Consider the following 144,179-nt stretch of genomic DNA (forward strand, 5'->3'; position numbering starts at 1 on the left):
TATTCCCCATTCCCATGAATTACGGCAGAGATGTCATACCAGTCACAGCCCATAGACAGGAGAGGTGCTGTTTCTGGAAGAGAGCAGCCATGTTTTCCTTTCATTTTATATTCCAGGAGTCACCGATTATAAAAACACCAATGATCAGTCCTTGCAGATCCTGAATATCCTGCACTGTATACATTGTGGGGATTAAGTAGCATAAAGTCATTATAAATTATCACTATAGACCAGGAGCTAAAATAACATCATAATAAAGTCTAAACACTCTCTCTCTCAGTGATTATTGCTTTCCTGGCCTAATGCACTTACGATAAATGACTTAATCCTATAAAATATATTGATATTAATCCCTAATTATAAGATATGTGCAGAAAATAGCACATCTGCACGCTGCAGTCACATCTACCGCTGAAGAGGTATTAATGTAACAATGATCAGTATTACACAACATTGGATTTCAATGCACTTTCAGATTGTGGTTTGTTTGTATTCCTGTTTTTATATATTTATTAACATCCGATTCAGCAGAAGAGGATGTCATAGGTTCAAAAACAAATCTACATTTGTTTAATCCTACTCACATAACCCTAGTAAAGAGCTGTATATAAATAAGCTCCTTTAAAAGAGTTATTTACACGATTAGAAAAAAGTATTTGCTTTGTTTTCCAGGAACAGCGCCACTCTTGTCCATAGGTTGTACTTGGTATGGCAGCGCATTCCCATTCAATTGAATGAGCTGCAATACCAGACGCAGCCCATGAACAAGAGTGGTGCTGTTTCTGGAAAACTAAGCAGATGCTTTTTTCTAATCCTGGACATCCCCTTTAAATAGGTTATCCTTATCATTTCCATATGCTTATATATAGGGCCAGCATATTCCGTAGCGGGCTTACAATTGATTTTCACTATCTCCACATTTCATAGGAAGCCTATTAACCTATGAGCATGTTTTTAGAGTATACAGGTGAAACATGGAGAGAACATACAAACACCACGCAGATGTTACCCTTGGTCAGATTGAACCAAGGACCCTAGTGCTGCATGACCATAGTCCTAACCACGGAGGTACATGAGTCATATAAAAAAAACTGGGATTGGATTCTCAATATAATGATTACATGGCAATATGTAAACCAAATATGTGAAGATGTAGCAGAGCTGAGTGTGTTATTTGGCACAATTGACCAGTGGCAGTAAATTAGTTAAATATTTGCAAGGATTGTCTGAGGAGTCCTACAGAGAGATTTGATGAAGAATCATTTATTTACTAAGTGTCCTGCCCACCTCTGTCTAATTGGCACTATGGACTTTCCTCCTTTACATGGCTCGTCAGCGGTCAGGATGAAATAATGCACAGCATGGTAGTGTGGGAGAGAAGTGAACAGGATTTATTAGATGAAATAACCTTGGTACATGCAGTGCTTGAGATTTGTGATTTATAGCCTTTCCTGGCAGACGTACTCCCCTTATGTCTAGGTGTCAGGTCCAGCTGGAGACGTCTTGTACATAATACTTCTCATGTCTTATGTCCCTTGTTTCATCAGGTCTGGTTTGTTAAGATCTCCACAGTAACATGAATGATTGTTTTATTTAATATTACGGTTGCAGTCACATCTAATGGATAGAAATGGATCGAAATGCATGTTCTGTATGCATAACAAGAAGTGTTAACAGAGGGTTAAATAGCAGAAATGCTACACTACATGGCCTAGCACTACTTAAAGGTATTGTCTACATTTCACTGTCCCTATTCTAAAAGTGAATATCCACCTTTTATCATCATGTCGTTTTTAGGTCTAACATTCTGTGCTAAGTAATTTCTTAATATGTCTTTATAGTGGTCAGAGCTTCATTTTCCTAATACAGAGCTCCAAATCCACTGCATAGATATAGAGATAATTAATAAATTCTGGCTGTCTGCAGCCACCACTAGAGGGAGCTGAGGAGATTACTGCATATTGCTTTCATTTTTAGCTCAATGTATGAACAGTATGCAATAATCGCCCTCTAGTGGTGGCTGAAGGCCACCAGAATGTTATTATTTAACTATATCTTTGCAGGAGATTTGGAGCTCTGTATCAGCAGAGACGCTCCGACTGCTATAAAGTTGTATTCCGAAATTAATCAGCACATAATTTTGGCGCTATTTAGATTTTTTTTTTTAAAAAAGAGGTGTTCAATGGTGAAAATTCACTTAAAAGCTAAATTAGGTCAAACGGTGAAATTCTATTTGCACAATGTACACCAAGGGTTTGTGTAGACTGTACAGTGAAAATATTATCCTTAGTGCAATTTCTAAACTAAAAGTTCCTAAATCCAGGGTTCTCCAAGGTAATAGCTGGTGAAAGGGGGTGAAAGCTACAGCAGTAAATTTTTTGCACAGAGCAGTTATCACTTTCCTTCCACACATAGTAGTAGCAGAGGTGGAAAACCTACGAGATGTTTTGTCTTAAGCCTTGTTCACACGGAGTGTATTCAACGTGTTTTTGCTGCGTTTTACTCGCCAAAAAACGCATCAATAACACTTGTTTTAAGCCTCCCATTGACATTAATGGAAGAACGCATTGTAGTGCATACGACGCATTTTTTTTCAACGCTCGCGTGTTTAAAAAACATGTTATGTACAAAAAGAAGCATCAGGTCAATTCTTGGCGCGTAAAACACGTGTAAAACGCACCGAAATCGCTCCTAATTTCTATAATAAATAGAAGTCCTAATTATGCGCCCAAAAACACGCCGAGAACGCGTAAAAAAACTTGGCAAAAAACACGTCAAAAACGACTATACTTTGTAAAAGCGCTTGTGTTTTTGACGCGTTTACATGTAGTTTTTTCTGAGCGCCATATTAACAAGGCCTTACAGTCCTGTTTTTAAGGACCATAAAAAACAGCATTTGAGGGGTGATTTTTATTATATATATATATATATATATATACACACACTTTATAATGGGAAGAGATGACCTAATTATGTGAGTTACTGAGTATACACTAAAAGCAAGAGGGCACCTACATTGCAAACATTTTTTGGGCGCGGTTTTTGCTGCCGAAATCGTGACAAAAAATGTTCGAAATCGCTTCGCATTGATTTGCCATTGAAGCGAGATGCTTTTTCTTTCCACGGTTCCGTCTCTGACCTCCCATTGAAATCAGTGGGAGGCAGAAAAAGCGTTTCCCACTGCATTTTTTGCCCGAGGCGCTCAATGGCTGCGGCCGAAAAATGCTGTGGCAAACGCTGCGCAAACCGCGGCATAGTGCAGGCAGGTCATAATCTGCCTCAAAATTCCTTCAGGAATCGGCCTGCAAAAAACTCAGTGTGAACAGGACCCAAAAGGCTTCAAACGTGTCAAACTGACAATATATGCCCTCATAATTAAAATGAGCTGTGGTATATTCCCACTGCATGATATGGTCAGACTGGCCCACCAGAATACTAGAGGAACTTCCATTGGGCCCAGGTTCTGACACAATAATGGGCCCCAAAGGTCCAGAAGAAGACAACTCCATTTGGAGGTGACTTTGAAACCAATCACTTGCCACTAGGGTCTACTTCTTATGGGATGATTCACAAATAACCTATTAGACCTCCTTGATGATCCGTCCTGTGTGCACAATGATCACAATTCAAAGTGGACATTCACATGTTCTGTAGAAATGGAGGATGTGACCACCGTTCCCTTTCCTCTGGTGGTAACCTCGGGGTGATATTGCTTTGAGGACCCACATTTCTGTTAGACATCGTCTTCTCCTGGATTGCCAAATTGCCTATTGAATTGTAATACAGGCTTCTTCTCTTCTCCGTTACACAAATACAGTTCTTAACTCTTTTACTGCTAGTTTACGACTTTTACTTTTTAATTGTATATCTACCAGGGGAATTGTGCAAGAGGTTAAACTGTTGCATTAATTTATCTGAACCTGGTCAAAACATAAGGTTGTTAGAGATTCCTATCTTTATGGTTGCTCAGCGTCTAATCTTCAGAAACAAAGAGTAAAGTCATGGATATGAAACGCCCAAACATCCATCTCTTGAATAATGTGCAGTGGAGATGTTGGACGTGTTTATGTTATATTCGTTAAGTCAATTTATTTACCCAAATACTTCCCTTTCTTAGAAAAACAAAAAATGGCTGACAAAGCATTGAAGCTTGTGAAGGAATGTTTAGGTTTCATGTATTTCTGCAGTGATGAATGAAAGTTTGGACCTCTTAACTATTAGTTGCTCTACCGGTTGTTGTATATATCTTCATCTAAAGACCCTTTTACACGGGCCAATTACCGGGCAAAGGAGCGTTCACAGAAGGCTCGCTCCCAATGATTGTCCTGTGTAAACAGGGCAATGATCAACCGATGAACGAGCAAATGTTCGTTCACTGGCTTATTGCATTGTTTTAAATGGACAAAATATTATCGTTATCGGCAGCACATCCCCCTGCCTAAACGGGGAGATGTGCTGCCGACACCATAAAAATGCACTATGTACTATCTCCTGGTAAAAGGAGCAAACGAGCGCCGATCAACGAGTTGTCTCGTTGATCGGTGCCCGTTTACACGGCCCACGTCGGGCCATGTAATATCAGCTTTACTTCCAGGTAGACAAACAGTAGATATGAGTACCCAATAGACTCAATAGAAAACAACTTTAAAGAGGAGCCAAAAGTTGGAGCCACTCTTAAGGCCAATTTTACATGGGCCAATTATCGGGCAATCGAGCGTTCACAGACCGCTCATTCACAATCATTGACCTGTGTAAACAACGATCAGCCGATGAACGAGAAAGCACTGATTCTTCAGCTCATTGTATTGTTTATGCAGCCGAAAATATTATCATCTCCCTGCCGACATTATAGAAATGTATGAGGACGAGCGATCGTAGTAACGAGCACTCGTCCCCATACATAGATCCTTGTGAAAGGAGCAAATGGGCACCAAACTATGAGCTGTCTCGATGATTGGCACTCGTTACACAGCCCACGTTGGGCCTTGCAAGAGGACCCCTAATAAGCGGCTCTATCCTCTGGCTCATAGATGGAGGTCCTGAGTCTTCCCTCTATGATGTCCATATGTCCTAATAGGTCTCTTGATGAAATAAATAATAACAAATATTGAGAAGGTCACACTAGTAATGTATTGCTGAAAACCAATAACTCATGAAAATATTATTGAATTAAAATATTATACAAAAACAAAAAGTAGCAAATGATGGTGACTGCTGAAAATATTTAGATGTCAAGCTCTTGGAAGTCTTCTGGCCCCTTCAACACGCACCTCATCACCTGAAGTCTTCTCGTGAAACACCAGCTGAATTTTTTGAAAGTTCGGAAACCTCATTTTAGGAGATAAATGACAAAAATGAATGAAAGAAAGAATGTAAAAAATAATAATGTTTTTATTTCATATTTATAAGTACGAATAAATTATAGAAGAGTTACTACATATATTTCATCGCAGTATGACGCTAAAATGAAAACCTAAATGGAAATCTAAGTGACTGTTTGGACAACTCTGAATTGAACTTGAATGGGGCTCAGCAGGAAAATCATATATAGGAGATGTCTATGAATTTTCCCTTTTTCTATCAATAAATGTTTGTACTGATGATGCAAACAGTTTGTCATAATATCGGCAGCACTTGCCTTAATGAGAGTAGTGACTATGAGTAGACTTGAGGTCATCAAAATATATAGATTATTTTTGGGTATCACTATGGAACCTCCTATGATCACATTACAAATGTTCGCCTATGCGAAGTCATGCCACTCCTGCAATATTTTAATGAGCAGAGGATGGAAGAGGAAAGAATTGGACAGTCAGTATATATACATCCCAATGGTCTATTTTTTTCTCATAAAACATGAACATCCAGTCCGAAGAACCACCTCAAGAAATAAAGCATCCTGGTCCTGAGTCAGAAGTTGTACTTGGGCTCCCTACCCTACAGCCCAATAGTATAGGAGAACTATATGAAACAACCACGATTATATACGATTGGTCTTCCCAGCATCTAACGTTGAGACTTTTGGTCCCTCATCACTGATACCGTTAGCCCCAGTAACTAGTTGGCAATAGTACATTCAACACCTGATCCCTTGAGGACAGTAGTACACTGCAGCGCTAGCCATAAGGCCCCCTAATGAGTATCAGTCACAGTGACCCCATAAGTACTACCCATAATGTCCATTATGATTACAAGCCGCAGTGCTCCCATGAATACTAGCCATAATACCCCTAATAAACATCAGCACAGTGTCCCCATAACAGTGCCAGCTAAAGTGCCACTATCCATAATGCCACCAATGAGTACCAGTCAGACATAATGCCCCCAATTTGTTTCAGCCACAGTGTCCTATATACTAGTCCTTCTCAATGAATTAGAATATCATCAAAAAGTTTATTTATTTCAGTAATTAAATTGAACAAGTGAAACCCATATATTCTATAGATTCATTACACACAGAGTGATCTATCTCCAGCATTTTTTTCTTTTAATATTGATGATTATGGTAATAGTTAATGAAAACCCCAAATTTAATGTCTCCGAAAATTAGAATATTATATAAGCCCAATTTCAAAGATGATTTTTAATACAGAAATGTCGTCCTACTGAAAAGTATGTACAGTATATGCACTAAATACTTGGTCGGGGCTCCGACTATGCATGAATTACTGCATCAATGCAGCGTGGCGTGGAGGCGATCAGCCTGTGGCACTGCTGAGGGGTTATCAATGCGGCATGGCATGGAGGCGATCAGCCTGTGGCACTGCTGAGGTGTTATCAATGCGGCGTGGCATGGAGGCGATCAGCCTGTGGCACTGCTGAGGGGTTATCAATGCGGTGTGGCATGGCGGCGATCAGCCTGTGGCACTGATGAGGGGTTATCAATGCGGCGTGGCATGGAGGCGATCAGCCTGTGGCACTGCTGAGGGGTTATCAATGCGGTGTGGCATGGCGGCGATCAGCCTGTGGCACTGATGAGGTGTTATCAATGCGGCGTGGCATGGAGTCGATCAGCCTGTGGCACTGCTGAGGGGTTATCAATGCGGGATGGCATGGAGGCGATCAGCCTGTGGCACTGATGAGGTTTATCAATGCGGCGTGGCATGGAGGCGATCAGCCTGTGGCACTGCTGAGGTGTTATCAATGCGGCGTGGCATGGAGGCGATCAGCCTGTGGCACTGCTGAGGTGTTATCAATGCGGCGTGGCATGGGGGCGATCAGCCTGTGGCACTGCTGAGGTGTTATCAATGCGGCATGGCATGGAGGTGATCAGCCTGTGGCACTGATGAGGTGTTATCAATGCGGCGTGGCATGGAGGCGATCAGTCTGTGGCACTGCTGAGGGTTTATCAATGTGGCATGGCATGGAGGCGATCAGCCTGTGGCACTGCTGAGGTGTTATCAATGCGGCGTGGCATGGAGGCGATCAGCCTGTGGCACTGCTGAGGTGTTATCAATGCGGCGCGGCAGGGGGGGCGATCAGCCTGTGGCACTGCTGAGGTGTTATGGAAGCCCAGGCTGCTTTGATATCGGCCTTTAGCTAGTTTGCATTGTTGGGTCCGGTGTCTCATCTTCCTCTTGACAATACCCTATAGATTCTCTATGGGATTTATGTCAGGCGAGTTTGCTGGCCAATCAAGCGCAGTGATACTGTGGTTATTACACCAGGTATTGGTACTTTTGGCAGTGTGGGCAGGTGCCAAGTCCTGCTGGAAAATGAAATCTGCATCTCCATAAAGCTTGTCAGCAGAGGGAAGCATGAAGTGCTGGGAAATGTCCTGCTAGACGCTGCGCTGACTCTGGACTTGATATAGCACAGCGAACCAACACCAGCAGATGACATGGCCCCCAAACCATCACTGACTGTGGAAACTTCACACTGGACTGCAAGACACTTGGATTGAGCCTCTCCACTCTTCCTCAAGACTCTGGGACCGAGATTTCCAAATGAAATGCAAAATTTACTTTCATCTGAAAACAGGAGTTTGGACACTAGTGTTGGTCCACTGTGTTATATCAAGTCCAGAGTCAGCGCAGCGTCTAGCAGGACATTTTAGATCACTTCATGCATTACCAGGGTAATCTTAGAAAATAAAAAAGTCATGAACTTCAGAACATCCAGATTGTGAAGTCACGTTGCTTTACTACTTCAAGCTAATTTTTTGAAGCTTTTGAAATTTCCAACATGTCCCACTGGAAGGTTAAGTGATAACATTTTTACTTTGCTTGCACATAGCAGAATAATGGCCTAATTGAGTGCACTTAGTGCATCTTCTTTTAAGTATCGGGAGATATTACTTCACTGTGTTCTTACGGACCCGGTGACGTAATGACTGTGGAAGCTGACCTTATTGTTGTTATTCTGTCTGATCTATTATTCTGACATAAAGCGAAGCCCCGGCCTGTTTGGTTTACACATTGTTCATGCCTACTTAAGCATTCGTTTGTGCTTCCATGTTTTCAGTACATCCATAACTTTATGTTATGTCGAGACCCAACTCTTTGATGGTAGAACGAGAAGACTGTTAATGGTAGACTGTTGCCACCGATTTATTAACGCTGAAATCTAGAGATCATAAAAATGATATCAATGCAATATACAGAGCTGCATATGGTCAGCGGATAATAGGAACATGTATTGAGTATGTTCCTGCACATTTGATCTTTGTGGATGACTCTGTTTCGTTTGTGTTACATTCTTAAAAGCTCACCCTAGGCAAAACGGATGCACTGTGTTATGGATAGGCACGAGGGGTGGGGGTGTAGGACACAAGGTTTCACGTTGTATTCGATTTGTTTGGAGTGTTCCTTTAAATGTAGTTGTGTTGCACCCTCTGACAACTTTATCTGCAAACATTCTTCTCTTGCATTATAGAGATCTTCTTTTTAATTTCAATAATACCACTGATGACGGAAGCAGATAAAGAACATACGAACATCCCACCAAATACTTTTATCACCTATCACTAGAACTGGGGTCCCGAGTGTTTAATTATTGAATGTAATAACTAGCAGGTTGTGGACCCACTGTGCTACTTAACCAGTTTGACTTTAGGCCACCTCTAAGGGCGTTGTCTAGATGGCCTCCCCGATATTCAACCTGTAACCCCTGTATGGGTATCTGGACTTCCCTGTGGTTGTCCCAGTATAAGTAGCAGCTGGCCCATTGGACCAGGAGACACTGGTAAAGTAAACCGGAAAGTCAGGTAAGAGGAAAGTTGGGGTGTGGCTGAGGACAGGGAATACCTAGTCTGTGCACCGACTTAAACCAGGCAGAGATTTGAGACATGCAGCCCTGGAACAAGAGAAAGAGACAGGCAGTAATCAATAATCGGATAAGTCGAGCACAGTAATGACACCTTTGCAGGAACTAATAACGTAGAACCAAAATTGCTCAGGCATCAGGTGACTAGTGAGACTGCTTTAGATATGTACTGGGCATCTGGGATTGGTTGGGGAATAATTTGAGTGCGTGCGCTGGCTCTTTAAGAATCAGCAAGGGAGCTCATGCGTGCCTTATGGGACATAGAACCAGCCGCAGCAGAAGGGAGAGGAGGAGCGCGACGGCTGGGAGGAGGCAGGACACGTCAGCGGGGAGCAGAGGCACATCGGTGTCCGTGCTCACCGGGAGAGGTAGAATGCCAGCGGCCACGGAACGCCGTCAACACAGAAGGACGATAACACTGGCGGCAGGTGTGAGCAACCCGGTGGCGGGGACTGCCAGTAGGAGCGGGACCCGCCACTAGCATTACATTTAAACTAACATTAAAAATTTATTCTGATATGGCTGGGATAGGCCATCACTTTGTGATCAGTGGGTATATGACTGCCAGGACCCCCACTGAACCTGAGATTGGAGGGGTGCAGGACTGCTTTAGCGTTGCGTCCCCTACCCCCTTTCTTTTAGGTAAAAGTGGCCGGCTGCAGTTCCCTGCTCAGTTGGTGGCCGGGAGCGCCGTTGTGCAGGGAATAACTGGGAAGGGGGCGCAGCGCTAAATCAGTCTCAGGATCTTTAATCTCAGGATCATCTATTTGTGGGATGAGAATACCCCTTTAAATTCATGATACATTCGATTATGAAAACGCTAAAAGAAAATTTATTTGTTGTACAGTGTCATAAATTTCTATTGTAAAATACGTGGGCAAAATAAATCTGAGCTTCACAGATAGAAGAAAAAAAATATTTATTTCATGAAATCATCTTTAAATGCATTGAATGAAGGCCACTGTGCTCATACCACCTCTAAATATACAATCGGCTATGCGCAATATTTCATGAGGTTCGGATGCCGCATAATAAAGAGAAAAGTCTTTTACATAACCTGGGAACATTTTATTATAACGGATTGTGAATAGCCTACAGAATCGATGAAACCTCAACAATCACAAGAAAAACTTTCACTGGTTGTGTCCTACTCAGGAGGAACTGTAAAAAGTTTCATTGGTCTTCTATAGTAAATACGTACCACATTTTCAGCATACGTCACATTTCCTCTTCTAGAAAATGGTCATTGTCATAAAAATAGCTGTAAAATGGTGCCGCTATACCAGGGCGGTACAGGTAATACCGCTGTCAGGGCACCAGGAAAGAAAGGGGCCCAAACTAACCTGTGGGCTGCTACCAACTCACTACTTACCAGTCACTGCATGGGAGCTATCAGGATTCACATGTAAAATAAAAAGGACCTACCGTATTTTTCGGACTATAAGACGCACCCAGGTTTTAGACAACAGAAAATAGGAAAAAATCTAATATTTTACTTCTTTTACAAAGAAAAGACTGTTGGTTAAAAAAAATAATTTGTTCAGTTTCCCCACATTCTGAGAGCCATAACTTATATTTTTCCATCGTTTGAGCGGTGTGATTTTTTACGGGACGAGCTGTAGTTTTTATTAGCACCATTTTTTTTGCCGGCACATCATGAGTCGGGAAGGAGTTAAGTAAGGAGAGGTCAGGGGGCCCGGCGCTGCCGAGTTCCTTGACTGCCGACTATAAGACGCAGGGACTTTTTAGCAAGATTTATTCTTGCTAAAAACTGTGTCTTTTAAAATACGGTGATTAAAAAAACTTCCTCATGAAAACCCATTTATGGAGCATCCTTTTTTTTTTTTAGAACTCTAGATTGTGCCCTTCCTCTGTTATTCCTCCTGGAAATGCATGAAAAAAAATCGACATCTGGGCGTTGCCCTGCCCATTGTAAGTAGGGTGTGTCCCTACATAGTCTGGTACTGTCAGCACTGATTTGATAGTGTCATGCTGTGTAGGGACACACCCTAATGACAAAGGAAATGGTAACACCCAGTTGTCTATTTATTCTTACATTTGCAAGAGGAATAAAAGAGTAACAGCATAAAAGCAGAACTCTAAAAACGAAAAAAAAAAAAAATGCTCTAAAATTGTTATTTTATGGGGAATGAAATTATTTACAAAAACAGACATGTCCAGAGAGGACAGATCCTCTTTCATAGGTAATGATGTTCCAGCATGGTGTTTTTAATTTCACATAAGTGTAAATGCACAGGCCCTTATAATTATTATTCTGTTGCCCCTCCCGGCTTACGGGAGGTATGATATCCAGGGGCGGACACAGACAACTGAGGGCTCCCGTGCAAGAACAGTATATGGGCCCCTTGCTCTCTAATATCTCATCATAGAACACGTCCTTATGTATCTCTGACAATCCATCAGTAAGGCCCCATGCACACGACCGTAAAAACACCCGTAATTACGGGCCCATAGACTTCTATTGGCCACGGGTACCTTCCCGTTTCCGTACGGGAAGGTGCCCGGTCCGTTGAAAAATATAGAACATGTCCTATTTCAGGCCATAATTACGGCACGGGCCGGCCCATAGAAGTCTATGGGGCTCCTGTAATTACAGGTGGCTACGTGTGTGCACCCGTAATTACGGGAGCGTTGCTAGGCGACGTCCGGGGATTTCAATATTTGAATAAAGAGAAGCAGAGAAAATGGCGTCTGAGCGATCATGTGATATCATTTCCAGCCCCCTTTTATTATGGGTCTGTAAATACAGGTGGAATACGAATGACAACGGATCCTTATTTATGGGCACGGGTCCGTAAATACGGGTTAAATACTGGTTAAAAACGTGTGACAACGGACCCGAATTTACGGGCAGTATTTACGGGAGGGAAAAAATACGGTCGTGTGCATGGGGCCTAAGACCTTATTCACACGGCACTCATAAAAAAACGATGTGTAAACGCGTCAAAAACGCTTTTTCAAGTACAAGCGTTTTTGTTGCGTTTTTCGCTGCATCTTTTTTACACGTTTTCGGCGTGTTTTTGGGTGCGTAAGTAGGACTCCCATTGACTATGGGGATTAGGTGTGTTTTTAGTGAGTTTTCAGCGCATTTTACTTGCCAAGAATTGACATGACGCTTCTTTTTTTACACGATACGTTTATGCACTACAATGCGGTTTCCCATTGATGACAATGGGAAACTTAAAGCACGCGCTTTTGATGCATTTTTCGATGGTTAAAACTTGACAAAAACGCGTCAAATAAGCGCTGTGTGAAAAAGGCCTAATTGTTAGCCGTAAAATTCATTAGCTCAGACATGTACATGCAATCTACTAGACAGACAGCTGCAGAGGTAACACCAATGGTATGTCCGCCCCTGATAATATCATATTTTTCCCCTTTATTTCAAAATGAGCGGATCACTGTGAAGAAGTTTTAGAGCCATCCTAAGGTACCTACAAAATTTACACAATAGGGTACAAGATGGAGTCTAAGGCTGGGTTCACACGACCATGTTACGTCCGTAATGGACGGAACGTATTTCGGCCGGAAGTCCCGGACCGAACACACTGCAGGGAGCCGGGCTCCTAGCATCATAGTTATGTACGACGCTAGGAGTCCCTGCCTCGCTGCAGGACAACTGTCCTGTACTGTAATCACGTTTTCAGTACGGGACAGTAGTTCCACGGAGAGGCAGGGACTCCTAGCGTCGTACATAACTATGATACTAGGAGCCCGGCTCCCTGCACTGTGTCCGGTCCGGGACTTCCGGCCGAAATACGTTCCGTCCATTACGGCCGTAACATGGTCGTGTGAACCCAGCCTAATGGACATAACTGGCACTTCAGGGGCCCAACCATTTAACGTGGGCCTGCAGTATAGGCGTTCTCCCATGAATACATCTATTCAGGTTTTCATTATATCACATTCTTCAAAGACAATGTACATTAGGATTAAATGTACTTTTGTTTTGGCAAATACATAATAAAGAACAATTATACGTGTGTTTATCAACCATATGATCTCACAGAATAAATAGCGGCCGGAAAATCAAACTTAACGTATCCTCTTATTCTTACCTGTCTAATTCTCAATATAATGTTCCCTGTCAGGAAGCCCAGAATGACCTGATGATAGATCTGGAACAATCCTGTTTGTTTGAAGGTTCAAGTTTGGCTCATAATCTTTGGAAACACCCTCTTACAACCAACCCGTTCCCAGTTCTATGGAGCACCTGTTGAGGTTGACGTTCCTGGATTATTTTTGTAGGATTTTTCATATTACCCAATGGGGCTCACAATCTAGTCTCTCTATCTCAGGTAGTTTTGACAATGGAGCATCTTAAAGAGGCTCTGTCACCAGATTATAAGTGGCCTATTTCCTACATAATCTGATCGGCGCTGTAATGTAGATAACAACAGTAGTTTTTATTTTATTTTGAAAAACTATCATTTTTGAACAATTTATGATCAATTTTAGATTTATGGCTAATTAATTCTTAATGACTAACTGGGCGTTTTTTAACTGTTTACCAAGTGGGCGTTGTAAAGAGAAGTGTATGACGCTCACCAATCAGTGACCAATCAGCGTCATACACTTCTCTTCATTCCAGCCCCACCTGATTCACTGCACAGCGTGATCTCGCAAGATCACGCTGTGACGGGACTTCCTCCCACAGGTCCTTCGCCGGAGTGATGGAACATTCAACAGACATCGCCTCCAGCCGTACCAGGACCTTTATTCGAATCTGCAGTGGCTGGAGGCGATGTCTGTTCAGTCTAACATCGCTCTGATGAAGAACCTGTGGGAGGAAGTCCCGTCACAGCGTGATCTCGCGATATCACGCTGTGCAGTGAAACAAGCTGGGCTGGAATGAAGAGAAGTGTATGACGCTGATTGGTCACTGATTGGTCCTGGTCATACACTTCTCTTTACAATGCCTACTTAGTAAAAAGTTAAAAAACACCCAGTTGGTTATTAAGAACTAATTAGCATAAATCTAAAATAGTTCAATACTTGCTCAAAAATTATAGTTTTTCAAAATAAAAACCACTGTTATCTACATTACAGCGCCAATCAGATTCGGTAGGAGATAGGGCACTTATAAACTGGTGACAGAGTCTCTTTAAGGCCCTTTTCACGGGCCAATGATCAGGGCAAATGAGAATTCATATGAATGATTCCCGATCATTGCCCTGTGTAAAAAGGGCCAAGATCAGCTGATCGTATAGTTTATGCAGCACAAAATACTATTGTTCTCATCAGCACATCTCTCTGTGTAAACTTGATAGAAATTCATGACGTCTCGCTTGTTTTTACGGCCCATGTCGGCTGGTGTAAAGGGGCCCCTTACAATCGGCTGGAGATAATTGTATTGATCCTTGTAGGAAACGGACAACAGTCTCATGATCAGAACCAAATTGAAGTAATAGGGCTACAGATGTGGCTCATGTAACCAGGTTCCTCAGCCTGGATCAACCAAAAGGGCCTAGAATACAAACAAGAGTAAAAATCTTTATGAATGGGAGGAGCAGAGACACCATGACATGATGTGATCAAGCTTGATGGATCTCAATATACAAAGGAACACTAGAGTTTTGTAGTAAATGTTGATCATATAAAGGTTGAAGTCAAGGCAGTGCATCCAGGTGTAGTTTTTGCTCCTGGTCCCAATAATTGTTTTGGATTGATAGAAAACCTATTTTTACATACCCTTTTAGGGAATTGTGAGTAAATAGAAGGGGGTCCTCTGTTCAGGATCTTCATCTCTTGGCCAGAGTGGAGAGCATTTACAAAAATAGACAAACCATTGGTATGAATGGACAATGTGCAATTCTTAATTTCTCCTGTGGTGGCGCAGTAGGGAAATTAAATATTTACTGCCAGGTTTCCGAACAGATAACAACTGATCGCTGGGGGTCCCAGCAGGGGACACTTTGTGAACAGTTTATTTTCAAGGGACCATTCTATTAAGTAGGGATTGTTCAAAGCAGTGAACCCCTTTAAGTAATGCCTCTGATTAGTCCTTCCTGGAAAGTCATATAATTGTGTAAGAAAGGGACTATAGGTAAACATGAGGTCCCAGACAGGGATCGAGACATTAGAAAGACCCTGGTATCCAGCAGAATAGGTTAAAACTCTGGCTAAAAATATAAAAACTCTCAGATCAGTCTCCAGGAAAAGTGATAGTTGGAAAAAATATACAAGCTGAACTTCTGAGGAAACACACATTACATTGCTGGTCTCCACAGGACCAAGTAGGTTCAAGGTAGTCACCTGCTAACTGCTGAGCATGTTGCTAGGCAATGGGCCAAACATATTTGCGTGCTGCCTAGCAAACAATGTGTATACTTATCTTGAATTATTCTATACAGAAGACATCTTCTCAGGTGGTGTTGATGGTGAGCCACCAATAGAAGTATTTAGTGCTTCTGCAGAACATCAGGGGTAGTCACCTGCTAACTACAGCCTTTTGGGAAGTGGGTCACCTCTTAAACCGCTTGTAGCGTCCACGGCCGTGGACCGTCGGGATTACTGACCTCCCGATGGCCGCAGCCATGGATCTGTGGGCGCTGGCCCACATCTCCTCCCCAGGAGACGCCAGCGCTCACTTCCGCTCCATTCTGCTGTGTCCCGTAGGGTGCGCGTGCACGCTCTGCCCAGTCTTATAGGGCCAGCGAGCGCACATGAAAATAATCATCAATTAACCAATGATCACCCTGGACTATAAAAAGGGCTCTGCCCTTTCACTCATTCCATGAGCGTTGTTGTGTTTACCCGTGTTAGTCTTGCAAATGGTCCCTTAGTGTTATCCTGTTCCCAGTGTTCCCGTACCTGCTACCTGTATCCTGTGCTACCGTTGTTCCTGTGCCTTAGAAAGTTGGAGTCGTGTTGTGCCATCGGACACGCCGGCTGTGTTACACCACGCCTGGTGTCTGCTGCCAAGGTCCCATCTGAGCCTAGCCGTTACCACTGTCTGAACTGCTACAGGTCTTTATGCTTAGTCTTTAGTAGGAAACGGGTATTTTGTGACCTATATTCACTTTCTTACAGCATATGTGAATACAACATTCAGTCATGGCGCCTGGAATGAGCTGTGGACACTGACGAGAACATCTGACTTGTATGCACATTGCTCTCACTGTTTATTTTCTTGGTGCACCGCCTTATTATGATATGTAATGTGTATGTGTTCTGTGTGTATCTGAAATGCATAGTGTAACACTGACTACCTTCACCACGTCACTATTTCTAGCTGTACACCAGTTTCCTCCACGTAAACACTCGAAACAGATCAAAGCTGAGATTCTGAACACATCTGGAAATTCAAAGACTAGAATTATCCAAAACGCCCCCAAAATGTGAAAAGCTGATTAAAGAAAGATTATCCCGCATTGACCAGAAGAGAACATTCTGCTCCATTTTGAAGGCATAAGACTATATTGGACGTGGAACATGTAATAGATGACATCAGAATTCAACAAGTTATCGAGTGAAAGGAGATCACCGCTTGGAACAAGTGTCTATGTCGAAGTATACCATGTGGAGTAAGTTTTTGAAATTACTTATAAGTTATTTTGTTTCCTTTTTACAGTAACAAAATTTGGCACCATAGCGTTTGAAGTAAGTTTCCGCATTCAAACCACTGCTTACCTTGGTGGGTCCTCCTCTCAGGCTTAGGACATTGTTCCCGTCTGACATATGAAAAATGGGAGTGCCAATATTTTTAAACTCTGACCTGTATATATGAATCTGTTGAATATCTTAAATTTATTCAACAAGATCTTTTTAACTTTTTTTTTTTACCTGACTATGGTATATATTTATATATTTATTATGGAACATATGGATAGAATATAGTCAGATTAATGTCTTTGGTGAACTTGAATGAGATTAGAAAAAAGCAAAGCTTTTTACCCCTAAACAGCGCTACACTTGTCCATAGGCTGTGACTGGTATTGCAGCTCACCCCTATCTACTGGTATCATTTGATAGATAGATTGATAGATAGATAGATAGATAGATAGATAGATAGATAGATAGATAGATAGATAGATAGATAGATACATGGATGGACAGGTGGATAGTGGAACCCAATCTTTGGATAGGCGGTGAAGAAGTAGCAGTCTCACCTGGGCCCTGGAGTCTGAGTGGACCAAAAAGCCCGCCTGCAACATAAGAAAGCACCAGTGTTATAAATGGCACATAGTAGGTAGGGGCCCTGTTACATATTATGTAATATTACGTTATGTGTTGGGACACAGGAGATTCAAGTAACACCTGTACTTTGGGATATATACCACAAGCAAGACCAATCAGACCTTAGCGGGAGTGAATATGACCACTGAGAATGGGTTCATGTGTAAGGTGTGGGTGGTTGTAGTGAGATGGTGAAGCCATCGTAGGAATGCCACGGAAAAACATGAAACGTAGCAGGAAGTTAGGGAATATGATTCCCATCTCACCGGTGTGATGTGCACGTCCATGTCCACCCTTTGTGCCGAGTGCTTTTCAGTACATAATGTACATTGGATGAAAAATTCATTCTTTCTAGCATGCGATTTCTGATGTGACTCAGTACTGGAAAGTCCTACACAACCTGGTCCTGCTGAACATGTCCCACCTTTCTAATTAACAGTTTGACAATTACTGGAAATCGGGAAGTGAGAACACATTAAAACACTCATTCAACTTCCCTGATATTGTAAAAGGTCAAGATTACACCCATTGTTGCGTCCGTCAGTTCTCTGCTAGTAACTGGATTCTTAATGCCAGTTATTGTGAGAACCAGAAATGAGATGATATCGTGCAACTGCGATAGAGATATCAGTCAATATAACTGTATTCGGAATCAAATCAAGGACATGGAAACCTTTGCCCATTGCCAAGATAAACACACCTTCAATACTATATCTCCGACTTTTCTTACCACATATTCTTTTAAGAGTAAGATAGGTTGACCCAAAGTAGTAGCCAGGGTTTCCTTCAACTGGGGGAAAGATTCCACTTGCTGCCCTAGTCCTGTATTTAAATACTATGGTCAAAGTAGAATAATATGTTGGTGCACCCCCTGACACCACGCACCCAGGCACTACCCCGCCAGACCATTCTTCCACTAGCTACACCCCTGGGTTGACCCATGTGCATGGTTGAGTTGAGCAATAGGCAATGAAGGCGTTAAATTTGGGAGTGAAGCAGGGTGCACGATGGCACTTGTTCAAAAGAGTCACCTTGAAGTCCCTGACTGTGATTACCAAAAATAAAACATGTCTTCTGGTTTAAATGAGGACTAACATTTTTGAGACTTTTTTCTGAACATCTCTCTCCATGTTTACTGAGTGGGCAGGTTATTCCTAGTGTGATGTAAGAACTGTGCAGTGTGCTCCGAGCCAATCAGATGTCCCCCTGCTGGTTCCCCTTCCCCTCCTTTTGTTTCACTGAAACAGCAAGTGAGAACCTGCAGCTGCATCTCCCTCCTCCCCCTGTTTCCTGTCTTCTATTTACTGTTTTACACTAGATGGCGACTGTTTTACACTTTTTTGGTGACTGAGGAGTGTTACGTCTATGGACGCAGCCCGTCATTCTGACTTACCCTCTGACGGCCGCGGCCATGGACACGTGAGTTCTCTGCGGTGTCTCCCTCCTGTGAGACGCGGCACTCACTTCCTGGATCTGAGACTGTCTCCCGCAGGGGCCAGGGCCAGGGCCAGTGCGCCTACAATTGCAGAAAGTCTGCAATCAGTCCAGAATGCTACTGGACTATAAAAAGGGCTCTGCCCTCTTGATCATTGCCTGAGCGTTGTTGTGTACCTAAAGTTTGTCTTGCAAATGGTCTCCTAGGGTTTTCGAGTTCCCTGTGTTACCCGTTCCTGCTGCCTGTACCCTGTGTCCCGTGCTACCGTGCCTTTGTGCCGTCTGGAGTTGAAGTCGAGTTGAAGGCTGCATCTACTGCGTCACACCCCGCCGGGTGTCCGTCTACTGCTGGAGCCTTATCTTTAGCCTGAATCACCGCTACTGTCTATATTGCCTCAGGTACCCTCTCTGGACTTTGTACTGTACCTGTTTGGCCAGCTGCTAATCCCGCTACGCAGTACAGTCCGGTGGGTCCACACCCCGTGCCGTGACAAGGATGTTTCTGAATATTTGCAGATATTATACTCTGATGTATTACTACTTTATAAAAAAACAAAACGTTCTTACTAACGGGAAGGCTTATATTAGGATAGTGTTCGTAATATAATTCCCTAATGTAATACATAAAATGGCTTCAAAGCAGAGCTCCACTTTAAGCATGTCCAACCGATTTCAGGGTCTGCGAACCATCATAGTGAGGACCTACTGTATACCACAATTAGGTCTTACAACTATTACAATTCTTGTCAGACCATCCTGGGTGACTCAAGAGGCAGTGGTTGTGGAGAAAGGGTTATGGTAAGAGAACCCTGCCCGTTATATTATGCTGACAGCGGATTAAACTATGTCTTTGTGCTGACTCTAAGGACTAAAATGAGATTTGCACTAATATGCAGTTAAATCTGATAACCCAGTGAGAACCAATAAGTTTATGGACCCATAGCAGCTATCAGTGGTGTGCATAGAAGAGAGAGGAACCCTTAGCAAAAATCAAACTGGATCCACTTTCATTAGGTACAAGGTTTTGCTACCCTGGATGAAAGGGTCTAGTGTTTGTTTAACCCTTCACACCCTTGACCATTGACCTATGGGCCAATTCCCCATCCCTTGAAGCTAAACGATGCAATTGCTCTGGAGAGGGAAGTTCTGCACAGACCAGGGCTGAGCCCCTTCTCTCCAAGGATCCATTACCAATCATATGGTCTGCCTCTGTGGTATATACGCCCTTGGCAGCTATAGGACTTCAGTTATGCACCTGTATGACTAGATGGACTATAGTATATATAACTTTTTAGGTGCATTTTCAAGGGTGTCACACCATACGTGTGTTGTCATAAATCAGTTATAGCATTTTCTACAACACATATATGGCAGAATCCAGTATTCAGGAGCTGGCTGCTTTATGATATGTGGGAAATTGTGCTTAATTATATATCTAAAGGCTAAAAATATGGCATTACCCTTTGACACATATAATTACACCCATCATGTGCCCCACAACATCTGTTTTGTTTGGTGTGCAGAGATATCTAATTATGGCAAACAAACATGAATGTGCTTATTTAGCGATGTTTTCCTTTATATTTGTTTTATATAGTTTTGGCCAAAGCTGTTTCCAAATTGCAGTCAACAATTAGCAAAAAAAAAAGTGGCTGAGGTCCCAAATAAGATAATATTTCCCTTTGAAGTCATGGTGCGATGCTGCATTGTTAGAGAATAAGCACTCACAGCTAAAAATGAGAAAAATTGACTCATATACATTGGATGACGATCAGTTGTTATAAATCTAGTCCTAATTATTAGCAAAATAAGCACATTTTTGGATTCATTTAGCTTATTGGCAATATTGACACAGACAAAAAAGGACAGGGTTGGACTGCTCAGCAGAGTAACAGAGGATCCCTAGTGGGCCGAAGCACTGAAACAATAATCAGGGCCACCATCTGAAATTTTTGGACCCCATTTAGTCAAGGCGTCTGTGTGCCCCCATTACCGGGAATGGGTGGTGGCAAAGGAAAGTGGCGTAAGGGGGGCAGGGGTGAGATGCAAACTGGCTTTGGTCTGTGGAGGGGCAGAACAGAGACAGTAGGTGGACAGCGGCTCTGTCAGGGGACAAAGGGGAGAGAATAGATGGGCAGGAACTCTATGAGGGGGGAGAAGGCTAAGGTAGTGGAAAGATGCGGGCGGCAGGGGAGGGCCAGGGGTGACAACCTGACATAGAGTCTGTGGAGGGTCAGGGGGGAGAAAGGTGGCATGGGACCCTGTGTCTGTGGGAGCTTTTACAAAGCAGAGTCACTCACCAATTTACAGTGCTGGCCGCTGCTTCTGGCTCCTGCAGGCTCTACGATCTTCCACCACCGCAGCATGCCCGGATCAAGTCCACCTTCTCCTCACATGTGGCACCTGTGTAGACACCAGACCAGATGACAAACTTAATTCAGAGCCCCGACCAGACCCCTAAATTAATTCAGACCCCAAATCAGACCCCTAAATAAGTACATACCACAATCAGACCCCAAAATTAATTCAGACTCCCAACCAGAGATCAAAATTAACACACATCCCTACATTAATTCTGACCCCTAAATTATTTTACACCCCAAATCAGAGCTTCAAATGCATTCAGACTGCCAACCAAACTCCTTTATTAAATTACACCCCAGACCAGACCAAGAGAAAAAAAAATCAGACCCCGAACCAGACCCCCTATGTACTTACCATTTCCAGGCCTTTTTGCCTCCACTACCGGATAGGTGCCCCTTCTCCTCTAGGCACCTCTTCCCTTCTGGTGCCTCATGATCCTGATACTGGAGTTTATAAGTTCTTGATGTCAGTATATTGCGATTAATCAACGATACATATAAAGATAAATATACATATATAGTAAAATTATTTTTAATCAATGAAACTTGACAGGTGCTGCATTATCAAATATTCTGGATTATCAGATGGTCAATGAAAACCTTTTTTAAGAAAGGTAACTTGGTTTTTAATAAGAGGAATGCCCAAATTGATCCCCTCTACGTTGTCTTCTTTATTACTGGACTCTACTGGAAACAAGAGCCGGATTATCAGACTTTCTGAATTATTGAGTACTGGACTAAAGGAAGTTCTATCTATCCATCTATCTATCTATCTATCTATCTATCTATCTATCTATCTATCTATCTATCTATCTATCTATCTATCTATCTATCTATCTATCTATCTATCTATCTATCTATCTATCCATCCATCCATCCATCCATCCATCCATCCATCCATCCATCCATCCATCCATCTATCTATCTATCTATCTATCTATCTATCTATCTATCTATCTATCTATCTATCTATCTCATTCATATCTATCTAATATCTATCTATCTATTGATCTCTCCACGCTATTGTATACATGTTTTTACAAGAAATGCAATGGCATAAAATTGCTATGTTTTTTTGCATACAGTTAAGTATACCATTTTTTTTCTAGGAATATAACAGATACCCCAACTGTATGCTTAAAATTTGGTATGAAAGGGATTGCCTCATAATGTCAACCACTTTCTTTACGTTCTATTAGGATATATGGATGTCATAGAGGGGATCCCTAATCAGGACCCTCCTCTGTTAGCCAAAGATGTGAGCCAATAACAAAGAGCAGCTCTAGCTAATCCATGTATTACATAGTTGGCCATTAATTTGAATGTCCAGCATGTGATACTACACTTGCCCAGTAGCGGCCGCTGCAATTAAAAATGGTTTGTATTGATGAGAAACCCCCCTTAAGGGTATGTTCACACAGGGCGGTAAAAGCACATAGAGTATCCGCCCTGTGCACCACAGGGAATTCTGGATGAAAAAACCTCACCAAATTGTGGTGCAGTTTTTCGACAGAAAACTGCACTCAAAGAAAAAAAGATTCATACTTACGTAGCCATGGCGGCGCATCCCTCCGTCGTCCTGCAGCCCGGCGTCCTGGGATGACGTTTCATCCCATGTAACCACAGCCGTCAATCACATGGGCTGAAACGTCATCCCAGGAGGCCGGCCCAGACGAAGAGACACAGAATTCTGTATATGGTTTTTTTCTTTCTGAGTTGCGTTTTTTTTTCAGCGGAATCGCTGCTTTTCTGCTGCAAAAACGTATGCAAAATTCTGCCTCTCCTTTGAATTCAATGGGGAAAACCCACAACAAATAAACAGCGATTACGCCAATACAATTGAGATGCTGCGGATAAAAATAACGCACAACAGGTAAATTTCTGAGTGTACTTTCTGCTCATCATTTCCGGAATAGTATGTGGATGAGATTTGTTCTAATTCCATCCACTTTGCTGCTACTCTATAATGCTGCAGATTTTCCGCAACAAAATCCGTTGCGGAAAATCCGCAGTGTTTATGTGAATTTACCCTTAGTATGCCATGACACTCTTTTCTCAGACACATTTTCAAGAATTACAAACTTCCTGAGGAAATCAGCAGGACAGGACGGATGTGTATTCTTACACTGTAATATGCAGTAGCTAGAAAGAAACAAAATTGATTCACATAGCTAAAAAATATTAAATATTACTATGATTCCTAGTCATGTCCCGGTTACCCAATGTCCTGTGCTGTGACAGGCGAGGCATTTCCGAGGGAGAGGAATAGGATGTATGCTGGACTGTCCCTACATTCACAGGGGACTAAAGAGCTGTCAGGAATCCACCTAAAATGTTAAAAAGGAAGACCTGCAGGCGAGTCATTAAATTGTCACATAGTAGTCAGAAAAACTACAGACCGGTAACAGTCTACTGTCCCAAGGGGATATCTATCTATCTATCTATCTATCTATCTATCTATCTATCTATCTATCTATCTATCTATCTATCTATCTATCTATCTATCTATCATCTATCTATCTATCTATCTATCTATCTATCTATCTATCTATCTATCTATCTATCTATCTATCTATCTATCTATCTATCTATCTATCTATCTATCTATCTATCTATCTATCTATCTATCTCATATCTATCTATCTCATATCTATCTATCTATCTATCTATCTATCTATCTATCTATCTATCTATCTATCTATCTATCTATCTATCTATCTATCTATCTATCTATCTATCTATCTCATATCTATCTATCTATCTCATATCTATCTATCTATCTATCTATCTATCTATCTATCTATCTATCTATCTATCTATCTATCTATCTATCTATCTATCTATCTATCTATCTATCTATCTATCTATCTATCTATCTATCTATCTAATATCTATCTATCTCATATCTATCTATCTCATATCTATCTATCTATCTATCTATCTATCTATCTATCTATCTATCTATCTATCTATCTATCTATCTATCTATCTATCTATCTATCTATCTATCTATCTCATATCTATCTATCTATCTATTTATCTATCTATCTATCTATCTATCTATCTATCTATCTATCTATCTATCTATCTATCTATCTATCTATCTGTCTGTCTGTCTGTCTGTCTGTCTGTCTGTCTGTCTGTCTGTCTCTCTCTCTCTCTCTCTCTATCTATCTATCTATCTATGATCTATCTATCTATCGTCATCAAAGATTATTTTCATCCAACACAACCATGGGAGCGTTCTTATACACTTTGGATTTTGCAAATATAGCATTATATAAGTCAGTAAATGATAATAACTTGAGGATATTCTTTGATTTTGTTATGAGATTTCCAGATTGCAGAGAAGGGTACAGCAAACATTTAAACGACCACTTAACCTCAGTGACTGGAGCATTAAACCATTGGACCCCTGCTGACGCTCTGACCTATTGGACTCACATGAGGGACATTGCCACGCTTGGAGGGGGAAGGGTGCATTTTGCCTTGGCCTTAAGTGCATCAGAACCTATTAGCCAAATACTGTATGCTATCCAGTTTCTTTACATATCTGAGACATAAGTAAGGTGCTATACTTGCCACATATAAGTAGTTATCAGCTGCCCATCAATGCACCTTAATCAGCAGGTATCCCCAAAATGTCTCCTGTCTGTGACATATAATGGGTGCAATGTTATATTCATCATTTGTTTAAAAACACCTCAAAGTCCTGAGGGTCCATGTGTATGGCAAAACTGCATGTATAGACTGTACAGCAGCCAGGGATGGATCAAGGTTAGTGGAGGCCCCTGGGCAAAAATTTGGGTGGGGGCTCCTGGTAATTAAAATTTTTATTAAAGGAAACTAGCGCACAAATAAGTCATCATTGTCTGGCAGTTTCACTACGAGAACCACAAAATGAATTTGGACCCCTTCTTCAAGCAAAAAAAATGAATGCAGACCCAAACCCCTAAATAAAGCAGACCCCAGACAATGCCCCAAAATAATTTCAGACCCCAAACTCAACACAAAAATGAATTCAGACCCCCAGAAAAGACCCTAAAAATGTATCCAGATGGGGGCCCTGTTACCGATTTTGCATTAGAGCCCAGCAGCTTCGAGTTACGTCTCTAGGAAGGTGTTCATCTATCTTTCAGGCCAAGGGTATTAATGTTCTGCATGATCAGAAAGACTGTGATAGTTGTCACTGGTCCAGATGGCAAGAGGGTCAAGTAACCATAGAAGCCACAGCTTATCATAAAGTCCGACTCTTCCTGTAGAACATCATGTGAAATTGACCTGCGTACAGCCAGCCATGATTATATATTTAGATCTCTAAATAAAGATTGATATGTGGGCCAGAAGCTAAGGATACACCGAGAAGGTATCTCATCAGATGCCCATCGTCCTATTATCCTAGCTTTTACATCACTTTTATTTGCCACTTTTCACTTTTAGACTGAGAGATGTAGATGGTAAACTAATGTGTAATAAGTTATGTGGGAAGTTATAAAGTAAAGTAAGTTCTCCGCTATCAAGTATCCCCTGAGCATTGCAGTAAGCTGAAGCAGTCACCAGTCTCAGATGTCAAATCAATACAAGTAAAGCAAGAGGATAATTTGGCATTTTGTGAGCTGTCTTTGGAGATTGCTGCGCCCTCAGGATGATGCCGCTAATCCTTTCGGTAGGTCATGGCCGGGGCAGAGGAAGGAACTGTTGTGGAAATAGCAGAAACCTGCACCTTCATCCAGTAAGTAGATATTCATGAGGCTACCTCCTACTGATAGGCTAAGAGTCTCAGTGTTAAGGCAGATCCTATTTCTAAGGCCCTAAAAAATCTTATCATTATCTGTTTTACTTGTTTTAGGACAGGGAGTTAAAGGAGTTTTCCATTTTGAAAAAACAACACAAAACATTGAGACATGTTGGAGGCGATATGGGTGGGTGTTCAGGAGATGGGTGCCTAAGCGCTTAGTACGAAAAACCGCTTTCCTCCAGAAGAAGGAAAACCATCTCTCCATTGTCAACTATTGGATGGAGTTTCCTTGTAAGTCGATTTCCGACCCATAGAAGAGGCTTGAAACAAATCTTAAGCCAAGCCAGAATCTCTCCAAAAGGAAGAGAAACCCATCTGTTGACAGCTGTTCTGCCCCTCGACAGTAGGTGGCACTAGAGAGATGATTTCCTTCTTCTCTAGGAGAGCTAATTTGCATACTTTTTCCCATAGAGCATTGCCTGTAAGACTCTACACCGCGTTCCAAATTATTATGCAAATGTTATTTTTCGCTTATTTTCCTAAATAGTCGACGCAAATGACAGTCAATATAATCTTCAAGCCATCAACCGTTGAAGTATAATGCAAATTTTATTGAACAAATATCCTAATGATAACAGGTTTTTTTTAGAAGTAAAAAACTCAAAATGCACTGTTTCACATTATTATGCACAACAGAGATCAAAACATCTTAAAGGTTGTAAAGAAAACTAAAATGGTAATTTGTTGAATTTGCAGCATCAGGAGGTCATATTTACAGAAATCAAAAGCTCTTTCAATCAAAAAAAACTTAACAGGCCAAGTTACATGTTAACATAGGACCCCTTCTCTGATATCACCTTCACAATTCTTGCATCCATTGAATTTGTGAGTATTTGGACAGTTTCTGCTTGAATATCTTTGCAGGATGTCAGAATAGCCTCCCAGAGCTTCTGTTTTGATGTGAACGGCCTCCCACCCTCATAGATATTTTGCTTGAGGATGCTCCAAAGGTTCTCAATAGGGTTGAGGTCAGGGGAACATGGGGGCCACACCATGAGTTTCTCTCCTTTTATGCCCATAGCAGCCAGTGACACAGAGGTATTCTTTGCAGCATGAGATGGTGCATTGTCATGCATGAAGATAATTTTGCTACGGAAGGCACGGTTCTTCTTTTTGTACCACAGAAGAAAGTGGTCAGTCATAAACTCTACGTACTTTGCAGAGGTAATTTTCACACCGTCAGGGACCCTAAAGGGGCCTACCAGCTCTCTCCCCATGATTCCAGCCCAAAACATGACTCCGCCACCTCCTTGCTGATGTCGCAGCCTTGTTGGGACATGGTGGCCTTTCACCAACCATCCACTACTCCATCCATCTGGACCATCCAGGGTTGCACACCACTCATCAGTAAACGACACGGTTTTAAAATTAGTCTTCATGTATTTCTGAGCCCACTGCAACCGTTTCTGCTTGTGAGCATTGTTTAGGGGTAGCCTAATAATAGCTTTATGCACACTTACAAACCTCTGGAGGATCCTACACCTTGAGGTTCGCGGGACTCCAGAGGCACCAGCGGCTTCAAATACCTGTTTGCTGCTTTGCAATGTCATTTTAGCAGCTGCTCTCCTAATCCTATTAATTTGTCTGGCAGAAACCTTCCTCATGTCTTTATCTGAACTAACCCGTCTGTGTTCTGAATCAGCCACAAATCTTTTCACAGTACGATGATCACGCCTAAGTTTTCTTGAAATATCCAATGTTTTCATACCTTGTCCAAGGTATTGCACTATTTCACCCTTTTCGTCAGCAGAGAAATCCTTTTTCTTTCCCATATTGCTTGAAACCTGTGGCCTGCTTAATAATGTGGAACATCCTTCTTAAGTAGTTTTCCTTTGATTGGGCACACCTGGCAAACTAATTATCACAGGTGTCTGAGATTAATTACAATGATCCAAAGAGCCCTAAGACACAATACCATCCATGAGTTTCATTGAAAAAGTAATTATTAAATGTTTATGACACTTAAATTCAATGTGCATAATAATTTGGAACACGGTGTATACCAGCTGCATCTCTTTAATGAAAACCAGCACCCACCGAGTGCTAAGTCTGAGTAACACACCTGATTCCATTTAGAGATTTTGGTTAACTCTGAATTTAATTTTTCTCCTTTAACTTAAAAAAGTGCCAACATATTCTGTAGTGCTGTACAGAGATATGCGTTACTCATTTTGTTTCCTGTATTCAATAGGGCTCTCAATGTCTTCCCTATGTCAGCCACATACATGCACTACAGTCAATTTCATAGGAAGCAAACAAACCTATCAATATGTTTTGGAGTGTGGTAGGAAACCGAAGGAAATTCATGTAATCACAGGAGAACATGTAAACTCCATACAGATGTTGCTCTTGGTCACATTTGAATCCATTAGGATGCCAGAACTGTAGAAGAACTGTGCTATCCACTGCGCCACGGTGCTGCAAGGACTAAGTGCTACTTTGAGGCATTATTGAAATTATATGCAGGGGGCGGCCAGAGCAGGAAGTCTGTGAGTTGCTGTTTCAGCCAATTGCTGCAGAGCAGGAAGTGATGTCAGAGAGGGAGCATTATTTTGGTAACTTCTCCTGTACATCACGGTAACATGCCGCCGTTTTGTTAGTGCCTGTAGTGTTGAGGACCTATAGTGTACAGAGCACCCTGGAAATGCAATGTATCAGTTTAGATCAAATGTATCAGCCTGGAGTCCAGACTGTTTAACTCACCATAGAAATTGCCTAGACTGGAAACAATAGTAGCAAACTGTCAGCTGTGAGAAGAAGTAGGTTTTTACAGGTTTTGGATTAAAAAAAGAATGTTTATATTCACTCACAGCAAACAGAGATCTTAAAAATGGTGAGAAATTGGTACACAAAGTATATTAGAAAGTTGCAGAACTTCTGCCAGCCTATAGGGCAGTAGCGTTAGATTTGGACACATGGATTCCAAAGTGGCGCCTTTTGATTATATGTATGACTCCTTGTGTACAACCTGAATGGATTAATTGACTGTCTTCGCTAAGGCAGTCCTACGGGATATAAAAAGAAGAGATTGGGATACATCAGCCTAATGTGTTATGTTTGGTCAATTGGTTTATGGACCATGTAATTCATTGGAATTCTAAGTAAACATATAATCTTGAAAGTCTAATATCTGCCCTCACAACCCCTGAGTTGTACTTTACGGTTTACAACCGTGTTCTTAAGGTCACTCAGAGTTGTCACATACCAGAAGCATCATGTCACTGACCCTCATCATCATCATCGCTCTAGCTGATAAGTCTATATACAGGACTGTGTTTACCATACAGGTGAAATAGACATTTATAAGGTTACTACAGATAGGGGGCAGCACTAAAATGAGATTATACTATGATAATTTATACTCTTCTCATAGAGTTAGGTTTGAATGGCAACGTCACGACTTCATTGTTCTGTGTAGTTCAGAGATGTAGAAGGTGATCCAGCACCTCATTTTGGTGCTACCTATCAAGCTCAGCCCATCCATGGAGTGGTCATTATAAACTCTGCCACCATGTCTGCAGGTCCGGGCCGCCGCTGTTTTGTTCTCAGGACCCAGCCAGATGGCGCAGGTGCAATGCCAATGGCCGCTAATTAGAGAGTATAGCACCATATTTGCCTGTGGCATCTGTCTGGCACCAGGTATAGTTGTTAATACCCTGTGACCTGTTTATCCCTGCTCATCATTTACTGTGTGTTTGACCAGGGTTGCTATTCTATTGTGAACTCCATGTACCCCGTTTGGATTACTGACTTGCCCTGTATCTTGATCCAAATCAGTTTGACTTTGTTAATGAGTATGTGCTAATTATTTTTATTATTATTATTATTTTGGCTAATGTACTACTCCATTCCGAGCCAGGCTTAGTATTGCTTTCTCCTTTAGTGCTACACCTGGGCGGTACACCTGTCAAACCATAATGCAGGTGTCCTAAGGCGAGCCCAGAGAGGACAGAATACTCCCGTGGAGTAGAAGCGCAAGATGACTTGGCTAGATGACTACAAGATGTCCATTGCTATCAGCAGCCACTTTTTTATGTTTTTCTTGCCTCAGTTCCACCTATGTTACCCATTCACCAAGGCACTGAAGTATCACACATACTTAGACCTTAGGCAAGCAGATTACCAAGATCCAAACCGTATTAGTAGGAAAAGGCAGAGGCGTACATAGAAAAGAGGGGCCCCAAAGAAAATATCAAAGTTGCCCCCCATTTATTTTACCACCCAGTTTTGTTTCCCTTTCTACCCCCTTTCCATGACCTTTGGGTAATACCCTACCTCCTTGCCTGCTAACCAAAAAGTTTCTCTGGAGATGGGACACATTCACAGGTTTTCGCCACCCAGTAGCAAAGGAATAAACTAGGGCTGGGCCCCATCTCTCCAAGGGCCCCATAGCCTACGTGTGAATTATGGGGTATCACAGTACCCGGCGTTTTCTCAGGTATATAAGAAGCAGGGCCATCATCTGCAAAATAGGGATAAGGCCAGTTTTACATGGTTGTCCTATGGCCGCAAAACCCGGACCCACTACAGTGCCAGTAAACCAAACTTTTCATAGATCTTCATAAGATAAAACTTGTCTAAAGTCTTCACACACACACACACACACGCACACACACACAGACACACAGACACACACACACACACACACACACACACTACTTTTTAGCGTTTAAATGACGTAAAAGGTGTTTTTCTTGGCGCTTTTTAAAAGCATTTTTGGTGAGTTTTTTTCTATTTTGGAACATTTTGTACCTGTGATTTTTCTGGTGATTGTAAAGTCCCATACAGAAGTCTATCGCAAAAGTGCCAGAAGAAAAGCCATACCCAGAACATTCTGCATTGTGAAAAAAAAGGCACCAAAACACCACAAACCAAAACACTGTGTATGTAGGCTTTTTAATATTTACCTATAGACTTTAAAAAGTAACTAAACTTTGAAAAAACTTTTGACATGTCATAGTGACAGAAGTTTTGGTTGGTGGGGATCTGAACACTGAGACCTGCAAGGACCCCTAAAACAAGCCACAGAAGCGCTCGGCTGAGTGCTGTGCCTCTTAGTTTCTAATCGGTTTTCCTCGGAAAGTCGAGCGGGCAGTGTACGGAGTCATAGACTTCCTATTGAGCCCGTACACCGTTGCTCTGCTTTCCGAGAAAAAATGATCAGAAACTAAGCAGCACGGCACTTCTGCTGCTTCATTTTAGAGATCGGTGGTGGTCTCAGATCTCGGAACCCAACCAATCAAAACTTCCGACGTGTCACTTTGACATCTCAAAAGTTTTTTTTAAAAGTTTAGTTATCATCTGGCCGCAGCATTTTTGACCTTGAAAAAGTGCTGTGAAAAACGGCAACAAAAACGCCATGAATAACGCAGTAAAGGTGTGTGAACCCGGCCACATGCATACCTTTCATAAAACCAAGCTGTCTATAATGACCTGTGAGACCCTCTTCACGGTAACCTCATCGTTTCCAGACACTTGGCATGCAATGATCCTAGACAGACAATAGTGTCTAGCAAGTTTAATATATTTCTTAGTCACGTGCTATAAACCTTTCGTTTAGCTAAGCATATTCCATGTAAATGACTGGACATTCACAGGAGAATTAACACAATTTTTCAGAAACTTCAAACTTAACCGCTCTGTCAGAAGTTGCCGTCATTAATTGTGTACATAGATGATTACGATCCCATAGCCCAAAGCCTGGTAAACATTGTGTGTTAAGACATGAAAGCTCATTTGTCCGAGGCTTATTTACCACATGTGGCGGGGCTGACATCATATGCTTGGACACTTACTACAAAAAGAAGCTATGGTTATCCTCTCATGTCTTAGCATGTGGCAAATTCTACTTAATCCTTCTTAAAGAAAAGCCTTAGACATTCAATGTGTCCCGATGTTCTCCTATATAACAGAATGTTCCCTTCTCATCCCTTGTCTTAGAGCGTTCATTCTCTGATAAATCTACATGACATATGTTATAGTAGAGGTGTCCATACATGGGATGACCATTGATGACAATATGGATGGAGAAGACGACAGATATAGGGCTTTTCCAAGATGTAATAATTAGGGTATGTTCACACGCACAATCAAAGATGGCTGAAAATGACGGAGCTGTTTTCAAGGGAAAACAGTCTCTGATTTTCAGCCATTTTTGTAGCCGAAAATGTTTTTTGAGGCTTTTTTGGAGCCACTTTTGGAGCTGTTTTTCCATTGACACAATAAAAAACAGCTCCAAAAACGGCTCAAGAAGTGACACGCTCCTTCTTTTTTACAAGGCGTCTTTTTACATGCCGTTTTTTAAAATAACAGTGTAAAAAAACACCCCATCTGAACTAAATTCTGTTTTTCCCAATGAATTCAATGACCAGATGTTGTAGTCGTTTAGCTAGCGTTTTTCGAGGCGTATTTCGAGGCGTTTACCCCCGTAAATACGCCTGAAAACTCTGCGTGTAAACATGCCCTTAAAGGGAAGGTGTCATGATTTTTTTTTTATCATATTGCTTTTAATATAATATTTTCAAAAATGTTATTAAATTCTGTTCTCATGTATGGCTTTTTAGTTTTTTTCTTAGATTTACTTCTCTATGGGGACTGCCATTTTTTTTCCATCTCTGTATGTGTTGATTAACGACACATACAGAGATGGAATATGGCACATAAAACCCCATAGAGAATGCGAACGGGAGCCGTTCCATTCTCAAATTTGTGCGCCGTCTGTGTGGGAACGACGCATGCGCTGCTCCCACACAGACCAAAACGAAGCTCGTTCGTAGAGCAAAATCTAGCGCCATTTTCATGTGGACCTGAAGCCGCTGCCGGACAGTAAGATGACGACTTCCGGCTGCGGCTTCCGGCCATATGTTCAACGAAGCGAAGGCGCAAGGAAGAGGAGCGTAGACCAGCGGAGGTGGCGGCAGGAGCAGGTAATTTATGTACATGTGTATTATGTTTGTGTATGTTTGTGTGATACTGTCTGCTGAGCCCTGTATCTTATCCTCCTACACTGTGCAGTTGGTCAGAAAATGGCGGCACACAGTGTAGGAGGTTTGAAGACATTCAAACCCTTCCTTCTCCTGGCACTAGCCAGAATACGGGAGGGGGGATTGTGTGAGGACACTAGAGCGAGTGTGTCCACCCCAAATTTGAAGCATAAATCAATGAGGTTGCTTTACCACAGTGACCATGCTGCAATTTTGGGAACTGCTCCCTCTAGTGGCCATCACATGGAGATGTTATAAATTAGAATCTAATTTATAATATTTCCTTACTTGTGCAAAAATTAAAAAAATTAAAACCATGTGTAATCACTCAAATTATTGTTTAACTCAAAAAATAAATTATAATTTCTAGCGACACATTCCCTTTAAGCTTTAACCAACTGTTTCATCTATAGATAAGCGGCGCCAGGTATATAGAAGTCTCTTATACACTTCCTCCCAATGAAGTAACACACTTGCCCAATTGAGCCTAACACGCATGCTTATGTGGAAGTCAGGGCACAAAATAGTACAGTGTCCATGGATAGAACAGCATATCAAATGCTTAAAAAAAAGAAAACCATAATAGTGTTCTTGTAAATTCAGCACGATTCCTCAGAACATCAAATAAAAAAAACGCTTAGTGAGAATCATTTATCTGGTTAATGGTTTGAAAAATCCCTTGTTACAGCACTGCAGACTATTTTATTTTCGGTCATGTTTCACGATTGGTAATTCAATTTAAAGGCAATTTAGTGCCATAAATGTGTCAAAGTGAGCAGTAAAACCAAACAATAATAATGCTCAAGAGAATATGATTTAGAAAAAAATCCAAGCAAAGGAAATCAGCTTTGTAGATATCATGCGTCTGTCAGTGAGTGAGGATTAAATGTGTGGGGCGCTATCTACAAAGGGGGTGTGTGTTGAACTATCTACAGGGGTGTGTACGTAGCACTATATACAGAGGTGTGTGTAGCACTATATACAGGGGGTGTGTAGCAATATATACTAGGGCTGTGTGTAGAACTATCTACAGGGGGGTGGGTGTATAGTGGCCGTAGTTTTATAGATATGCTGTCTCTGAGATATATTTTCACTCTTCTTTTTTCGGGGGGGGGGGGGGGGGTTAACATGTGTCTTGTGTCCCTAATCTTTTAAGACCCTAGCAACGCCCCTGGTAGGACAGCCAAATAGTCATGTGTCTGGTGGCTGGTTTAAATATCCAATTTCACAGTCAGAGTAGTAGGAGAGGAGGAGCAAGGGATGTTACTTCAGATTTAGGAAATTTGGAAAACCTGATGACAACCTATATAGACTAGACACTGTTGTTACGGGGCCCGAGGATAGAGAGAGACTGTCACAAGGCCTGCAGAGGATGGTATGAACGCACTTTGTCACAAAGGGATTTGACATAGGGCGAAACCAGGGAGCGGAGTCTAAGGGGATCCCAGGTATTCAACCTGTGACCCTATACAGGGATCTGGAATTTGCTGCTGGGGAACCCCAGCTCGCTACCGCCAGAATAGCCCCCTTGGGGACTGCCATCGTAAACAGGCCTAGTACTAAATCAGCTGACAGTATTCAGGGTCAGGTATAGCAAAGATCAGGGAAGGTGGCAAATAATCACTCACAGTTGTTCAAGCAAATGGTCAGGGAAGGTGGCAGAGGTTCATTACTGGTCACTATCAAGGAGTCAGGGAAGGTGGCAGACAAGGATAGTCAAAGGTACAGGCAAAGGTCAATCACAAGAAGACCAAACAAACGATCAGCAGGATATCACTAGCAAGCTACAGTAGGAGGAATTAAATTGCTCAGGCAATGATTAAACCAGGGAGAGGTCCCTTTATACCCTGGAAAACCTGGGTGGTTAATTAGGCGCACTGGCATTTTAACATCGGGAGGGACAACACACGCACTAGAAAGTTCAGGAGAAGAGCGGTGACGATGGAGAGCACTACCAGACCAGAGTGACGGAGGGCTGCGGCAACAGTCAGGAGCCAGAGGACACCGTAGAGAGGTAAATATATGGCGGCCGTAGGGAGCGGTGACTGTTACAACTGTAATGGCAGAAATTAGTAGTTGACACCCACCATCAGATAACTGAGTAGATGGTGATATAGATGGTGATGATGACTAGGCCTTAAAGAGGATGTCTACTTTGGACAATTAATTTTCCATTGTTGATAAACTGAGCATCTCCCAGCAATCAGCTGTAATCTGTGAGAAAGGTTTCAATGCCCCTACAGTGCCCCCACAGGAAAAATGAAGCATTACATAGTGCTCAGTGAAATAAATAGGCTGTCCATATAATGAACAGACATGCCGGGTCCTTCAGGGCGAGAGATGCGCACTGTAGCTGCTCTCCACTCTGGTTAATAGATGACCTCTCCCCCCTAATAACTGGGATAGGTTTGATATAGGGACACTAATAAGTCTTTTCTCACCACTGCATAATACAGTGTGTCATCACTTTCTCTATAAAGAATAAATATGATGATAAAGATGTGAAATGCAGGGGTGTAGCTATTGCTGAGGAGGGGTAGCTGTAGTTTTTGGCCATGGTGCAAAGGCCCCTCTGCCACATAAGTGGACAGCAGTATTATAAATGGCACTTGGTTGGTGGGGGCCCTTTTAAAGACTTTGAACTGGGGCCCAGAAGCTTCCTTATACCTCTGGTTGAATGTTATATTGTTCTTTTGTAATTCCATCCATGAATTGGCCACATTTATCATCAGCTTTATTTAGCCAACCTTCCTTGCAATGAGTATAGAGGGTTCTTCTTTTCACTAGCTATTCCATCTAAATTCTTAACTTTGCAATTTTCAATCAATCTGAAGGCATTGCTCCCAGCAGGAATCATCTTTTCCCTGCCCAATCAATATTTTTCATATGCTATATATTTTTTATTATTACTCTACAGCTGTGAATTTTTATTACATATGTAATGTGTTACTGGCTCAGATACATGAAAAACATTTGAAAAGCGCACTTAGTGTAATGTACTAAAAAAAAAGACCTTTAAATTTCCAAAATATATCAAAAACTACTACAACGAGCAGCAAAAATTTAAAACGGAGAACAAAATCAGATGTTAGCTTCCTCCGAACATCTTAAAGATCTCGCCACAATTGTCCATTTTAAAGAGAATGTATCATGAAGTCCAGGGCATATTGGCATATGGATGTCATAGAGGGCCCCCCCTCCTTAGACCATGCCCTATGGGCCAGAACGAAAAGCTGCTCTGTAAGAATGGCTTCTGCATTGGCAGACTTGAGCTGCTTATGTATTACATTGATGGCCATTCAGATTAATGTAGTACTAGATGTAATACTACATTTCCATCCAAGCATCTTACCGTGGTTTCCCTAAGCAAAACCAGCCCCCATATAAATGGTGATGTCTATAGTGAGACAATATCCAAACATGGTGACAGCACTCTGCGAACACTAATGCCACCTAAACATATATCTACTTACAATAGGGAGGTTCTTAGCGCACATTTTTATCAAATTGTGTGAGCCCACCTGCCACAACAAGGCAACCTCTATAAGGTGGGTCCCTACGCTGCTTGTACCCCCAGAACAGGGACTAAACCTACATATACTTGGGGATGGTAGGAACCAGCATTAAACTAATTATAATCACCCAGGGCAAAATGGGAGGATCAACAATTGGATATTGTATTGTTTGTAATCTTAGTCCACCGTCCATCAGCACCAGCTTAGAATATGTATGAGTGTGTGCCTTGGGAACCCGATCAAGACTCCAAATCTTCCAATATGTGTCCAAAAATAGGCAGCACTCCAAGTCAAAGTGAAAAAATATAGCTTTTAATAGCCCCCATGCAACGTTTCGGCTCTAGCATTGCTTGAAAAAGGCTCCCTATGTAGAGCCGAAACGTTGCACGAGGGCTATTAAAAGCTATATTTTTTCACTTTGACTTGGAGTGCTGCCTATTTTTGGACACATATCTATCTATCTATCTATCTATCTATCTATCTATCTATCTATCTATCTATCTATCTATCTATCTATCTATCTATCTATCACATATCTACAGTGAAGGAAATAAGTATTTGATCCCTTGCTGATTTTATAAGTTTGCCCACTGTCAAAGTCATGAACAGTCTAGAATTTTTATGCTAGGTTAATTTTACCAGTGAGAGATAGATTATATTTTAAAAAAAACAGAAAATCACATAGTCAAAATTATATATATATTTATTTGCATTGTGCACAGAGAAATAAGTATTTGATCCCCTACCAACCATTAAGAGTTCAGCCTCCTCCAGACCAGTTACACGCTCCAAATCAACTTGGTGCCTGCATTAAAGACAGCTGTCTTACATGGTCACCTGTATAAAAGACTCCTGTCCACAGACTCAATTAATCGGTCTGACTGTAACCTCTACAACATGGGCAAGACCAAAGAGCTTTCTAAGGATGTCAGGGACAAGATCATAGACCTGCACAAGGCTGGAATGGGCTACAAAACCATAAGTAAGACGCTGGGTGAGAAGGAGACAACTGTTGGTGCAATAGTAAGAAAATGGAAGACATACAAAATGACTGTCAATCGACATTGATTTGGGGCTCCATGCAAAATCTCACCTCGTGGGGTATCCTTGATCCTGAGGAAGGTGAGAGCTCAGCCGAAAACTACACGGGGGGAACTTGTTAATGATCTCAAGGCAGCTGGGACCACAGTCACCAAGAAAACCATTGGTAACACATTACGCCGTAATGGATTAAAATCCTGCAGTGCCTGCAAGGTCCCCCTGATCAAGAAGGCACATGTACAGGCCCGTCTGAAGTTTGCAAATGAACATCTGGATGATTCTGAGAGTGATTGGGAGAAGGTGCTGTGGTCAGATGAGACTAAAATTGAGCTCTTTGGCATTAACTCTACTCGCCGTGTTTGGAGGAAGAGAAATGCTGCCTATGACCCAAAGAACACCGTCCCCACTGTCAAGCATGGAGGTGGAAACATTATGTTTTGGGGGTGTTTCTCTGCTAAGGCCACAGGACTACTTCACCGCATCAATGGGAGAATGGATGGAGCCATGTACCGTCAAATCCTGAGTGACAACCTCCTTCCCTCCACCAGGACATTAAAAATGGCTCGTGGCTGGGTCTTCCAGCATGACAATGACCCGAAACATACAGCCAAGGCAACAAAGGAGTGGCTCAAAAAGAAGCATATTAAGGTCATGGAGTGGACTAGCCAGTCTGCAGACCTTAATCCCATCGAAAACTAATGGAGGGAGCTGAAGATCCGAGTTGCCAAGCGACAGCCTCGAAATCTTAATGATTTACAGATGATCTGCAAAGAGGAGTGGGCCAAAATTCCATCTAACATGTGTGCAAACCTCATCATCAACTACAAAAAATGTCTGACTGCTGTGCTTGCCAACAAGGGTTTTGCCACCAAGTATTAAGTCTTGTTTGCCAAAGGGATCAAATACTTATTTCTCTGTGCACAATGCAAATAGATATATATATAATTTTGACTATGTGATTTTCAGGTTTTTTTTTTTATATAATCTATCTCTCACTGGTAAAATTAACCTAGCCTAAAAATTCTAGACTGTTCATGTCTTTGACAGTGGGCAAACTTCCAAAATCAGCAAGGGACCAAATACTTATTTCCTTCACTGTATGTATCATCTTTCTCATATCTATTTATCTTCTATCTATCTATCTAAATCTAGATTCTCATTGAAAATGCATACTATTGTTCCATAAAACATTAACTTTATACAGTAATTGTTCATATTTTTGGAGGACGTCAACATTTCCTGCCATGTGGACAGCCTCGTATAATTGTAAGAGGTTAATAAAGACTAACCATGACTATGTGTTGTTGTGCTGCAATTTGTCAGTAGGTTTATTTTAATGCGAGACCTAAAAAATAACTTCAAAGTCTGAAACTGTCCTCGTCACTTTAAAAATAATATTTGACATTTTTTGATCCTATGATATGTTTCTAGATCAGTGCTGCTAGTCTGGAAACGTATAGTCCAGCATTTGCTGTAACAGCCTAAAGGTATAAACATTAAACACAGCTGTATTAAGATTGGACAAAGCATTGATCCATCCCTTAACTCAAAGCCTATGTTACGTCCAAATAAAACGAAAAAAATATACAAATCTCCAGATGTGGCAGAACTCTCTGTTTTAGGGAAATGATTGGTCAAAGTGACCTCAATGCACCGTGGAATGTAATATGGCAAACCCTGGTGAGTTAGTGTACGTGTATAATCCTGCAGAAATTGGGTAATTGAATGCACAATAAAATTACCTATTTTTTTAATAAAATTTTTATGTTTAACATATTTTTTATCTGTCATCTGTATTAAAGAAAAAATTCTAAAATCTTGCAGTTTTCACTCTGGCCACTGAGCCTCACAATAGAGTGACCCTTCCTGTTCTGTAGAGATCACTTCTCAGCAGTCATCTCATTATTATTACTGGCAGGATTACAAGGATAGGTAACACCTCTATATAGATAATACAGGATCCACCATTCATAATAGACTGATCCTTTCTATTCTGTAGAGATTACTCAGCGATTCTCAATGGGCGGAGCTACCACTGAGCCTCTGATGCTGACCTGTCAGCATCAGGCTGTTCCCTATTGACAGTCCTAGGCCAGCATCATCGCGTGAGACCACGCTGGCTAAAGACTGACTCACGTGATGACGCTGGCCTAGGACTGTCTTTAGGAAACAGCTTCACGTTGATAGGTCAGCGTCAGAAGCTCAGTGGCAGCTCCGCCCATTGAGAATCGCTGGCGGCCAATCACTCTTGGCTAGACAACGCGTCATTTACATATTGGTTGCTAAATAAAGAGGGGTCCATAGCTCAGCAACAGGGGGACACACAAGTACAGGAAAGACACAGCGGTATTAGGTGACTACTAACTCACCTTGTAGGACCTAGTGACAGGTCCTTTTTAAAGAGGACCTGTCACCTGCCAAAAAAACAGCAGTTGACATCTCAGTTAGATTGCAGGCATCTCACAGATTCTGATGCTTTTTATTTTTCTTCTTCTAGCCCCCACCATTGCTGAGATATTGGTGCCATTAGTTTTGGTGCCTCATATGTGACTGTCAAGTGGGCGGTTTCCGATTATCGAGTGACAGGTGTTACCCGCCCTCTTGACAGTCAATGGCCTTATTTATATATCAGGCACCAAAAGTAACGGCACCGATATCTCAGCAATGGTGGGGGCTAGAAGAAAAAAAAAAAGTGGCTGAATCTGTGAGGCACCTGCAATCCAACTGATATGTCAGCTGCAGTTTTTTGGGCAGATGACAGGTCCTCTTTAACTACAGTAACGCTTCTAGTCAGCTAAACCCTTTTTTTTAATACTAGAATTTTTAAATATTATTTGCAGTAATAAATGTATTACATAAGTCTATGTAAAAAGATGGGAGTTATGTATTCTCAGAAACTGCCTCAGGCTTTGCAATGGAATAGACCACCCTTGATGTTACTCTTCTTGGCCTCAATCACACCTCTGGAACACAAGGACCTCGTTGCTCAACCATTGGAGGTTCTTCTATTTTTGGGCACCCTGTACTGAAATAAAGTGACAAGGGGAACAAAACTTTTGATAAGTCAAAAACAAAGTGTGACCAATAGGACAGGACTTTAGAGGATGATGTAGATACGTCCACCTCAGAGCTATGTGTGTGGGTAACATATACAACCACTACCTCCAGCAGGACTCACATTGTAGTAGCTGTAACATGTTCTTCCTTATGTGCTGGCGGCTTAATTTTCCATGTTTGTCGTGTTCCTGGCAGAGACGCATGGGTCGGAATGTCTTTCTAGAATAAATCTCAGACTCACCAGTGTCTTGCCAGCACATGAAAAGACAGGAAATTTCACAATGTGAACACTTGTGTCTTCGATTTGGCAACTACATCCCAGAAATTCAATAGAAATATCTGCCAAAATAAGTGTGACAACAGGCCCACCACATATATCAAGCAGAAACATTAGCTGGTCTATTTGCATATGGGAATTTTTTGAGATATGAATTTCGCAAAACCTTTTATTCCCCTCATGGCTCTGTGTTGTAGAGTCACAAGAGGTTAGGAGCAATGGAATAAATGTTATAAAATATGTTCCCTTAAAAGGTAACTCCACCCTAAAAACCATAACCCCCCTACTACTACAGTCTATTCTTGGTAAACTTGGGCAGCCATCATTTTACATTTTGATCAGGTGTTTATGAAACCAAGCATTCTTACAAACCAATTATATTTATCCAATTTCCATGAGTGACCACTATATGACGCCACCATTACTGGAAAATAACATGCTCTGGGCCTAAGGTCTTGATCCTTACCAGTTGATTATCATTGAAGGCATTGCCTGGTTCAAACAACCTCTTCTTATAATTTGGAGCCAGCTTGCAATGACAATGGTGGTCCCATCACCGGCAGCTCCTCTTTAAGACAATGCATGACAGGGTGCCAATCGACATCAATGGATCTCAACCTTTGAATGCGGCTCTTTATTCTAGCCAATACATGGGGATCCAAGAGGGAAACCACCTACAGTTAAATATGCAGCAAGAAGCAAGAAGTTCTCTACAGCTATTAAAGGATAATGCCACTCAAAAATATTTCTCTTATACTGCCCCGGGCATTGGAAAAGTTAAAGTTTATCTATTGTTTCATCATTTATTTTTGTTTTAATGTTTTTTAACTAAATAGGCCAAAATTGATGTCCTGATTCATTTACTTTTATATATTTTCAGGGGTTGGAGGTCAGTTTTTCTCTTATAATGCTTTCCTTCTCTCAGCCATTGATTAAAGGGGTTGTCTGGGAATCACCAGTTCGTGTCCCCACCAATCTCTGTTGACTTACCTGCAGATATGACGTGCCATTCTTGCACATGATCGTTGCAGCCAATTATTGGCCTCAGCTGTGATCAGGGCTGTATTTGCTACTAGGTACTAGGGGTGCAGTGCCTAGGGCGTCCAGCAGGAGGAGGGCGGCGGCTGCAGGATCATTTTTTTTGTTTTGTTTTTCTTAAAGGGGTTTTTCGATCAGAGACATTTATAACATATCCACAAGATATGTCAAGAATGTCAGATAGACATTTGGGACCCGCACCTACACTACCGTTCAAAAGTTTGGGGTCACCCAGACAATTTTGTGTTTTCCATGAAAACTCACACTTATATTTATCAAATGAGTTGCAAAATGACTAGAAAATATAGTCAAGACATTGACAAGGTTAGAAATAATGATTTTTATTTGAAATAATAATTTTCGCCTTCAAACTTTGCTTTCATCAAAGAATGCTCCATTTGCAGCAATTACAGCATTGCAGACCTTTGGCATTCTAGCTGTTAATTTGCTGATGTAATCGGGAGAAATTTCACCCCATGCTTCCAGAAGCCCCTCCCACAAGTTGGATTGGCTTGATGGGCACTTCTTGCGTACCATACGGTCAAGCTGGTCCCACAACAGCTCTATGGGGTTGAGATCTGGTGACTGCGCTGGCCACTCCATTACAGATAGAATACCAGCTGCCTGCTTCTTCCCTACATAGTTCTTGCATAATTTGGAGGTGTGCTTTGGGTCATTGTCCTGTTGTAGAATGAAATTGGCTCCAATCAAGCACTGTCCACAGGGTATGGCATGGCGTTGCAAAATGGAGTGATAGCCTTCCTTATTCAAAATCCCTTTTACCTTGTACAAATCTCCCACTTTACCAGCACCAAAGCAACCCCAGACCATCACGTTACCTCCACCATGCTTGACAGATGGTGTCAGGCACTCTTCCAGCATCTTTTCAGTTGTTCTGCGTCTCACAAATGTTCTTCTGTGTGATCCAAACACCTCAAACTTCGATTCGTCTGTCCATAACACTTTTTTCCAATCTTCCTCTGTCCAATGTCTGTGTGCTTTTGCCCATATTAATCTTTTCCTTTTATTAGCCAGTCTCAGATATGGCTTTTTCTTTGCCACTCTGCCCTGAAGGCCAGCATCGCAGAGTCGCCTCTTCACTGTAGACGTTGACACTGGCATTTTGCGGGTACTATTTAATGAAGCTGCCAGTTGAGGACCTGTGAGGCGTCTATTTCTCAAACTCTAATGTACTTGTCTTGTTGCTCAGTTGTGCAGCGGGGCCTCCCACTTCTCTTTCTACTCTGGTTAGAGCCTGTTTGTGCTGTCCTCTGAAGGGAGTAGTACACACCGTTGTAGGAAATCTTCAGTTTCTTGTCAATTTCTCGCATGGAATAGCCTTCATTTCTAAGAACAAGAATAGACTGTCGAGTTTCACATGAAAGCTCTCTTTTTCTAGCCATTTGGAGAGTTTAATCGAACCCACAAATGTAATGCTCCAGATTCTCAACTAGCTCAAAGGAAGGTACTCTAAACAGCAAAACTGTTTACAGCGGTGCTAACATAATTGCACAAGGGTTTTCAAGTGTTTTCTAATCATCCATTAGCCTTCTAACACAGTTAGCAAACACAATGTACCATTAGAACACTGGAGTGATGGTTTCTGGAAATGGGCCTCTATACACCTAAGTAGATATTGCATTAAAAACCAAACGTTTGCAGCTAGAATAGTCATTTAGCACATTAACAATGTATAGAGTGTATTTCTGATTAATTTCGAAGTGACCCTAAACTTTTGAACGGTAGTGTATCTCTAGAACAGGGTCTCCTAAACCCCGTTCTACTGCTATGTGTTGTAGCGGAAAAGTGTGATTTACGGCCATAAATTACAGAAACAGAGTAGCTCGCTGAGCTACGCTGTTTCCGTAACTCCCATAGTAGTGAATGGCAGACACCACATCGTTTTAAAAAAAAAAAATTAATAATAATTGAAAACAACAACACTTTTCATAACCAGCCAGATACAATAAAGCAGCCGCAGCCTAGCATTACCGGGGTGGGAAGGCCCATTGCTTTTGGTCTTTCCCAGCCTAATAATACCAGCCTGCAGCCGCCCCAGTACCCGACCATCACTTCACTGGGTTGTAACCGGATATTCCCAGCAACCCTGGTGGCGGTGGGTACCGGGGTAATAATGAGGGGTTAGGGTTAGCCTCTTCACCCGCGAACACTAAGCCCCGCCTTAGTAATGGACGCTGTTTATCAGACAGCCGCCATTACTAAGGCAGTAGTAATGAAATAAAAAAAAAAACACCAACACAGAAAAAATATTTTATTGAAATAAAACTCCCACACAACCCTCATTAACCAATTAATTGAAAATAAAAAGGCCGTCATCGAAGTAGTCCTCGAATCCGACGTAGTCCAACGACCAAACCTGTAAAAAAACACAATAAACAAACAAAACCTTAGTAACACTAGTAAGTAAAAAAGCAAAACCATTATCATCCTGGGTCTGTGACAGTAAAGTAAGCCGTGACAAACTGTCATCTGTTAGTTTACATTGCATGGTCCCAGATTATCTCAGTTCATTAGCTTACTTTTAAAAGTAAGACAATGTACTGATTTATAAGTGGGGTTTAATTTGCTCCAGTCGGAAATGGGGGCCGATGAAGGAGCGTTTTTTTTTTCTTCTAAAAAATAATAAACTGTGACCTGAACAATAATAATGGAAATAGGCCCCAGTGTTCATGTGGGGGTCAGGGGAGGGAATGTTAATGGGGTAGTACTGAGCAATTATTTTAGGGTAAGTTCACCCGTAGCTTAAACACTGCAGATTTTCTGCAACGGATTTCATTGCGACAAATCTGCAGTGTAATTCAGTAGCAGCAGAGTGGATGGGATTTGAACAAATCTCATCCACACGTTGCATAAATAACCCACCGAAAAAACGTTCATAAATTGGGGACTGTCACAATGTGGTGTGTTTTTTTTTTTAAATCTGCAGCTTGTCAAGTTACAGTATGCTGCCGGATCACTGGTTGTTTGTTGCAGGTTTTTCCCATTGAATTCATTGGGAGGTAAAACCTGCAACAATTAGCACATGTTGAGTTTTTTACGGTGGAAAAGCTGCGTTATTGGGAACATCAGCACTAAATGTGCCTAGGGTAGCATCAACTCCAAATACGTCCCTGGCTGTGATTCTATTAAAAAAGGCACAAAACCGCTGAAGCCAGGTCATATGCATGAATTGCACATTGTCTTAGCAAGACAAGTCAACAGAGAATAGTGGGGACCTGTTGAGTGTCGGTGCTGGAGTGGGGGATTAAACAGATGAGTATTGTATTTTTTGTTTATCCATTTTACTGCTCTTGTTACGTTTTTTTAGGTCCTTTAAAGATAGAAATCTGTCTGCGTACAGCCACCACTGGGGGGGGGGGGGAGTTTATTTGCTTACTGAAGATAAATTGTTGACCTTAATAGGCGCTGTATAAATCTGTCTTCAGTAAGCTCCCCCTAGTGGTGGCTAGAGGCAGCCAGAATTTTTCATTTAGCTACCACTTTAAAAATATATAATGAAATTAATCTGAATTTTACAACTATTTAAATTGAAAACACAAAGCGAAGAAAAACAGTATTTCATAGATCGTAATTGTCCACATCATACTGAATGCAGTGAAGGGTCAAGGAAGGTCCATCATTTCAACCACTCCTTAATGAATGACAAGTAGACCCTAATAAAGTCTATGCAACTTGAAATGTAGCAGGCAGAGGAATATGTGCTAAAGAATCATGCGGGTGTACATACTTTATGGTTTGTAAATGAACCTTACTGACAGAAATTGTCACAGCTGTCATGCAGACACAAAGCATGAACTACCAAAATTACAAAAAAGACCTCAGTCCAGTTTTCATTAACTTACTGCCAACCTAAGGATCTCTTGCGATTTCGATTTTATCATGACTGCTACACGATAAGTTGGCCCAAATAACATCGATGTGAGATGTCCAAATAACACTGCAATATCTATCTTTCCGTCTCTCTATCACCTATCTATCTATCTATCTATCTATCTATCTATCTATCTATCTATCTATCTATCTATCTATCTATCTATCTAGATAAACAAATATATCTAGCAGCACCGGTGTATGGTGGGTGCAAATCCTCAGGAACAGACCACGCTCCAAACTTGATAATATTCAAAAAATAGGCAGCACTCCGCAGTAAATGTGAAAATAGGGTACTTTTATTGCCCCCTGTGCAACGTTTCAGCTCTGTCCTCTAGAGCCTTTCTCAAGCAAATAACATGTGATACATTCCAAGTATATAACATAGTGACAATCAAGTGTGTGAATCAAACATAATCAAAGAAAAAGTATATAACAGCAACAAAAAAATAGCGTAATAAATATATAATAAAAAGTGACACATCAGAATTAAACATATAGTGTCAAAGTAAGATGGATAAGCAACAGTTAATGTGCATATAACTCACAATACAGTTAAAGTATCCAATTAAGAGTAGTGTTCACATGTGTGTGAATCATGTGTGAAACATAAAAACAAATTAAAATTGAAAATCACCTCAAAGGACGTGCTATCACGGCGCCGCCATAGCGGTAAGCGAAAAAACGCTATTGCGCATGCGTTGGAATATTGCCATGTTCTAAATATTGCGGATATCCGGTATGCATTCGCGCATGCGCAATGAAGCGCAGACGCGATGCGGACATCTTTAAATAGGGAAAAGTCCCATTTGTTTAGGGTTATATCAAAAGGTATGTGTATATATATCTTAAATAACCGAATCATACCATAATGGGGACTATATAGCTCCCAATCTAAGATAAGGCTTTATCAATGGAGAGTGTGAATACATTCAAATGAATGTCCCAACAGGGCATCCAAAGAGGAGAGAGGCATAAGCGCAGCGGTACAGCCCTGTTCACACCAGAGTTTTAAGTATTGTTGTTAGAAATGGAGTTCAAGGTGTGGCTGGTGGCCATTCTATAAATGCCCATCCCCACCTCACTAGTGGGTAAAACAAATGCAATGCAGACATGTCATATGTCCCCTTGCCGTATTGTTTCCCGTAACTCCTATATTTGTTCTTTGAGAAGTCAAAATAAATACCGCATCTACGTCCAAACCTCTCAATCCTATAGGTTCTATCGATATGTATATAATACACCCTCTAGAGATATAATGGCATACTACATATACTGATATATATTTTTTTATAGAATATTATAATATGATATCCGCAAAAAATAAAAATTGCAAAAATTCCATGAAAAATATAATAATTTTTAATAATATTGGATAATAATTATACACAGAAAAATCCGTGATATTCTTCGTCTGTCGAGGTAATCTTCAAACAGGTTCAAAAGAACGCTCTAAAGAAAAATAGAGAAAAATAAATATCAATATTTCAAACAGGTAATAAAACCAATAAGTATACATGTTAATAATTACTGATAATAACATCAAGTGTATCAACATAATGGGGCATGATGGAAAGAGGAAGGAAAATCTCTCACATTACTCCACTAAACGCATAATCGACATTGAGCCCATTTGGTTTCAGGGTGTTGAGCCTATTGATCCATTGCAACTCCCTAGTTTTTAATAGTCTGGTCCTGTTGCCACCTCGTCTCAGGGGGGGTATGTGATCCAAGATCCAAAATTTTAGTTGCTGTTCTGTATGGCCCATCTCCGAAAAATGTTTCGAAACAGGTAAATCCAAACGCTTTTTTCTAATCGTATACCTATGTTGGTTTAATCTGATTTTTAACTCAAGTGTGGTTTCTCCCACATATAGTAGATGACAGGGGCATTGTAGAACATAAACAACAAAATCTGTGTTGCACGTTAGAAAATGTCTAATCTGGAAGATTCTTTGCGTGATGGGGTGTGTAAAAGTGGGGCCTTTTTGTATAAGCTTACAATTTATACAATTTAAGCAGGGGAAACAGCCAACCCTGGGTTTAGCCAGATATGTCTGTCCAGTGGATTTAAGGGACCCAACATCGGTTTTCACCAATCTGTCCCTAAGGCTTTTGGATCTGCGATAAGAGAGCAGCGGATATTTCGAGAATTCAGGAATATGTGTCAAACAATTGTTTAACATAGGCCAGTGCCGTCTGATAATATCTGTAATAGCCTTACTCTGATCTGTAAATGTTGAAATAAATGGAATACGATCCATTTTTGATTTAGTTTCCTTAGGTCTAAGAAGTGTGTCCCTATCCATTAGAGCTACTTTTGACCTATGCTTATTCAATATTCTTGCTGGATAACCCCGAGTACGGAATCGATTGATCATGTTTCCGAGAGTCACGGTGGCGGTGTCTGTGTCACTGACTATCCTTTTGACCCTCATCAGTTGGCTAGTTGGTAAATTCTCAACCATACTACGTGGGTGGTTGCTGCTATATAGAAGTAGATTGTTGCAATCTGTAGGTTTTGTGTAGAGCTCAGTACTGAAGGTGTTGTTATTGATCTTAACCAGGACATCTAGAAACTGAATCTCAGTATCTGACTGTACCAATGTAAATTTGACCTTATCATCATGCATATTAATGCATGAAAAGAAGTCCAAGAGAGTATCACTATCCCCTGACCAAATCATGAAAATATCGTCTATGTAACGCCACCACTTAATAACATGTTTAAAGTGGTGGGATCCATAGACAAAGGCCTCCTCAAATGATCGCATAAATATATTGGCATAAGTGGGGGCAATATTTGACCCCATCGCCGTTCCTTGTAGCTGGAGATAAAAATTGTCACCAAAGAGAAAGTAATTCATACTTAGAATAATCTCTAATAATTGCAAAAGGAAGGTGCAGCAGTCAGGTGTATAATCCGATGAATTGAGGAAATTATTGACCGCCTGTATACCCCTGGTATGGTCTATCACAGTGTATAAATTAACCACATCGAACGATACTAATGTGACTTTCGTATCCACAGGTAGAACTACTTCATTAAGTTTATTTATGAAATCAGATGTATCCCTAATATAAGAGGTCGCCCCGATGGCATATGTTCTTAAAATCTTATCCAAAAAAATGGCAATGTGGCAGAAAATAGAATCAACCCCTGACACAATGGGTCGACCCGGAGGGTCAACTAGGGACTTATGTATTTTTGGAAGTATGTATAAAATAGGGGTTCTAGGTTGTGTGATATATAGATACTCTGCCAAATTCTCATCTATAATCCCACCCGTTTTAGCTTCATCTAATATATTTCTAATCCTCCTACCAATTTCAAATTTGGGATCATATGGGATTTGTTTATACACTGTATCATCATTAAGCTGTCTCATGATTTCTCTAAGGTACATAGTAGTATCCATTATCACGACTGCCCCACCTTTATCAGCTGGTTTTATAGTGATATCAGTGTCACTAGCCAATTCCTCTAATGCTTTGGACTCCTCACTGGTTAAATTAGGATGAGTAAATTTAAATACATTAGTACATTGTGTTTTAAGATTCTCAATTTCACCTTTTACAGCTGCAACAAAAGCATCAACAACCGGTAAATTAATTGGTGGCATAAAATTGCTCTCTTTGTAAAGACCAAATTTTCTAAGATTTAATTCAGAATCAGTATCAACATTTCGATCAGATATAGGTTTACCAGAGAACCAGCATTTCAATTTGATAGCTCTAAAGAATTTAAACAGATCAGCTTCAACCTGGAACCAATCCGTCAGAGATGAGGGGCAAAAAGAAAGCCCCTTATCTAGAAGCCTTTGTTGTGGTTCAGACAGTACCTTGGAAGATATGTTTACAACTAACGTTTCCGTAATGCCATCGCTCCCCTTTTCATCATCTGTCTCGGTCTGCTGCCTCTGTAGTTTACGTCGCCAGTGTTGCCTTGTTCCCCCACGTCTGGTACGCTTCCCGCTGGTGTGGAAGTCGCCGGGGTCTCCCCCAAAAAAGACGGGGAATCAGTCGTGATAAGTCCACCTTGTGCAGTAGATTTCTTCCTTCTCCTATTATCCCGATAGTTGAATCTGTCTCCATTATCCATATTCTGCCAATTGTAAACCCGACCTTTGGAATAATCATCTGCATCTCTATTCCATTTCCTTCTTTTAACCTCTTCTTGTTCCATCCTTAATCTCTGTACTTGCATTTTAAGATTATCAGAAAATCTAGTGTATTCCTGGTCATCAATCGTGGATTTCAATGTAGTATCAATTTCTTGTATATTTCCATGTACCGTCTGGATTTCTTGTTGCAAAAATTCAAGATTTAGCAAAATCACATCAAGAGCAAATTTGTTGGATATTTGTTTCAATCTATTGCAGTAAAACTCATTTTGTGAAAATAAATTTGGGCTCACATTTGAACGCATTCCTCTCGGTATCCGTTGATGTTTATAATATTCCCCCAAGGTCATCAAATGGAGTTGTAATGTAGTCGCTCTTTTTGTTTCATTTTCCAATTTTCTCTTAAGATCAGTAGAGGAAGGAGTAATAAGAAAATCCACCTCACCATCAAGGCCCATCAGGATCCGCTTGATATCCTCATCAGTATATACAAAGGTTTCAGGAGGCAAAGTACTTCTGGCTTCAGTAGTAGTAGTAGTCATATTGGAAGAAAACCGTGCAGGCTAGAAGGTCAACTATATGGATAAACAAATATATCTAGCAGCACCGGTGTATGGTGGGTGCAAATCCTCAGGAACAGACCACGCTCCAAACTTGATAATATTCAAAAAATAGGCAGCACTCCGCAGTAAATGTGAAAATAGGGTACTTTTATTGCCCCCTGTGCAACGTTTCAGCTCTGTCCTCTAGAGCCTTTCTCAAGCAAATAACATGTGATACATTCCAAGTATATAACATAGTGACAATCAAGTGTGTGAATCAAACATAATCAAAGAAAAAGTATATAACAGCAACAAAAAAATAGCGTAATAAATATATAATAAAAAGTGACACATCAGAATTAAACATATAGTGTCAAAGTAAGATGGATAAGCAACAGTTAATGTGCATATAACTCACAATACAGTTAAAGTATCCAATTAAGAGTAGTGTTCACATGTGTGTGAATCATGTGTGAAACATAAAAACAAATTAAAATTGAAAATCACCTCAAAGGACGTGCTATCACGGCGCCGCCATAGCGGTAAGCGAAAAAACGCTATTGCGCATGCGTTGGAATATTGCCATGTTCTAAATATTGCGGATATCCGGTATGCATTCGCGCATGCGCAATGAAGCGCAGACGCGATGCGGACATCTTTAAATAGGGAAAAGTCCCATTTGTTTAGGGTTATATCAAAAGGTATGTGTATATATATCTTAAATAACCGAATCATACCATAATGGGGACTATATAGCTCCCAATCTAAGATAAGGCTTTATCAATGGAGAGTGTGAATACATTCAAATGAATGTCCCAACAGGGCATCCAAAGAGGAGAGAGGCATAAGCGCAGCGGTACAGCCCTGTTCACACCAGAGTTTTAAGTATTGTTGTTAGAAATGGAGTTCAAGGTGTGGCTGGTGGCCATTCTATAAATGCCCATCCCCACCTCACTAGTGGGTAAAACAAATGCAATGCAGACATGTCATATGTCCCCTTGCCGTATTGTTTCCCGTAACTCCTATATTTGTTCTTTGAGAAGTCAAAATAAATACCGCATCTACGTCCAAACCTCTCAATCCTATAGGTTCTATCGATATGTATATAATACACCCTCTAGAGATATAATGGCATACTACATATACTGATATATATTTTTTTATAGAATATTATAATATGATATCCGCAAAAAATAAAAATTGCAAAAATTCCATGAAAAATATAATAATTTTTAATAATATTGGATAATAATTATACACAGAAAAATCCGTGATATTCTTCGTCTGTCGAGGTAATCTTCAAACAGGTTCAAAAGAACGCTCTAAAGAAAAATAGAGAAAAATAAATATCAATATTTCAAACAGGTAATAAAACCAATAAGTATACATGTTAATAATTACTGATAATAACATCAAGTGTATCAACATAATGGGGCATGATGGAAAGAGGAAGGAAAATCTCTCACATTACTCCACTAAACGCATAATCGACATTGAGCCCATTTGGTTTCAGGGTGTTGAGCCTATTGATCCATTGCAACTCCCTAGTTTTTAATAGTCTGGTCCTGTTGCCACCTCGTCTCAGGGGGGGTATGTGATCCAAGATCCAAAATTTTAGTTGCTGTTCTGTATGGCCCATCTCCGAAAAATGTTTCGAAACAGGTAAATCCAAACGCTTTTTTCTAATCGTATACCTATGTTGGTTTAATCTGATTTTTAACTCAAGTGTGGTTTCTCCCACATATAGTAGATGACAGGGGCATTGTAGAACATAAACAACAAAATCTGTGTTGCACGTTAGAAAATGTCTAATCTGGAAGATTCTTTGCGTGATGGGGTGTGTAAAAGTGGGGCCTTTTTGTATAAGCTTACAATTTATACAATTTAAGCAGGGGAAACAGCCAACCCTGGGTTTAGCCAGATATGTCTGTCCAGTGGATTTAAGGGACCCAACATCGGTTTTCACCAATCTGTCCCTAAGGCTTTTGGATCTGCGATAAGAGAGCAGCGGATATTTCGAGAATTCAGGAATATGTGTCAAACAATTGTTTAACATAGGCCAGTGCCGTCTGATAATATCTGTAATAGCCTTACTCTGATCTGTAAATGTTGAAATAAATGGAATACGATCCATTTTTGATTTAGTTTCCTTAGGTCTAAGAAGTGTGTCCCTATCCATTAGAGCTACTTTTGACCTATGCTTATTCAATATTCTTGCTGGATAACCCCGAGTACGGAATCGATTGATCATGTTTCCGAGAGTCACGGTGGCGGTGTCTGTGTCACTGACTATCCTTTTGACCCTCATCAGTTGGCTAGTTGGTAAATTCTCAACCATACTACGTGGGTGGTTGCTGCTATATAGAAGTAGATTGTTGCAATCTGTAGGTTTTGTGTAGAGCTCAGTACTGAAGGTGTTGTTATTGATCTTAACCAGGACATCTAGAAACTGAATCTCAGTATCTGACTGTACCAATGTAAATTTGACCTTATCATCATGCATATTAATGCATGAAAAGAAGTCCAAGAGAGTATCACTATCCCCTGACCAAATCATGAAAATATCGTCTATGTAACGCCACCACTTAATAACATGTTTAAAGTGGTGGGATCCATAGACAAAGGCCTCCTCAAATGATCGCATAAATATATTGGCATAAGTGGGGGCAATATTTGACCCCATCGCCGTTCCTTGTAGCTGGAGATAAAAATTGTCACCAAAGAGAAAGTAATTCATACTTAGAATAATCTCTAATAATTGCAAAAGGAAGGTGCAGCAGTCAGGTGTATAATCCGATGAATTGAGGAAATTATTGACCGCCTGTATACCCCTGGTATGGTCTATCACAGTGTATAAATTAACCACATCGAACGATACTAATGTGACTTTCGTATCCACAGGTAGAACTACTTCATTAAGTTTATTTATGAAATCAGATGTATCCCTAATATAAGAGGTCGCCCCGATGGCATATGTTCTTAAAATCTTATCCAAAAAAATGGCAATGTGGCAGAAAATAGAATCAACCCCTGACACAATGGGTCGACCCGGAGGGTCAACTAGGGACTTATGTATTTTTGGAAGTATGTATAAAATAGGGGTTCTAGGTTGTGTGATATATAGATACTCTGCCAAATTCTCATCTATAATCCCACCCGTTTTAGCTTCATCTAATATATTTCTAATCCTCCTACCAATTTCAAATTTGGGATCATATGGGATTTGTTTATACACTGTATCATCATTAAGCTGTCTCATGATTTCTCTAAGGTACATAGTAGTATCCATTATCACGACTGCCCCACCTTTATCAGCTGGTTTTATAGTGATATCAGTGTCACTAGCCAATTCCTCTAATGCTTTGGACTCCTCACTGGTTAAATTAGGATGAGTAAATTTAAATACATTAGTACATTGTGTTTTAAGATTCTCAATTTCACCTTTTACAGCTGCAACAAAAGCATCAACAACCGGTAAATTAATTGGTGGCATAAAATTGCTCTCTTTGTAAAGACCAAATTTTCTAAGATTTAATTCAGAATCAGTATCAACATTTCGATCAGATATAGGTTTACCAGAGAACCAGCATTTCAATTTGATAGCTCTAAAGAATTTAAACAGATCAGCTTCAACCTGGAACCAATCCGTCAGAGATGAGGGGCAAAAAGAAAGCCCCTTATCTAGAAGCCTTTGTTGTGGTTCAGACAGTACCTTGGAAGATATGTTTACAACTAACGTTTCCGTAATGCCATCGCTCCCCTTTTCATCATCTGTCTCGGTCTGCTGCCTCTGTAGTTTACGTCGCCAGTGTTGCCTTGTTCCCCCACGTCTGGTACGCTTCCCGCTGGTGTGGAAGTCGCCGGGGTCTCCCCCAAAAAAGACGGGGAATCAGTCGTGATAAGTCCACCTTGTGCAGTAGATTTCTTCCTTCTCCTATTATCCCGATAGTTGAATCTGTCTCCATTATCCATATTCTGCCAATTGTAAACCCGACCTTTGGAATAATCATCTGCATCTCTATTCCATTTCCTTCTTTTAACCTCTTCTTGTTCCATCCTTAATCTCTGTACTTGCATTTTAAGATTATCAGAAAATCTAGTGTATTCCTGGTCATCAATCGTGGATTTCAATGTAGTATCAATTTCTTGTATATTTCCATGTACCGTCTGGATTTCTTGTTGCAAAAATTCAAGATTTAGCAAAATCACATCAAGAGCAAATTTGTTGGATATTTGTTTCAATCTATTGCAGTAAAACTCATTTTGTGAAAATAAATTTGGGCTCACATTTGAACGCATTCCTCTCGGTATCCGTTGATGTTTATAATATTCCCCCAAGGTCATCAAATGGAGTTGTAATGTAGTCGCTCTTTTTGTTTCATTTTCCAATTTTCTCTTAAGATCAGTAGAGGAAGGAGTAATAAGAAAATCCACCTCACCATCAAGGCCCATCAGGATCCGCTTGATATCCTCATCAGTATATACAAAGGTTTCAGGAGGCAAAGTACTTCTGGCTTCAGTAGTAGTAGTAGTCATATTGGAAGAAAACCGTGCAGGCTAGAAGGTCAACTATATGGATAAACAAATATATCTAGCAGCACCGGTGTATGGTGGGTGCAAATCCTCAGGAACAGACCACGCTCCAAACTTGATAATATTCAAAAAATAGGCAGCACTCCGCAGTAAATGTGAAAATAGGGTACTTTTATTGCCCCCTGTGCAACGTTTCAGCTCTGTCCTCTAGAGCCTTTCTCAAGCAAATAACATGTGATACATTCCAAGTATATAACATAGTGACAATCAAGTGTGTGAATCAAACATAATCAAAGAAAAAGTATATAACAGCAACAAAAAAATAGCGTAATAAATATATAATAAAAAGTGACACATCAGAATTAAACATATAGTGTCAAAGTAAGATGGATAAGCAACAGTTAATGTGCATATAACTCACAATACAGTTAAAGTATCCAATTAAGAGTAGTGTTCACATGTGTGTGAATCATGTGTGAAACATAAAAACAAATTAAAATTGAAAATCACCTCAAAGGACGTGCTATCACGGCGCCGCCATAGCGGTAAGCGAAAAAACGCTATTGCGCATGCGTTGGAATATTGCCATGTTCTAAATATTGCGGATATCCGGTATGCATTCGCGCATGCGCAATGAAGCGCAGACGCGATGCGGACATCTTTAAATAGGGAAAAGTCCCATTTGTTTAGGGTTATATCAAAAGGTATGTGTATATATATCTTAAATAACCGAATCATACCATAATGGGGACTATATAGCTCCCAATCTAAGATAAAGCTTTATCAATGGAGAGTGTGAATACATTCAAATGAATGTCCCAACAGGGCATCCAAAGAGGAGAGAGGCATAAGCGCAGCGGTACAGCCCTGTTCACACCAGAGTTTTAAGTATTGTTGTTAGAAATGGAGTTCAAGGTGTGGAGTGCTGCCTATTTTTTGAATATTATCTATCTATCTATCTATCTATCTATCTATCTATCTATCTATCTATCTATCTATCTATCTATCATTCCATCTCTCTATCACCTATCTATCTATCTATCTATCTATCTATCTATCTATCTATCTATCTATCTATCTATCTATCTATCTATCTATCTATCTATCTATCTATCTATCTATCTATCTATCTATCTCTCATATCTATCTATCTATCTATCTATCTATCTATCTATCTATCTATCTATCTATCTATCTATCTATCTATCTATCTATCTATCTATCTATCTATCTATCTATCTATCTATCTATCTATCTATCTATCTATCTATCTATCTATCGAAAAGAGGGGGAGACGAAACCTCCAGCTCACCTTTTATATGTGGATTTTGCACTTTGGTCACCGCACGGATCCTCGCGTCGGCACGCGATGTATAGACAGTAGAAAACCAAACAGGGTGGATCCAGCGTTGCTGTGAATAAAAAGGAACTGGTTCCAAGTTTAATGGAGATATTTTAAAATTGGGATCAATCTAGATGATGTCCTAGAGTGCTTAGGACATTAGGTGATTTTCCAGCCATGATTAAGAACGCAGGAAGCATTTGAAACGCGTAGGCTTTGCCAATTTTCTCACATCTCTCCTAAGCACTCTAGGACATTATCTAGATTGATCCCAATTTAAAAAAAATATCTCCATTAAACTTGGAACCAGTTCCTTTTTATTCACAGCAACGCTGGATCCACCCTGTTTGGTTTTCTACTATCTATCTATCTATCTATCTATCTATCTATCTATCTATCTATCTATCTATCTATCTATCTATCTATCTATCTATCTATCTATCTATCTATCTATCTATCTATCTATTTTATTGTATATAGTGATGGCAACACAGAAACAATGAGTTAAATGATAAATCCAGCTCTGCTAAACCCGAATCAAGAAATAATACCTTGGGTAAAGTTGACATCTTGCATTTCAATTTATTAGTCAACAATATCAATCACCGCAAAACTTCATCATGTTTAAGTACATGATGAAGTCTGTGTTCAGCTCCATCATTTATCTATGTCTCTGTCCCCTTGTGCATGATTATTGTAAAACTCGTACGAGAAAACAGTTTATTACTTACACGAAAAAGACATAATGATAAACATAAAAACTTCACAACCTCTTCACTGCAGTTCAGCTTTTCCCTTGCTGATTGGATACATCAGCGTCTGCTGTGATATGCCTGAAGCTTGAATCTGTGTCATCTTCGGCTTTCTACCATAGCAGTAGTGAAGACACACAGAGCTTAAATTAACCCTTAAAAAACAGCACCAAAATTATGTGTTCTTGGGCATCTTGAAGAGAGGGCCCAGTCCTAATTGGTCTCATGTCCTTTGCTTATGGGTGGCGAGAGCCTGTGCAAGATTCACCTCTCCAGAGTAACTGCATTGTTAGAAAACTAGGGGGTGAGAAATTGACCTGTGGGGTCATGGAGGGAGAAGCCCTATTTTTTAATTGAAAGCCCGAGCTGTGTTTTCTATCACCCAAGTGCATAAAAATTTCAAAGGTGCCACACAAAAAGTGCACAAGGATGCGTTCTATCGCAGCCCTTCTCTTATCGACCCTCCAAACCATAGGCCTAGAGTCTCGATGATCACCCCTCGCCGAAGCTTAGGGAGACCCAAACACACTCCTAGGCTTCTACCTGGGCTGCCACCCCAGTGTCCACCTAGGAGCCTGCATCAAGGTCGCACCACCCCTTCGAAGAAGGGAGGCTGGGTTGCAGGGGAAAACTGAACCAGATGGCCACACATTTTCCCCCTAGATCTCAGAAGGGTCCCAAAAGGGCACCGCATCCCAAAATCCTTGTGACAAACACACAGTGAAAAAAACAAAATTAAATAAGTGGATGTGCGCTGTGATACAGCCTGGACATCCGCCAGGTATAAAAATTCCTCATCTCCCAGCCAGAAGGCCGGGAGAATAAAGGTGTGTGCTCAGAAGTGTGAAGAAGGAGTGCGTGAAAATGTGCCTTCACTCAGTGGGATCCCACCCCCAGTGAGTTAGGGCACCCCAGGGTCACCAGCCCTGGGGTACATAGCAACTCGGGCTTCCAAACTACCCGACCTCCAGACCTCAATCCGGCGGTCGCCTTGTCACCTACAAATGGTACCTTTAAACCAAGTGCGTACACCAGGGCGATGACCGTTGTGGTTCCCTGCCCTCACCTCGGCGTTCTGTCATCCCTCTACGATGGCCCCTGAACCACCGGCAGGGATGATTTCTAATCTCAGCTCGAACAGATTCTACACTTGATCTTAGCCAAAAGAACGAGAAGCCCTATGAACTAGGTGGCAAAACCCAGCACCATAACAGGTTTCCTCTCTTTTATGCATGCCACATAGTGTGCTTTTTGGTAGGCATTGGCTCTCCTTGCGGAGATCCAGGTGGTATAGGGAGTCTTACAGGCAATACTTCATGGGAAAATGTATGCAAATCAGCTTTCCTCCAGAAAGAAGAAAACTGTCTCACAAGTGTCCCCTATAGATGAGTGGTTTGGAAAGACAATTTGTAAATTCCCTTTTAGGAAATACATAGTTAATAGACGGGTCTCCCTCTTTCAGAACTTACAGGCACCAACTCTTTCAGGACTATCAATTAATAGCCAGAGAGGAGAGCCACAATAAAGACGGTTCTGGGGGACCCAGCAGGTCAATACATTACATAGACAGCCCATGAGATCAATGGTGTAATACTTCATGTACTCTGTGGTGGCGCTGCAGGGAAATTGAAGACTTGTATCTTCTGGATTCTCATTTATGTGTTATTATTGTAAATTTCACCATACATTATTCATATTAACATTTATAATAATTTTACTAATCTCTGTCCCATTCAATCCCTTCCCGAAAACATAAAGAAAAACATTATCAGAAGTTTTCTTCATCCAACTTCTTTGCTCCTTTGTTTATTTACTTAGCCACTTTTATTTTACCACCCCCAGTATACAAATAACCGGATCCAATTGAAGATTTATATCATATAATTTATCTATGCACCCTTCAATTTCTCTCCAAAACTAGGCAACGGAAAACTCCACAACATATGTACTAAATCTTCAGTGATAATGGACTTCTGTTTTTATATTTTAGACATTCTATATGGGGAGTAATACAATCTTTGCACTTAATATATTTGTGATTATTTTCCCCAAAAAAATCCCATTGGTCCTGCATCTCTGGTACTAATTTCTTTATCAACTTATTATCTACTAATATGGTTTATCCCGGTTTTTGGGTATGTGGACCCACTAGGCTGCACCGTCGTAGCGGGGAGGCAGCTGGCCAAACAACAGAGCACCCCAGTAATACAAAGTCCCACACTAGGGTACCTGGATAGTCCAGACAGTGGCCGCAGCTCTGGCACGGATGGAGGTGGGTGCAGCAGGTAACGCCAGACGTGGTGGATGACAACAGGTGCCGCAGGTTGTGCCAGATGTGGCAAATCCCTCTGGACGTGGCAGATGACACAGGACGTGGCGGATAACACAGGACGTGGCAAACGACAGCAGGTGCAGTAGACAGGACTCCAACACTAGTAGGACATGAACAAAACCACAGCACGGGATACAGGAAGAGGTAACAGGGCACGGATAACAACTGGAACGGGAAAACACTAAGGGACCATTTGCAAGACAGACTTGGGATAAACTAACAATGCTCAGGCAAGGATCAAAAGGGCAGGGCCCTTCTTATAGTCCAGGAAATCATGTGTAGTTGATGATCATGATGATTGTTGTCATGTGCGCGCGCTGACACTTTAAGACCGGGCACGAGCATGCGTGTGTACCCTACGGGACACAGCGGACCGGAGCGGAAGTGAGCGCTGGCGTCTCCTAGGAAGGAGATGCCAGCCAGCGCTCACTGATCCATGGCTGCAGGCGTCAGGAGGTGAGTAAACCCGACGGCCCACGGCCATGGACTCTGCATGGTTGTATTACTCATATATTTTTTCTAATTAATTTGTATATTTTAGTTAATATTCCTTTTTTATATACACAACCCTTTACAAAACTTATATTCTAATAAAAAGATCTCACCTCTAAAGCCAATATTCCCCCATATTGGCGTATTGAAAAATGGAACCTCTATCTTGACCAGTTTTTTGTTGAGGGTATGCCAGATTTGCATACATAATTATAGTTTTCAACCTTACCAAGTAACCACATGATCACATTATTGTCAGGGGATCATTTCTTACAGAATCTACGACCAGGGCTAGATTATAGGGAGGACACCTGGGGCATGTGCCACAGGGATTTTTTTTACCTTAAGGACCTGCACAGGTGTCGGTTCTTCTGCCCAACCAACATTTTCTAATTGCACCTCTGTTAGCTACTATTTATATGGGTATGGTATACACTGCTTACCTCTGAGACCCCACCTCCCAAAAAAATGAGGGTCTACCGATCCCTAATCAGCGATCCCACCCAACTGGGAAGAGGTGAAGAGGTGGCTCTCTTTTGTGAAGTCTATAAATCTTGCTGGCTCTGCTGTCTCCATCACTATCATAGACTTCAGTGAAGAGAGCCATGTGCAGGTAGGGGTATATGTTGGGGTTCAGGACCCAGAGATGGGATGGGGCCACACCAACCCTAATCTGGCCCTAACTACAACTGTTTGCTACGTAGAAGGCACAGGTCACTTTACAATATTTTGCGACTCCAATCCATTGCCAGACTACAAGATGACAGAAGTTGCAGCTAATTGGACAATGTCGCAGGGGTAACATTTCCTAGAGCACTTCTTTTCATTAGAGCAGTCCTCCAACCCCTTAGAGTATTTCCAATAATTTATGTTATGTAATTACTATTTATGCAATGCCATGGTAGAATCTTTAAAGTGACTCCACAGGTGGAGCTTCCCATTATTATATAGACACGCACACACCATTTAAATGAAAGCATACTGGGCACTACTGGTTTATTTAACACAAATCCCTTTGTTCCAGGAACAGAAAGAAACCTTTATTAACAGGAAAGATACAAACTGTAAGGAGCTACAATGTAACATGCCTCTGCCTTATAATTCCCATGTGGCGCCAGTTAGAATATGTTGAGGTTATTACCGTTTGAACATCAAATATGCAAGAATTTGCTGTAAAGAATAAACTTTAGTTATGGTATTAATTACTTTTGGTTAATGGGAAAGAAAATGTTTAGTGCAGTATTCCAGTGGATGTCTCATTATGTAAAAAATAAAAGGGCAGTCTCATGTAATTACTTTAAGTTTCATTAATTAGATTTGTTGTCTGCAGAAGAAAAATAATAATTGTATTCTTTTTTTAAATGTAGCTATTTATTTTTTACTTTTAAAATTCTCTTTTAAAAATTCTATTGGAGGTACATCATCCATCCATCCTGCATTGTCTGTATAGGGTGTGTGTGCTTTATGGCAGCTGCAATTAATGTTAGTTAATGGACAGAAAATTGTCCATAGACTAAAACTGTCTCCAGAAAGAGATGGGGTGCAGCCCCTTCCCTGGAGATTAGAAAGTGTCAGGGGAACTGCATACAGAACATGATTTGTGTGTTTAGTGTACAGTATTGCTATCCTGCCTTACCGAGGCTTCCAACAGTACAATAGACCTGTTATCAAATCCTTCGCCCTCCATTGATAATATCTTCATGCTGTCCCAGTCTACACAGCAAAGCTGAAAAGTAAGCTGCAGAAAACCGTAAATGCCAGTCTATCTTGTGTGCTTTAGTGACTAGCTAGAAGACTGAAATATTTCAGGATTTTTTACATCGATAGTCATATAAGAAATTGAGAATAGTTTTGTGATGATACATTCACTTTAAGATTGTTCCTCACGGGTCCAGCATATGAAAGACTGCAGAAGAAATCTTATTTTCAAAGACGAATGAATTTTCATGGGTGACTGGTGTGATGTTCACAACCATAAAATGGAAAAAATATCAATTAGCAGAGACTATATTTCTAGTAATCTGGCTCATGTAATTGTATTGCAGGGCAGCAGAGCATGGACATCTATGTATTCATGTGTGACCGTAGCCATCCAATAAAGAATATTTCCATCCTTTTAATGTGCTCTGCTTAATACATTTATGATTTATTATTATTATTATTATTATTCTTTATCTCATATTTCAGTCTCAGTTGCCAACCACTTAATAAATGAACATTCTCTGATGGTCTATAAAGGTTTTAAAGTAAATGTCCACCCTTAAACACCAATTTAATCTAAATAGGCCTAAACATTTTTGCAGATCAGTTTCTTAATATATCTTTATAGCAGTTTTCGTTAAGTTTTTCTGATACAGAGCTCCAAATTCCTGCATAGCCAAACTTTAAACTTTGGCAATAAACTTTGGTAAATAAACTTTGGCATGCCTGCAGCCACCAGTAGGGGGAGCTTAGGAGCTTAATGCATACTGTTTATACATTGAATGCAAAAGCCCGAATTTTATCATTTAACTTGTGCGGGGGATAACATATCTTTATTAGGAGTTCTGACTTCTATAATGATATATGAAGAAATCAATCAGCACAGAATGTTAGACCAAAAGATGGACATTTGCTTTAAAGAGGCTCTGTCACCAGATTATAAGTGTCCTATCTCCTACATAATCTGATCGGCGCTGTAATGTAGATAACAGTGTTTTTATATCATTTTTGAGCAAGTTATAAGCAATTTTATGCTAATTAGTTTCTTAATAGACAACTGGGCGTGTTTTTACTTTTTACCAACTGGGCGTTGTACAGAGAAGTGTATGACGCTGACCAATCAGTGACCAATCAGCGTCATACACTTCTCATTGTTTCAGCCCAGCTTCTTTCACTCCACAATCACACTGGGCTATAACAATGAGAAGTGTATGACGCTGATTGGTCACTGATTGGTCAGCATCATACACTTCTCTGTACAACGCCCAGTTGGTAAAAAGTAAAAACATGCCCAGTTGGTCATTAAGAAACTAATTAGCATAAATCTCAAATTGCTCATAACTTGCTCAAACATGATCGTTTTTCAAAATAAAAAACACTGTTGTTATCTACATTACAGCGCCGATCAGATTATGTAGGAGATAGGCCACTTATAATCTGGTGACAGAGCCTCTTTAAGGATTAGCCAACTAGAAGAGTTATGTGCTATTTTGTAGATAATTGAAAAAACACCTAACGGATAAGGAAAATAGGTTAAAGAAAATGGTGAAGTTTGAAATTCTGCTGACTACAATTTGTTAATGAAAAGGCGAGGTCTACGTAGTGAACAGTTTGTTCCTAACACCCTCTAACCCCATGCCATACCAGGGAAACAGCCCTGATAATGTGACACTTGTGGGCATGAAACCCCTGGTGATCAGCTTCTCTCCCCTCTGGATACTCAAGGTTGGGTCATAAACAGAGGATCCTCTCTATGATGTCTATATGCCCAAGACGAAGATACAATGTACCACTGCTGATACAGGAACCAAACTGGTTCCCAATATTCAAAGAAACTGTAATGGCCGCGGTAGCGGACCACCAGCATTACTTACCCTCCAGTGGCCATGCCCGCAGACCACTGAATTCTAGCCGGAGTCTCCCTCCTTCGAGACGCTGGCACACACTGTTCGCTCCTCCTGCTGTGACGCCTAGAGTGTGCAATCACGCTCGACCCCGGTCTCTAAGGGCCAACCAGCGAACCTGCAACTTAGTCCCTGTCCAATCCCTACACACCTGGAACTTAAAAAAGGACTCTGCCCACTTCCACCTTGCTTGAGCATTGTTGTGTCTTCCCATGTTCGTTTGCAAATGGTTCCTTAGTTGTATCCTGTTTCCTGTATCCCGTATTCAGAAATGTACATATATATATATATATATATATATATATATATATATATATATATATATATACAGTATATATATTATTTTTGGCAGGTGCTAGCATCCACCCCAAACAAAGGGTTGTAAAGGTACATGCATGTCCATCAAACTCACAGCAGCAGAGTGGTAGACAGAGGTCCCATAGCAAACATAAAAGTTCTCTTTTAGATTTTGCTTGATGCCACCTTACGCCCACATTGCAACAGGTGGCCCTCGTGCCCTTCTCCCATTTCCATGACTTAAAGAAGATTTGTCACTAGTTTAGTAATGCCCTATCTCCTAGCTAATCTGATAGGCGCTGTCACACTGATAATACTAGTGAGAATTGTGTCCCAAAAAGTTTATTATTTTAAAAGTTATGATCTTTTTTCTAAATGAGGCTATACTAGACAAGTGGGTGTCAACAGCAGCGATTCACCTGAGGTGCAGCTACCTCTCAGCCTCTGACACTGTCCAATCAGCATGAAGCTGCTTCACACAGTGTGAGAGACTAAAGATGGGATCACTTAAAACAGCCATATCTTGGGCTGTGGACCACCTATGCTTCTGGTGTCATATGAAAGAGAAGATTCTAATCTTTCATATGGCACCAGGACCGCAGTTCTAGCTGTGAAACAAACCGGAGATATCACCAGTTGAATACACAGTCGGGAATGAACGCTGTATACTATATGATCAGGCTGTGTTGCTGGGCAGGGAAGGGGGAGAAGCTGTGTGCTGATTGGACAGTGTCATACAGAAAACATTACACTGCCCAGAGTGAAAAGAAAGAGTCACCTCCCATTTGGCAAGTATAGCCACATTAGCATATTTAGAAAAATGCTCATAATCTTGCAAATAATAAACATTTTTTAAAACAAATTAGACTGTAGTTATCAGCATCATAGCGCCTATTCGATTAGTTGGTCGATACCAAATTAATAAACTAGTGACAGATCCTCTTTAAGTACATTTTTTACTTATTTTTGGCTAATATTTAATAACTTGTGGGGATCACATCCCTGTGCAGGTTCTCATCACCCATTAAAGTGGGGGACAGGACACACCTGGAGTGGACCCCCTCTCTCCAAGTTTCCCATAGCAGCCACATGGGCTGCATCTTTTGTATGTAGGCACTTGCAGGAGGCAGAAGATCTCTGAAGCATTACCAAAGGGTAGACATCTAAAAGACGCCCAAGAAACACCATATTTTGAGGCTAAAATACTAAAGAATATTAATATATATATATATCTAGATACTGTAGATATTCATATATAGTACAGTATTGTGGAAACTTGACTACACTGGATTTTTAGTTTGGTGCTACACTATTTAATTTATTTACAGTTTTTCTAGTTCTCTTTCCAACCTCCTCCATTTTTCTCTGTCAGTTTTCTGGCACACAACCCCACTGCTAGATTTACGTAGCGAGCAAATGCCAACAAAAGCAGCTTCTTAGAGCTGTGTGTCTCCTCTTATCATTATGCTAAAAACCCATGACGTCCTTACTGAACAAGACATAAAAAATAGTAGTACAAAGTAAAACTGTACTATTGGGAGTACTGGCGAACGACATAGTTGTGTAAAAATCTGAAGCCAGTCACTAGAAATACGAGCCTGTCAGACCTTTTATGACAGTGACAATGAACAACCATTGATATCTAAAGAAAATAATAGTAGAAAAAGTGGCAGAATTCCTGCAAGAAATCATTTGTAGACAAGGGGTTCTGTTACAAACTGCAGACGTTATGGGAATCGAGGTCAATGAATTCCAGTTTGGTTCTAATTTCAATGCAAAAATACAGATCACTCGTATTCAGAACATTGCCTTACAATAAAATAACTTTTTTTTGCTTAAATTGCAGTAGTTGCAACCAAATGGGATATATTAAGGCCCTACTTTGACCCCATTATGATAATCCTAAAAATTCCAGATTATTCAGAGTGAATGTTCACTCTAACAAAACGTTGTTATTTTAATCGACACAAGTTCCAAATTTTTTGCTTAGTGATTTCATAACTTTCCAGAATATAAATATATATTTATATATATCTTCATACAATTATAGCTCCAGTTTTTCTGATACAGAGCTCCAAATTCCCTTTAAAGACATAGAGTTAAATCAAATAAATCTGGCTTCCTTCAGCCACCACTAGTGGGAGTGTATAAGCTTCCTGCATACTGTTCATACATTGAACTGAATAGGAAGTCTGTATCTAACAAGCTCTTAAGCTCCCCCTAGTGGTGACATCAGGAAGCCAGAATTTTATAACATTACTCTATGTCTATGCAGGGGATCTGAAGCTCTGTATCAGAAAAAGGGACCTCCGACCACTATAAAGATATATTATGAAATTTACCAGCACAGAATCTTGGATATAAAAATTACATGGTGTTAGAATGTGGACATTTGCTTTAACTTTTTCTGTCAAGGATGTAGGCAACATAAAAGGCAAGCAAATGTTGGACCTATCAGAATCCACATATCAAGGTTTTTTTTACCATCTGCACCACTCTATGGTCTTCTTTTTGTTTTTGTTTTGTATCCTTACACACCTGTCCTCTCCATCCCCTGAACCAATTTCCATTTTCCCTTCTAATCTCAACAGCCAGCCTCCATGTCCCCCTGCCTCTCTTACCATTCTTGGCAGCGAATAAACTATCGGGGGAACAAAGGATGCAACATATTGAAATTAACCCTGCTCAATCATTCTTTACCACTAAAGTCTGGCATTGGGGGTTGTTGGCCAGCCTTCATACACATTAGATTGTTCGCCAATACCACCAAAATTGGTGGCTCCAGTCAAATTTAATGTGTATGGCCAATTAAAGAGTTATCTCCATGTTTAGAAAGAAAGTCATTCTTGGAGAACACTAAAAAGAATGAGCTTGGTAGACAGTATAGTCAATGGTCACTCATTGGGTTAAGGTCGTCTGAACTGTGATTTATGTCACACATATTAATGGGGTCTTTAAAGACACCCTGGGTTGGGGATTGTAGCATTATTATACACATTAGTGTTCTAAAAAGCAGAAATATTTGTTCTTTGCTAAGTCTATGTTTCCTCCTCCTTATTTAATTAGTTCTGCTGCTCGACTTTTAGAATTTACTTTCTGTACTTCTTATCTGTGCACATTTTTAGTTCTGTAGATGTCACTAATTAGAGATACAAAGTGATGACAATTACCAGGAGACGAGACTTATGGGATTCTTAGTGATCACTAGTCTACTCACTACTACTAACAACCTGCATATCTTCTTGTTCGTCTTTTTATATCCTGGATATTAACGTAAAATATATTTTTAAAGAATTTTTTGGAAGGAATTCATTTTTTAATTGAATGGATTATCTGTTCTCAGGGATTTGGATTATCTACTTATTTACCCTATTTCAGCGTGTTTAGTCAATAAAGGTGGGCTCCTCATGTGTGCCCACCTTTATTCATTATTAAATAGAAGTGATGGTGCCCCTCTACATACAAGGTCCCAGAGCTGGATTGTGGGTTTCTGAGAAGTATTGCTTTTTTTTCTAAAATGACTCTATAGCTATCCACCCCCAGGTATACTAACCTGATCCTCACCGATCCAGAGATCCATGGGATATTTTTGTAGGTATTACTTTACAGGAGGGGCTGATTCCTTCACTAATGGCAAAAGCTGGATTTTCAGCTTTCGTCCAAGGGGGGCACTTTAAAGAGGCCCCTTAAATGTCCCCAAAAATGTTAAATTCCGGCCATACCTGAATTCATGCTTTCCCCCTGATTTCAACTCCATTTTTTTTAATCTCTCTACGGGCCTTCGTTCCCGGCAATCACTCACATTAGTTTTGGCTGCCTATATTCCATTTTATGAATGATTTGACTACTGGGCAGTCTCCACCACCCAGGGTTAACGGGGTGTGAACCTAAGCCGCTCTGTCAGAATAGAAAATGAGGAACATGCTGCAATGCCTATTATTGGAAAGATCCCCCTTGTAAAGTGAGTGAATACAATAGTAAGCATAGATTAGGAAATTACTATAAAGCTATTTGCATACACATTAGAAAGTGAATGCAATGGCGGTAGTTACGCCACTGTCTGTGTGCCTCGGAAGTACAAGATGAGCCCGTGAAATTCTGTGAGTGCTGTATTACAGATCTGCACCACGAGGCTGCACCCTGATCTGCACAGGCTACTGTATACAAATCTAAGAAATTGGGTTTATTATCCTGTCAACCTTGCAACAGTCGAGTGTTCTGCAAAAATTTGCTTTACTTACTTCACAGGGCCATTATTTTAGCAGTTTTACATAAGTGTTTGGGTCTAAATAATTTGGAACTTACCCATTTCTGACAAAAAGTCAAAAAACAATGTAAGAGAGTAAAAAACAGTAAAACAGATGTTTGTGGGCAGCAGAATGAATGTATTAGCAAAATTAAAACAGATGGCATTGCATAAAGATGTCATGTGTTGCATAAATGGTATGAAAGGGAATATATCACATATACAGTTACCTTTTCTAGGACGCAGCATTTTAAAACAACTACCGGAGACAATCTATAGAGCAGATAGTCGACTCTTGTATTGGTTCAGTTATTTCCAGAAAATACACATTTGTAAAATAAAGAGATTAGCTATCGTAGGGGATGGGACTAGATACTTTATGCTGCTTCATGCTTGTGTTTGTATATTACATGAGTATGTGTATATAGCATGATATGATATTATATAAGCAGAAGAATATGCTAAATGATTCATGAATAATGTGAATTAGAGGTAAGTAAATATTTAAAGAGTACCAGTCATTACAAAAAAAATAAAAATTAGTACAATCCCTACGTACACCACTGTAGAGGTATATTAGATGTAGTGCATTCAGAAATGTTCTATCTAACCTACATATTTTAACCGTGCTGAGTTGGACGGGCTCTTGGTGTGATGTCAGAGCATGGTGTGATGTCATTCCTTTTCCATATACCATATAAGGGCATATGGACATCATAGAGAATACCCCGTTCAGGATCCCTGTATTAACCAAGACGTCCCACTGCTAAAAAAGATTAGCTCTCACACTAGAAGACCTGGACCATTTATGTATTACATAATCGGCCATTCATTTCAATCACCGCCATGTAATACTTCATTTGGAAAGCCTGAACTTTGCCGGGTGATTCAGAAGCTGGACTCTCACCGTTCAGCTGATCATCACCAGGTTTGCTTTATTTAAAAAAACGGGTTGTCATCATGAGTCAACCCACGTAATTGTAAATGTTGTCACCATGGATTAAAAGATTAATGCTACAAGGGATCACTATTGGTCATAGTGTACACAAATTTGGACGCCTATGATCATCCAAGACTTGTATAAATTATGCTAACCCCTTCAAGTTGACTTGAGCAAAAATCATGGGATTAAGTGATTTTAGCTCATAACTATATAATGTCAAGGGCCTTATATCTTGCCAAGTTTACTGTATCCAAGTAATTATTGGGCTCGATTCCAAAAAGTTCCTAAGCAGTTTTTCCGATGAAGTAAACTTACAACAACTTATGCAATTAGTGAACACATTTTTTCTTCTTATATCTTATCTTCATATATTTATCTTTACTTGAGTTGGAGATAACATGTAATCTCTATGCTAAATTTATAGAGCTCTGAGAAATTTCAATAGTTTTAAATAAATACAAATAATAGAAAAATCTTAGAAGCAGCGCCTTTCTAATCTATATCAACATCTCAAACTCACGTGTTGTTTGACTGAAATAGAAAAATACATTAAAAAACATAGAAAACTATAATGTTTTTCTATTATTTTTGTCAAAATATTTATTTTTGGCAAATCTATATTAATTAAAGGGCAATTCCACTTTAAAAAATTCAAGCAGGCCTAATTTTTAGACATAAGTGAATCCACCAAGACCTCGATTAGTCTTCAATTTCCCCATTTATCATGAACGCACGAAGAGGGTAGAGAAAGATCATAGTATCCTTCTACCATCTCTTTTCCCAAAATGCCCAAGAAGCTCCATGGACCACTGCGTGTGGGAAAGGAAATAACAGGCAGCACGGTTGCTCAGTGCTTAGCACTATTGTCTTGCACCACTGGGGTCCTGGGTTCTAATCCAACCAAGTTCTCCGGTTTCCTCCCAGACTCCATAAATATACTGATAGGATATTTAGTTTGGAGACAGCAAGTGAGGACAACTTCTGTACAGCACTGCGGAATATGTTGACGCTATATAAAGTACAGAAATAAATAAAACAGGATCTATCAGCTGGAAAACAATTATGTGCCTGAGAAAAAAATAACACAATGGGGTACAAAAAGAGAGGATGACTGATATAGAAGAGAGCCCAAGGAATCCTGACCATTTGTCTGTATGGGTCCAAGATATTTGTGATGCCAGTCTTGCATAGATGATCAGATGAGAAAACCCTGTTGGTCTATTAGCCTGGATCACTATTGATTCCTCAAAGGGAGGACCATAGCAGTCTGTCGGGAAACTAGACCTCTTTAAGGCAGGCCTGGAACCTCATGTGAACACAACACAAACAACCAAGTATGGTAGCCATACCTGCTTCAGATGTATGTGGACACTATAGTGATTATAGTGATCATAATGGGCCCCTTGTGTACCCTATTCTTTACTTGATAAACATCGGGCATGTTTGTCCAGACCATCATCGACCCCCAAAGCCCAGTCGGCCCAGGTATCTGAACAGGTTTGCCGGGTGATGACGCCAGCCATAATGGCAGCCATATTTCTTTTCAGTTAGCTTTTCCAGGAACATATAACTAAGAAAGAGTTTAATAGGATTTTTAAGAACCTGCCAGAAGAGGACTCAAGGACATTCAATGGTGATTTTCTTTCACTTTGGGAAATCTGTAAATCATTGGGAAGTCATGTAGTAGAAAGCTGGTGGTTGACATTCCATGTTGGAAAATAATTGAATAAGTCAAGTCGACTATTGCCTTGCTTTAATGTACAGATGGAACAGACTTCACAGCAAAATTGAGCTAAGAATCTGACCAATTAGCTAGATCATTATCACGGCCTTTTTCTTTAAACTCATTGAGTGTAGTCATGACATGCTACAAAATCATATAAAAGCACAGCAAATCTGTTCCACATTTATATTATCACTTCACAGCATTTCTTTGAAAGTAGTCCATCGGAACGATTTACTTTTCCAGTTGCTCGTTCTTAACTTAGCCCCTTAAACAGGAATTTCTCCTACTATAAAATTCCATAATTTAAAGGCTCTATCCACCTTTGTAATCAAATTAATATATTGAATTTAAAATAAAAAATGAAGCAACTTTACAAATAGTCTTGATTAAAAATATGATAGCGTTTTGTGTCTACAGCTCCTATGAAGACCTATGTGTCCCCATGGATAGAGACTATGAGCAAACCTTGTGTAATCTAATCCTACAGTCATACTTTCTTTCACCTGTCCACTACCTCTTGCTAATATACTCAGTGTATGTAAAGAAGGGACAGATAGAAGGGGGCATGAATGCAGAATCAGACTACACATAGGAGTTGTAGACACAAAACGAAAGCGGCAGGAGATTTTATCAAGGTTTTGCAAAAAATGTGGTCATACCTCTTTTAGGAATTATTTTCTCAAGCTGAAAATGATATGGTATTAGGAGTTTGTTTTCAACTCCCAATGGTTTCCATGCCTGACAGAAGCATAATTGAACCATTATAGGTCGATAGGCTAGGGGTAAATAATTATAACAAATCCTTCAAACTGATTATAATTGATCATAGATCCATCATATCGATGATAGATCCTGTAAAAATAAAATCCATGATGCTGTAATGTCGGGGTAGGGAGACAGACAGGTGAGCCCTAATCTACCCGCCACTCAGTCCCTGCCTACTTGCAACGACCCGCCCTAGGCGACGGGGTACAACTGGGCGACGGTCCCTACACTCAATAGGTGCACGACAGACAAACAGACAAGGGAACAAATAAGCCAGGGAAATGGGGAAGCTGCCCACGGGGACACCGTGAGCAACAAGCGAAGTGAACGAGCCGAGTAAAACCAGGAGATGAGCGAGGTACAAAAACGCAGAGCGGAAGAGTGGTCAGTAAAGCCAAGGTCAATCACAAGCAGAGGATCAGTAGTTCAAGAAGCTGCAGCAGGGCCAGGAAACCAGCAGAGAAGAATCACAAGCAAAGGAGGAACAGGAAAGGCAGGTATAAATAGACAGAGGGCGGGAGCTAGCTCTGTCTGGCCAGGCTGTGAAAGGCTCTCCCACTCCTAAGCCTGCCATCCTGGGTGGTGGTAGATGGAGTCAGTCTCACAGACATAGGAGCAGGTGCAGACTGATTAACTATGGGCGTCGACACAGAAGTTGTGTCTGGCAGATCCTTTACAGATGCCTTGTGAACAGAGCATAAGGGCCCATGCATACGGCTGTAATACAACATGGATCCGTAATAGAGTGCTATGGGCACCATACGGCAGATATATAGTTCCTCCGTTTTACTGGACAGAATATGACGGCACATTTATAAGTATACTGAAAAAAATAGGTCTGTAATTGAAATAATCTTCCAGCCAAAGCAAATATAAAACGTAATATTCAGCTAATGACAACTTCACCCAAAGTTCATTGAGTACGAATTTACTTTTTGGCTGCTCAATGTCCATCATTAAAAAAAAATTAAATAAAAAATAAATAAAATACTATTCATCCCGAGCTAATAACTTATAGATTGCACATTAAATCCAGAATTGCCTGTGGCTGACTTGGGCATCTGTAGAATTTTGTGTTTAAGGGAGTTTGGCTTATCTTGGCCCCAGGACCCTATGAAAGTAGGTTAATATCTGAATCTGTATACTTTGGGGAGATTTGCAAAAATACTGTGCAAAATCCACTTAAAGGCAAGTTTCGCTCTTAATTTAAACTGAACCTCTGGTTTTCAAAGTTTTTTTTAAATATAGTAGCAATATTCTGCATTCAGAGCCCTAACAAATAGAAGTAAGTGAACCTGCTAAAAAGCTGATACCCCTCAGCCAATCAGGTGTGCTGAGAAGGTTCATGGGGAATCTAGGCAAGTGGAAAGAATTTCCATGTGAGCACTGTCAGAGCATCTGATTGGCAGTTTATTGAGTGCAGAGTTTACCCTCTTAAGAGCCGCCACCTAAGCTGTTTCGCTGCATCCCATTGGTCAAGTGGGTTTGATTTTAAGTGAATTTCCAGTCTCCCTAATGGGCAGTCGTTATAGGCCCCCATGGGGTATACTATAAGTATAATGGGTTAAGCACTGGTAAGTATTTTTTATTTTATTTTTTTAAGTGTTTACCCCACTTATATTTACAATATACCCCCAGGGAATGGGGTAAACACTGGTGGGGGCTGAATAATAAAATAAAATAAATAAAATAAAAAATACTCATATCTTCTGTCCCTCCTCGTCTCCACTTTTAGCTTTTGGGTTCAGAATATACTGGTGAGTTCTATTCACAAAAACTGTGCTGATATGTTGTAGGCATCACCTTCCGCTTCCCCCATATTGTCACGGGAGGGTAGCCTTAGTCTGGAAGTCACAGTGACATACAATGCCATGACTACCTCATTAGCGACTTACAGAATATAGCTTTTCAGCCCTGATATCATATCCAAAGCGACTGTTATACCAATAGTCGCTTTAAGTTTCATAGTCAATCTGTAAATTCTCACACTCCACCACCCTACGAGATGTCCCTACATTTTTCAGTTTGTAGTGACATCTTATAGATGCCCAAGTCCTAAATGGATTGCTCAGTGACCAATTCCCTTTAAGACAAGTACTGTACTTACCATAAAGGTAGCCCAATATAGTTGCTATCGGGCCCAGCCCTCACGGCTTCCATCTCCTTTGCTATTAACCAAACAAGGGGGTCGTAATTGACCCAAGGGTCTGGAAGGGGAAATAAACACCAAGCCTTTTTGTCCATATTGGAGGGCCCAGTTTGATCTTTAAGACCCCTTATGTGCGGCACTCCTTTAAGGGGTCAATATAAGTTCTAAGAAAATGCAAAGAGAAACATAGAAAGTATATATCTGAATGTTTTCTCCATGGAAATATGTCCGAATTCTGTCATCGGTCCCTCTATGTTCTCACATTGCTCAGCCGACAAAGATTTATTGTCATTCAGAGAAAATAAATAAAGCTCAAGCTCCAGCCTGCGCAGTTTGTCTTTATACAGTCAGTAACGTTCCGTCAGGTCCAGTCAGCACAAAAGCTGTCATTGACATGAGCCGAACCTGACAGGACTTTTTGATATATTTCGACACAGTATCAAATGTTTATTGTTTTTTCCTCAATATTGATGCAGTCATAGCGAGAGATGGCGATATGTGGAAAATATGTGAATGGTGTAATGAAACCAACCTATGAATGAAGACCACTTGTTGACCTCGCTGGAACCATATCCAGCTTTCCTTTCTTTCTTTGTTACCAAGGAGTGAGTGTTGTTTGTCTAACATCTCAAAGTGTCAAAATATTCTTCCAACCTATTACAATTTTGACAAGTAGAAACATTACCTCTTCCAAGAACGTCCACACACGGTGAACCACCCAGAAAATCACTAGATGGAAGGTATATGCAGAGGTCAATGAGAAGCTTTACTTTTGGGCAACTTCTTGGTTATATACATGTATTACAAAAAGTTTTTACAACATTTGAAAAAGGTTCTGCTTTTTTAATTTTTTTTTGTTTTTTTAAAACAGTGCTGATCTGTGCCTGGTGTTGCAGCCCACCCTTTAATGGAGCGGAGCTGCAACACCAACCACAATCCATGGACAAGCGTGGCACAATTAGGGCACGTTCAGACGTGGCGGAATTTTTCTTTTGCAAATGTTGGTGCGGATTTGGGGCAATTACGCAACGAATCTGCACCAACATTTGCATATTTGACAGGTAATTCAGACATTGCAGATATCACAGTGCAATTGCCACAGATTTCAGTTTTTGCAATGCAAATGCTGAAATCCGCAGTGAAATTCCGCTTCTTCTCCGCAACGTCATGAGCGGAGGGAAAATTCTGCACCGCAGCCTGATTTCCATACAGTTATTTTCTGCAACGTCTGAACTAACTTTCCTAAAAATGTATAGAAACAAATGTAAAAAACGGCTGCTGCAGAATTCCACTGCGGACTGTCCGCAGCGGAATTCAACAGCAATTCTGCCATGTGTGAATGTGCCCTTACTGGGTAAAAAACCCGCAGTCCTATTTTGATAATTTCATACAACCACTTTAATTTTTTGGGCTGACAGCTTTTGCCACTGACGGACTCATATAAAATATCTTTACTTTCCTTAGGAGAAATTACTTGCAAGGGCTTATGACGGATCCTACTGGCAGCAGGCATAGCTAGTGACTTGGGACTGGTGGGCTAGGGTTCCTTGTGCCCACCAGGGAAAACTATTCCAATGGCCAATTCTTCTTGTCACCATTATACATATCATCAACAGGACATATCATCAATAAGTTTAAATGATTTATTTGACTGTAGTTTTGCACAAATCCTGAGTCTAATTTTATGAACAATTTATTATGACTGAACATCAATTTTTGGACATGTTTTTTTTTTTATTATTTCTCGATAAAATAACCACTTTTACACGCTTGTATAACACTGACTTAAAAGAGAACATCTGAATTTGCCATCTCCTCTTACAACATTTTTATCTATTTTAAGCCAGTTATCAGGAACCGGCATAAAGTACCAACATTACTGGAAAAGTAATTAACAGCACATTGAACGGTCCCATTCTGTTCCCTTGCAGATCCGTTCATTCAAAAGTCATGATCCAAGCTCATGAAAAGAGCTGCCAGCCACGAAATGATCATGACTTGATTGGACTACGCAGCAGATTGAGGAAATACGGGCCAGGAAATAAGGGAACTTTGCAAAACTTTAAATGTGGAAGGGAAGTGTCAAACAGCCTCCGAGATTATGTATAAGGAAGAATGTGGAAGAGATTTTTCCTGTTGCATAATAAGAGGTCGCGGGAAATTATTCTCATGCCAAGTCTGAGGATACTCGTTACATCTTAGACCAAAGTGTCATAGTCCTATAAAAAATAGATTTTATTTCACATCATTAGCAGAAAAAGCTGAAAAATGGTGTCCTTGTAATATAACTGTAATTGCATATTGTGCTATGGTTTAACTCTTGATTAGATATTCAAGACCACAGCTATATTCAGAGGATTCATATTGTAATTTAAATAGTGAATATACAGAGTTCAGGACTAAATGGGCCCTCGGGAAAGATCTTATGCTGGTTCCTATAGCGTGGCATAAGCATATCCCTGCCAGTAATTTCCTCTGTTTGACCCAAGAAACCGACACTGATCATTGTTGTGATGTTACTGCTCAGTGCGACCAGAAATTTGGATTTTTTTAAGGGGTCAGGCATCCAAATTACTTTAGGGGTCTGGTCTGGGCTCTGAATTAATTTTATAGTCTGGTCTGGGGTCTGAACAAATTTTGGCATCTGGGCTGTGGTCTGGATTAATTTTGGGGTCTGGATATATTTTTTGGGGATCTGGATCGGAATTAATTTTGGGATACGGTCTGAGGTCTTCATTCATTTGGGGGTGTGGTCTGGGGTTTGAATTTATTAAGGGGTCTGGGGTCTGAATTAATTTTAGGGTCAGGACTGAGGTCTAAATTGTTTTAGGGGTCTGGAGTCTGATAGCGAAACAGACAATAATTACCTATTTGTGTGCTACTGTAGCCTTTAATTAAAATTATAGTGGACTCCCACCAAATTATATCCCCAAGGGCCTCCAACAATCTTAATCGAACCCTGATACACACACCTTTTACTACAAAATACAGTAAAAAATAGTGTAGTACCGTGTTAGCCAGAAACAATATGCAATGTGAAATACTTTTGTGTCAATAAAGACAAAAGTATAGTAGGTATGATACCTTTATTGGCTAACCACAAAAGTTCTATATGCGGCTTTCAGAGCGTACAGGCCCCTTCTTCAGTCAAGTTTACAAATGAATGACTTAGAAAAAAGCACAACATTTAAGATGTTACGCAAAGACAATTAGTACATGAGGTGATACATCATTAAGATAAGCCGGGGCAATAAAACTGAGGTTATAGGGGTGACGATTTAGGAGATAAAGGAATAAAAGCAAAAAACGGGTATCTTCCATGCGCTACTGATCGAGGTAGTCATCCATACCATCCAATATGTGAAAAGTCGGAGATTAGTCCGTGGAAATGGACTAATCTCCGACTTTTCACATATTGGATGGTATGGATGACTACCTCGATCAGTAGCGCATGGAAGATACCCGTTTTTTGCTTTTATTCCTTCATTTCCTTATTGAGACTTCATAGTCCAAGTTCTCAAATCGGGTCCTATGCTGCAAATCTGATCCTGACACCTGCATTGTGAAGCTGCCCACATCGTGGAGGCTATCGTTTTTTGGAATCTGTTATACTGGATGTTATGCTCCCAGCATAACTGCACCAGGTGAGCCATTTTCAGCCTTTGTTCACACGCTGCTTACCACAGTGTCATGCACTATTGTGCGCTTTGTGTTTTTTCTATCTCCTTCTGATTTAGGAGATAAGGCATCTGGAGTAAGTCTGACGGGGGATGTGACATGTGTCCATGTAATGGCTCATAAATCCTGGTGTTAGATTGAGGCCTTGTGTCAATGACTGGAATTTTATCATCAGTTTGAATTCCCAAATTTTTCTTTTTCTTTTGTTCTTAAAATGACCCTTCAGTATTAGGAACTTTAAATCTGCCAAACTGTGATCAGGTTCAGAGAAGGGTTTTCCCACGGGTGTATCCAGTTCCTATTTTATTGTATGTTTGTGTCGATTCATCCTGGTTTGTAGTTTTTGTTTTGTTTCTCCAGTAAGGAAAGATGGCTGGACTGTTAGGGTATGTTCACACGGCCTATTTACGGACGTAAATCGGGCGTTTTTGCCCCGAATTACGCCCGAAAATAGCGCCTCAATAGCGCTGACAAACATCTGCCCATTGAAAGCAATGGGCAGACGTTTGTCTGTTCACACGAGGCGTATATTTACGCGCCGCTGTCAAATGACGGCGCGTAAATAGACGCCCGCGTCAAAGAAGTGACCTGTCACTTCTTTGGCCGTAAATAGAGCCGTTATTCATTGACTCCAATGAATAGCAGCGCTAATTACGCCCCCGTAATTGACGCGGCGTTCAAGCGCCTGCACATGCCGTTACGGCTGAAATTACGGGGATGTTTTCAGGCTGAAACATCCCCGTAATTTCAGCCGTAACGGACGCCCTCGTGTGAACATACCCTTATTGAATCCCGGTGTAAAACAAAAATGACTAAGACGTAATGGGAACCTCGTGTAAAACTATGTGTATGTCAGTGAGGCTAAGGGTATGTGCACACACACTAATTACGTCCGTAATTGACGGACGTATTTCGGCCGCAAGTCCCGGACCGAACACAGTGCAGGGAGCCGGGCTCCTAGCATCATACTTATGTACGATGCTAGGAGTCCCTGCCTCGCTGCAGGACAACTGTCCCGTACTGTAATCATGATTACAGTTGTCCTGCAGCGAGGCAGGGACTCCTAGCATCGTACATAAGTATGATGCTAGGAGCCCGGCTCCCTGCACTGTGTTCGGTCCGGTACTTGCGGCCGAAATACGTCCGTCAATTACGGACGTAATTAGTGTGTGTGCACATACCCTAAGAATGAAGACCATATGAGCTTCTATTGGCTAATACGGGTCATCTAATGTGATATTGAGGAGGACCCTTGATGTGAAAGCCAGTGGTGCCATATCTTTTTGGGAATATGTAGAGAATGGTAGGTTCTAGAGAGCTGAAACTCAGTCTAAAACCTTTGAAAGCACCTGATTTACTTATGTGCCAAATCCAGTGCAGATTGGTCCAGTCGTTTGTCCGTGCATAAAGAACATACAACAGTAATTCATATATATATATTTATAATACACAACAAACAAGAAAGTTTGATCAGCCAATTCCAACAGAATGAAACGTGTATATAGGTGCAAGAACGCCTGTGACTAAAAACAATACGTTACACAAGAAAATGTCGACAGCACTCTACGAACATCAATGCCACCTGAACACTATATATATAAATAAATATGAATTGCTGCTGAATCTACTTACAATAGTGATGTTCTTAGCACACATTTTGATCAAATTGTGTGAGCCCACCTGCCACGACAAGACAACCTTGCTTATAAGGTGGGTCCCTACACTGCACATTCACCCATATATATATATATATATATATATATATATATATATATATATATATAAAAATAAAAGATCTATATACATAACCTGATATATATATATATATATATATATATATATATATATATATATATATATATATATATATATATAGATACTGTATATATTTATATTTAAAGGAGTTTTCCAGCCACTAAAAATGTATGGCCTATCCTCAGGATAGACAACCTGTAAGCACAAAAGCACAGGGAACATAGCACCCAAATAAATATATATATAACTCCCAAGTATTGTAAAAATAGAAATCTTTATTAATGATAGATAATACATGGTTTCACAATAATGAATATATAGAAACTAGATAAAAAAGGTCATATGCGGAGAGCAAAATCAGTAAGATATTTTCATACCTAAGTGTTAACAGTACAACCCATCTCAAAAATAGCGTCCAATGCACAACCCCACCACTAATACATCAAAAATATTTACTGTTTGGTGGACATTATATTGTATGGGGGAATTATACTATGGGGAAGCACTATGGGAGCATAATTCTGTGTGGGCGTGCATGGGTGGGGATTTGGTGGGGTTAGAGGTGTGGCTTAACAGGAGAAGCGTTTGAGGCGGAGCACTGCGCACAGTGAATTCGTTGGCCCTTTTGGCAATAATTGAAAACTGGGAGTATGTAGTGTATGATGCTGTATTTAGTGTGTATGTTGTGTGAGTATGATTAGTGTATGTAGGGTGTAGCATCTGCTGTATATATACACAGTGAATGTAGTGTGTGTAGTCTGTATATAGTGTATGTAATGTGTTTAGTGTATGAATGTGTGTGTAGTGTATGCCATGTATGTAGTGTGTATGAAGTGGCTGTGTGACTGGCCACCTGGCATTACTAGCAAATACCAGATGGGCAGGTGCTCAGTAGGCCGGTAGTCAGCTTCCAACACATACCACCATAATGGCGGCATCACTTACTGCACCTCACTCCGCTTCACCTCCGAGCAACGCCGCGCTAGGTCCTGACACCATCCAGCGCCGCCTGAAGGTGAAAATAGCCAAGGAGCGATAAGTAAATGGAGGGGTCTGGTCTGGGGAGAGGATTTATTTATGGGTCCAAGGTTTGTATTCATTTTGGGGTTCTGATAGCGAAATCCCCCAGATAATAAGGACCTATTTCTCTGCTACTGTTGCTTTTTTTTTTCCCATAGGTCTCCACCCACCTTAATTCAGCCCTGAATGTCTATTTGATTACATGGTACGTGCATCACTTTTCTTGGTCAGTGCTGCCACACTCTGGGCTCCGAAAAATGTTTAATTCTGTTACGTAATAAAAGATAGAGCATAATGATATTGTCTCACTAAGTGTTTCATCATTTGTCCATTCTTTCATAGCTAGAATTCCTGGTACAAAGTCAAGACAGCCTGGCAGCAGCTCAAGATATCGTCACAATGTTCTGTCTTATTATTGACTATTTTCTCATTTCAGGAAAAATGTATCTCCTTATTTTCCAGAAACAGCGCCACTACTGTCCATGGAATGTTTCTGGTACTACAGCTCATCCCCATTTAAGTGAATTGGGTTGAGCTGCAATACCAAGCACAACAGAAGAACAAGAGTGGTGCTGTTTCTAAAAAAAAATAATTACTTTTTTTAATTTTATCTCATATTAATAGATGATTAGCTAATGAATGTAGATGAGCAAAAATTCGACATCAATTCTCCAAAATTTGAATGACCTATTCGATGTGATTCTAACCTGGCAAGTACTAATACCCTACATGGAAACTCCCTAAGGGCTGGTTCACACGAAGCTTTTTTGCGTTATTTTTTATGTGGAAACTGCGTCTGAAACAGCCTCGGAAACCACGCCAAATAAATGGCTGAAATCGCCTCCCATTGATTTTAATGGGAGGTGGAGGCGATTTTTTTCCCGCGGTTCCGTCTCTGACCCCCAATTGAAATCAATGGGAGGCAGAGAAAGCCATTTTCGCTGCACTTTTTGCCCACGGCGCTCAATATCCGTGGCCGAAAAATGCAGCAAAAACACGGCAAAGGAAGTGCAGGCAAAATTCCTGAAGGAATTGAGGCAGATTGTTCTGCCTGCAAAGAACTTTATGTGAACATACCCTAAGGCCCCATGCACACGAACGTGCTTTTGCGGCCGCAATTCCCCCGAAAATCCACGATTTCCAGGAGAATTGCGGCCCCATTCTTTCCTATGGGGTCATGCACACGACCGTGGTTTTCACGGTCCGTGCATGGTCCCGGAGCCCGGACCGCAGAAAGAACGGGCAAGCCTTATTACGGCCATGTTCTGCGGTCTGGGCTCATTGAAAATAATGGCCGCGGCCATGTGCACAGCCCGCGATTTGCGGGCGGCTCGCGGCTGTCACTCTGTGGTCGTGTGCATGAGGCCTTAGGGTTTGTACACACTTGTCCATTTTTACATCCATTTCTACCATTTGAGATCCCATTGATTTCTGTTGAAGTATAAAAAGGCCAACAGATGGAGAAATTTGCAACATGTTTCCTTTAACTGTTTTTATGCAAAAAAAGGGACAATACAGACGTAAACCTAGACGAGAGGGAACTGCAAAGCAAAATATTTAAATTAAGCCCTATTCATAGTCTCATATTCCTGGACAGGAGGACCTGGCACGCCATGCCTTTTCTTGTCCCTTGTAGGAGAAAAGGGCATTTAGACCCTCAGGGCAATTTCCCATGCTTTACGTGCTAATATGGTAATATATAGATAGAGAACTCTCAAAAGGTTGTATAGTGAATTTACGGAATTCGCAGTGAATCAAAGGGATTCACATTTTGTAGAATAGAATTTAAAAAATAAATCACTTATTTGTAGGTTTTACCACTCAGGAAAGGGAATAGAATTAATCTGAGCTTGGCTCCTCTCCACACACGTTAAACAGATAATATTGGGGAGCAAGGGGCATTAGGGGCCCTATGTTTACAGGTTTTAAGCAGATTGTTAGAGGGATCACATAGCGGCATGATGTACTTTTGATCTGAACATCTGTCAATAATCGATGGAAATCTGGCCCATCAACCCTTTGCCCTATGATGTAATTTGTGCCTGTTTTTACTATAAACATTAAATGTAGACACGCGGGGATAAAGGGTTAAAGCGTCTATTGCACCTGCACCTAAAGGGGAAAGCTAGTCAAAAAATCTTCTGATATATCATAGACATATATGAGAAGACCACGGTGTGATCTCAGACCAGCACTGATTTTTAGAATGAAATGCCTCTATGAAACGCTTAACCCATTAAGGGTATGTGCACACAAAAAATAAAATACGTCTCAAAATACAGAGCTGTTTTCAAGGGAAAACAGCTCCACATTTTCAAACGTTTTTTATTCAAAGTCTCATTTTTTGCGCCACTTTTAAAGGCCGTTTTTGGAGCTGGTTTTCTATAGAGTCTATGAAAAACGGCTCAAAAAATGGCTGAAGAAGTGACATGCATTTCTTATTCGCGGTCGTCTTTTTACTCGGCCGTTTTGAAAAACGACCACATAAAAAAACGCCCTGTCGGAACAGAACGCAGTTTTTCCCATTGAAATCAATGGGCAGATGTTTGTAGGCGTTCTGCTTCCGATTTTTCAGCCATTTTCGGCTGAAAACACTACGTGTGAACATACCCTAAGGTTGCAGCTACTTTGGGCCTTGAGGACACAGCAATTTTTTATTTTTTTTTATTATCACTGCATTCCAAGGGCTATAAATTTGTTGTTTTTCCACCAATGTAGCTGTATAAAGGCTTATTTTTTTGGAGGACGAGTTGTGTTTTTAATGGCACCATTTTGGGATACATATTATATAACTTTTATAAGTGTTTAGAGAGAGAGTGGAAAAAAATACAGCTATTCCGTTATTATTTTATTTTATTTTTTACATTATTCACACTGCAATACAAACATGTTTCGGGTCAGCACAATTACGGCGATACCAAATTTATATAGTTGTTGTTATATTTTGTTACTTTTGCACTGTATAAATACTTTTTGGAAAAAAATTATGTTTTTGTGTCGCCATTTTCTGAGAGACATTACTTTTTTTTCTATTGAGAGAATAAGATGATGTTTTTATTGATAGAATTTTGGGGTACATACGACTATTTGATCGCTTTTTATTCTGTTTCTTATGACATTCACCGTACGTGTTAAATAACATGATCATTTTATAGTTCAGGTCGTTACGGATGTGATGATACCAATTATGTATACTTTTTTATTGGGGAAAAAGTTCTTTCTGTTTATTTCATTTTTTCATATTTTATTGAATTTTTTAAGCAGCTTTTATCAGTTTCACTAGAAGACTAGACTATGTGATAATAGGAACTAATTGGGCCTAATAGGCATAATAAGATGGCAGACCAGGGGCGATTGTGGGGTGGAGATGGGTTAATAGAGAGAGCAGCATCTAAGGGCGTGTTCAGACGTGGTGGAATTGCTGTGGAATTCTGCTGTGGACAGTCCGCAGTGGAAATCTGCAGCAGCCGTTTTTTTCATTGGTTTCTATACCTTCTTAGGTAACTTAGTTCGGACATTGCGGAAAATAACAGTGCAGAATTTAGGCTGCGGTGCAGAATTTTTACTCCGCAGCATGCACGGTCTGTTGCGGAGAAGCAGTGGAATTTCACTGCAGATTTTAACCTTTGCAATGCAAAAACTGAAATCTGCGGGAAGTCCATAGTGATATCCGCAACGTCTGAATTACCTGTCAAATATGTAAATGTTGCTGCAGATTCGTTGCGTAATTGACGCAAATTTGCAGCAACATTTGCTGCCGGAAAAATTCCGCCACGTCTGAACATGCCCTTAGATGCTGCGGTCAGGAGTTTAATTACCGGGATTTAACTTTTCTCCAATTTTGGCCATTAGAGCAATTTGTTTGCTGTATAATAATACAGCCAACATCCGCAAGTGATGGCACAGACTCGGCTCCTTTTACACTCCTCATAGATTTCAGTTACTGAAAATTGGACCCAAAATTCTTAGCGGAGGACTATTAGGTTAGGGGCGGCCACATGCGGCCGAAAATCATGCCACCCACTGTGAACGAAAGATTGAGGACAACTTAGTCATGATCTGAATTGTGACTCCCACAACCTTTTGCCGTTATTGTCAATGAATTGAATATCTTTTGTTAAACTTTATTTATCATCACCTCAGTAACTTTTATCAAAAACTTCACAAAGTAGAGAGTCATTTTTCCATGGTTCTCGGGAACCTACACAGGTCTCAATACTCCACAGGTAGATCAACATTAGCAAACAAGAGGAGGTGGTCAGGGTATCAAGACAATTGATAAATTAGATTTATGCTAATGAGTTTCTCAATGGACAACTGGGCGTGTTTTACTTTTTACCAACTGGGCGTTGTACAGAGGAGTGTATGACGCTGACCAATCAGTGAGCAATCAGCCTCATACACTTCTCATTGTTCCAGCCCAGCATGATCCACAGCACAGTGTGATTGTGCAGTGAAAGAAGTAAACACGCCCAGTTGCTAAAAACACAATACACGCCCAGTTGGAAATAAGAGAAAACACGACCAGTTGTCCATTAGAAAGGCTCATTTGCATAAATATAAAATTGCTCATGACTTAGCAAAAAATGATCGTTTTTAAAAACAAACGTTACTGTATCTACATTGCAGCGCCGATCACATGCAATAGGAGATAGGGATTTGATAATCTGGTGATAGACCCTCTATAAAATAAAAGGAAAATTAGTAATCTGTGCAGAGCCCTTTAATTCTGGAAATCAGTGCCAACTTGTAAATTTAAAGTGCACCCATCATTAAAAAGGATAGATGGCCATAAAAGGTTTGATTTGACTGCTAAGTAGATGCATTGTATTGCCCCGGTCGTATAGTGGGCGATCTAATTGCTGCCATTTATTGGCATGTAAGTATTCTGAAATAAAATGTGAGTCTCATGACAGGTGGATTTAATAAATAGTATATTTCCTGTGATGCCATCCACTGCGAGCGAAAGATTGATGACAACTTAGTCATGTTCTGAATTGTGACTCCCACAACCTTTTGCCGTTATTGTCAATGAATTGAATATCTTTTATTAAATAGCTGAAAAGATGCAATTAGGAAAACAATACAATAATTATCAGCATGATTTCTACAGATTAATAACATTTCACACATAATCTGATAAGGCGATGATGGATTGTCGCATTTGTTTGACATTTAAACTATATGAAACAATTGGACTATTGAGAAACCACTTCAGATGTTGAGGTCATTTGTGAAAAGAAGGACAAATGTGTGAGAGATTGTCATAAAAATGTCCTTGATCCACAATAAGGACATTTCTGCATATTTCCGTGTATAAAGGTTATTTATTTAAAAACTGGCACAAGGGAAAAGTGGAGCAGTTGCCCATAGCAACCAATCAGATTCTACCTCTCATTTTACAGATGAGCTTTTGAAAATGAAAGAAGCTGTCTGATTGGTTGTTATAGTCAATGGCTCCATTTTTCCTTTGGATCAATTTTGACAAACTCTCCCCATGTTCTATGTTAACCCATCACATGATGTTTTTTGTTTGTTTTTAAGACTGTCTAACAGTAAAACTGGCTTTGTTGCCCATAAGAACCAATCAGAACTAAGCTTTCATTTCTTAAACTGCTGTAGTAAAATGAAAGCTGAGCTCCGATTGGTTGCTATTGGTAACAAAGACAGTTATACTGTTAGACAGTCTTGATAAATGAGACCTTTTGTATGTCATGTCTCTTGTACAGTTTGAAAAGCCTCAACAGTTGCTATTGGTTACAGCTATATTTTTTGGGGGGGGTTTGTTCTTAAATTTGGATCACCCCTAAAAATCCCAGGCCAGCCCTGGTATATTATATACCCGTTAACTTAACCTGGAAAATAAATTCTGAAATTCTAAGTTGAAGCGCTAGACACACAATTTCTACGAGTGAGGATTAAATTAAAAATATTGAGGTGGCAGAGAGTCATCCCATTACGCAGACCTCCGTGTCATGTTTCAATAAGGTCCCGGCTGCTGCAATGTTAAAATTAAATAAATCTTTCATCCTGTTATGATCCTTTTTCTGGTTATATTGTAGAAACTACAAGATAATATTGTCAATTTAATTACTTAAAATTTCTCTTTATAGAAAAAATGATAGTTGTGGAAATCGTGAGTCGTTAAACTCTTATTTATCATCGCCTCAGTAACTTTTATCGAAAACTTCACAAAGTAGAGAGAGTGATTTTTCCATGGGTCTCGGGAACCTACACAGGTCTCAATACTCCACGGGTCGAGCAACATTAGCAAATAAGAGGAGGTGGTCAGGGTATCAAGACAATGGAGGGGGGGGCGGGGTCATAACAAGCACCGAACTGGTTCCTCCTGTCTCAGAATCAGAGGTAAAACAGCAATATATTCATTCTGATAAGCGACAGTATAGTATTAAAGGAAAAGAGAATATTAAAGGGTCAGTCCCATAAATATGCATTACTGCTGAATCTACTTACAATAGTGAGGTTCTTGGCGCACATTTATTTACAAGTGGGGTTGCGTTGTCGTGGCAGGTGGACTCACACAATTTGATCAAAATGTGCGCTGAGAACCTCCCTATTGTAAGTGGATTCAGAAGTAATGCATATTCATTTATATATAGTATGTTAGATGGGTTTGGTGTTCGCAGAGTGCTGTTGCCATTTTCTTGTGTATTGTTTTCCAGTCACGGGCGTACTTGCACCTGTATACATGTTTTTTTGTGCTGATCAAAATTCTTGTGTATTAGAGAGATAGGTAGATAGGTAGATAGATAGATAGATAGATAGATAGATAGATAGATAGATAGATAGATAGATAGATAGATAGATAGATAGATAGATAGATAGATAGATAGATAGATAGATAGATAGATAGATAGATAGATATGAGATAGATAGATGATAGATATGAGATAGATAGATAGATATGAGATAGATAGATAGATAGATAGATAGATAGATAGATAGATAGATAGATAGATAGATAGATAGATAGATAGATAGATAGATAGATAGATAGATAGATAGATAGATAGATAGATAGATAGATAGATAGATATGAGATGATAGATAGATAGATAGATAGATAGATAGATAGATAGATAGATAGATAGATAGATAGATAGATAGATAGATAGATAGATAGATAGATAGATAGATAGATAGAGAGATCCTGTCCTGGGGCGGCCTCCTAGACTTCCAAGTTGGTGGAGTCCCTGGGGCACGTACTTTACCCCCTATAATCCGGTCCTGGTCTGTGTCATCACCAACTCTATGCTTCTTTAAATACTGGTTTAGTGGAATTTCAAGTGAGATAAGGAAAAGGAGCGCGATTCTGGTGAATCTCAGTATCTTTTTAGATTAACATTTCAGAAAGAAGTCAAGATTTCGGTTAAAGCCTGCTTGCTGTTATAGATTCCCTTGAATTCTAGTGATACCTTAAAAAAAAACAAAGATTTCGGCATATAATATGTATGATATATTATATAATGGATCACAGCACATTTTATCTGTACTACGGAATGACTGCAAAATGTTCTGAAACGTTTCAAGCTGTTTGTATTAGCTCAGGAGAAATGATTGCACCTAAATGACTTGATTGAGGCGTAAAATGCACCTCAATGTCATTTTTTTTTTATGTCTCCGTGCATCTCGCAGACTGGCTTATGTACGTTAGACTATTATGTAAATCAACCTCATCTGGGATCAGTGTAAAAGACATTAAGGTTGGCCCAGTGCCCAATCCAGCAATATGGTTAAAATCAACTTTTCTTCTGACATTTGCTTTACAGAATTGCGCTGTGGCTAGAAATATTTCCTTATTCATTTGTAAGGCATAATTAGGTTGGCTGAAACTCAAAAATTGGCTAATTTTAGTTACCCCATTGGTGCACAAAGTACCTGGCATCCAAAAATAGGTCAGGAAGAAAGTGACTGCCGTTCATACGTGGATATATTCTTCACGTGGATTTTCTTTAGGGGACAATGGGTGTAAAACCCAATATAATGACACAGATAAACACTACTAAGTAGTTAAATTATTGAAATAAAACCAAATAAATTCTGGGAAAAAATAGTATTGCTTAGTTTACAACAATAGGGGCTTGTATGATAACAGCATAAAGTCAATGTTAGGTGGTCCATTAACAAAAAATATATATCTTTCGTTCATGAATTTATACAACAACCTGATTGCTATAGACCACACTAATTGGAAAAAGTTTAAAAAACATTCTACAATCACATCTTAAAGGGAAATGGGAACTAAATTGAGGAGCAAATGAATGGAGAGAAGTGTATGACGCTGATTGGTCACTCATTGGTCAGCGTCATACACTTCTCTTCACAATGCCCACTTGGTCATAAGCTAAAAAACGGCAAGTTGGGCATTAAGAAAGTCAATAGAATAAAGCTAATATAGGTCATAACTTGGTCAAATTTGATTGTTTTTCTAAATAAAAAGCACTGCTGTTATCTACATTACAGAGCCGATCACATTATATAGGAGATAGGGCACTTATAAAGTGGTGACAGAGCCTCTTTAAAGCTCCTATTCCCTTATAGGCACATTGCTTTGATGACAGTGATGAGAAGTGCTGCTCTGTAAGATGATGCCAAAACCTATATACTAGTTTCAGCATTGTGAGAAACTAGACATGGACCGCACAATCCACAATATATACGTTGATCTGAGCCGCTAGGCATAATTTAGAAACATGAAGATGAGGTTCTTTGTAAACATTTTGATCAAACTGTATAAGCCCACTTGCCACTTCACGGCGACCTCTTTAAAGTGGGTCGCTACTCTATTGGTTGCAGCACCGCACGGCGGCCCCCACCACCGCTCCTGCAGAGGGAGCAACCCAGTGGTCCAAAACCACCCATGCTAATAGACCGTGCCAAGCCTCCTTAGCTCTGGGCCACGTCCCCCCACAAGTGCAGCACTACAGCAACAGACACCACCATACAGCACCACAACATGTGAACAGATGGAATGAGCTCACCTTGCCATGTATGTTCACATGCTTAACCAAAAACGTCTGAAAAGGGAAAACGGCTCCTGATTTTCAAACGTTTTTTAAGCCACTTGCGATTTTCGCTGCGTTTTTCGCTGCATTTTTTTACGGTCGTTTCTGGAGCTGTTTTCTATAGAGTCAATGGAAAAACGGCTCCAAAAACATCCCAAGAAGTGACCTGCACTTCTTTTTCGCGGCCGTTTTTTTACGTGGCCATTTTTTCCCGTCGGAACAGAACGCCGTTTTTCCCATTGAACTCAATGGGCAGATGTTTGGAGGCGTTCTGCTTCCGATTTTTCAGATGTTTTTCAGGCACTTACGGCCTGAAAAACGGCCGAAAATAGGCCGTGTGAACATACTCTAATTGGAATACATAAATAAAGCTGGAAGGATTGTTTTTATTTGCAGTAATATAATTCCTGGGGTGGCAGCAGGTCTCAAGAATCCGTTGAGGTCGGAACTTGTCTTCGTATATAGAGAAATACAAAAAAAGGGGTAAAGACCCTCACCTGATAGTGTAGTAGGTTATGCAATTAGCCAGTTAAAAAGTCAGTACTTGGTACCTACACAATCCCATATGGGAAATACAGCTTGTCTGGTTCTCCAGGACCGCGCTGGTTCACCTTCTCCTCTGGGTGTGGTGGAGTTTACCAGACATCTGGTAATCTAGACATCTGGTAATCCAGACTACATCCAGAGGAGAAGGTGAACTAGCGAGGTCCTGAAGAACCAGACATCCTTGCGTAATAAACAAGAATGTTGCTGTGTCCCCACAAGGGCCTGTGCTTCAGTTATGTGTCAGAAGACCTTAAAGTCCATCCATATGGGCTCAATTACAGTATGCCACTGCCTAAAAGGTTTTGCCTGAAATTTTTATCCTGTGTTACCCACACATCTCATGTGTTCCACCAGTAAGGCTTTCCATTAACTGAATAATATTAGAAAAGACACAGCTCAAGGAGACGGAATGGCAGCAGTAGGCCATGGAAGAGTCAGTATGGGTCCACATATGGTGAAATCATACCCTTAACTGCAGTAATGATCCCACAATTGTAGCTAAAAACATTTGGTGCTCAGAGTTTTTGTAGTGTTCCTTCCCTACAAAATCTTGAATAGAAAACAGGGATCTTAAGACCCATTTGCATGGGCCAATTATTGGGAATGAGCATTTGTAAGTATGCTCATTTGGGCGATTGATGGACTATGTAAACAAGGCATCGATCAGTCTACAAACGAGCTCGTTCGTCGGCTAATCACATTATTTTTGCAGCCTATAAAACTATTGTTGTCGTCAACACATCTGCCTGTGTAAACAGAGGATGTGGTGGCAAAAATGATGCAAACTGATGGGGACCGAACAATCGTATTAACGATAGTTCATCCCCATACAGAAAGCATCGGCCTGTGTAAACTGGCCGGTTAACGAGCGCCGATCAACTTGTTATATTGCCAATCGTTGCTCATTGTGGCTAGAAATCTATCTACTAGCCTAGTCTGATTGGAAGAACACCCACCTAGGCTAGCAGATCTTTAAATCTGGTTCGCTTTGGACATTGAGATCACGAAAAGAACAATTTGGGGGCAATTTTATCATTTATTAAACTGCCCCTAATTCCACATACAATAATGGTTGATGACTGGAATTGCACTACTTGTCTGAGTATGTGCTAAGACATTCAAATATTTTTTGACCTTTTAGCTCAAAAACAGGGGTCTTCAGAGCTAAAAAGGTAATAAACTAAAAAAAAGGGGCTTTGTCACAAGGTCTTCTACTATGGCCTCGCTCAACCAGGAGAATGGTGGCTCATAGGAACCCTGTTTTATTAAATTTTTATCTTAAAGAGCATAATGCCCGCTATACAAAGCAAATACAATAAGCTATAGGACCTTCATAGAGATCCCTTTAAAATATAGATTTAGGCCTTCTTGTGTACGACTTCTCACTTATTTTGGAGTTTCCTAGATCATTTTCAGCTCGTGTTATCTGAGTGACTACCACGTTAGACAACATTCCAATGTTCTTTTTTAATTTTTTGGACATGTGAAAAGGTCTCCTTAAAACTTTGAGGCACATATAATAACTTGACTGAGAAATAAATAAAAAACAATTGGTTTACATGATGTCATTGTTGGCCACAGGTGTGCTTTCAAGACAAGTAAGTCATTGGACAGGTGTGCTCGAAGACTTGATCCAAGATTTCCAACATCAAATACTGAGGTAGCTGGCCAAAAATACTCATCCAGCACAGTTTTTCAAGTTGTTTATTTTGGACATTAGTCTATCGAGCATTAGCAGAAACCTGACAGGATGGCCTGAAGCAAGACTATGGATGCTACACATGATCCCAGGCAGAGAGCCGAGGAATGAGGCAAGACTCCTGAATTAATGACCACCAAATGAAAAGGCTCAGGTAATGAAAACCATCCTTAGAAGTGATTTAATGATATCCGATTTGAGACATGACTCTTGAGACATATTTTTGAAAGATCTGTCACATTTCATTAAAGGGAATTTCAGGTTTAGACAACATTTACAAAGTTGGGCTGCATGGTCTAATACAGAAGCAGCCAGTCTACTGGTGCCCAAGGCAGGGTTTAGAATGCGCCTCCCCCCTTGGTCCCAGAAGTTCAGCGTGATAGCTATCGGATGGACAAGCATTGGTTTTTCTCCTGTTGCATTGGAAGGAAGTGCTCATCATCCTCCGCCACCTACATTATGATCAGCAGCTCGGACCAATTGGTTATACAAACAAATTTAAAGATAGAGCATTGTTTCAGCTTTTGTAGTCCATAAATTGTGCCACCACTCCTATTGGCGCTCCTAGGTGTCCACTTACCTCTGGTTCTGGCCCTGAAGGAGCCTGACTGTATGGATCTGGGATATCGCACACATATCCTGCTATGGACCTATACTGTACCCACATTTGACTCTGATTTTGTGCAGAGGCAGACACAATATCAGAAGCACAACTTGAAGCTGCCAGACCACAATGCAAAATCTTAACATCATGTGGTATTTATAAAACTGGTGGCATCTTATGTGGTAGAGGGACCCTTGGGCCTCAATTAATCAGTCTGACCCAGTTGTGACTACTACCTTTGCACCCTCTGCAAAAATGTGTGGCATGCTTCATCCCATATAGTATAACAAAGGCACCGAGTGTCTACAGGTATGTAATATGGACTTGTAGGACCCCATGTGCTGCCGCAGGGGGTACGTGCACATGACTTTGAACAACTTTGCCTGAGCCCTTATTGCAGTTCACTGATTTGCACAACCTATTTTAATGGCTCACACGATGGGTTGCGGAGAAGACATTTTTAAAAATTCTTTCATCTTTCATTCTTTAGCACTTACGCTTCAAAGTCAGGCAGCTCGGAGAGGTGCTCGCCAGATGAAAGAACATGAGTAATGAATATTATTTCTTATAAAATACAAGTTCATTAACCCTGTAGTGACCAGTCTATTTTGGGCCTTAATGATGGAGCGATTTTTTTCCATTTTTTTTTTGATCGTCACATTTTATAAGCCATAACTTTTTTTATTTATCCGTAGACATAGAGGTGTGAGGGCTTGTTTTTTTGCTGGACAAGTTGTATTTTTTAATGGCACCATTTTGAGGTACATATAATTTATTTAATTGACTTTTGTTAACTTTTTTTGGGAGGTAATGGGGAAAAAAATGAAATTCGCCATACTTTTTTGCTCCTTAAATTTACACCGTTTACCGTGTGGGATAAATAATATAATAACTTTATTCTGTGGGTCGTTATGATTATGGCGATACCAAATTATTTGTTTTTATGTCACCATCTTCTAAGAGCCATAACTTTTTTTATTTTTCCCCAACGTAGCCGTATGAGGGCTTATTTTTTGCAGGGCAACTTGTAGTTTTTATTGGTATCATTTTAGGCAAATATACGGCTTTTTTATTGCTTTTTATTGAATCTTTTGGAAGGCAGGATGAGCAGAACACAGCAATTTTGGCATTGTTTAATTTTTATATTTTACAGCGTTCACTGTACCGGGATAACATTTTTAAAGGTTTCATAGTTCTGGTAATTGCGGACGTAGCGATACCAATTATGTGTAGCTTTTTTAATTTTGTTTTTGTTTTTTTCATTTATTAGTAACTTTAATAAAAAAAATTTACTTTTTTTAGTCCCACTATACACTGCAATATTTCTGTGCAGGGCCTAATAGGCATACACCGATGGAAGACCTAGGGAGCCCCTTCCCTCTGAAACCACTTAGATGCCACAATCGCTATGGATAGCTTGTCATGGTTAGGGGGCACTGGACAACATGTTATCACTGAGTGATGACAACAGGTAGCGCCAGGGGATCCCAGTGACCATTGTGCCAGGGGACCCCAGTGACCATTGTGCCAGGGGATCCCAGTGACCATTGTGCCAGGGGACCCCAATGACCATTGGCATAGTAACAAATTTGTTTATTTTTTTATATTTGGACATATTTAGAACTGTTTTATAGGTCTGAAAAAAAACCTTTATATATCTTAACGTAGTCCACCATGGCAACCAATTTGTTTTGTCACAGTTCCAATACTAGAATAGTGAAGCCACTTTTTAAAAGTCTTAGTTAAATAATGTTCTACTGTTTTTTGTATACAGCTCCTATGCAGACTTATGTGTATCCATGGTAACAGACTACAAAAAAAACAGTGTAGTCTGCATGAGAACTGTGGGTACAAAATGACAGGAGGTTCTTAATCAAGACTTGTCAAAGCTGCTTCATTTATCATTTTCATTTTTGCTTTATAAAAATATCCAAAAATTGGTTGTGAAGGTGGACGGACATGCTGTTTCAATTTAGTGTCTCTTTACATTTGCTTGTTCTGAATGGATTCCACTGCAGTGTTTTAGACTTTTCTGACAGCTCCATTATTTTTGCTCGTTTTGGTAATTCCCATATAATAAAACATGTGTACATAACTTACTTTTTCTGCTCATAGTTTCCTTATTTGCTTGGTCTGTACCCCTAATGGTGGGATTTTTTTTACTGGGTAAATATTTTATCACATTAGTTCAGCTAAAACGGGAACGATTTGTTTAACTTGTTTTGGCAGCCAACTTACTTTTTACAAAAAAACAAAATTGACATTAACATTATTTTTGGAACCAGCTAAAACATTTGATGTGGTTAAAGAGTTATTCCAGGAGGCCCTCAGAGTCTGCAGCTAGAATTACAGCATTGCTCACACATATCCCGATTTATTCAAAATATTATTAATTTTACTATTTAAACTATTTTCACCTGTTGTCACACGCACTTAGTTCTCATGCACTTCGGTGGAATATCCACAATCTCCTATCTGATTATTATTCATCCTGAGCCTTCTGTTTCATGAATAAGCTGCCAGAACTTAAGGAATCGCAGTGGCCGCTCATTTTCAGGATCGGTGGGGGTCCCAGAAGTTGGACCCCACCGATCAAAAGCGATAGCATATCGTAGTGACAACCTCCGAGATGTATGGAGCCGATATACAATGCCAATAGACTTCCATTGATCCGTATTATATTTCTGTATGCCTCCAATTTCATACAGAATCCCACAGAAAAAAACTTGTGGCATGCTCCATTGGATGTTGTATTACAGAGTTATTCTCCCTAGGACCATTGCTTCTAGAGTAGAATAACTTAATAATATACTGTATGGAGGCATGTGGTGCCATATGGTGGCACATGGAGTGCCTACTGATCCATACTATGAAGCTGCAGGGACTCATCTGCCTTTGTTCCATCTCCATGCACACGGCTCTCACTATGGCGGACTCTGGTCGTCAATGTACAGTATTGAATATCCTGCATGCCATACTACAATAGTGCCATACTACAATTGTGCAATACTAATTGTATGGCCAGCTGAAGCTTCACCTGGCAATACCAGCTGATCACAGAGGGTTTGTAAAGCGAATTGGCTTGAAATTAAAGAGGTTGTTTCTAGTTGCCTACAATCCCAATTTTTGCGAGACAGTCCTGCGAACCGGACTAGAAATATTGGTGAGGTTTATGCTAATTTGCTCCACGGGAGAGTTTCCTGTCATTTTGGGGGTGGTCCCAAGTAGGAGCAGTGGGACTTAACATTTTTTGTGATTTGGTTTTCATATATTGGTAAGTATGTTTATCTCTAGACAATCCTTTAAGATGACTATACAATAATAGTCGTTATTGGTTGCGATATAGTCCATGTTATAATCCACCTCCTATAGAATATAGTCATCGATTCTCCAATGCTACCTGTGGGGCAGTTTGCCTGTAGTCCCTCAATTCAATTTATTATCCGAACGCCTGAACTATTGCGATCCAGGCCTTTTTTCTTTGCATGTATTTATGTACTCTTCAAAGTAATCCCGATGTCATCATTATCACTGGTTAAATGCGGAACCTTCAAAAGTTTTTAATCCGGTTGAGCCCAAATCTAAACATTCTTTCCCATAACAAAGTTAGGAGAAGGACTCAGCTGGCTGAAGAATAACATTTACTTTTGTTTGTATGAAATTCCCTATTCATAAAGCTTTGTGGTTCTAAGAGGTGAAAGGGAGAGGGCTCTGATGTTCTCCTGCCTGTAGATCATGTTTAATCATCTACATCCTGCTGTAAATTTAGGCATCAGTTCTAACAAATCTCCACCGGTTTTACTTGATTGCTCGCCGCTGAGTTCCTTTCCTTTAATTATTGGCCTAATATAATGTTTACATTTCTGTAGAAATCAAAGTGAGCAATCAGCGGAAGGTTTTATGTTGCACTTTTACCTTCACATCCAGGTATAGTTACTAATTATTCCGAGGGAAGACCTGACCTTGTGGTGTTCAGTTACAGTAGATACCTACAGACAATTCCTGTCTTTCTGCGTTACGTTGCTCTGACGTGTGCTCATCCATGCTGCAACGCACCTCAAATTACGAGATATAAGTTCTGAAAAGCTACTGACTGTCTAGCGATCGCGATGGCTAGGGCTACATGGCTACTTTGTCCACATCGCACAGGTCGCACGGCCAAAAATCACTATGTTGCGCTGCCTGCATTGCAGGTAATAAGAGTGAATGTCGTCACTTTGTGACCTGCAAGTTTCTGCAACCATGACACCCCATTTGCAAGAAGTTCAGCGGGTTTCGATTCCTTGGGACTGTGTCGTGGTCGCAGCAACTAGCGGATCACAAAGCGACTACATTCACTTTAATTACCTGCAATGCCGGCAACGCGGCACAGAGATCTTTGGCCATGTGATCTTTGTGGCTCTAGCTTAATATGTGTATTGTCTCCAGATTTTATGGTTTTGCAAAAGGTTGGTCATTGAGGTTTGAAGTTTTGACCCAGTGCAAAAATCAGGTGGAGCATTGGATTATCAAGTGAAAATCAGGTAGAGTATTGGACTATCAGGTCAAAATCAGGTGGAGATATTCTTTCTGGAATTATGTTGAGAAAATCAGACTATCGGCAACACACAAAGTAGCTGCACCACTACATATATTAAAGATGCTGTCTCATGAAGATAACCCCTGTCCACATGCCTTATTAGGGCACACGGATGTCATTGAGGGGAACCCCCCTCCTCCATGAGTCAGAACAAAGCAGCTCCCACTTTAGCGAACTCAAGCCGTCAACGTATTACATGATGGACATTGACATTCATATAATACATATACATCTTGAGTCTGCCAGAACCTAAGTGACTGCTACTGGTTGAACCTGGCTTCCCTCTGCAAAATCAGCAATTTGCCGGAGTGATTGCCACAGTGAATCCAGACTGAAAAGGGTTGTCTCTGATGATACAATGGCAAATACTTCTATACAACGCACAAGTAAAACTGACATTCAGTGCCCAATCAATACTAAAATGCAGTACTCCTATACAGTGCCCACATAACACAGCCCACAAAACACTGTCATATAGTGCCCAAATTATATAAAAATAATATTCCGCCAAAGAGCTCACATAGTACTGACATATAGTTCTGGAATAATACTACAATTCTATTCCCAAATAATGCCACCACAATACAGGTTGATTTTAGGTTGTGCCTGGGGTTCCGGTCCATGGTAGCCACTAGTAAATGGGGACCACTGGCTATAGCCCATTTTGTCACCCCCTTAAACCAGTCCTTATGTTAAAAAAACAAAAAACAGAAGTGGTAAGAAGTAAATAACTGCCCTGTGATTGGTAGATTTCTCATCAATTGTTGCTGTTGGTCATCTATGACTATGACTATTACGTTTCAGCAAATTCAGGTTATTCGTTCTATAATAAAAAAAAAATGCAATATACTCTCTGAATCAATTTCTCACAGTTTTCAAGATCTCTGTTTGCTGTCATTTAATAGGAACCTCAATTGTTTACTTTCAGTGGATAAAAATCTGTACTGATCATGTGATGGAGCACAGAGCTCTGGTAACTGAACTTGTAAGGATTCTCCACCATCTTCACATGTCCAGGACACATTTCTATTTCCTAGGAGTAAACAATAAAAGTTCCCATTATGAATGACAGAAAAGACAAGTGTAGAAAAGAAATAGCAAATGTGTCTAGAAGAAATTTGAATTTGGCATATTGCCCAAAAAGTATCATAGTCCTGAATTATGGAGCATGACCTGATGGATATATAATTTTGTGAGGATAATATCATTGATCTGAACCAAGTAGTACTCATTAATCAAAACAGAAGAAAACTATCCAACCAATCACAATATCTATCTATCTATCTATCTATCTATCTATCTATCTATCTATCTATCTTTTCGAACCCACTTTGGGAAATAAGGGCTAACACTAGATTGTTTGCACAATTCTATTATCTAAACCCAATTGTCTAGATGCCTCGATAAAAGTGCATTCATGCTTTCTGCACCTTCTGTTCTGAGTCAACAAGGAGCATTAGGCAATTGGTATGTAAGATAAATGCGAAGGAAGTGCCACCCTGGGGCAAAGGATGAGCATTCAGAAAATCTTGACCATTGTTTGCTGAAACCTTAAAGGAACAGTGTCATGGCAAATAATTTTTTTTATATGTTAAAGATGTTAGTGCTTTAATAAAAACGTTTTTATTCATTTGTGTGTTTGTGTTTTACTTTTTCTTATTTTTACACTTTTTCTTCCCTATGGGGGCTGCCATTTTTTGTTCCATTTCTGTGTGTGTCGATTAACGACACACACAGACATGGAGTACGGCAGCCACAGTCCCATAGGGACTGCGAACGGCTCCCGTCCCATTGACTGCCGTGTACGGCGTCTGTGTGGGAACTGCGCATGCGCCGCTCCCACACAGTCCTATTCGAAATTGGCGCCGTCCGGCGCCATTTTTCTGTAGACCGGAAGTCGCGGCCGGACAGTAATATTACTACTTCCGGTCGCGGCTTCCGGACTTGTGCACATGGAACAGCGGCAGCAAAGGGAGCGGACGGGCCGGAGGGAGCCGCGGCGGCAGGAGCAGGTAAGAGATTTCAATGTATGTTAGTGTTTGTGTGTGTTTACTACTGTATGTAAACCTACTACACTGTGGGTTACCTCAAAAAATGGCGACACACAGTGTAGGAGGTTAAACCTTTCAAACCCCTCGTTTATCCCGGCACTAGCCAGGATAAAGGAGGGGGGGATGCTGAGAGCTCACTAGAGCGAGGGCTTTTAACCCAATGTTGCAATGCTGCAATTTTGGGAACTAGCTCCATCTAGTGACCAAAAATGGGTAGTATTATAAATTAGAATTAATTTATAATATTTCCTGACTATTTCCTGACTCGTGAAAAAAATAAAAAAAATTTGAACCATGTTTAATCACCCACACACTAAATGTTTAATTTTTAAAAAAAAAACATGTTTTTCTGGCAACACATTCCCTTTAACATCTGGCATTTAGCAGTTTTCAGATATGGTTACTACCCACGAGTGCTTCGTCTGTAGCTCAGCCCAAGGTTTTTCTGCTCCCATTACAACTATATTAAGACATTATCAAGATTGCCACAGGGTGATATAGAAGGATTTACTGGGATCGAGGCAGTCAGGATAAAATCCAATGCAGACATCCTAAAGTACAATATTTCCGGATATTTACACATAGTATTTGGCTGGGTTCACACAAGGACATAGAGGAAAGATTCAACAGGTATTCTGTATTCAAGAGTACACAAAAAATGCATGTTTGAAGTCAATGCCAGAAAACCACTGGAATAAAGCATGGTGCAGGTAAAAATGTTAGTTAAAAAACATACATGGGACTGAAGTAAAAAGAAAATCATATTTCATCATTGGTTTACGTGGAATAAGAGTTTCCCATTACTTAGACCATGGGATATAAGTTGGGGTCTGGTGGTACATGTTTCCTTTTCAACTTGAGTCCCATCACTGCATTTCCAACACAATTTGGAGTCAACTCGATATTTCAGGTTGTCTGAAATGGCTGTAAAAATCTAAAATTACAAAAATGATTAACAATGTAAGTAGATAATTATTTTTTTCTCCATAATTCTAGCCATACAGATTTGATAGTAGCTCCCTTGACTCCCACCATAAACATGTATGCTTGAATCGGCTCAACATGCAAGTTTACTGCCATAGGTAAAGAGCAGGGTAGTAAAGGCGGTGATGTTGTCAGGGGTCAAGACAAATAAGGGGCCCAAACTCCCCTGTGAGCTGCCACCAACCTACCCACCATTCACTGCTTGGGACATATTTGGGAAAAATTTCACTTATAAAATGAAAAGGGCCAATTTCATAGGTTACAAACCTGGTGTTCCCTTAAGGTCGCTATGACAACATGTCTAGCTTCTGGGCGGTTCTTCTTTTATCTTTCACCTATCTCTCTTCTCTGTCCTTCTGCTAATCAGCTGTGGGGTTGTATTTATACAGTACCTATCTCTTCCCACCTGTCTTTGCTTGTGAAATTTCCTATCTCCTGGTTTCTGATCAAGCTCCTGACTGTTCCTGCACTTGTTTTCTGGACCTCGTGTATACTGACTTCGGGTTGTCTCTCGTTAACCCTCTGTTTACCGATTCTGATTATCCGCTTCCGGCTGGTTCTGACCGTGGCTTGTCTAATTACCTCTACTCCATTTCTGGACTTTCAGTTAACCTATTGTCTGTCTGGTTTTCAGCTCTGGTTTGCCTGCATTGCACTTCTTATCCAAACCTACACTGTGTTAAGTCAACCTGGGTTCTAAGGAGCAAAGTCCATCCTACCTTGCGGTCGGCTCTGGTGAACACCTTAGAGTAGCCTTAGGCACTGTAGATCAGAGTGGTTACGGATTTGAGGTTGCGGATTTACATGCACGCTCTTTCCTGGCAGACATCAGCAGCCTTGAGGTATCGCTACACTTGCATTTCCATAACACATGGTGCCCTTCATTTTACATTAGTGTAAATGTACAGACCCCAATTAGTATTCTGTTCCCCCCTCCGCCATGGACCAACTCAACATATGATATGGACTAGAGAGGCTGCAGGAAGATCATAGTATTCACCTTTATTCCAAAATCAATGGGTCATTGCGCTTGAGAATCGGAACGGCCTTGGTTAGATGATATCCAAGACATTGAGGAAGGGGGTGCATTATAAAATGTAAGAAATTAATGGAAATAGTAGATTACAATAGTTGAGCCATATTAAAAGTGCAGCTAATAATTTGTAAAGATTTGATCACAGTTAGGGTATGATCACACGGCCGAAAAATCGGAAGCAGGGGCCGTTTTTTTTTAAAAACGGCCGCGTAAAAAAATGGCCGTGAAAAAGAAGTGCATGCCACTTCTTGGGACGTTTTTGGAGCCGTTTTTCATAGACTCCATTGAAAACAGCTCCAAAAACGGCTGTAAATAACGCAGCGAAAACGCAGCGAAAAACGTTGCAAAAAAGCAAGTTGCTCAAAAAACTTCTGAAAATCAGGACCTGTTTTCCCTTGAAAACAGCTCCGTATTTTCAGACGTTTTTGAGTTTGTGTGTGAACATACCCTAATATATAAATTCTGTATTAAAATTTGGTCTCCAATCACTAATCTCAAAGACTCTGGTGATGTCTGGATCTTTACGTTTACGTTCGTATCCCCTTTGCCGCCCATGAACATCTAATATCTTTCAAACAGTGATATTCACATATTCCTAGTGTGACCCCCATAAGCTCCCATTAGCAGTGATAACAAAAGAAAAAGAACTGTTACCACATTTTCCATTATAAAAGAAATATAGTGGTGTATGTCTTCTAAACAATGTTGAAGTTTGTTTAGGGGATCAGAGACCCAAAAAATTTCCTGCATCCAATGTAAATTGTAAATAGGGGACCCCTATCATTGCATAGAGAAGTCGTTTTTAACCTGTTGCTCTCCAGCTGTCGTGAAACTACAACTCCAATAATTTCACAAAAGCAGGAGCGCCACAGTTTGGAGACAACGGGTCTAGAGGACCGACAGTATACACCCCCCATGTTTAATTCATAGGGAATAAGGACAAGACCTGTCCACTTTAATACAGATTTGGCAAAGTCACATAAGATCTCAAAAGAAAAACTTGTTTGCTTAGTAAAAATAAGTTCACAACAACATAAAATAATATAATAAGGGCTCATTCAGACCAGCGTGATTCTCGTCCGTGTGCTGTGCGTTGAAATAACTGACAGCCCACGCATCCATTCATTTTAATGGGGCTATTCAGACATGCGTGAATTTTCACACAGCGAGCGTCCGTTTCGTGAAACTCACTGCATGTCCTATATTGGTGCGTTTTTGCTCACCTAGCCGCCCATTGAAGTCTATGGGTGCATGAAAACCACGGACCGCACACAGACCACATCCGTGTGCTGTCCGTGTTTCACTCAAATGCAAAGAAATAATTTTAAAAAAAGAACGAAGTTCTTGCACGGACGTGAAAAACAGATGCCACACGCAAAGCACACTGATGGTACATGAGATGCAAGAAATGTTGATCATTTAACTTTTTTTTTAAGAGTATTTCAATTTCATTACCAAAGCTCAGGAGCATAGCTTGGGGGGGGGGGGGTACTGGTGGGGCATGTGGAAGGCCAGGAGAAATGGGTGCCAGAGTGAACAGGGCACTTGCTGGGGGTCAGAGGAAATGGTACACCAACAAGCCAATCGGCCTTAGCATTTAGATACAGGTCTAGGGCCACAAACTGAATCTTTCCCCAGGTGAAGAAAAGCCTAGCTACAACTCTGATAAAGCTTGTTTTCCTATATTGTTTGTGTATTAAATCCTGACTGTTTTCAATATCTCTGCTTGTAGTCATTGAGAACTTTGATGAAAATCCTGGTCTTGTGATAATCACACGGCTCATTATGGTACGTGTATCAGAGCTCTCTAGTAATGGCTAATTCATCTGTGTGATCATCACATGACTGTTCTAGTGAATAGGGCTGGGCTGCAATACCAGACAGAGTCTATGGGCAAGAGTGGCGCTGTTTGTGGGAAAAAAAAGCAGATCCTTTATCCTGATCTCAGACCTCCTCTTTAATATTACAGCTTCCCGGACATATTTCATCATGGGGAATAATAGCCTAAGACCCTTCATGAGCAGCATGTAAAAGAAACCAGTAATTTGAGCTGCGGTTGTCCAAGCCGGACAACCTCTATAAAACTCTGTTCCTTAATGCTGTAAAAAACAGCTCCAGGGAAGAGGAGCGCTGATATTATCTTTACATACGCTCATACACAGATGTGGGATTTATCTATAGGGATCTAAATGTGTAGACATGTTAACGAAGGACATACTGTAAATTTAGGGCACTACATTTGCTCAATTCTTCAGTATTGTTTAGATAAAGCTATAAACCCTTTAAAGGGATGTCTCCTTTTGGCAACCTCTTTCCATATTCCTTATAATGAGACATGGTGTCATAGTGGGGGATCCCCCCTCAGGACCTCCCTCAATTAGTCGCTGCAAATAGATGATCTCACTCTGGTGGACTCAGCCTCTCTATGCATCACATGGACGGCCATCCATTTAAATACTCATTTATTGTAATTCTCACTGTAGAGGAAATTTTTGGTCAACCATATTATTGATTTGAGTTTCTAAAGCAAGACCAACAGTGATTATGTGATTACTGGGCAGCTGTCGTGTAAAAATAATTTTCATGATGAAACAACCCCTAAAAATATAAAATAAAATAATAAAATAAGCAAAAAATTCAAACAAAGTTGCCAGGAAGAGTTTAATGCATACTTACAGACAGTTGACTGTGTTCCGGATCTTTATGTTCAGTACCTGCATACGTTCTCCTGCTCTAGACTCCAGTTTCATGGAGAAGGAAGTAGCTGTCTGATGGCTACAGTCATCAGCTATATCAGCTTTCTCTGTCACCCGGTCACCCAGAGAGCTTTCTCTGTCACCCGCTTTGTCAGGCCTTTTTTTTTTTTTTTCAGTACCTCTCAGTGAGAGGACTCTCCCATCACTTATTAATTATCTACCTGTTGAGGGTCAAATATGACCTCTATTAGCAACCAAAGGCTTATCTGGGGTCCCTCAAACAGACCAGTGCCTTCACCCTAGTTTATAAACTATAAGGTCGTAGAGGTTGTTTTATTGTTTTGTTTTAGGTTAAAAAGCGAGAAATACTGGGAAGTGTAGTTCAACTAAGACATCAGTGTAGCAGGAAGTAGCTAACTTCTCTGCCTCCTACCTTTATCTTAATATAAATCAATAGAGCAGCCATGAACATAACTGCATAAAGACACTGAATTTTGAACACATTTTAACAAATGCATCAATTTTATTGCACACCCTGAGATACATGCCTTGATCTGTTATGTTCAAATTTACACTTTAAAAATGAAAAAAAAAAATTTGTTGAGTGTAGAATTGTTAATGTGAACTTTTCCACAAAACTGAACATGTTCAAAACAGCAGCACAGATATTATGGCCAGACATTAGCCAGAAGGAAGGTCACCCTTCTGTTAGGAAGTGAATGTCACAGAATGTCAGCTTATCCAAATGACTGCAGATACAGCTCATATCAGTCAATGGAAACCAGTATGTGCTTAGAAACGACATGTAACATAAGGATGGCACGATTGAGATGGTGTCCGGGGAGCGTAGCCATATGGTAAGACCCTATATGCTATAACATGATTGCAGTTCATCTGAATGGCCTCCATGTAATACTACATTTCCCCAGCAGCGGGTGATGAAGGGGTAATACATGGCTAGCTGCAAAATCAGCCAGGGGTTGTCTCTCATGAGATGGCCCCTTTAAGCTGCTGACTGTTTCAACAACTGATTGTAGGCCCATCAGTGGAGGATAGGATTGAGTTTATGTGGCTGTGTGTCAGTGGGGCCCCAAACTGAGATTTTGCACAAGGTCTTCACCCCGGGGCAACCCTCTAGGATCTGTTTTCAGGAATTTGACGGACCACTGCAGTTTGTAGGACATCTCTTAAAGGGGCAGTCCACAGCAACTGTCTATGATTCAGCTAGAGGTGAAGTGATTCTCAAGTTATATTTTAGGAGAAAATATTTCTCCAGATGTTCAGCGACCAAGGACATATGCTTGCATAATATCTCGTCATGTGACCGGGACCCAGCTTTCTATGTATCTGCAATATATAACTGTACATTCCTGATCCTAAACATGAAATACATTGGACTGATATTCTGCTAATCTGACATAGCTTTAGGGACCCAACTTTTGTTTAGCTGAAATATTTTAATAAATTAGAAGTGTCCATTACTATATAGATTTTACTACATTGATTCTTCACCAACATATTCTGCTGATCATTACACAGAGCTCACAAGTCTAACTCCCTATCTCGAGCAAATGCATATTGCAGTCCGGTGTCATAGGAAACCAATGAAGAAATGTCTATGGTGTTGTTGGGAATACCAAGGAAAACCCAATGGTAGAAACTCTTCACCAGAATTGAGAATTAATGCCCTAAGCCTGTGGTCTCCAACATGTGGCTCCCCAGCAGTTGCAAAACTACAACACCAGGCATGGTAAGAGGTATAATTTTGCAACAACTGGAAAGCCAAAGGTTGTCGGCCATGGCCCTAAGCTCTTCCTTCATTTTAAAAAAACTTTCCAGGTTTCTTTAAAGAACTGATATAATGTTTTATAACTAGCAAAGGGTTTTTTGAATCGTGCACTTCCCCCAAGTCCTGTACTAGGCATAGCACAGTGTATCAGTTTTTCCCGCAGTTTTCCTCTAAATGTATGTGGTCATGGCACATGGTCTTAAGATAAGATCTTTGCACTAATGTCTCTGTGGGGCTTCAAAGGATCATGGCATGACCTATGGCGTATGTACTAATGGAGAGTTGGAGCCCAGTTCTGGTTGATCACATCCCCTTTACTGTTAGGAGATGAGAACCTGAGTATTTACTGTCAACTGCATGATCAGCAGACAAAGGGTAGGGAGTTGAGCCAAGGATCATGGAAAGGGAGCGGAGGCGGCACTTCTGTCCTGGGTAGCAAAAAATGGCACCATAATGGGGGACCCAGTTTGATCTTTGCGATGGGGCTTCCTCTCTTCTGTGAACCCCATGGACTTATTTAATCTTTTTGCAAGAAATTTATTCTTTAAGTATAAGATAGGTATTTTATTTATCAGCAATGTATCTATATTCAGTGCTCTGCATGGGCTGCACTAGGGGATGACACAGATCATAAAGATACCCAAAGCACACTTCATTCTACCCAAAGAGAAGATGTGAGAAAAGGAGCTTTCCTAGCAGTGGCATCGCTATGAGGGGGTATAGAAGGAGCAATTGCAGAACAACACTTGTATAAATAGCATGTAAAAGTCAGCCTAGGAGATGTCTAATGGGATCATGCTGCTAAATTTTACGACCCTACAAAAACTTAATTTGAGCGGGGGTGGAGTTTAATACTATATTTACTGTATACAGTAAATGGAATCGCCCTATAATAAGTTTCAGAAATGCATAATGAGACTTGCAAAAAAAAATTCACTGAAAAGCAAATCAATATTTGATGACATATTTTACATGTAGAAACAATGATGAAGTTCAGATAAGGCTGTAAATTTAAGCAGTGCTGTCCTGTAAATGAATATATTGTCATGGGCCACTTGAATATTAAAATAATATTTCACACCTCTGGCATATGAATTACCCCAGAGCAAAACAGGTATGATTATGGTAATGCCGATGATTATTATAATGTATTTCCCCTGTTGAGCACAGTCAGATTTTCAGCTATGTTGCAGATTGTCTTTTATTCAATTCAGTTTGTAGATTTGCATTCCCCAGTTATTTCGACATGCAAGTTGACTTCGAAATTGCTGGTTTTGAGCTATGTTACAACTCTTTTATTTTATTCAACTTCCTGATTGAAACCTTAAAGGATAAGTTCACCTTGGACTCGCTCTCAAGAATATATTACAGAATTGCATAAATAATAACACCCCAAGGTCGGTTTTAGGGGACTATACTGCGGACGCTTTTTAAACATTCGTAATACCCAAGCCTCCTGTGGTACAATGGGACTGAACTTAGATCACGATAATATTTTCCGTATTTATAACGATACGATCATCAGTGTTTGCTTATTCAACGACTGATCGCTGCCCTGTTTACATAGGGCAATTATCGGAAACGAGCATTCTGTGAACGCTCGTTTCCGATAATTGGCCAGTGTAAAAGGGCCCTTAGAGACAGAGCCTGCAGAGGGGAAAACTGCTAAGAACAATGTCATATAATGCCCAGGAATAGTGTTATTCCTCATGTACACACATATAACAGTTTATCTTGAAAAGTCACCTGAAAGGTTAGATATGTTTGTCTAAAACAGTAAAACTCCTTTAAGATTTTAATCTCAAATTGGAAAAGTACATGTATCGTAAAAGCAACATTAGCATTTAATACTATAAGTTTACCTTTATTTCTTCGGGATTCACACTTTTATATTCTGGCGCCTCAAGTGGTAGAGTCTGGATACCCAACCAACAGCCTCGGGACTATATACAGTCACCTAATTCTTGCAGTATATTTTTTCTTTAAAAAATTATCATGATGGACCTATTAATTTCTATGGGATTCAAAATGGTGACACAGGGCATTAGCTTGCGTTAGGATGGGGCTACATTGCATTATTGGGGAAAAATGGTGGTGGGTAAAGTAAAATTTTAAAATCTGGTAGCGGTTTAGAATATTTTCATTCTTCCTATTTCTTTTATACACCTGTTTACTGAACATCTCAAGACTCTCTATAGCAGACGCTTCAGATGGGATCAGACAAAACATCAGAAAAACATTTGCTTTGAAAGTAACGTTTGTTAGGAAATACCATCTACTTTCTGAATACTTTCTATATTAGACAAAACGTGGTATAAACAAAAGACAGACATTCGTGCAATTAGTTCCCAATCCAGCGGTATCCGTAGCGGAAAGTGCATGCTAAGGGAATTCTCCACGACGGGGACTGGAAACACTTCCATTTTGTATTATTTTCCTATACTACATTTAACTCCTCCGTCACCAAGAGATGTGTGGGTTTCTTATGCGCTCTCAGGTCCTGTGTCCTGAATCTTCTGGGAGCGGAAGAGTTAAGGCCATGTGAGGAGGAATAGCTTACAGCTTATTACCACAACATTCTTAAATGAGGGCTGCATTTGGGTTTGATTATGATGAATTGACTGGTGTAGTCTGAGGAGATCCAGTATGTCTTAGTTATGTTGTCTTTCGGCCCCCTAACTGGCATGCCCGGTAATTAGGCCTGTGCGATTTTATTATACAAATCCTCGGTGGCTCGAGAAGAATGCTCGATCAGCCGCGCAGACACTATATGAAGATCTATTATGTTTGCTAAACCGTATCAGTAATTGAAACACATTTTTCCAGGCTACATTTACATAGCTTTGTGCTGGACTAAGAAACATATATTGGTGATTGATAGATAGATAGATAGAGAGAGAGAGAGAGAGAGAGAGAGAGGGGGGGATGGATGGATGGATGGATGGATGGATGGATGGATGGATGGATAGATAGATAGATAGATAGATAGATAGATAGATAGATAGATAGATAGATAGATAGATAGATAGATAGATAGATAGATAGATAGATAGATAGATAGATAGATAGATAGATAGATGACTATTTGTGATACATTATGCATGGGCTTATATTGTTTCTTATTCACACCTATTTCCAATATATTATGATATTAGTACATACTCATGAGTGCATCGATTTCACCAATTTTCTCACACAATGCAAACCTACAGCTTATACCCAATAACTTTGTATATAGCAAGTTTAGGTGTTACCCTCATGAGGAACCCAGATTGCAAGCCCAATATGATGTGTTTAGATGTTCTGTGTATAGATGAAGAGTATGTTAATGTGATAGATGCATATAGGACATGTCCTACAGAGAAATAGAAGGTCCACATTACTGATTATGTGGGAGAAATGGGCTGGACGGTATACTACACAGCTAGTTGAGAGGGTGAGGATACAGAGCTGGAGGTGAAAGAAGAGAACGCCGGGACCAGTGATGCGCCAACACATACGAGAAGTGGAGGCAGCTCCCCGTGATGACACACCACAGATTTCTGAAAAACGACTAAACTTCCGGGATCAGGCGACTTCTCCTCTGTTCGGGCGATCAGAGCATCTTTGCTAATGGATACTAATTAGTAAGTGCTTTACTTTTATATTATAAGAGCAATGGACATGTTTTTTTTATGCCTCTGGACAACACATTCAAATAAAAATCTCCTACGTTCCATGTGTACAGCTCTTATGGAGACCAATGTGTCTCCATGGTAACAGATTACAAACAAACTGTAACGTCTGTGGTTGCTGACCACGAACTCCTTCCTTCCGGTCGACGCCCTTCTCTCCAGAGATGTTTTCCACAGTGACCACCAGGGTGTGCTCGCGAGCTCAGTCCAGACTTGTAGCCAGAGCGCACACAGGTGTGAGATTGAGCTGATTGCTCCCAGAGCACCCTGGACTATAAGAAGGGCTCTGCCCCTTCCTGGCTTGCCTGAGCCTTGTTGTCGTTATCCTAGTATGTCTATGCAAATGGTCTGCTAAGTGTTTTCCAGTTCCCTGTGTTCCCCGCTACCTGTAACCTGTATCCCGTGCTATCTGGGTCAAGTGCCGTGTTGAGCTGAAGTCGTGCTGTGTTCCATGCCTGTCCTGCTACACCACACCTGGCGCCTGCCTGCTGCCTAGTCCCTGTCTTGCTACTGTCTGAGCTGCCACAGGTACGCTATACGAACTATAGACTGTGAACTGTGTCCTGTTGGCCAGCTGCCATACTGTCAAGGTGGTACGGCCCAGTGCGTCCACATACCCAACGTGACACAAACCCTGTGTAGTCTGATCCTGCACATAGCCAACCATTTGTCCCCTACTTCTTGTTAACCTACTAAATGTATAGAATAGAGCTAAAGGAGCCAGGTAGTGTAAACCCTCTAGTTTAGTAAGTGCACTATATAGTTATCCAGGTCCATGTAACTTTAACCAATTGAAAGCTTTCAGAAATATAGACTGAAATCTGATAGACTGCTATGTGCATAGTAATTTGTTTCCCACAGCAATATATACCAGTACTCGTAACTGTTCCCTCGTCTAGCACCATCATAGGCAGCTGTTTCTCTCATATGTCTACATAAACTTTGAAACAGTTATAGTACTCACTAAAAATAACATGCAGCTTGAGCAAGTCATCTGCCTCTAGATCTATGGTCTTTAACCTGTGGCTCTGCAGCTGTTGAAAAACTACAACCTCCAGCATGCCCTGACAGCCTGCAAATGTCAAGACATGTTGGGGGGCTGTAGTTTCCCAACAATCGGAGATCCACAGGTTTGGGACCACTGCTCTGCATTGACACTTGATCCTTGGTTGTGCTGCCACCAAACTTTGCAGACTCCTAAATCTTTCAATATGTTAGAAAGTCCATTTCCATTGAATATAACCTGAGAATTAGGAAGTTGTAAGAACCATGGCAGATGCAGATTTACAACAAATGTTCTTTCCTCTGATCTGATTCTTGTCCAGTATTTCTGGGGATATATTATAGTCTCAACCCCTATTTTTATCCCTTAACTTAATATGGGTCCACATAAGCTGTACACCCATGCATGAAGGGCCAATGCCAGCTGCAGGGGCTGCTTCTATGGGAGCTATAGTCTCAAATACAAGTTTGGTTACTGATTGTGGCTGGAGTCCGGTGTCAGGTGGCCATGGTCAATGGGTTGGAGAAAAAGTTCCTTTCAAATGGCTCTGCACTTAATGTTACGGCCTTTGACTTTTTGTTTTTCTAGACCCTTTGGTCTGAAGTATGAAGAATTCAAGATTGGTTAATAATTTCTGGGTCAGGTGTCGATTGGACATTGTCAATGGGTTGGGGAAAAGTTTCCTTTACATTTTTCAAGTCTCTGTAGACTTATGGTTACAGCCTCTATCTTTTTGCTTTTTCTAGCCACTGTAGTATAATGTATGAGGAATTCAATTCCACCAATCCATTGACAATGACCATTAACTCTATGTGACCCAACTCCATCAATGGAAGCAGCCCCTGCAAGTAGCATTAGACCCTTAGGGGCCCTTAGGGGTGCAAAGGTAACAGTTGCACCCGGCCTTTGCCTGAGTGGACCCAAAGGCCTCTCTGCCACATAGAATGGCACATGACAGGTGGTAGACCCTGTTATAGATTTTGCTTTAGAACTCAGGATCTTCAAGTCGCTCCTCTGCTTATAAAAGTGAGTACAGCTCAGGATGGACTCATCCTTTACCATGGCCTCCACCTGTCCAAACACAACACACATAAAGGAAGGAGGAGCTCATCTAAGGGTCATGCAAGTCATGCAGCTGTGCTACTCTACAATGGATTGGACTTAATAAATTGCACTCCCACCCTTTTAATTGCGCCCAAGGCATCTGCCTACTCTGCCTACCCTTATGCTGGCCGTGAATGGAAAGGGCCCTCCTGTCTTAGGATGCCTGTAGAGATGACAACCTTTCTTCACAAGGAAACGCAATGACCTTGCTGGCTCACCTATATTATTTTACTTCTAATTCTTCCAAATGATGTTCACTTCTGTCTATAATTTATAACGCATTAAGCTTTTTATTTAATTACACCACTTTTCAAATTACGTGCCCTCGCAAGTCAACACACACACATGTCCTTTCCTCCATTTAACTACTTTGTCCTTCTTATAACTTTCTGACAAGCTTTCAAATCTCAAACAACCATCAATCTTTCCCGGGAGCATGTTGACTTTAAGGAAATCAATTAAAAATCCTAAGTAGTATATAAACAGCAAATCCGAACTGCAAAAATAATCTGAATTCATGTCCCAGAATGGATTCACCTCTTGCCCCCCTTGTACTAGATTTCCCAGGAATGTCAAACGCAGCCAGCTGTTTGTAGAAGGGAAAAAAAATCACTATGGAATCTCATTTCCACCAGGGTAACATAGAAGTGTTTTCTGATGTAATCTTGTGTTATACCAGGCATTTTAAGAAATATTCGTAGACATTCTTGTGAATTTTTTATGTCGTTTATTTTATGTGCAGCTGAAGCCCTGGCTGATTATGTTAGGAGCCGGTTTTAGTCCCAAACAAAGACATATATTATTAAGAAAGAGGAACCCGGGAGGAGACGCTTAGAAAGAAATCTTAGGGCAATTTCCTGGCTCCATATTTTAAATTTTATTAAGGCAATCAAAGCTTAGCAGGGGATACGAAGAAAAAATAACAGAACCGTGAGCGATGGTAATAATTGAAGGGAAAAAATGTTTTACAGTGTTTATCTTGGAGAAAAAAAATGAAAATTTTTGGAAACTAGGTTACCCCTCCCCTATTAGCGCTTGATATACAGTGTGCACACATCGAATACACTATTCACTTCAAGCATAAAATCCCAGGGTTCCTTTTTCCCACCAGAGGAAATAATTATAGCCCACATCCCATCTAAATAGAACACGTGCACATTGACTTATAATTGTATTATAATCTTTATTGTTATCATTTATCACACCGGACATGTCATCAATAAGGTCTAATAGGTTATATGTCAATCATCCCATAAGAAGTAGACCCTAGTGGCAAGTGACTGGCTCCAAACTCAGCTCAAAATGTAGTTGTTTTCTGCTGGACCTTTGCGGACCATTATTGTCAGAGTCTGGGCCCCCTGGAGGATCCTCTGACTCTCTGGTTGGCCATTACCACCCTGCAGAACCCTCACTTAGGCCAACAATTAGTGTTCCAAGGGAGGTTTGTTAGGTGGCTGCTCAAGAAACAAAACCTGATGCAATTTAAGATTAGTCTAAGAAAAGTAAAGCAAAGTATTTGCAAAGTTAATCAACATCATATGTAGGAAGTGGTAGTCTGACCATTCGGGCATTAGGGCAATGCCTAGGGGTCTATGGTCAAAATGGGCTAAAGCCCCTGAGTCAGATGCATTAAAGGGGTTGTCCAGTATTAGAGAAATATGCCTGCTTTCTACAACAAACAGAGCCAAACCTGTTAATGGGTTGTGTGTGGTGAGAGCCGGCTCCAGGTTTATGTGGGCCCTTGGCTGACACAGACTTAGTAGGGGGAACTCACGGCGGCAGTAAAATGTCAGGATGTCATTTTGTGCCCCCATATAGACGTTAGTCCCCCAGTTTGTACCCCCATACATTTAGTGCCCTCTGTAGATAGTACCACACAGCCCCCTCCCAGGTAGTGCCACACAGCCACCCCTCCCAGGTAGTGCCACACAGCCCCCCTCCCAGGTAGTGCCAAAGAGCCCCCCTCCCAGGTAGTGCCACACAGCCCCCCTCTTAGGTAGTGCCACACAGCCTCCCTCAGTGATAGTGCCACACAGCCACCCCCTGGTAGTGACAAACAGCCCCCCTCCCTGGTAGCGCCACACAGCCTCCCTCCCTGGTAGTGCCACACAGCCACCCCCCTGGTAGTGCCACACAGCCAACGTCCCTGGTAGTGCCACACAGCCAACCCCCTGTTAGTGCCACACAGCCCCGCTACCAGGTAGTGCTACACAGCCACCCCCCTGGTAGTGCCACACAGCCCCCCTCCCTGGTAGTGCCACACAGCCACCCCTCTGGTAGTGCCACACAGCCACCCTCCCTGTAGGTAGTGCCTTTGGGGTTCCCTCTAGGAGTGGAATCCACAGCCAGAGCACTGCCGATGCTCTGGCTCGGGATTCCGCTTCATGGCAAGCCACTTATGTCACTGTCCATATATGGACAGTGTTGTCAGGGCAGCCCCAGAGCCATAGACCCGGGCAGAGCACGACTAGCACTCTGCCTGGGATCAGGAGCGTAGCTGAAAGCTCATGGGACTGGTGCAAGAATTCAGCTTGGGGCCCCCTACCCCTCCACAACACCACCAGAACCCTGCGCACGCCTATGCCCAGTTGCCTTGCCCGACAGACCCATGAATTCCCCCACAGTATAATGCCTACCGTAGCTGCCCCCACAGTATAATGCCTCCCGTAGCTGCCCCCACAGTATAATGATCCGCATAGCTACCCCCACACAGTATAATGCCCCCCATAGCTGACCACCACAGTATAATGCCGCCATAGCTGCCCCACAGTATAATGCCCCCATAGTTGCCCCCCATATACTAATGCCCCCCATAGATGCCCCCACAGTATAATGCCCCAACAGTAAAATGCCCCTATAGCTGCCCCCACAGTATATTGCCCCCCATAGTTGCAGCTATACAGTTTAATGCCCCCATACAGTATAATGCCCCCATAGCTGCCCCATGCATTATAATGCCCCCATAGCTGCCGCATACAGTATAATGCCCCCAAACAGTATAATGCTCCCCATAGATGCCACATACAGTATAATACCCGCTATACAGTATAATGCCCCCTAGCTGTCCCATACAGTATAATGACCCTATACAGTATAATGCCCCCTTAGCAGCTGCCATATGAGCCCCCTCTCATACCCAGTATAATGCCCCCATATGTATGTACCTAATAGAAAAATAGTAACTTACCTGTCCCTGTTCCCACGACAGGTGGAGGAGATCCTTCTCCTCTTCTGCACTATGCTGTGAGTTACTCGGTGCAGACAGGCGCGATGACGTCACTACATTGCACCTGCCTGCATCGAGCCGCTCGAGGCACAGTGAATGCTGGAGCAAGGCTCTAGCGTTGAACCCAACTGAATGTGCGTCCTGCAGATGCAGATTCAGCTGGAAGCGGAACCAGCACAGTCAGCGCTGTGTGGCAATGGGGGCCCTGTGTTCCCCCCAGGTATAGGGGCCCAGTCGCATGGCCCCTATAGCTACGCCACTGCGTGGGACACTGCTCTGCTCCTAACAACACTATCCATATATGGACAGTGAAGTCAGGGACTTTCCCTGAGACGGAGTCCCGGAGCAGAGCCGCGCCGCTTCTAGTACTCTGCCCGGGACTCCTTCTCTCCTCTCCTCCTTACATCACTGTCCATATATAGACAATGATGCCGTGACGACGGCAGCGTCAGCACCCGGCGGCCAAGTGGGCCCCCCAAGTGTAGTGGGCAACGGCACTTTTCCGGGTGCGGCCGCCGGGCCTCTGTGTTGTATTTCAGATCCAATCCATTGAAGTGAATAGGGCTGAGAGACAATACCAGACCAACCCATGGACAGGTGTGGCGTTGCTTTTGGAGGAAATCATCCATGTTTTTCCAATCCCGGCCAACCCCTTTAAATTTCAAGTGAAGAGTCTGCACAAAAATATAAATAAATAGCAAAAATAAAACGGAAAACAAGAGATACATGAGATATATGGTGGTTGGTTAGATGCCCATGACCAATATTGCCAGGGAGCCTAGTCAGTCCTCACTCGTAGGCAAATTATAAGAACACTAATTATTCTGGGATTAGCTAAAACGGAGCACAGGACCAGTTGAGTGGGACTCCTCTCCTCCAGGGACTTCTACTAACATAATTTCCATTGGCAGGAGGACAGAATTTGGAACAACTACCTCCCCTATAGAGTAATTTATATAATGTAAAGTCATAACCCCTAGTATTGTCAGAGGACCTGTACAGTCTTCTATGTGTATTTCATAGTACAAAAAAGTGCTGACAGCTCCTATTTAAACGGTATAATTATTTTTTAAAGCCAAAGCTGCGCTTCTATAAAGAAAACCAGATGTCTGATGTAGCTATTATATGAGTTATCCAACATCTTTGGAGGCCATACATACAGTGCCAGACACAACCTTTAAACTTGGAGGACATCCCATAATGCATGGAGCTCAATTGAAGTGTGTCTTGACAGATGTAATTTTTTTTCCACACCAAACAGTGCCTGATGTAAACACTACATCTTCCACAATACACTTCAGCAAATCATGTTCATTTCAGCCAATGAACCAGCAAGGATGTGCAAGGGATATGAGGGACTGCGGAAATGCAGTATTTGCAATGCTACCTTCATAACACAGGGATAGATGTTAATTTCCAGGTTTTGAACACACATACTATAGAGACAGCCCAAAAGGGGGTTGGTCTTCATTATTGAATGGCGAGAACCTGTGCAGGAGTCCCCTCTGCTAGTAACTACATTATTAGCAAACAAGGGGTGAGATATTGGCCCAAAGCTCATAAGAAGGGTGTAAAGAATGGACCCAACATCAGTTCCTTCTTTCTTGGCTGGCATAAAGCAACACCATAGTTGGGGGACGAGTTTGATCTTTTCTACAGGACCCCCTCTCTTATAGGTCCGTCACTTGACATGGCATGTCTATTTCAATCCAAAATACGATTTTCAATTTAGCGTGTCGTTTCTTGGATGGCATCTGATGGAGTATGGCCTTACTTCTATGATCGACTACAGGTTTAAAGTGCGGTGCGTATGGCAGAACAGCCCTAGCCAGCAGTTTTCCATGATGCCACCCAAAATGTAAAACCAAGGAATATACCTGATTCAATTTTGAAGCAAGACAGGCTAAAATTGCGATTTACCCAGTTTTTGGAGAAACAACCTTGTTAAACCTAAAAATGTCCTTACCTCCTTCTCATCCTTAAAATGAAAATGATCCCACCAGACTTGGCTCACGTCCTAGGTGTAGCTAAAATGCTTATTTCAGATCAATCCATGGATTCATCTCTTCCACTGATGAAGAGTAATAAGCCCGAAACAACTATGGGCACGTTGGAATAAAATGACTTTGTATTTATTAGACTTTATCTGTGCTATACACAAGCGGTTCTGCATGAATAGCTGTCCACTAGGGGTAGAAAGTGATGATTTGCATGTCTCCGCCCACTATCCAAAATAAGGGTTAATTTCCCTGTTCTGCGGATATGTAATGGAAATGAGACTACTATTTTAAAAAGTCTTTGCTGAATTTCAGATTTCTTGAGTCAGAGGGTCTCAGGTCCCTTTTAGCCCTCCTCACCCTAACATTAATGCCTATTTCGGATTAAGAAAAGAAGGTCCGGTTTGATGTGATTCTATGAATTTGTATATATTTCGGTAAACATGAGTCCACAATAATGAGCTATTTACTCTGTATCATACAACTAATGATGTTCAGACTCAATTACAATATTAAACAGATTTTCTGTATCAAAGCACTAGATGATGGCTTTATACCGTGCTGGTATCACTGTCTCCACCAATATGTTTGCATTACCATCTCATGTATTTTTTTGTTTATATAATGCTTCTTTTCTTTATTTTGAGGCCCCACATCTGGGACAGCAAGAAAGCAAAGTATAATGTGAAGAAAAAGTATGTATATATTTTACATTACTGTTATCTAAATATTTATGTCAAGCCCTTAAAAAGGTCTTTTTCGCTAAATATCCAAAAAGTTAATCTTCTATATTGTGCTAAAATTAATGTAGATCAGGGCAGATGTATTAATATAATCAGGGGCATGTCTTTTTTGGTGGTGCAAAGGCTGGAGTCACACCTGGTGCCTGAGGGAGCACAGAGGCCCCTCTGCTATATAAGACATCAGTATTATAAATGGCATTGGTTGCTGGGGGCACTGTTATAGATTTTGCATTAGGTCCCTGGAGCTACAAGTAATGCCTCTCCAAAAAATTTATAATTTTATGTGATGGCGAAAATTTTGCAAATTGTGCCAAATCGTAATAAGTTTGGTTTAACTCACTCGACATGTTAGATGCTTTTCTTTTTCTCATGCCAATTCATGGCTGGCATACTTTACATTAATACATTAGCCGCATTTTATTACTTCTCTTAGCCATGCCCCATTTTTTAGACACTTTTCTAAAAATGTCGAGAAAGGAGCAAAAAAGTGTCTAAAACACAAAAAAATTTGGCTTGCATTGTGTACATCACCTTATTGGTGCAATTTCCAGCAGAATTCTGGTGCATTTTGCTTAGTAAATCTCCCCCAATATGTGCAGACAGAATAAATTTGGTTCTTTATGTTTATAACGAAATTGTTGCCGGTTACTGTCTAACATTGACATAACACATGGCGAGTAGTGTTAGGTGCTCTTTGTAAAAGTAATTGAAAGTAACTAGTCATAGCCATTAATTATAATAGATAATAAAGTGATTGTCTGTTATGGACAATTTCATATTACATATCCATATGGGACAGAGGAAAATTCCATCACTCAGGATTAACTTCTATACCGACATAAACAGGAGCTGCACCAGGACAAGACATATCAAGGCTGGATCAAGGTCTATGGAGGCCATGGCCAAAGCCTGTATGGAGGTCCTCTACCATGTTTAGGAAGGAGGGGAATGTAAAGCTGCCAAAATAATAGTTTTATATAGTGCTTAAGGATTACCAACATACAGTGCCAAGCAGAAGTACCATACAATGACCTTATAATACTGCCATATCAGTACCTAACTATAAACACATATATTACCCCAATAATTCCACCACTATACAGCTCCTGAGTAATACCCCGACTGGCACCATGATTTAAGTTGTCAATGAAGCAAGAGCTTGGAGCATAGAATGGGCTGGGATAATGTCAGGGTGGTGGAGGTCTTTGAATGGTGACAACCAAAGGGCCATTGCCCCCTTTTCCAATTCTGCAATTCCTCCATTGTTTTCAATAACATTGTAGTACCCCAGAAGAGTTCTCCCCACTTCTGCTCTTCTTGTTTGCAAATATAATGTAGTGTAATGTGGACATGTGTAGTGACTTACCTGGTGCTGTATTTCATGGGCCACTGCTACATTTTGAGACGCCATAGGGTCTCGTGATCATTATTCTGACTCCCTGTATAGGCTCTCAATGCAAGTCTATGTGGGCCTCGATGTAAGTCTCATAGAATTGCATTGAGAAACTGACATCCGGTTTCTACGGTAGACCCTGCAGGTTTTGGGTTATGAGAGTACCCCTTGTTGACATGGAACGGAACAGCGGCCCGTGAATTGCAGCACCAGGTAAATCACTACATTTGTCCATATTACACTACATTACATTTGCACACGGGGGACAGTGCCCCTTGATTGTTTTGTTCTGGAATAAATAGGCAAGCAAGACCTTCAAGACATCCAGTGAAGATCTCTATATCAAAGGTCACGAGGTAAGTAAGATATATGAGGATGCACCAAACTTAGGTAAAAACTTACTTTTTGGATTAACCTTTTCCTTACCAGGAAAAAAGAAAATTCAATTTGGCACGTGGGTTATGCAGGGAGGGAGTTGGCTTTTCAACTTGCCTGTGTAGGCACATAGGATTTATCAGAAAATCAGCCCTGGAATATGTTCTACAATGGAAAATGTGCACAGCATTATGTTTGTGATATACATCAGTTTAGCAAATCTACTGTATCCACAATTCAGCTTTTATGTTTTTTTTATATAAAAATTAATTGCCATGCATTGTCCTTCAGATAATACTGTAATCTAAGATGTACAAGCTCCTGATTTCACTTAGTTCACTAAAGTTTTGGAAATGTGGAGCAGGATGTGGGAAGGTTTCAGCACAACAAAATTCTTAAAGGTGCCGGTTAGTGCGACCCCTAAAAGTATACAAGGCCTCAAATGAACTTCCGAGTGTGGTGGACCTCACAAGAGCTGAAGAATGCAAAATCTAGTTTCCAATCCTGTTCCATTTCTAATCTGAAAATCTGAGCCCAGACACAGTTGACGAATTCAAGCAGATTTACTTCCAAAAAGTTAAATTTTACTATAATGTATTAAAGATAACAAGTTATTCAGTCATTACTCAATGTTAATTAAAGAAAGACGTGTTCCTCCTCCATTGGATGTGGCAGAGAACAGGCCGGAGCAAAACAAAGGTTTCGTCTACGCCAATCGATCAAAAACTTTCATAAAAAATGAAGCGAGTAGAAAGGTTTCCCTAACCCACTGGGCAGTACTGGTATTGAGCATTGTGTAGCAAATTTGTATTTTTTACTTTAATTTCTATTCTCCTTCTCTGCTTTCCTGACAAGAATAGAAGCCAAACGTGAGACATGATTAATTTTTTTAAATATATAAATTAAATAAATACATTTAGTTAAAAGACGTTCACTTTACGGTCATCTAAAAAAAGTCAAGGGGCACTCATCAGCAGAAGGAAAAATAATTCAATCTTCAGTAGTGAAAAGGCTTCTTTACTGTAAGAGCTGTGAAGCGGTGGGATGTTCAGCTTGGGAGCTGGTTTAAGCAGAAGCAGTTAATGGCTTTAAGAGAGTCTTAGATCAATTCTTGTAACAAAACAATATAAATACTTATGCAAATGAATAAAAGTTGCTTGCTTTAATGCGTCTTCGGTCTAATCGCCATGTAGGCTATAAAAATAATTTTTACCCTTTTATGGTAAATTGGTTCATGCATTTTGGGATATTTTTTACTTTCCTCTGAATCAGTACTCTCCAACCAGTTGTTTGATAGACACATGTGGCTCTTGGGCCTCCTGTATGTAGCTCCACAGCTGAAAAGGTTGGCGACCCCTGCTCTGGAGTAATAGGGGTTAACTACGTTTTTCCTTTTTCTATCCCCATTTCCTTATCCACAGCTTTGTCACTCTGCCCTCGCCTGGTTGATCTTGATGGACTTATGTTTTGTTTTGTTTTGCAAACCATACAATATAACCTAACTCAAGTAACTAGCTATAGGGCCAGGTTTTACTACATTGCCTCTGATGACTACCACTTTCTCACTAACTCCAGGGGATTGTTCATCTTGGACAATGTCTATTTGTTAGTGGGGTCTCTTGAAAATAAACTGATCATTAAGTGTTTCCCTGATGGGACCCCCAGCGATCAGCTGTTATCTGTGGAGGGAATCTTCAATTTCTGTACAGCACCCCCCCCAGAGGAAATCAAGTATTACACAGTGCCCATTCACCTCAATGAGTTGTCTGTGTCATGCAGGACAGGACAGGTCCTCCAGTACAAGAGACGCTCTTTGTAACTGTTTTCCTCTCTAGCCAAGAGATGAGGATTCTGGACAAACGACCCCCTTCTACCAACTCAGAATTCGAGAGGTATATTAAAATGGGTTTTCTAAACTGGTCAACCCCTTTAAGCGTCACACAGTGTAGCGAACATTTTTTTAACATAATCTCTCGTCGGTCATTTTTTTTTTTTTTTTTAACCTCCCACAGACAAAAGACAGAACATTTGTTTCAGCACTTCATATAAATTTGAGAATACATAATTTTAATAAGGACAAGCAGTCTGGATTGCTGCACTCCCCCACTCTCCTTCTCCAGCTGCTCTAGGCCTACCCCATCGCGCTGGATACTTGTGGTTTGCCCAACTTCCTGCTTTTCACTCACATTTTGTTTAGTGTTTACACGCTGATATCTTCTTGGCTATAACATCTGTGTGTGGACTTCAAAGCATTGCATTTCGTTTATTTTCTAGTAAAATGAGGGACACTCAAAATGTTGTACTTCGAAAATAACGTACCAGAAACTTCTTCATACAAATACTGAAATTCCGTGTTACCAAAAAGTTTCTCGTTGGTCTTCAAAGTCTTCTGGAGTTAACTGCTGTTGCCTCTGGAAACCACAAAAATTGAATAAGTTTTTGTTTTCAATTAGCAGTTTGGAAATCTAATTTTCTGTGAATAGCATCACGGTCTTGGTTTACACATTGAGGGAAGCACATGGGTTATATAAGTTAGTAAAGTGTTGCGCAGAAGACGGGTGAGGTGTTGGCTGGTAGACAAGCCCGGAGGCTGAGATTTGTCCTTTCCTTTATAAAGAAAAACAGTAGAACCCTGATTTAATTATGTTTCCTCTCGTGGGCGCTAAACATCTTTATTGTTTTATTTTCTTACAAAATTCTGTTTTAAAGAAAATCGTTTTACAAGAAATATTTTTTTTTTCTTAAGGTTATATCCATGTAATATTTTTTTGCAAGACATAATAATACAGTGTCAGGGGCAAAACAAGTACCTTTGCTTTGCATATTGTGGTTTAAGGGGTATGTGGCAATATTTATGCGGTGCCCACCGGGGATAAAATTAGGGGCGAAACAAGTACCTTAACTATGGAGTCCAATAGCAAAGCCTAGAATGGGGCCTCACTTCTCCACCATCAACACTGTGTCCCCTCACGGTGTCCCCTGTGTTTTACCTTACTTACTTGGTCGCAGCAACCTTCTGCCCTCCAGCTGTTGTAAAACTACAATTCCCAGCATGCTGGGATAATAAAGTATTTGGCTGTCAGGGCATGCTGGGGGTTGTAGTTTCATAACAGCTGAAGTGCCTAAAGTTGCTGACCCCTAGGGTCTCCCTGAACTCTTTATAGCATTTTCCATTGCCCCTTTTTCTCTCCCCTTCCACCATCCAGAGCACCTCTGAATGAAGATAGGCTGTTGGGCCCTATAGCAACTGCTATGTGTGTCGCCTTGGTACTTACGCCCATATACCGGGTATATGTTTTAGATGGCTTTAGATTGGTCATTGATTCAGACATTTATTCTGATTGCCATGTTTGAGTCTAAAGGGGGATTATTTTTCCTCCCAATATGAGGCAAATAGCAGCTATCTCATAGAAGTTGTTTTGTCTTGCTCTAGTTCAACAATGTAAGGATTACAGGTGGGCTTAAAGAGGCTCTGTCACCACATTATAAGTGGCCTATTTTGTACATAATGTGATCGGCGCCGTAATGTAGATTACAGCAGTGTTTTTTTATTTAGAAAAACGATAATTTTTGACAGAGTTATGACCTATTTTAGCTTTATGCGAATGAGTTTCTCAATGGACAACTGGGCGTGTTTTACTTTTTGGCCAAGTTGGCATAGTACAGAGGAATGTATGACGCTGACCAATCAGTGACCAATCAGCGTCATACACTTCTCCCCATTCATTTACACTGCAGATAGCGATATAGCTATATCACTATGTGCTGCCACATAAACACACTATAACGTTACTGCAGTGTCCTGACAATGAATATACATTACCTCCAGCCAGGACGTGATGTCTATTCAGAATCCTGACACTTCGCTAATACAATCCCGACACTACAGCACAGCAAGCGTAATTTCGCGAGATTACGATGTAACCTGTCATTTCAAACGAGATTACGCTTGCCTTGCTGTAAATATCACAGAGACGCTACAGAAATGACAGGATTCTGGATAAACATCACGTCCTGGCTGGAGGTAATGTATATTCATTGTCAGGACACTGCAGTAATGTTAGTGTGTGTTTATGTGGCTGCACATAGCGATATAGCTATATCGCTATGTGCTGTGAAAATGAATGGGGAGAAGTGTATGACGCTGATTGGTCACTGAATGGTCAGCGTCATACAATCCTCTGTACAACGCCCACTTGGCCAAAAAGTAAAACACGCCCAGTTGTCCATTGAGAAACTCATTAGCATAAAGCTAATATAGGTCATAACTCCGTCAAAAATGATCGTTTTTCTAAATAAAAAAAACACTGCTGTAATCTACATCACAGCGCCGATCATATTATGTACGATATAGGCCACTTATAATCTGGTGACAGAATCTCTTTAATCTACAACTCAACCTCAAAAGGGTTGTCAGGGTTAGAAAAAGATAGCTTTCTTCCAGAAACAGTGCCCCATTCGTTCAAAGGTTGTGTGTGGTATTGCAGAAAACTCCCACTCACTTAAATGGAGCTGAGCTGCAATTCCAGAAATAGCACCAAACCTGTCTATGGGTGGTTTCTGTAATTGCAGCTCAGCTCCATTCAAGTGAATGGGGGTTTTCTGCAATACCACACACAACCTTTGAATGGATGGGGCACTGCTCCTGGAAGAAAGCAGTTTTTTGTTTTTTTAATCCTGTACAACCCCTTTACTATATAAGAACAAAAACTTTATTTGAGAGGAAAAAAGAGGAAATTCTATGATGTGTTACAATTTGCTCAATCAGAAACATCAAACTACATGGGAAGATCATAGTGTTTACTGGTCAAGAGCAATCTTCTAACTAAAAGTTGCCTTCTGACTGGTCCATCAAGTTTTAATATGACCACTATCACAAAGGAAACTCAAAGGGTAGTGGAGACAGGGGTCCTATAGCAGATGTAGACTTTACAGAAGTGCTTCTTCATACCACCACATCGTAGGAAAGAATAGAACAGAACTCGTTCTACCCCCCCCCCCCCCCGGTCCCCGTCCCCGTACACTATGGTGGAGCAGAGTTGTATTAGACGGCTCGTCTCTTCCTTTCTTGGCAACATTTGCCAGGTATGTGGGGAACACAAACCTTATCTAAGACCTCCATTGCCTCTGGATTCATAGGGGGGGCTGTGTCAGTGATGAAGACCCTATTAGGAACACGCATGCTGCTGTGTCAGGACATTTAGCTAATATTAGTATATTAATGTTAATTTTTGCATAATTAAAAGTTCTACAATTTTCCCATATACTTTCTGTATTCATTTATCACGGCTTTCAAGATCTATTCTTGTTGTTATACATTAGGAACATTCATTGTTTACTTCCAGTGGATACAATTCTGTCCATGGTCATGTGATGGACACACAGGTGCACGGATCAATACATGGTCATGTGATGGACACACAGGTTCTGGGATCGTTAGAAGACACATCTCTGATACATATACTGTAAGGGTATGTTCACATGCACTGTTTTCAGACGTAATTCGGGCGTTTTACGCCTCGAATTATGCCTGAAAAAACGTCTCTATTACGCCTACAAACATCTGCCCATTGCTTTCAATCGGTTTTACGATGTTCTGTTCCCACGAGGTGTTATTTATTCATCACTGTCAGGCTGGGTTCACACGACCATGTTACGTCCGTAATGGACGGAACGTATTTCGGTTGGAAGTCCCGGACCGAACACACTGCAGGGAGCCGGGCTCCTAGCATCATACTTATGTACGATGCTAGGAGTCCCTGCCTCTCCGTGGAACTACTGTCCCGTACTGAAAACATGATTACAGTACGGGACAGTAGTTCCACGGAGAGGCAGGGACCCCTAGCATCGTACATAACTATGATGCTAGGAGCCCGGCTCCCTGCACTGAGTTCGGTCCAGGACTTCCGGCCGAAATACGTCCGTCCATTACGGACATTAATATGGTCGTGTGAACCCAGCCTCAAAAGACGACGTGTAAAAAGACGCCCGCGTCAAAGAAGTGCATGTCACTTCTTGGGACGTTTTTGGAGCCGTTTTTCATTGACTCTATTGAAAAACAGCTCCAATAACGTCCGTAAAATACGCCGCAAAAAATTAGAGCAGTTACAAAACCGTCTGAAAATCAGGAGCTGTTTTCGCCTGAAAACAGCTCCATATTTTCAGATGTATTCTGCTAAGCCGTGTGAACATACCCTTACTGTAACGAGTCGTGCACATGTGTGTCCATCACATGATCATGGACAGAATTTTATCCACTGGAAGTAAACAATGAATATTCCTACTGAATAACAACAAGCAGAGATCTTGAAAACCGGGAGGAATTAATACTGAAAGTCTATTGAAAATTTTTAGAACTTTTCATTATACAAAAAATAACATTAATTTTCTGAAACCAAACAACCTGGTTGCGCAGAGCAGCATTGTGTGTTACTATGACAGCTGAATTAATGTGCAATGTTCTTCGACTGCTTTGTAATTCCTCTCATCTTCCTTCGTCTTCATCGTTGCATCTGCTGACCTTCTGCTCCGTAAGCTTCATACACTGAGGAACTACAAGCATTACAAGTTGTATTGAGAACAGTGCGGGCTGTGTTTGTCCATTTAACAGAATGAGAAAATGTGGCTCCATGGTAACAACTTAATCCTCATTTAAGTAAGATGAATTGGTGGAGAGAAAAGGGATTACCGGTTAGATGGTAGGAAAAAGTAACCTGAACATTACAAATGTAAAAAAAAAAATTTTCATTCATTATGTATAATATTTAGTCATCCGTTTAGTATTCCTGACTCTGCTCACTTACGATTTTATTGACAATGAACCTTCTTTTGGCCACATTACATAAAAATGTATCTAGATGTGAAAAAAACAATGAATTCTAGAATCAAATGGGACATCGTAGGTAAGATATTCAAAACTCCACAAAATAACTGATTTAAAGAGGACCTGTCACTGGGTTATATAAGATGAACTGGTTAACTGACCTGACTAGTGCTCTCCTCCCCTAAACCCCACTGTTCCAGAGATATGGCCTACTGTTGTGTTGGCTCCCTACATGCTAATTTGCTGTTGTTAGCCAAGGGGGTGTGAACTACCCTCAAGCTGCCTCACCGTGATTGGTCAGCATCAGAGGCAGGAAAGCTAGCTCCACCCCATTGACTAACTGCAGCTAATTAGCATATAGGGAGCCAACACAACAGTGGGCCATAGCTCTGGAACAGGTGGTGGTGATGGGGAGGGGGGGGGGGGGGTTGGCTTCCAGGAAAGAAAAAAAATAGACACTGAAATCAGTTAACCAGTTCAACTTGAATAATCCTAGTGAATCTCCACCTTTTAAGCCCATGTCGTTTTTAATTTTCATCGAATGCTCTATGCTGATTAATTTCTCAATATATCTTTATAGTGACCAGCCCTTTATTTTTCAGATACAAAGCCCCAAATTCCCTGCATAGACATAGACAATGACTTTTGAAAAAGAGGCCGGCAGCTGTTATCACCGTGGAAGCCGCGGTCAGCCACACATTTCCCCTGCAATGGCCGCTAAGGCCCTTTTACACAGGCAGATATTCTGCCCGGTAAACAAGCGCCAATCGATAATACAGCCTATTGATCAACAATTGATGGTTCCATTTAAATTAAGCAATGATCATAATGTATGGGGACAAACGATCCGCTGTTTACACCGAGAGGTGTGCTGCCAACAACGGCTATTTTTCTGGCCACATAAAAGATCTGTTGAGCTAACAATTTGCTCATTTGTCGGCTGATCGCTACTCTTTTTACACTGGGCAATGATTGGGAACAAGCATTCGTACGAGCACACGTTGACCGATCTTTGATTTTCTGGTCTCTCAATAATGACAGATCGGGGAAGAAGGTTGCTGCTACAGCAGGCTGCCTCCCAGACAGAAAGAGGTATGATCTAAAGTCTAAAGTATGAGTATGTGAGAGTTTGCACATACCAATATGCTGCATCTAAAGCCAGAAGATCAAAATCATGAGACATGTTACTGTACATTAATCGGTAGAAGAAGTTGATACAAGAAGTAGCTAAGGGCAGCAAAACTGCAAACCTGGCAGTGATTATAATAAAAAGAATATATTATAAGGGACCCTATATTGTTAATGTATATCTCTTGCCCGAGCCTTAAATTCGAATGACTAGGATTTAATTTGATTAATAACATATTTCATGAGTATAGTCACTGGCAGAGAAAAAAGGGCAATGATACAAGTCCATGAAAGGTACAGCAAATTAAACACCCTTTCTATTTTAGCTTCATTTACATTTCTCCAAGACATGGCATTGAAAAATGATGATATTCAGATTTTGCCACCATTCATGAACAGGTTACAATGTAGAAAGGGAGAAAGATAAATCTATTTACTTTAAAGGGGTTTCCCATCAGACACATTCATGAGATCTCTACAGGATATGACGTAAATATCAGATAGATGCGGGTTCCACCTCTGGGACCCGCACCTATCTCTAGAACAGGGTGCCCTGAACCCCATTCTAGCTTTTTGTGCTCACGCTGCCTCCTGGCCACTTACTGATTACATGGTCGGGAGTTACGGTAACAACGTTGAGCTACGCTGTTTCCGTAACTTCCATAGAACTGAATAGTGGTTACGGAGAGAGCGTACCTTGCATGCTACGCTGCTTCCGTAACTGCCATTCACTACTATGGTATTTACGGAAACAGCGTAGCTCCGCGAGTTACCATAACCCCCGACCATATAACCAGGAAGCGGCCGGGAGTCAGCGTGAGCGCAAAAAGCTATAACGGGAATTAGGGGACCCCGTTCTAGAGATAGGTGCGGGTCCCAGAGGTGGGGCCCGCATCTATCTGATATTTATGACAATTCCTGTCATATGTCATAAATGTGTCTGATGGGAAAACCCCTTTAAGTATGGAAAAAATATATTAAATCGCTCACTTTATATGCCACATGCCTGTACACACTCATTAGTTAATCCGGATTCCTAGGCTCATAATAAAATCAACATGTTTCCAGACTTTTGAATTTTGCTTGTGTTTTTTTGATCGGATCATTGCTCTGTAGTTATGAAAGTGATGTTGTCATGGAAACACTATGTTGCTTGTGCTTTTAAATAGTGTTCAATATAGATAATGTATCAAAAAGTACTAGTACTCACATCTGAGTCGGAGGGTTCGTTAGGGAAAAAAATTACCGAAGAAATAGCGCAGAAACCGGACGGAACCCATTAAAGTCAATAGGTTCTGTCGGGCACCGTCATTGTCCATGATTCAATGGCTCCGGCACTTCTGTTTTTTTCATTCTTCTGTTCCTAGTACTAGACAGAAGAACAGAAAAACTTGGCACACATGTGAATAGAGTCCTAACTTATTTTATTTTCCTATGCACAAAAGGAGCTTCCACTTTGTATGCTGAATTTTTACGCAGATCATCAAAGCTCTAGGCCTTAGTCTTGGAAAAGAAAAATAATAATGTAATAGGTTAATTGTGAATCAACTCATAAGAAATAGACCCTAGTGCCAAGTGATCGGTTAGCTTGACCTTTCGGCTTTTGTGTCAAAGCTTGGGCCCACCAGAGGATCTTCTGGTAACCTGATGGGCCAGACCAACCCTGGCTAGGCAATTTTCCAACACATTATTACACTTTTTTTTTTACTTTAAGTTTGACGTTTCAGGTCTATACCAGGACCCCTGTTCCCCGCTATCATGTGCCATTTATAGTACAGATATCCTCTTACGTCGTACCATCTATGCCGTTCATTAAATGCCAAAATAACAAAAAGTCGTGATCATAGAGTTGAAACGTACAAAATATTTGTGTATTGGTAAATGCCAACAATGACGTTTTATTCTCTAGACTGGAAGTCCCCATCTTTTGTATCACGTGAGCCACATTAAATGGAGTGATGGTTGCGAACCACATTCCAAATATGGAGAAACGTAGCAGAAGTGAAGAAAGTGGTACAAGTGGTATTGCATGTTTTTAACTATACATACAGAAGAAAATATGTATTATACCAGTCCAATTGGCACAGCTCAATGGTTAGGATATGTCTTTAATATAGTCAATTTGGAAATCATATTGTAGCCAATGCATATGGTCATAATTCATGGATCCTATCGCGAGCCACACAACTGAAGGTCATGAACCACATGATGCTCCCGAGCCACTGGTTGAAGACCACTGCTCTAGACTTTTTGATATTGTGACGTTTTGATATACTTTTGACATTTTGTGTTACCTTTTAAAGATTGACACTAATGCCATTTTATGAATGACAACTGTGAATGAATACATATGGATTTTTTTCCCCATTATTGATGCCACCACTTATGTAGACCTCCCAGAATTCCTTGTTGATCAACACCTGTAAACTTATAGTTCATAGATTAGGTTAACATCGCTGTTTTCTCTGATTTGGTAACCGATACAAGATTATGTGATGGACTCACTGTGATGGACTACCAGTGATAGAGAAGAGCACGTGAGGGGAGGATGCTCTCGGTGACCGGTGACAGAGAAATTAGCACCATGAGAGCTAATATGGCTGACAGCGGTAGCTGTCAAACAGCTACTTCCTGTCCCAGTCTGAAGAACATTATGCTTATATGTAAGAGAATGACTGCACACAGTTATTGCACATGAGGGTTCAGTAGCATAATCGTTTTCATTTTTGACTGGGATACACTCTAATTTACAGTTCATACATAAATATAAATTCTAAAAATATGAATACATTAATCCCTTTATATTCAGAAGATAAAAATGAAGGATCCTAAACAAAATGTTACCGTCACCTACCGTAACAAATAGATAAATATAATACCCACAAAAACATGTTCATGATGGTTGACAGCAGATAAGAAAATGAGAAGATAAGAGATTTAGCCACTGGCAAATTCATCAGGGAATTTTCATCAAAGCTTGAATTTCTCAGTTCACTGAGAATGTCCAGGAAATTGCATGCAGTTTCTTTTTAGCTAATTTGCAATCTTCGACAGACACAATCTGTTAGAAAAAGAAATTCAGCAAATGTAAGTCTTTCTGTCAGGTAATTTCCAGGTGACAAGGGATCCATGCCGCTGACACAGAAAGCAAATCTGGAATTCTGCTGTTAATTAGGAGGCAGGGGAGAAGAAATGTGCAAATCTGTTCTTCTCGGTGAGCTCAGACAAGCATGGATTCTGTTGAACCTTGCATATTCGTGGCAATTCATCTAAGGGAGTACGGCCAAAGCAACATTATAAGAAGTCGTTTTACTGGCACATGCAGATGCTCTTTGTTAAAATCCTAGTGCTTATTATAAAGTGTGGTTTATTGTTATAAGCCAACTAGAGGATAAGGAATTATTTGCTGACCCTAGAGACGAGAGCAAAGCTATATGAGATGTAGCTAGACTTTCCTTCACTCAGTAAAGATTCAGTTTGCCACCCTAGCCCTGTATCTAAATACCTTGGTTAAGGGAGAGGGACTTGTTGATGCCTTTCTTGGGACCCAACACCTGAAGAACATGTCTGCCATCGCCCTACCTACACCCCGGGGCCCAGCGTCAGACTCGGGTCCCTTGAGCCCACCAGAGGGAATGATTCTGAGGACCCACCCACCATCTCTACAGAATATTTTCACATTTACTTGTTGTTATCTTTGTACACATAGAAAACCATCATCAAAAAGGTCTATTAGGTAGTTTGTGAGTCATCCCCATAAGAAATAGACGCTAGTGACAAGTGCTAGGCTCCCAAGTCAGCTCCAAATTGCGGTTGAATTCTGCTAAACCTTTTGAGACCCATTTTTGGGTCAGAGTCTGGGCACACCGGAGGATAGTCTGGTGGGCCAGTCCAACCCTGCTGGGGCCCCATCCTCCTTCTCCATGGGTGTTGCGAACTTGCAGAGGGCTTTCCCCCTCCATAAGCAGCACAATGAAAGGGAGAGAAAAACTGGATAGGTGGTCCCACTATCCTCTCCTTGGAGGGATAGGAAGGGTAAAAGGTGAGCTGGTGGGTTTTTATCATGAGATGGGGGGGGGGGGTGAGATTAGGGGACCTATTTTTGTCTATTTTTGTGCATTCTTTGTTAGCTGCTATCTCTCTCTGGCTGAGCAGAAGACCCCTTCTATAACATCCATATACCTTAATAATGTCTTCTTGAGGCACTGTCTTTAATGTTCAATATATATAACGTTCAATACACTGTTCAGTATTTTAATTAAGAATAAATGAGGAGGTAAATACACTATGTTTACCCCCATAGCTTACTTTCCCGTCAAGGACTGCAATTACTTTTGAATCCTTTTTCCTGTGCTATGTTTTCTTCCAAGAAGTAATTATATTAGTTTTAGGTTTCTTTGTGGCTTTTATTTGTTGAGGTCACATGACAAAACCCTCCTTTCATGCTATTGCTGGACAGCAAGTATGTAAAGTTTTGACAACTTGTTCGCAGCTGTGATTATCTCTCCCGCTGCCAATTGATCTATTAAAGTATTATCTTAGAATGTAAAAATCCCTACAACTAAAAGGAGCCCTGTCTAAGCACCGGTAAAATGCTGCAGGTGTGCTCTGAATATCTTATGAAACCTCACACTTTGGGACAAACTGTAGATTGATTGGAGAAACATGAAAAGGTCTTTATCTTTGACGTGACAATACCTTCTTTCAGCTGTAACTGTACCATACATTTATCCCCTATTTGACATTCTACGAAGACTAAATTAGGCTTCTCTTGACAAGCAAAGGTGACCATAGATTGTGGTGGAAGACGTTTTGATGTCAGCCTTGTTCTAAAACTTACCCCTGACTTTAACCCTTTGTCCAAGTTCAGTTGCCCTAGTGATCAGCCGTGATTTTGGCTGCTGGGACTACCGTATATCAGCGCAGGTTGTAGTTGAAATGTAATATTACAGGCCGGCCATTCATTTCAATGTAATAATTTGATGGCTGGGTCTGCCAGAATGAGCCAGCTCTTAGTTAAACGAGTTCTCCACTTTGAACAATCCATACTTGTTAGAGGGGTATCTTCACAATAAGCGGATCACAAAATCTCCCCCAGCGATCAGCTGTAATCTGCAGGGAAAGCTGGCAGTGAGTGTTCAATTTCCCTGCAGCACCACCACAGGGAAAATTAAGCATTACACAGTGCCCATTTAAAACAATGGGTTGTCTGTGTAATACAGGACAGGTCCTCCCGAGAGACGCTCTTGGAAACCACTATACTCTTTTACCAAGAGTTGAGGATTCTGAACATTTGACCCCCCTCTATTAACTCAAAGTTCCTTAATAGGGTGTATGGAAATGGATTTTTATAAATGGTACAACCCCTTTAAGTATCTCTCTGATCTGACTCATAGAGGTGGTGCTCGGCATATGGAAAGGGTTGTCTTAATGAGACAACCACTTCACTAGTTAACAAAGGGTGATCAAGTCATTGAGTCAAACTCAAATATAATTTTGAGAATAAACTTTTCTTCAAACAGATTCACACGCCAGTTTTATTGACCTTGGGTCAATGCAAAGATCTCGAAGCTTCTCTTTGACTTCTTGTTTCTAAATCATGACAAAAGATTGGTCTGCATTAAGTGTATTTATAATTTAACCTATGAAATCATAGATATGATATCCCCATGCTAGATATTACAGGATCCATCAGCGGGAACATTCTTATATTATTATTTTATTTTTATTTTTTTACAGAGGATGGGGAAAATCTTGAAATCACTTTGTGCAGTCCTCTCTGTTATCATGATATAGAGGAAGCTGACCAGACCCCAAGATCTTCATACCTCATGACAAATAATTGACATTTATCTGTATGGTCGGCAAATCGTCATTGGTTGCGTGTGTGAGTTAATTTGCTCCAAGGTGAGGACCATCTTGCGTGCCGATTTGTCCATCACACAGGTCATTTTCAATTATTTGGCTACTACAGTTTATATACACCGATTTTCAATATATTTGAGCCTCCTGACAAAGCTACTTGGATAACGAAATACACGTTGGGGTGTCAGGACTTCTTAATACTTTTTACAGTTAGGATGTCTAGGGGTGAGTTCCCTTGATTTTGGTGAATATTCTTAGTACCTGTTTGAGCACAGTGCCTTTTTGGGTGGATACTATATGGGTATTGAGTATTATATTACAGCTCATGATTATCGCTATTCGCTGATCACCGTTATTTTGTTTGTCTGCATATCCGCATGCCATAGGCATATTCATTTGGACGTCACCATATTACATTTTTCCATATATATATACACACACACACACACACACGAACTCTCACGCACTCTCACACTTATTTACTAGAAGCCAGACAGCGGCTTTTAAGCTTTTCTCCCAGAGATACAGAAATCATGTTTTTACTATATTTGTATATTAAATTCACCATGTGTCTATATTGACTTTATACTGTATGTATGTGTTAGGTCATTTCTTTTCTAACATGTTGCCCCATATGTGATATTCAGCCATGGAACTTTATCTATTCTTAAAAAGATATCATAGATGGTTATAGACTATCTAACCTGATGGGTTGTTTTTTTTTGTAGGTGTGTGGTTTTCAGTGGGAGGGCCATATTATCCTGTGCCCATTTTTTCTCTCCTTTTAACTGATTGTGATCTTGTAAACATATTTTTTTTTTATATTATGTAAAAATAAATTTAATTCATATATTTATATATCTTGGGCAATTACATTCCTTGTGCTTTTTTGATTGGTCAGTCTGATAATTTTTTGGAGAGGTTCGTTTTGTAGGTTATATATTTAGTAAAAAATCGGAAATAATTTTGTACCAGTTGATATCTTTTCTAAGACCTAGATATAACCCCATCCACACCTGCCTGATTTTAGGAACTGAGACCAATAGTAATCTCTGAGTAAGATAATGATCTTCGTGCAGTGATGTATAGATCTGTGTAGGGTCCTGCCTTTCAAATGGAACATCTGCTGTAAAATGAGTCAAGTAATGTGAATAGAGACGTCAATCACAGACAGTAATGATGTGGCGAGATGCATTCTCCTGGAAGACTTTTTCATTTAATCCCAGACTCAACTAGGTGACTGAGTCATATGAAACACATTGGCGGGCAGACTGATGGACTGTGAGACTCTGTGATAAACCTGTGTGGTCCTGCAGCGGCATTGATGGGGAGACAGCATCATACAGCTGTCAGCCCGGTTACCACTAAAAATGAATATGACTCTGACTAGATATAAAAAAACTTTGTTAGTAAAAATACAACCTTATAACTTTTTGGATTCATATTTAGAGGACCAATGTGTGTTATACGTGGAAGTACCTACAGTATATACATAATATAGTTATTACCTAAATTGCTCCCACTGTGATCTGGTTATAAAGAAAGGAAACCACATGCTATTTGACAGCATGCTATAGACTTTATCCCATAGGCAACCTATTGAGGGCAGTCTATAGTTTGCTTAAGGGCAACTGTAGGGTATTCACATTACCTGTAGCTGCCCTGATCTATGCTCAGCTGGAGATTTTAGGTGCAAGACAGATTTTAGACATCTTTCTAGAATTAGGTGGCTATGGGTGATTTTTGGGTACGGCCCATTCAATCTGGGAATCAGTGGAAGCTCCAGCTCATAGACCCTGACAGATGTCTTTATGAGATGTCAGAAGGTAACTTAAAAGGGTTGCTTATTAGGGCATATGGACATCAAATAATTCCCTTACTCAGCATCCCCCTCTATCAGCCAGAGCGGAAGATTCACTAACAAATAACACAGAAATTTCATGGTTGCCCATTCAATTGAATGGACGCCATGTCATACTACATTGGCAAGGATTTGTGCAGGGATCAACTCCCCACAAGCCCTACAATATCAGCAAACAAGTATGTGGGTTACTAATGGAAGGATCCTGGAAAGAGGTGGAGAAAAAGGAGCGTCAAGTCCTCCAGTCTTAGGTGGTTACAAGTGTGCTGATGTTAACCAGAAAGGGGGCCCCATTTTTATCTTTGCTATGGGTACCCCTTACTTCTATATATGTCCATGAAGCAGACACTTTGCCTGATGGAAGATAGCAGGGCCACCACCCAACAGCAAATGTGGCAGGTCAGAAGGGGCAACAAACTGAATCTTTGCCCTGGGTGGCTAAAATAATGAACTATTTGGAATCAAAAGATAAAACTTGTCCTGGGTGACAGTCTTGACTATGGTGTTTTCTCCCTTACATCCATATGTTCTTCCCAGCATTTACTGGGTTATAATCCCTATTTATAAATAGTTGATATTTTCCTTCATGGCTTTATATAAATTCATGTTACATGCAGTACAATGTTCTTACAGCAGACTAAACCCGTGTTCTGTCTTTATGAAGAGATGCATCATTTAAGCATTACTTCTGCAAATGTTCTAGAAATAGATTTGGAGGCATAAATATAGAGAATATCCCGCCGCGGTTCACAACATAGGAAATGTTAACACAGATTTATCCAGTTACTTTACAGAAGTTTAGAGGTTTTGTTATGTCAGCAGAAGATAAAGAATAGGCAACAATAATTAATACATATTGAAGGCACAACTTACACAGTACTGTGCATATAACCATGGCTTCTAACTCCCAGCATGTTGGGAGTTATAGTTCTGCAATAGCTCGAGAGTCACAGATTGGAAACCACTAGTTTAGGGATTCAATAATACAATAATGTTCTTTAATGACAGAAAAACAATTTTTTTTGTAAAATAGGGCATATCAACTTGGCGCTAAATTGGCTTCAAACAGAATATGGCAACTGGTATCTTCAAAGGGTTAAGGGGAGGTAAACTAGGAAACTGACCAGGACCTATGTTTTCTAGGGGGCCCTTGAAGACAGGAACTGCAAGATAAACCCCTTTACAGTCCTAGATGAAATACCTGTACACCATAGGGTTCGGCCTTGGGTGAAGTGGTTAGATTTAAAAGCCCAGGCATCCTACATGGGTGTTAGGGGGTTAAAATAAGCAATTCTCCTCAGAAGTGACCACCTAAGGGCTCTTGCACATGACAGTGTGTGCCGCCCGAGTCCCGTCCGTGATCCGTGGAAAGACCTGACATGTTCTATCTTTCCACGGATCGGAGAGTCCGGCCCGTTTTCACAAATCCGATTCACCCACCAAAGTGAATGGGTCAGGGAAAACTATCGGGTGCCACTCAGATGCTGTAAAAAAACGGCCCAAGTGGCACTCTGTCATGTGCAAGAGCCCTTAAAGCATCGGGCTCTAAAATGTTTCCATAAGAAATACACCTGTAATCATTCTCCATTCCTAAGGGATTACATACACTATTCCTCGGGTGGAGAATGGGATTCCCCGTTTCAGCAATCCTTTGTATTTAACAGTTGCTTCCCTTCATATTTGCATTACGATTTGTGTACACTTTGACTCTTAGCAACTTCCTGCCCTTTGACCCCAAACATTCTTCTGACGATTAGAAACTTCCCTTGTTCATCAAACTCTCTTGAACTTAAATTGTTTAAAGGAGATAAGGAAAAGAAATGTCTTCACATGGAATTAATTTTACTACTCTCAGTCGGAGTCTTTACATTGTTTCATATATTAGAGGGGTAAAAATGTGTAGATTCATCTGGAGGAGTAAACTGTGAGACAAAGTCAAGGCAGGGAATCTCTATAGGGTACAAGGCGGCTATGACAATATTCATTATTTAAAGGGGCCTTTACATTGACGTGAAGCTTCAACTTGGAGCCACTATAATTAATAGATTAGAAAATTAATTAAATTAATCCCTGTATTAACTAAAGTCAAGCTCCTGGTGCATGTCTTGGCAGGGACAACATGGAGATCCATGGGATACACTGGGGGCATTGCTATGCTCGATGTCCTCTGCATCTATATAGTCCTGGTATTGAGTAGTAAATTGAATTTCTATGGATAATATTGAACCTCTTGAAGAACCAAAAAGCATTTATGTAGCTTATTACATATCCATAAATGTATGGGGTTAACCCTCACTAGAGGTGGAGACAAGCAAATTATTACTTAAAGGGCCCCCTTGGCCAACTATGCAGTATGTGCACAGGCAAGGACATTAAAGGGGTTTTCCAACCTCTAGCAATATCTTCCTAAATACTCATAATGTATCATACTATATACTTAACTTTTTTAATTGATAGTCGATTATGCGCCACCAATTGCGTTGGTCATGTTACATCACGTGCCCATAGCGGTCAATCACTCTCTGCTGCAGTGACATCTCTATGGAGGACAAGTCACCAAGGTAGCCAGCAATATTCCCGGGTCATGTTTGTGGCATGATGCAGCACAGGGCGACATCTCATCACAATGTTGACAACAGGAAGTGGTATAGACCCTGATGACCAGCGGCATGGGATTTGCGCTAAATTTCTAAAATATTCATATTATGTATTTTTGACAATTTTTTTTTACCATTGCGAGTGTGTAGGAAGGTGTTGTTAACCCTCTGCAAATCCCTTAAAAGGTATTTTAGTCCAACTTTTTTTACAGCTGTTTTTGGCTTCTTAACCCTCATCAGTGCAAAATATGGAAACCGTTTTAGTCCCTACAGATACTAGATTCTCATTATTATATTTGCCCACTTACATATTTCATATCTATTAGTGTATATTTTTGCGTCTGTATGTTGGTGCTCCAGTACCCTTGTAGAATATTATAGCACAAAGGGTTAACATCATAGGCATGACTATAGATCAGAGTTTTCTTAACATCCTGTCCTTATCTTTTTAATTGCTTCCTTTTCCAGTTTCTTTTGAGATTTTCCGTTTATCTGAACAAGGCCTGATCTCAGAATCTTGTTTGCTGACATTACATACAAATAAATAAGGTTCTGTTTATGTGTCTAGAAATTTCCTTTTGAAGGTTTTTTTTTTTTCAATTTGTCAGTGACTTTTGAACACCATTTTTTTTATTATCGAAAATAGGTCCAAAATTCTGTGCTGATTCATTTTTTATATATATTATTATGATCGCAAAGTGTCCCCCTGCTTGGATCACCAGCGATTAGCTGTAATCTGTGGGGAAACCTGGCAGTAAAGGGGGTTTTACACTGGCAAATTATCACGCAAACGAGCGTTCATATAATGCTGGATCCCGATTATTGCCTTGTGTAAACAGGACAGCGATCAGTAGATGAACGAGCAAACGCTCGATCATCTGCTGGTCGTATTGTTTTAAAAAAGTAAAATATTATCGTTGTCGGCAGCGCATCCCCCTGTGTAAACAGGGAGACATGCTGCCAACATGATAATAATGTATGGGGACGAGCGATCAGAGTAACGACCTTCGCCCCCATCCATAGCTCCGTATGACCGGAGCAAACGAGCGACGATTAACGATGGCTCGTTGATCGGCGCTCGCTGCACCGGCAGAATATCAGCCGGTGTAAAAGGCCATTAAAGAGGCTCTGTCACCAGTTTATAACTGCCCTATCTCCTACCTAATCTAATAGGCCCTTTAACCCCTTCCCAACATTTGACGTATTCATACGCCAAAGTCGGGTAGGAGAAGTGTGGAGCGGGCTCACGGAGTGCACCCGCTCCATACGATGCCGGTGTATGTTCCCGCTCGTTTAACTCGTTAAATGCCGCGGTCAATATCGACCGCAGCATTTAAATCGTTAGAAAGAGGGTGGCGATCCCCTCTAACAGCTCATCGCACCCCCCGCAATGCAATAGCGGGGGGCGATGGGTGCTATGGCTGCCTGGGGGCTTAATGAAGGCCCCCAGGTCCGCCATCTTTGTGCTCCTATTAAGCCCTGCCTCTGTCAGGGCTTAATAGATGCCTGGAAAAATCACGATATACTACAATACACTAGTATTGCAGTATATATTGCAAGCGATCTAACGATGGCTGGTTGAAGTCCCCTAGGGGGACTAATAAAAAAAGGAAAAATTAGTAAAATAGTTGTTTTTTTATGAAAATTTTTTTTTTTTAATTGAAAGTTGAAAAAAACACCCTTTTCCCATTTCCCCCCTACAGTATAGTAAAAAAAAATAATAAATAAACATAATTGGTATCACCGCATCCGTAAACTATTAAAATATGAAACTATTAAAATATATCATTAAAAATATATATTGTAAAAAAAAAATGTAAACCATAACCAGAATCACTATTTTTTGGTCACCTCATCTCCCACAAAAAATGAAATAAAAAGTGATCAAAACATCGCATGTACTCCAAAATGGTATAATTAAAAACAACAGCTTATCAAGCAAAACCTAAGCCCACATACCACTTAATCGAAGGAAAAATAAAAAAGTTATGGCTCTCAGAATTTGGCGACAGAAAATAAATAAAATTTTTTACACTTAGGTTTTTACTTGTAAAAGTAGTAAAATATAGAAGAAACTATATATATTTGGTATCGCCGTAATCGTATTGACCCGCAGAATAAAGTTAACATGTTGTTTTAATTGCACAGTGAATTCCGTAAAAATGAAGCTCAAAAAACAATGGCGGAATCGCTGTTTTTTTCATTTTCTACCCCACAAATATTTTTTTCCTGTTTCCTAGTACATTATATGGCAAAATAAATGGTGCTACAAAAAACTACAACTCGTCACACAAAAATCAAGCCCTCATTGGAATGTGGGGTGGAAGAAACGAAAATGAAAATCTGAAAAATGGCTGCGGCAGGAAGTAGTTAATGTAGATAACAACAGTTTTGTTTTTGTTTTTTAAAGTTTATTTTTTATCAAGTTATGATCATTTTTAGTTTTATGCTTTTCAGCGTCATACACTTCTCTTCATTCCAGCCCAACTTGTTTCACTGCACAGCGTGATCTCGCAAGATCACGCTGTGAGGGGACTTCCTTCCGCAGTTCCTTCACCGGAGCAACGGAGTCAACAGGCATCGCCTCCATCTGTGCCAGGACGTTTATCTGAATCTGCAGCTGCTGGAGGCGATGTCTGTTCAGTCTTCCGTTGCTCCGGTGAAGGACCTGTGGGAGGAAGTCCTGTCAGAGCGTGATCTCGCGAGATCACGCTGTGCTGTGAAACAAGCTGGGCATGAATGAAGAGAAGTGTATGACGCTGATTGGTCACTGATTGGTCAGCGTCATACACTTTTCTTTACCAAGCCCAGTTGGTAAAAATGTTAAAACACGCCCAGTTGTCTATTAAGAAACTAATTAGCATAAATCTAAAATTGTTCATAACTTGGTCAAAAATGATCATTTTTCAAAATAAAAACCACTGTTGTTATCTACATTACTTATAATCTGGTGACAGAGCTTCTTTAAAGCCCTATTACACCGGCCGATTCTGGCCGGTGCAGCGAGCGCCGATCAACAAGCTCGTTTGCTCCTGTCACAAGGAGCTATGTATGAGGATGAGCAGTTGTTACTCCGGTTGCTCGTCCCCATGCATTATTATCATGTCAGCAGCGCGTCTCCCTCTTTACACCGGGAGATGTGCTGCTGGCAAATGATAATATTTCACTTTTTGAAAACGATACAATCAGCAGATGAACGAGCATTTGCTCGTTGATCTACTGATCGCTGCCCTGTTTACGCAGGGCACTTATCAGCAACGATCCTTCTATGAACGATCGTTTTCCCGATAATTTCCCAGTGTAAAACCCCCTTTATCGGAAAGATATAGCTGTCAGCTTTACATGTATGGCCACCTTAAGACCATTACTGAGTATAAATACAGAAAACATAACAGAAAAACTGTAATTTTTTTATATTTGTGAAAGTTCTTCATGCCTATGTGGTTACATGATTCCACAAGGATATAGCTGGCGCCCAGGTGTTTCTAGGGATCATATTTCAATCAGGTTCAGTTAGTAGAATATTCCATAGAAACATTGAGCAGTAATTCAAGGGACAACGCAAATTTATCACAACTTGGATAACTAGAGATCCTTATTCCTGATAGAGAACCTCAAAGTCAGCCAATACCTCATTTAGCAAACGTTCAACATGCAGCCAGCTTTGGAAACCAAGACAGTGATTGATGGGCCTGAAGACGAAATCTGGAGCAACCAATCAGCAGCCTCTGAACAAAGTACTATAGACACATCCGTATTTCAGCTGAATCCTGTCATCTGTATTGTATGTAAATCATTCTTTGCCTAAGGCATACATAAAGCTTGGGCGAACAAACAAGGGAAAGACTGGGAGTTGCATGACGATTGAGGATATCCACATTGCCCTCTGCTAACTAGAACATTGAAAAGGTTGTCACGCAAATAAGTCTATACGCAAATAAACAATATTCACCATCTAAAAAAAGTAGAAATAAACAACAAAGAGCTTAGATGTATTGGTTTTCTTATGAGATGTTTGGTGTTCCTCATGGAATTGTATTGCTTTTTGCAGGACTGTTGACTATGACTCTTTCTACTCGTTGGGTCTTTCATACTTTGCTTATCACTCAGCTCAGCTGCATACAAATGAAAAAGCTGACCTTACAAAAACACACGTAAAACCAGTTTGTAATACTCAAGCTTGGTTTTGTATCTGCTCCAGAAGGCATCCTTGCAAGTACTATAAAGCCCAACACCTGACCCCACTTCCCTCTAGTGCTTAATATCAGAATTAGCACTTGGGTGTGAAGTGTTTTGGCAACGGGTCCTTTGCTGCCTATGTGCCAAGATCTTTACATCTCTCAAATTGAACAGTCCTCCAGACTTTTTGTTTGAGATTTAAAGTTCAATCTTTATTAAGGTTTCACAAAATCCAAAGTATATAGCTTTACTGTAGTGTAGCAATGTTTGGGACTACGTAGAGTCCTTCATCAAGCTCGGGGAGCTCTGTATCATGGCAAAGTGGAACCCAAGATCTCCAATACTGTGTTCCCAGTAACAATACATAGCTTCATTGGAGGGAAGCTGGACAAAAGCACCCATGGAGGGCAGGGGATGCTTTATTTTTTGGTTCGCATTGCTGCCTTACAGTACTGGGATCCTAGGTTCTACCCAAACCAAAGACTTCTGCATAAAGTTTGTATGTTCTACCTGTTTTTGTGTGTTGTTTTTTTCAATTTCCACCCACTCACCAAAGACACACTGACAGTTTATTGGCTTCATATGAGAATGGCCCTAGAGTGCTTCATTGGAAACAGGGAGTGATGACAATTTTTGTAAAGTCTATATGGTGGCACAGAGTCCCTACATTTCCATATTCCAAAGCCATAGGTACTTCTTGCCCCCCCCCCTCCCCATATAGTGCCTCCTGTGAGCATTGATTTTAGGGGACAACAGCTGCATAATACGGCATGTGATGGAATATTCCACATTTTGTGCCATCTTAAGAATCCAATACAACATGGATCAGTAATATGGCCATGTGCATGAGACCAAAGGCTTTGGAAAAGGCTTTCTTGATCTCTAAGAAATAGAATAGATAGAATTTGTGTGCGTATTATCCCAATATTATAACATTTCCTATGACTACACAGTGTTTATTGTACATGTATGGTGACATCACTGTGAGTATCATCCCTGCACTGTGACATCAATATGACTATTCCTGTGCTGTTACTTCACATTGGTCATCTTATTACCAGAGTACTATGATATCACTATCTTTATTATCCCTGTGTAGAAATATGTTTATTATCCCTGTATTGTGACATCACTGTGTTCATTATCTCTGTGCGGTGAGATCACTTTGTTTATTGTCCCTGTACTGTGACATCACTGTATATATTATCCTGTACTGTGACATGACAACACTTATTATCTCTGTACTGTGAATCACTGGGTTTGTTATCTCTGTACTGTGATATCACTGTGTTTGTTATCCCTAAACTGTGACATCACTGTGTTTATATCTGATGTAGTGTGACATCATTGGGTTTGTTATTTGTGTACTGTGACATCACTGTGTTTATTATCCCTGCATTGTGACACTGCTGTGTTTTTTATCCCTATACTGTGAAATCTCTGTGAAATACCAGTACTATAAATTGCATGTTAAGTTAGGGGGCCCTGTTGCAGATTTTACATCGGGGCCCTGGAACTCCAATTTATGGCTCCATTTATAATGATGAAAAATGGGTAAGGAGTCTGCAGAAGTAAGATTCAATCACATTGGTAATAATTAGTAAAATATCAGTGCTAAGGACACTTTATTAAATACACCAAAGCAGGGCCGATTCTAGCTTTTCTGCTGCCTGAGGCGAAAATTTAAATGGCGCCCCCCCCCAGATTTTGATTGACATTCCCCTGGCTGTTCTACATCCCTCGCAGCCTCCTTCAATTCTTGCGTATGCGCCGTTGCCTTGTACTGGCATGTGCAGTGCAGCCGGGCTGAGTATATCTCGCCTCATGGTGCATGCCCAAGTAGTACAAGGCAATGGCACATCCGAGAGAGTTGGACTAGACTGGTAGTGGTGTATAACAGCCAGGGGGATGTCAATCAAGCATGGGAAGGTGGGTTTGGAGGCCGCCCCATGACCCTTTAATGAGTATTTAGAATATAGTGTGCACCGTTTTAAAAGTTGATTTGATAGATTTTGCAGCATCTAAAAAAAAACATACAGGGGGGAATGTTTGGAAATATTGTCAGGTCATGTATTACCGCATGGTGGCAGTTCAAGGGGTTAAAACTACCTGACAGGCTCCCATTAAATATACAATGAATTGAAAACAACTCCATCTGCTCTGCAATTTTGTTATTATAAATATATCCTATATAATTACAGCATCAGAACCAAGCTCTGACATATACGGCTCCAGAACCAAGCTCAAAACATATATACAGCACCAGAACAACCTCAGTACATATATACAGCACCAGAACAAAGCTAAGTACATATATACAGCTCCAGAACAAAGCTCAGTACATATACAGATGCCCAGAACAAAGCTCAGTACATATATACAGCAACAGAGCAAAGCTCAATACATATATACATACCCAAAACCAAGCTCAGTACATATATACAGTACCAGAAGTAAGCTCAATAAATAAATACAGCTCCAGAACCAAGCGCAGTATATATTTACAGCACCAGAACAAAGCTCAGTGTATATATATATCTATATATATATATACAGTGAAGGAAATAAGTTTTTGATCCCTTGCTGATTTTGTAAGTTTGCCCACTGTCAAAGACATGAACAGTCTAGAATTTTTAGGCTAGTTTAATTTTACCAGTGAGAGATAGATTATATTAAAAAAAAACAGAAAATCACATTGTCAAAATTATATATATTTATTTGCATTGTGCACAGAGAAATAAGTATTTGATCCCTTTGGCAAACAAGACTTAATACTTGGTGCAAAACCCTTGTTGGCAAGCACAGCAGTCAGACGTTTTTTGTAGTTGATGATGAGGTTTGCACACATGTTAGATGGAACCAAGCACATACAGCACCAGAACAAATTTCAATACATATATACAACACCAGAACCAAGCTCAATACATATATACAGCCCCAGAACCAAGCTCAGTACATATATATACAACACCAGAATCAAGCTCAGTACATATATACAGCATCACAACCAAGCTCAGTAAATGAATGCAACACAAGGACC

At 40.6% G+C, this 144,179-nt stretch overlaps 1 long non-coding RNA gene across 1 annotated transcript; it reads right to left on the bottom strand.

The window, feature by feature from the left end:
- Positions 1-21,212: 21,212 nt before the first annotated feature.
- Positions 21,213-121,091, bottom strand: LOC142657375 (uncharacterized). The gene is made up of 3 exons (XR_012849912.1): positions 121,006-121,091; positions 21,616-21,704; positions 21,213-21,300 (listed from the first exon to the last, which is right to left on the bottom strand). It is a non-coding gene; the product is annotated as an uncharacterized LOC142657375 (long non-coding RNA).
- Between the last annotated feature and the right edge of the window lie 23,088 nt (positions 121,092-144,179).

This window comes from Rhinoderma darwinii, chromosome 7, assembly GCF_050947455.1.
Source record: "Rhinoderma darwinii isolate aRhiDar2 chromosome 7, aRhiDar2.hap1, whole genome shotgun sequence".
Classification (NCBI taxonomy): Eukaryota; Metazoa; Chordata; class Amphibia; order Anura; family Rhinodermatidae; genus Rhinoderma; species Rhinoderma darwinii.